General features: G+C 46.2%; 2 protein-coding genes and 1 long non-coding RNA gene across 8 annotated transcripts in view; 2 read left to right on the plus strand and 1 right to left on the minus strand.

The window, feature by feature from the left end:
- Window positions 1-2878: 2878 nt before the first annotated feature.
- LOC142501073 (peptidyl-prolyl cis-trans isomerase A-like) lies at window positions 2879-70642 on the plus strand. Of its 4 annotated transcripts, XM_075610387.1 has the most exons (6): window positions 2879-3077; window positions 20951-20981; window positions 47476-47564; window positions 53459-53555; window positions 60996-61071; window positions 70248-70642. In XM_075610387.1, exons 1-6 carry the CDS (start codon window positions 2979-2981, stop codon window positions 70381-70383), a joined length of 528 nt encoding a protein of 175 aa, XP_075466502.1. In that variant the 5' UTR covers window positions 2879-2978; the 3' UTR covers window positions 70384-70642. The 4 variants fall into 4 exon arrangements, with proteins under 4 accessions (XP_075466502.1, XP_075466506.1, XP_075466505.1 ...); XM_075610391.1 differs by lacking the exons at window positions 2879-3077; window positions 20951-20981 and adding an exon at window positions 33557-33640; XM_075610390.1 differs by lacking the exons at window positions 2879-3077; window positions 20951-20981 and adding an exon at window positions 36383-36570.
- LOC142501074 (uncharacterized) lies at window positions 32122-38550 on the minus strand. Its single transcript, XR_012803409.1, has 4 exons — window positions 38108-38550; window positions 37733-37779; window positions 33431-33592; window positions 32122-32336 (listed from the first exon to the last, which is right to left on the minus strand). It is a non-coding gene; the product is annotated as an uncharacterized LOC142501074 (long non-coding RNA).
- A 44894-nt stretch (window positions 70643-115536) lies between the features above and the next one.
- The window catches only part of LOC142501075 (peptidyl-prolyl cis-trans isomerase F, mitochondrial-like), a 53320-nt gene continuing 24677 nt past the window's right edge, over window positions 115537-144179 (plus strand). The window contains exons 1-3 of one of the 3 annotated variants that reach the window (XM_075610393.1): window positions 115552-115666; window positions 115742-115820; window positions 140028-140058. In XM_075610393.1, coding sequence (XP_075466508.1) covers window positions 115647-115666; window positions 115742-115820; window positions 140028-140058 — 130 coding nt within the window. In that variant the 5' untranslated portion in view covers window positions 115552-115646. The other 2 variants (XM_075610394.1, XM_075610392.1) reach the window with 2 other exon arrangements.

A 144179-nucleotide genomic window follows, 5' to 3' on the forward strand; every position in this document is an offset into this window, starting at 1 on the left:
ACTCACAATCAATCACCGCCTGGCTCCCTGGAAGTCCAATGTAGCCCCAACGTGCAGAGATGTCTCCCTGGAACATCCGGTGGTGAATCTAGATCCTCTCACAGTAACAGAGTAAACAGGCAAAGATCAGTATCCATCCGCTCCATGACAAAATAGTAGAACTCACCAGCAAAGAAGTTAAAACCTAATTTATTAGACTACATAAAAAACAAAACAAACAGTTCAAAGTACTCTCCCACGCGAGAGAAAAGATGCACAAATGCGCACCAGGGGTTAAGTAATTGTCATTTAATAATAAAAATACACAAATAATACTGAGGGGATCCAACCCCACCTCAGCACAAATGTTACACAGCTCAGATTCAATGGAGTTAATTGAATAAGTTCATTGAAACCAGTAGGATATCTAGTTTGCATTTCATAAATCCAATACTGTTCACGTTTTAATAAATGATTTTCTCTATTTCCCTGTCTAGTATTTAATGATACACTTTCAAGTCCCTTAAATGTGATACAGCCAGGATCATTCTTGTGCACCTCTTTAAAGTGTTTTAATAGCGGAGTAAGTGGCATACCTTTAGCTATTATTTTTGGTATGTTTTTTACATTTCTCAAATGTTCTAACATACGCATCTTTAGTGGTCTTTTGGTCTTCCCAATGTACTGTAAATTACCGCTACACTGCAAGACATAGACCACATGCGTTGTCTGACAATTGATGAAACTTTTTTTTATGGTATTTGTATTAATATTGTGTGTTTTTCTTTATATTTCTTGTATTCATTATGTGTGATGGATCTCTGTTGTGTAGCCATTTACGTTCTAATTATCATCTGCCTTGCTTTGACTAACTATTGATCATTGCATGAAGTTTATGAATGTTGTGATATATGGCAGCAGCATGGAATATGAGTTCACATTAATTTGGCAATCAAAGGGTGTTTGCTCTGATTGCCTGCCGTTCATCTTTATGATTTTATCATAGAAGTTCTTTTTATAATTGATATTTTAGGGTATTGTGTGTTTTTCTTATATATATTATTTGCATTATATGTGATGGTTCTATGTCATGTGGCCATTTATATACGAAGTATCGGTTTCCTTGCTTTGATTAACCATTGATCATAGCATGAATCCCGTGGTATATGGCACGGCATAGAATAAGAGGTTACATCACTGTTGCAAATATATGGCATAAAAAGGGTGTCTGTTTTGGGCCATCCCATTTGATTGCCTGCCGCCTACAAATACGCGCGGATGACGCTGTACGTGACCTCCTGACGAAGCACGTGGTGCGAAACGCGTAGAGGTCACGACAGGTCATCCTGCACGTGTTTGCTGACAGGCTGAGACGGAGCCTGCGAGAGGCACAAGCGGCGTGTTCCAGCTCTGCGGTGCCGTGATCCGGATCCTAATACGGTCACCGTGGACCCGCATTTCTGCCTCAGTGTGAGTGTCCGTCTCCCCCTGTCAGTGTGAGTGTCCGTCTCCCCCTGTCAGTGTGAGTGTCCGTCTCCCCCTGTCAGTTTTTTGATAGTCCTCTATGGCGGTTTCACTTTAAACCACTTTGGATTGTTATTTTTTGTTATTTTTTACATTGATTGATTATATCTGTTTTTTAGTGTATTGTATGTGTTATACTGCTTAGGGTTTTAGATATCTCAGAGTTCATATGTATGGTCACTGAATCTGAGCTGTGTAACATTTGTGCTGTGGTGGGGTTGCATCCCCTCAGTATTATTTGTGTATTTTTATTATTAAATGACAATTACTTAACCCCTGGTGCGCATTTGTGCATTTTTTCTCTTTTTTATTTTTCAGGGTGTCCTCCCCCCTTTTTACGGGGGATCACCTTGAGGTGGGAGCTTTTGGGGAGACGCTCCATGCACGTGCAGCAAAGGGATTCTCCATTATCTATCACCTGCAGCACGAGCGCTGAACATCCTTTTCTTTCTACTCTCCCACGCGTTTCACGCCCACTATGGCGCTTTCTCAAGGAGTAGTGAGATAGGGGAGGTTCTGGGTATTTAACATACATCCCCGTCATGCAAGACAGCTGTTTAAAATAATTAATTAATTAATTTTTGTGTGTGTGTGTGTTTGCATATGTTTGTTCTGATTACCATACAGTATTACGCTATGTTATTTCATCTATTTTCTTTCCATGTTTAACTATCTGCACGGGGAGTACTTCAGTGGACTCTCTGTCTCTGGTGCTACAAGGGGGGGTTAATATATAAGATGAGGAGCCCAGCTAAACAAATAAATTACAGTTGTATTGTATTGTATGTCTTAGTTTCAGCATTAAGGAAAGCTCGAAGGGAAAACTTTGTTTTGCACATATGCGTGTGGCGCTGCACACACGCACTGTATATATAGACCGGACGGGTCCCTTTTACTGTAAGGGCCACATAACGTAGTAGGGTATGTTGCTAGCGTCGTGGAAAAACTCAGTCCCACACTTATTCTTTTTAAGCAAAAACAATCTGTTGGAAATCTTTATTGCAGCAGCTGCTTGCAAGAGTTACATTTACATAAAAATCCCGACATGTGTCAGATCGAACATAAATGAACTGCACTATTGGCTCTAAGCAAGCAATCTTATACCAGAAGGCGCGGCGGGCATATTTAATATCACACTGTCAGCAGTTATTACTTCATTGGACATCTTACTTTTCTTTATCTTGTTTTTCTTGCAGTTACTTGGTTATATATTTTGCAATGTATTTAAGCAGATTAAGCAAAAAGAAAACTCTTGTGCTAAGCTACCTCATCTTTCTCAAGGCCGATAGCCGGTACATCTCTCTGTCTCTGACGCTACAAGGGGGGGTTATTAGATAAGACGAGGGGCCCAGTTAAACAAAGAAATTACAGTTTCAGCATTAAGGAAAGCTTTGTTTTGCACATACGCGGGTGGCGCTGCACACACACTGTATATATAGACCAGACAGGTTCCGTGGATCAGCACACTTCTCACCATGCTTTCAGTAACCACAACCTCCAGCTCCAATAATAACCCCGTGGTTTACATGGACATAGTGGCGAACGGCGAGCCACTGGAGCGCATTACTTTCAAGGTGAGTAGCTGCCCCCTGGGGCCAGGGCAGTTACTGGGGGTATCAGGGTGGGTGGGAGTAGAATGGGGTCTGTCCAGGAGATCCGGGACATTATCTGCTGCTGGGGTCTTTCATTTTACTTATGTCATTGCAACAATGCACCTACGGAGTTGGGATACCATCACTATCACCTCAAAGGGACCTGTACCTCCCCCCAGAGCTCACTCCTCACCTTTTTAACTTGGGAGGTCTTTTCACTCTGCTGCAAAGAACAGGATCTACTATGATTCTTTCACCTCATACAGAGGTAAAGGGAAGGGTTCACAGTGTAGTGTAGGACCTGCATTATTGGTTATACCTTGATGTGGTATGCAGGCTTATGACGCTTTGGCCAAAGGGTTTAACTAAATAACCAAGTAAATATTATTATTATTGAAGTATTCAAACTTTATACTTATTACTTTATATGTTTTGTCAATTGGATGTAGCATTGGGCACCCCTGTCTTTTTCTCCATAAACTATTGACACATGGTAACCAAACGCCCTGAGTACCTTATTGCTCACTGTCTCGGGATAACAGTGCTTGATAACCTAACTCCCTGAGTGTCTAACTATCCTGGTTCTGAGACTTTTCCCTGGTGATGTGATGCAGATGCCTCCAAAAATACCCTAGTTACTTTTCTGTGTTAAGGTAACCTAACTCCTGAGTGAGGATGCAATGCGTGGCATGAAATAAACTTTAATGTTTCACGTTGTTTTTTACTGTTATTTTTCTGCTATCCTGTATGGCCCACTGAATGTACCAGATGGGTTGAATGTTGCTGATAGAGTCTTGAGAAAAGGACAGATGTCTGGCCAGAGATGGGTATAAAATTTGCCTTTGTGACAACTTTATAAACTTGATCTTTTTAGAGCTGACTTTGAAGACATTCTCTGGAGGATTCAGGAGGCATGGCTAAGAAAGTATTCAACATAAGAGTGACTATATTAAAAATAGAATATCATGTGATGTCATCTGTGGAACATGCTAAGAATTACATGTGTGTATCTGTGTCACTGAGTGGCATATAATGATTAGACACGTCAGGTTTAGCAGTTACTGGGGGACAGATATTCATTTATCACTCAGGTTTAGAGGTAAGACGGTCATGCTTAGTCTTGTCACGCCCGCCAGGAGCACCTGCATGTTTTGATGTGATTCACATGTGAAAGTTATGAGGGAATTTAGATATTTATGTAGCACATGTATCCCCACCCTCTGTGAGATATGTGTCTACGGTGTACATGTGGTGCAATACCTGTGGCTCCCAGGAGGTCTGAGCCTCTGCTGCAGGAAGCCTCGGGTGTACTCTGGAACAATCTCCATCAGCGCCTCCACCTGTAGAGTATCCTACTATGTGGATTTGCCCGTTACAGGACCCATATACATATATAGGCATACAATCACACAATGAACACACAGGGTAACACAGAATAACAGTGATGAAAAGTTCAGTCCGCGCTCTGGCTCTTTAAACCTGGAATGTTGATCCCTCTCTGTTCTTTTGCTGCTCTCGTGTTTTGAGGTGTCTCCCCCACCTCCAAATGTGGTTTCCACTGGAAGACTCCGACGGCGATACCAATGTCAGTAAAAGAGAAAAAAAACACAAGGCGCACCAAGATGAGAGATGTAAGCCTGAAGAAGTTTACTTTGGTAAACGAAAAGCGTTGCGACTATTGTGCTGGCGGTTTCAATATTCACCACCAGTACACTTTCAAGTGTATCATTTTTGCCCGTTCCCGATCGTTTCTAGTTATCACAAATGGACAGGCATCCTAAGGACACCTATAGAGGGCTCCGGTTCCTGCGCATGCGCGCTACACTCCTCACCACGCTATTACACGTGGAGGATAGGAGACACAACGGAGACAGCCCCAGCGCGCGGGACTGATCTCCCAGGACTGAGACTGCCCATCTATTCCCTATGCGATGCCCTACTCCTGTGATAAACGTCAGAATAGGGGATTATTAAAGAAATTTTATATGTAAGTTTTTACTATTTTATTTTTTGGTAATACAATTTACATCTCTCATCTTGGTGCGCCTTGTGTTTTTTTTCTCTTTTACTAACACAGAATAACAGTTTACTGATAGCAACTTATATATGATGGCTACTGGTTACAGCTACCCACTTGCCATGCATGGCTGTAACCAATCCCCACCAATGATTCCACTCTGTACACAGTCCCCACAGTTCCTTATGAGGCCTTTGGTCACTCTACCACCTAAGTGTCTCCAAGGTTATAGCCCCAACCTCTATGTGGTCAGCACTGCCACTATACTGTGGGAGTTGGTGCACTTTTGAAGACGGTACCTGCCGGGTGTGTCCACACCTGGGCGCGCTGGCTTGGTCTTGCGGATGATGGGATCCACGGATCCAGTACTGCAATCTGCGAAGCCTCCGCCTCAAGTTGGGTGGGTCCCGCGTGGATGGTACCACTTGTTTGGATATATTTATTTATTATTTATTTATAAAATATTTTACCAGGAAGTAATACATTGAGTAACCTCTCGTTTTCAAGTATGTCCTGGGCATAGAGTTAAGACATTGTTACAAATACAGTTGCATAAATGAACAGGGTATACATTATATACAAGACATTGCATGCCCAGTTAAAGAAAATATATATATTATGGGCGTTCAGTATGAAACAGTTACAGACCAGATTAAAATGTGAGACAGCCTTAGATTTGAAAGGACTTAAAACTGGTGGTGGATGTGAGAGTCTCTGGTAGGTTGTTAAAGTTTTGGGGTGCACGGTAAGAAAAGGAGGACCGGCCGGATACTTTGTTGAGCCTTGGGACCATGAACAGTCTTTTGGAGTCTGATTTCAGGTGATAAGTGCTGCATGTGGTAGGGGTGAGGAGCTTGTTCAGGTAGCTGGGTAGCTTGCCCATAAAGAATTTGAAGGCAAGACAGGAAAGGTGAACTTTGCGCCTAGACTCTAGTGATGATCAATCTAGTTCTTTGAGCATTTCGCAGTGATGTTGGTTGTAGTTGCATTGTACGTGAGGGGATTGTTATCCGTCCTTACCTCAAACGTCACCCCGTAAAGGTAATCGTGGAGCTTCTCGGTGATCGCCCACTTGAGAGCCAGGAACTCCAACTTGTTGACGGGGTACCTCTGTTCACTGGGTGTCAGACTGCGACTGATGTAGGCGACAGGCCGAAGGCCCTCGGGCTGCAGGACGGCACCCAGTCCATTGAGACTGGCATCCACATGCAGAACGTATGGTTGTTTGGGATCCGCATACACAAGCACCGGCGCTTCGGTCAGACATTTCTTCAATATCAGGAAGGCCTGTTCACACTCAGACGTCCATTTATCACCAAACGGTTGGCGAGCCGATACGGTCTTCCTTTGGGTCTCTTCGGGGTATATCTTCAACAGATTGTTCAGGGGTTTTGCTCTACTAGAGTACCCTTCCACGAAGCGACGGTAATACCCACAGAACCCCAGGAAGGATCGTAGTTCTGTGACATTCTCGGGACGCGGCCAGTTCACGACCGCTTCTACTTTGGCTGGGTCAGTGACGATCCCTTGAGCCGACACGATGTGCCCCACGTAGGTCACCGAGGTGTGACAAAACCGGCACTTGTCTAGGGACAATTTCAGCCCTTTCTTCCCAAGACGGTCTATTACTTTAAGCAGCCTTTCTTCATGCTCCTCCAGAGTTCTTCCGAAGACAATGATGTCGTCCAGGTATACAAGACACTCCCGAGGGCTCATATCCCCGATAGTCTTTTCCATCAGTCGTTGGAAGGTAGCAGGGGCCCCACATATACCTTGGGGCATACGTGTAAATTGGTAGAACCCAAGGGGCAGACGAAGGCTGTTTTCTCCTGATCCTCTGCATTCATAGGTACCTGATAGTACCCAGATCGTAGATCGAGCACGCTGAACCATTGGCTTCCGTTCTGAGCATTCAGGATCTCTTCAATGCGCGGACGGTTGTACTGATCTGGTATCGTACGATTGTTCAGAGTTCGATAGTCGACACACAGTCGTACGGATCCGTTCTTTTTCCGCACCACCACTATGGGTGACGCGTAGGGCCCAGAGACTCCTTCAAAATCCCAGCGGTTTCCATGTCCTGTATGGCGTTCCTCACATCGTCCACATCCCGCGGGGCGATGCGACGAGAGCATTCCCGGAACGGGGTGGCATCACTCAGTCGAATGGCATGTTGGGCGCTGCGACTGCACCCCACATCCATCTCACTCGTGGAGAACACAGTCCGTCGTCTATTCAACTGGGTTGTCAGCCGTTCTTTCCACTTGGTGGGCAACGTCGACTCGCGGAATTTGAAGTCCAGATCGACTAACCGCTCATTCACTGCCGCCGCCTACACCTGGGTCTTTGTTTCCACAGGGCTGAACATGCAACCCAAACTCTGGTCGGCATCAAATTTCATCTGGAAGGGGGAGAGATTCTGCATGTACACGTGGGTTCGTAGAGGGATTTTAGTCGTCCACTCCCTCACTTCGGGTAGTACCCTATACCCTCTCTGAACTTCATCCTCAAGGGTACTCTCCAGAGAGAAAAGCTGATCGCTCTCATCTCGTTCGGGATAACAGCACCAAATGGCCATCCTTTGCACTCCCCCTGGTAATATGGTCGTCAGTCCGTGTTGGCGATTGTAGAGATCCCCGTGACGCTCCAGGGCATATACCCGGTTGCACTCCTCTCGTAGGAGAGGATCTAGGAGAGAATTGGCTAGCGGCAACTCGTTAGTCTCTTTCAGGTACGCTCGGATTACAGCTTGCACTATATCAGTGTTGGTGCCCAAGATGATCGGATACATGCACTGGTCTTGGGGCTCCGGGCATACCATTGCCGCTACATGCATGGGGTGTCTCTTGCCGGTGTTCAGTTGGAGTATTTCCAGTTGAACCCTTACAATCCCATCGATGGGGTAGTCTTCATTACTTAACCCCCTTACTTTCATATGATCGGCCGTCCTCAGGGGGCAGTGTCTGAGGTGCAGGTCATAGAACTTGCGGTATATGATGATCACTTGTGATCCCGTGTCCAGTAGCCCGATGCATAGATCCCTTCCAGTACAACTGGTACGATGGCCGCGGGGCCTACTTGACTATAAACTTCCCTGGAGGAGGCGTCATCACCGGGACCGGCGTCAGCAGGGACATCTGTGGTTCCAGGAGGGGGTTCTGAGTCAGACTCGGCAGTTTGTACTCGGCATACCATTGACCGGGCTGGGTTTCTTCTATTGGGAGGTTTCTCCTCCGGAGGGTACTCCCTCTCCGGACAATCGTTGGAGAAGTGGCCCTTCTTCCCGCAGTTATAGCAAACTACATCGTGACGTTCAGGACGAGCCTTGTACGTGGAAGATGACCTCTTGGGAGCACAACCTTCCCTGGCAGGCGACTTATGAATCACTTCCTCCTCCGGGGTGGAAGATTTCTTACCCTTTGGGGCAGAGGGAACCGCGGTGTCACCCTTGATGGTAGCTTTGGTCTTTTTGGATTCATGGAAATGTCGCTGCACTTCATGTCCTTTGATGTAACCCATTAATTCCATGTAGCTGGGGGGTACTACAGCATCGGTGCGGCCCGCATCATTATAGCTATGTTGTGATCAGGCAACGACCCCTTGAGTGGCTGTTTGAGTCGGTATGGGTCCGCTTCGGCGGCGGAAATGATATTTTTGGTCAGGAGGGTCCCCAGTGACAGCTGTACAAAATCCTCTCCTTCTTTTTGGCGAAGAGCTTTGAACTGAGCCATTAGCTCATCCTCGTCGTCTTCTCAGGTATAGGACTGAGCGAGCATTTCCACTAATTCCTATGCAGTAACTTCTCCTTCCACGTCACGGTGGATCCGTACCAGCCGGGCGGCTGGGCCTCGGAGGCACTCGACCAGCCTGTCTTTTGCTGGCTTCAGAGCACGACCACTCCTCTATTGCTTGGAGCGTATGGTCCCTCCATGCCTCGATCCCTTCTTCTCCCGCAGGCGTCGGCAGAATCCCAGAAAAGGATTTTGTTTCCGATAGCACTGGGCTTGGGTCGAGCTGGTGACAGCTTCTACTATTTGGGAGGCTATCATATTCAAGGAAAAATCACCACTATGGGGCTGACTACTGGTTCCAGCTCCTATGCTAGGCATGATTGGGGGCCCGCCGGGCCGTCTATCAGGAGTAGGCGTGGTGGGTGGACTCCCCGCCCAGCTGCTGACTCCCCCGAAGCCGCTCGGGGTGAAGGAGGCCTTGGGGGGGCCTGTCCCGAGAGGAGTACTGTTGGCCCGGTGGCTCGTGATTGGTCCAGTACAGACGGACAATTCTTCGGAAGCCTGTGTGTCAGGATAGATCATGAGACAGTCCTCTGCGGAGGGCTCGGGTAGGTTTAATACATGGGGAACAGTTTTTGAGCATATGTCATATTCTGTGGCCATGAGGTAGGTGGTTCCCTGGCCGTCAGCATCTAGTTTAAAGTCTATCACCCGTGCAGTGGCCAGTCCCGGACAATCCCGTACTTGGGTGCCTACTGTGTAGAAGCCCGTATCATTGGATACTCCCGCCACTGCAACCACGCGCCTTGGGGACACGTGGCGCGCTAAGGCCTAGTCATGGACGTCTTGCTTTGACGGCACGGACATGATGGCATTTAAATCGGACAATTTGATATGGAATAGGGCACCCCAGGTAGACATCTCAGCAGCGCCTCCAAATGTAATGGGTATTCCCCCATTCAATCGCATATAATGTGTGTGTGAGGGGAACTTAGTGTTACCAGGTGTGGTGCTTTATCTGTTAGGCTCACAGGGGGCCTAAGCCTCCGCCACGGGGAGCCTGGGTCACAAATAGTAATAATAAGAGTAACCTCGTACTCGGTGCAGCGCCTCCACCTGCGATGGCTCCCACCCGAGGGGGGAGTGATCCTCGCAGGACAATATATATATATATAGATCACACAACAGCATATAATACAACCAATGACTTTACTTGCGAGCATAGAACGTACTTGCATATAATATCAACAGGTGTCCCTCCCTAGAGGCGACACTAACTACTGCGTCTCGCAGGACGCTATCCCCCTTACACCGGGTGATCCCATCCCGTGTCCAGTAACCCCACACAATGTCCCACAGTCTAGAGAGAGAGGATATGTGTGACTGGCAGTCACTATTAAAGCTAATAGGATTGTTGGTGCACTTGTTGTTACGGATTACCTGCTGAGCACTCCAGTGCTCGGGCCTGCAACGGGCTTCACAAAGGATCCGATGAGCGAAGACACCGGAACCACCATCCAGGGCGATCCCACCTGGATGACTGCTGCAGCCGCAGCGGAGGTCTGAGCTCAAACCTCAAGATGGAAATGCAGTGTCCGCTGTGTCCCTAACTTTCTCTGGATACTGATAAGGGGCAGGGTCCCTAACCTGGGGCCTGTCCCTACAACACTCAGCTGCTGTGACTCAGGGCTATCTGGGGCCTGGGGGGCTGCTGGCCTAGTGCAGAGTCACTGACTCCTGCACCCTACCTCCTTCCCCTAGCTGCTCCGGTCATCAACTGCCAAACGTGCTGCAAGCCCGCGAAAATGTATCAATCTCCCTGCAGGGAGATGCTGCAGCCCTATTGGCTCCCTGGGGTCACGTGGGGCGCTCCTAGGCTCATGGGATATGTAGTCCCTTCCCAGAGCCCTCTTTCTATTGGCCAGGCCGTCACGCTATCAAAGCACATGCGCGAGCTGTCTGTGGGCCTCCCGCGCTATCTGGCTCCGGCGCATGCGCAACAGCACTCGTAATGGCGGCGCCCTGCTCCCCGAGCCGCCGGGACTGCAGCAACGCGACCGCGGCCCTAGCAACAGGCCGCATTGAAGAGAGAGGCGCGCTGTGCTCGCGCACGGCCCCGCACCGACAGGGGACCTGGCTACACATGTATGTCTCATTTGAACATTGTTGAAACGCATAGGTGTGTACTGTAACAGTATCACTCTTCCCTCGCTCGCCCCCGCACGCACACACAGGATAATGTACTGCACTGCAGTATTTCAACTTCTTATCTACAATACAGCTCTCCCACGCCATTTCTTTGAGCGGATGGCTTTCTGGTTTCAATCACATTCCTTGTATCACACGATCCAGGGGGAGCATAGGGGAAAAGAACATAAAAATACTCTAAGTGCAGTGGTATCGACAGTGCTAGGAAAATTCCTATTCAACTTGGCTCCTGTGTTATTCCTACTCACAAGAAGTTAGAAGTTTTCAGGCAATAGAGATCAAATAGGCAGATGAGGAAATATCACTGGCCTCCGTAACTCAGGGGATGTACCTCAGCGAGAGGAGAAGAACACCCATAGCACAGATCTGGCGGCAATAACCTTTTATCAACAAACTTATAAAATGCACACTTACAGTGTCTCAGAATTAAAACAGCATTTGTAGCTTATAAAAGCTAAGTGACGCGGCCTGGACGAAAGCCCACACCGTCTCTCACCACACCATCTCCCTCTGGAGCTCCGATCAGATCACCACCTCGGAGCTCCAGAGGGAGCTGGTGTGGTGAAAGACGGTGCTGGTCTCGGATACAGTGAGATTGTGATAATGCAGCAGAGTGTATTTGACCCTTAAGGCACTCTTCAAATCATTCTGTTCACTTAATTTGTCGACCAGAAGAGTTGTCTCCCTACAGTACAGTGTACAGAAAAACAACAATCCGGTAAGCTACAGTGCAGTAGGCCACAAGTACAGCACATCATTTACAGTAAACAATAATAGATGCAGCAATATACACAATAATAGATAGATATACTATATTACATAGTAATATAAATAAACAGAAATAACCATAATGTTAGATAGATCTATACTATATAGTTATATTTATATGCAGCAATATAAACAATAATAGATATACTATATTATATAGTAATATAAATATACTTACGCGTTAGTTACCGTTGGTGTCCTCATCTCTGCCGTGCCTGTCACGCAGAAAAAGTGAAAGGCAGGAGCCATTTCCAAGCCAAGTCCAAAGTGAAAGGCTAAGGCTAATAAAGAAAACCTTCTGCTTACCCCAAAGGCTAAGGGTTTTATTACACGTAAGCCTTATTATGTCAAGAAGAAATTCGGTGATGTACACTCAAGGCAAAACAAATGGCAGCCAAACCATCGAACCCGCAGGCCACTTCCTTTGATTACGCTTCGACGTCTCTGCCGCTGCTCTCCCGGAAATCCACAGCCCATCTTCTCCACTACTCGTCCACGACGCTGCCGCTGCTCCCCCGGAAACCCATGGCCCATGTTCTCCACTACTCTTCGAAGACACTGCCGCTCGTCTCCCGGAAATCCACAGGTCACTTTCTCCATTACGCCTAGACGACTCTGCCGCTTCTCTACCGGAAATCCACAGGTCACTTTCTCCAACCCGCTTAGACAACGCTGCCGCTTCTCTCCCGGAAATCCACAGGTCACCTCCATCCTTCTTCGACGACGCTGCCGCTTCTCTCCAGGGAACCCCCATCTCATCCTCTGTAGTACCCATCCACCCAGATGTCCACAGCACCCCATGCACAAGATCCAGCTCGTTAGACCGAATGCTGAATGGGTTAAGTGTCGATATCCCCGGGAACTCTACTATGCTGGTAAAGATAGATCTTCTTTTAGAGACTATGCTAAATATGGATCAACGGATGGAGAAGATGGATCAACGGATGGAGAAGATGGATCAACGGATGGAGAAGATGAATCAACGGATGGAGAAGATGGATCAACGGATGGAGAAGATGGATCAATGGATGGGGAAGTTGGATCAACGGATGGAGAAGATAGAGACTGACATAGCGGGTTTACATAATTTGCTCGGAGTTCATGCCCCTGTATCTCCGATGCCGGAGCAGGAGGGTGGCATGGATGGGATGAATGGGACCTTCGACCGCCTTCCATCACCAAGCGCACCCCCTCCACCAGAAGAATATGTGTACATGTATGCCGTTGATAACATGACAACCCCGTCAAGACCACGCCAGGAGACAACACGGCGACCAAAACAAGAGGAACGCATCCTCCCAGACAACCTACCCTCGCCTGCCGCCACAAGCACACCCGCTACCAGAAGAACACCCGCTCCAAGAATCCAAACCACATACGCTTGCATCGATACAGTGCCCGACATCATTCTGCGCGATCTGCCCAATCCACTCAGGGAGAAGTATAGGGTGATGAGTGCTGGTTTACCCCAGAAGTATATTGTGAAATAAGTGATATAAGGCGCAAACAACTATAAATAATAACAATAGTGAATATATCTTAGAAAAGTGATGTATGATGATTAAAATCCAACCACCCAGCTCAAACCTCACTGGTGGGACCTGTTACCCCAGAAGTATGCCATGTTAATTTTCAAGCACCACGTGTCCTACTTGGTGTACTGCGGGTGGGCCAACAATGTAAACTACGAAGGAAATCGCGAAAAAAGGGCGCTTCCTGAAAATTTAAGAAGGACTACTGTGGAGGAATTGCGGCGCTATTTTTCAATTACAGATCCTGTAATGAAAATCGTGAGAGACGCCATAAATGGCATTTTACGTCATACAAGGCACCGCCCCTGGAAGGACAATCTGGTGGGGATCGAATTTGCGTGACTGTTCAACTGTTGTTGATTTTTTGACTTGTTGCTTGTTTTAACTTGTATTAATAAAGACATGTTTTTACTTACACAAGACCTGCACAACACCAGTCCTTGAGGGCCGCAAACAGGCCCGGTTTTCAATCCTGAAAACCGGGCCTGTTTGCGGCCCTCGAGGACTGTGTTGTGCAGGCCTGACTTTTTGTACTGTACACCATCCAACTGTAAATCTTTTGACTTTCTGTACTTTAATAAAGGAGATGTTGCGTGTTTTAAATTTTATTAATAAAGAAATGTTTTTACTTACACAAGTCCTGCACAACTCCAGTCCTCGAGGGCCGCAAACAGGCCCAGGATTGAAAACCGGGCTTGTTTGCGACCCTCGAGGACTGGAGTTGTGCAGGACTGACTTACTGTACTGTGCACCATCCTACTGTAAATGTTTTGACTTTCTGTACTTTAATAAAGGAGATGTTGCGTGTTTGAACTTGTATTAATAAAGGAATGTTTTTTACTAACACCATACTGTTGTTGCTGTACACTTTTTGTACTTACTCCACAAATAAAAGAAAATGTTGATTTGTTTTAAATTGTTCCATTGTCTCCTTTTATACTGTAACAAAATACAGTGTTTCTAGAACATACTGTACCGTATACTGTAGGCATGCTCAGTAATGTACATCACAAGAGTATTAAAACAATACATGCTGTACGGGTAGTAGAATACACATATGTACTGGAATACATGTAGAATAAATGCATACTTTTTATTTTTCGGGTTTATTATACAGTATATATAAAAAAGTATTGTATACGGTCTGAAAACAACAGCATACTGTTTCAGGTTTTCTATGAAGCTCTCAGTTACAGTATTCTATCCTAATCAATAGCAACGGCCACTAAACTGTTGACTCCGGTACGTGGTTTTTTAAATCCGATTCAGCAATGTGCAGGCATTGTTACACAAAGCGATATTATCCATCGAAATCCCTCCATGTGCCGTTTTCCGCATGAGATGACAAAGTTTTCTTTTCTGAGGAAAAACAAAAGTAAAAGTTGTACTGTAATGGTCAGGCAGTCCATAAAGAAGTTCCCACAGTCAGTCCCACCAATAATTTTCTCGGGGGGCGTCTCCTGTTCACATGCGCATGCGCCTACCGTCGATGTGATGACATGCATATGCGTTTCAAGAACGTTCCAATGAGCATGCGCCTAGCTTTCCACCAATTGTTCAGTATCTACTGTAGAAGCTGCTCAGCCAATGATATTGCTTACAGGAGACTCGCTTGACTGTGCATTGATATTGATATTTCAAAAACAGAATAAAATACGGCAACATTACTCACCATAGACTTTGTATATAGAGAGAAACCTGCATATAGTAGATACCGCAGATGCTACCCTGCTCAAACATATATAGAGGGAGAAGAGAACTAAACAGTGAAGGGAGGGTGGTGCTAACAGGGAATGGGGTATTGACAGATTGGAGAAAGAAAGAATTCCTATATTGTGGCACTTCGAGAAAAAACACCCTAGTTAAAACTTAATATTTATTAGATAATTTAAAATAAAACTGTTTTCTAAAAACCACAGGTGCAGGACAAAAAGCTAAATAAAACAAATTAAAAGAACGGAGAGGTGTGGTGAAAGTACTAATAAAGCAGTATTTTATATATACCTTCTTATTAAACTTAATTTAACTGTTATATCTCAGATCCCTTATAGCCAATCGTGTAAAAGATGTAGATCGAATAGGATGTATTACACACAATCTCAGTGGAACATGTCACTGGTGAAGAGGTATTAGTGTAAGGTTAAGCCTGGCTAAATATAGTTGGTGGATGATGTAGAGCAACCATACATATAGCCCTGGCTGCCTAATAGTATCAGTATATTCAACCTCTAACAGGACAAGCTTGTACAATTATGGTGATAGAGAAGGCTAACCCTAAGGTCTGAGTGCGCTTGCTGCCCACGGACACAGTCTGCGAAGCACTCAGGCGGTATACAGGCCCACACCTCTCCGATGAGCAGACATCACGTGATGGTGACATCAGACGTACCCTACGTACGTTTCACCGTAACTGGCTTCATCGGTGAGTGCTTCGCTTCGGGCGAGATTTGCGCAGAGAGAAGCGGATCTCTCTCTGCAGCAGATACAAGTCTCCAGGTGAGCCCTTTTCGGAGGGCAGGTCGTATTGGCTATAGTGAAAAGAGAGAAAACTAAACTACAAGCCAAGCGCTCAACCTATTGTGAATATAGTGTGTGCATTATTGAATAAAATAATGTAGTGAATAACAAATGATTAAAGTTGTGACAAATAATATATCCAAACTGTGTAAGGATAACCACTAGACACAATAGTCCATCAACCACAAAATATAGGGAGGGTAAGGGAATGGGCTGCCTGGGACTATAAACAAGCTATTCCATATAGCTATAAACAAGTGTTAGTACAGAGAGCAAAGTCCTTGGTGCACTATCAAGTGCGTGAACCTGATATGTTAGTCCTGGTTCTTGAAGAAACAGTTCATAAATTTCCACAGTCTGTCCTCTTGTTTTCCTTCCGATAATCAGTTATCTGTAATCAGAGAGAACAGGAGACCATTGCGCAGTATCCCATGTATATCGAAACCTCATCCACACAGCTGCTAGGTACTTACATCTAGATAGATGAAGGCAGGCCTTGAAAGGTATCTTTAAATCAGAGGTCTGTGTCTCTAGCAGGGTTGTCTTGGATTCTCCAAATGCAATGCTCCCGCTCCACAGACAGCCAATTCGCCCAGTGGTATACAAGAGATAAAAGGCCAAATGGTGTGGTACAGTACAATTTAATAAAAACAATAAAAAGATCAACAATCGATGCACTCACATGCTAGATGATCTTACTACACGGATTACAACGTGCCGTCCGCAGGCTTGAGGGGCTGAACCGTGGTGTGTGTAGAGGCTGGATCCCGCGTGTGTCTCTGCCTCGCGGCCGCAATTCAGAGCACCAGGTCCACCTCAGATGACGTCACCTTCCCTTTTTAATGGTGGATCTTCTCCTCTTGCTGCAGTGTTTTTTAATTATTTGGGTGACGTCATCTGAGGTGGACCTGGCGCTCTGAATTGCGGCCGCGAGGAAGAGACACACGCGGGATCCAGCCTCTACACACACCACGGTTCAGCCCCTCAAGCCTGCGGACGGCACGTTGTAATCCGTGTAGTAAGATCATCTAGCATGTGAGTGCATCGATTGTTGATCTTTTTATTGTTTTTATTAAATTGTACTGTACCACACCATTTGGCCTTTTATCTCTTGTATACCACTGGGCAAATTGTCTGTCTGTGGAGCGGGAGCATTGCATTTGGAGAATCCAAGACAACCCTGCGAGAGACACAGACCTCTGATTTAAAGATACCTTTCAAGGCCTGCCTTCATCTATCTAGATGTAAGTACCTAGCAGCTGTGTGGATGAGGTTTCGATATACATGGGATACTGCGCAATGGTCTCCTGTTCTCTCTGATTACAGATATCTGATTATCGGAAGGAAAACAAGAGGACAGACTGTGGAAATTTATGAACTGTTTCTTCAAGAACCAGGACTAACATATCAGGTTCACGCACTTGATAGTGCGCCAAGGACTTTGCTCTCTGTACTAACAGGTCGTATTGGCGCTTGCAACTCGCCATGTTTAGAGATGTTGCTCTCATTGGTATTTGGGCCTTTCTGCATTTCGTGAGAGCAACTCGGCAAAAACATGGCGAGTTCAAAACCCTGCCGATAATTTCTATTGGACTTTACTGCATAGGCCCCTTGGTCGTGTCGGTCATGGAAGAACTCCTTAAGACGCAATGTTCTGAAGAACTCTTCAAGGTCACTGCACAGCTCAATCTTGTCCATGGGCTTGGTAGGGCAGAATGTTTGTCCCTTTGATACTAAATACTGAGGACTCTGCTTGATTTGGTGTGCAGTCTGAGATGTTAACAGTGCAGTCCTGCTGTTGGTGATAGTCCCTGTTTGTATTATTTGTGGTTGTGCTGGCTGCTGCAGAGTATCCCATTCTCAGTTTCAGTCTGTAGAGTTTATTTTCCTTGTTGCTAATTAGACTCTTCAGGAGTCCTTTATAGAATGTTTGGATTCCTCTCCATGTGTATTTCTTGTGTGGTCAGAATGCCGTCTATCTTCTCTTTTGTATTTCTCCTGTTGCTGTAACAGATACTGATCAGATGGTTCCTTAATCTTTCAGAGGTCCTGGTGCACAGTTGTTGGGAGAATCTTGTGTTGTATGTGTTCTCAAATGGGGTTTTGAAGGCGAGTCCTTTTGGGATCAGATGCTCCTTTTTGCATTTGCTGTGGAAGATGATATCACTGTCTAGTTGTGCCTGTTTCAGTAAATCCTTTAGCTTCATTTGAGTGCGGTACAATGTGGTATCTTCCATATTTTGATGTAGAGGTATCTGTACTGTGATAGCCGAGCTTAATAATCAAAAACAAATAGTCGACACCGTTCTGTGGCTAACAAAATACTTACACACACACACACATATATATATATATATGCAAATATGTGACCATGCAGCAAGCTTAAGCCTATAGGGAACCATGTTAAAAATGGTTTTTGAGGCAAAAAGTGATACTGTGTGCTCATTTGCATGTCATTTCCCAGAATCCCTTGCTGCAGTGAAAGTGCTGTATGCTGGGTGATAATGGGGAAAGGCGGGGTTGCAGACCTGCCTAAGACATGCAAATGAGCATACAGTTATATTTGCATATTTGCTTTCCTGTGGAGGGTTTTTGTCACTTTTTTTACTCACCATAACTTAACTCAGTATTATGGTATAGCCTATCCCATAGCCTCTTATGCATATCCAGTTAAAATCAACCCCACACTGATGAGACCCATCAAGGTCGAAACAGCTGTCTGTGGGTGGTTTTCTGGGTATGCACCTTAACCCTGGCTGTGCTCAAAGCTGTGACCATGCAGCAAGCTTAAGCCTATAGGGAACCATGTTAAAAATGGTTTTTGAGGCAAAAAGTGACACTGTGTGCTCATTTGCATGTCATTTCCCAGAATCCCTTGCTGCAGTGGAAGTGCTGTATGCTGGGTGATAATGGGGAAAGGCGGGGTTGCAGACCTGCCTAAGACATGCAGATGAGCATACAGCTGTATTTGCATATTTGCTTTCCTGTGGAGGGTTTTTGTCACTTTTTTTACTCACCATAACTTAACTCAGTATTATGGTATAGCCTATCCCATAGCCTCTTATGCATATCCAGTTAAAATCAACCCCACACTGATGAGACCCATCAAGGTCGAAACAGCTGTCTGTGGGTGGTTTTCTGGGTATGCACCTTAACCCTGGCTGTACTCAAAGCTGTGACCATGCAGCAAGCTTAAGCCTATAGGGAACCATGTTAAAAATGGTTTTTGAGGCAAAAAGTGACACTGTGTGCTCATTTGCATGTCATTTCCCAGAATCCCTTGCTGCAGTGGAAGTGCTGTATGCTGGGTGATAATGGGGAAAGGCGGGGTTGCAGACCTGCCTAAGACATGCAGATGAGCATACAGCTGTATTTGCATATTTGCTTTCCTGTGGAGGGTTTTTGTCACTTTTTTTACTCACCATAACTTAACTCAGTATTATGGTATATATATATATATATACTTTTTTTTTTATAATTATATTTATGTTTATATACTGTATATATATAAAATTATAAAAAAAAGTTAATATATACACGTACAGAATATAAGATATAAATGAACATGTAGGTATAATAACCAGTATAGACCAGACGCTCCCACAGCTGCTGCAAAGGATCTTTTAAAGGCTCATCGTCCTCCTTCAAAGGCTATAGTATGCATAGATGTTCACCTACGCCAGACAGCTCAGGTGAGTGAAGGATATTCACCCATGATTGTCTTCACCGTCAAATGTATTCTGGGCACATCTCATCTCCACATCCTCAGGTAAAAGAAGGGGGGATCACTCCCACCACTTAGGCTGTCGAATCACCTTCTACAGCAAGAAGCTCCACCACTTGTCTCCTTATCCGCTCCGGTCACCAGACACTCCGTCCGAGTACTGCTTCGTCATAGACAGGGAAGGAGGGGGAATCCCTCACACCAATTGGCTGAGTGTATCCAGTGACATGCAACGTGTCACAAGCTACAGCTGCTCAAAGCCGTGATTGTACTGTAGTGACAACTTGCTCCCAGCGCACTCTCTTTCAAATCACAATGGAGGAAACGGAAAAATCAGCAACTAGTGGACGCGTCTGATAAAGGGTATTAATCCAAGAAAGTCCAGAACAAGCTCAGAGCTTATAGTGCCTAGTGCCTGTCAGGTCACCTCATATAAAAAAACTCATTTTTTGTGGACAGACAGGGACAGCAGGAGGGAGGGAGGTGTAGCACAGAGCTATCCCAGCTCTTCTCCTCAGCGGACGTGGAACCCTGGTCACGGCGACCATTTTTTCTGCGATCCCGGTTATAACGCGGTCTCATTATGTGGACCCTGAGCACCGCGTTATAATGGGGTTCAGCTGTATATGTAATAACTAGCCACGGACATGCCACATCTCACAGGAAGTCGTGAGAAGTAACAATGAGATTTCACCAGCAACAAAGGAAAGTGTTCTTTACAGTAAGGGCAGTTAAAATGTGGAATTCATTACCCATGGAGACTGTGATGGCAGATACAATAGATTTGTTCAAAAAAAGGTTGGACATCTTTTTAGATGGGAAAGGTATACAGGGATATACCAAATAAGTATATATGGGAAGGATGTTGATCCAGAGATTAATCCGATTGCCAATTCTTGGAGTCAGGAAGGAATTTATTTTTCCCCTTATGAGATATCATTGGATGATATGACACTGATTTTTTTTGTTTGCCTTCCTCTGGATCAATAAGTAAGTATAGATATAGGATAAAATATCTGTTGTCTAAATTTAGCATAGGTTGAACTTGATGGACTTACGTCTTTTTTCAACCTCATCTACTATGTAACTATGTAACTATGTAACAATGAGACCAGTTCCTCTCTTCCAAATCGCTTGATTATCTCTTCTCATGTTAATATATACATTCACATTTCTCTGTTTTATTCATCCCCCCATTTGATGAAGTTGTTGTTATTAGGATAAGATGTACATGCCGTGACATGCTGCACCCACAAAGGATATTGTATTTAATAACAAGGTGCAATTTAACTGCGCATTATTTCTTTAACTGTAAAATAATTTCCCCTCAACTAAAAATATATAATTTTTCTTTTCAGTTGAGAGCTGATGTGGTGCCAAAGACGGCAGGTAAGAATTATATTATTATAGGTGGGGGGGTAAAAGCAAGAAAATGCCTCAATCAAAATGTAATTTGCAGAGTCAAACCGCCCAAAACAGAACAGGTGCTCCTATGTTAAAAATAGTGAGATTTTATATATGTCTGCTCGTTCATATATTGTAGATAGGAACAAACTCAGGTTCGTTATATTGAGTACATTTATTGATACACGATACAGTATGGCCATACAGGAAAGTCAGCAAGATTCTGCAAGGGTAGGTCCTACGCAGGCTTTATATACACTTTTCATATTCTTAGTCTAACATTGGTTAATAGGCAGATTATAATGATGTGATGCCTACATTATAACACAGGCTAATCCCTTTTCTAAACCTATCATCTTAAAGGTCACTACTAAACGTTGGTAAAAATTGCTTTAAAACAGCTCAGTACAACAAGGTACGTCAGGGTACATCTAATCACTATAATACTGTGCAACAACAGAATACATCTTATTCTTATCACTATAATACTGTGCAACAACAGAATACATCTTATTCTTATCACTATAATGCTGTGCAACAACAGAATACGTCTTATTCTTATCACTATAATTCTGGGCGTTGAGCCATAGGCACAAAGTGAAAATCTAGTGTCAGCCAAACTCATCCTTATAAACAAACACATTCTTTCACAAAGAAATAGCTACTGAGAAACGATGTGACAGACAAAAGGGATTCTTAATACTGCTAATAATTCATCTCCAGAGACCCCCCCAGTCCATTTCCACAGTTTATTAGCTATCTATTATAATCTATCACATCTGTGTGATACTGCTACACTCTCGCTCCCTCCTTGCCTTCCCCGCTCTGCATCTTTACACCGCAGACTTTCAGATTTGTGTCCCAGGTCTCAGTTTATTCTGTGATTATTATTTATTTGTGTATAGTTCTGACATTACACACAGCTTTGAACCTTGTATCTGTAGGCACAACCAATCCCTTATTCAAGAACTTACAATCTAATTTCTGGTCCCCATGTTCCAAAGTCATGGAAGCCCTGATTTATTGAACATTTTGAAGCGTGCCATGATTTACTAAATTCGCTTTCCCAGGATAATAAAAGATTACTCACTCCTCATCCTGTTCTTCCCATTCCTGCTGTTGGTTCAGTAAACCGTGTAACCCCATGTACACCGGCCGCGTGACCCCCTGTACACCGGCCATGTTCCAGGACCCTTTCTTCTTGGTCACACCGTTAACAACCAGAACTGTTCCTGATTTTATATGTATGTGTGTATGTGTATAAGTGTATGTATATGTATATTGCGTGTATATATATATATATATATATATATATATATATATATATATATATATATATGTAGCCATGTGTAAAATTAGTGTACAGATCTCACTCATGCTGGCAGTAATCCTGGTAAGAAGGCAGGGTTGCCAGTACCTATCATGGAGGTTTACCCTCAAACCCCGGTGAAGTGTCATATGTAGCAAAGGAAGTGACAGCATGCTTTGTGTCCACTGTTAGTGACACAGAGGTGTGGGCCTTTCTGGAGTCTATATATTACACAGCACTGCCTAAAGTTAGTCAGTCCAACTGTTCTACTGGAGAGTCTAAGAGAGTTAAAGGCCTGCAGCAGTACAGTCTGACTGTCAGGAGCAAGCTGATTACACACTGTGTCCAGGGTTCTGGCACAGTTGGTGGTCTCCCTTAGGGGAGAGGTGGACAGTAACCTAATTAAGAGAGGAGGAACCTTCTGCATGGAGTACCTCCACGGAATAAGCGGCTAGAGTCGGCCGCTGTGATGGGCAGTCTGCCAGAGGAGATGACATTAAAGATGCCCTGGTTCTAAAGATCCTTCCTGTGTGAGTTTGGAGTTATTTACCAGGAGGATGCACCAAGGAGGTCCCCGTCAGATACTCCTCCCTGCTGCCGTAGGGATCCTGATGGGGTGGAGGCACTGTACCGAATGTGAGTAGGACTCAGAACACTACCTCAGATGCCTGTCATGGTGATATCCCCACTCACACCCAGCGGGAGACTCAGGAGTCCTGTAAGCCAGCAGGTGCACCACAATACACACACATGTAATTGGGACAGTTTCTCACATATGGGGGTCAGGATAAGAAGGGCCCCGGGAAACACCATTACATTTGGAGGCGCTGCTGAGATACCTCTCGACAGGACAGGCTTTTGTTAGGCACACTGTGAAACAGGAGAGTGTATGCTGCCAGTCAGTGCTGTGGATGGGACGGGACCTAGGGGTAGTCAGGAAATGTCTGGACGACTCGCAAAGCACACCCTAGGGCCTTGAATGGAGTAAAGTGGGTCTGGAGACAGGGCTATACAGTAGCTGTTTAGGTCACCTTGAGGCAGCTAGTCGTGGGATGCCATGCTCATGGGAATAGCCTGGTTAACGCGGGTCAGTAATTCCAGAGAGGACCTGCGCTAGAGGTGGCCAAGAGAGGTTGACGCCCTAGTACTGCATGGGAGAAGCCAGAGTACTCTAGCCAGTAGCCTGAACACTTACCACAGAGCACATACTGGAGGAAGGCAGATACAGCATACAGTGAAAGAGTGAGCCTAGACTGAGATAGTACACATGAGTCAAACATACATTAGATACATGTAGAGTGGTGCACTGGCATTCTTCATTGGATCGAAATGGCAGCTGCCCAGCAGAGAGGCGCACCATGTGCGATAGCAATTATCAAGTAAAGATGGCGACCGCAAGTAGTGAGGTTCCGCGCATGCGGAGAGTCTAAGATGGCAGCCAGAGCCTGATGGAGAGAGTGCACGTGGTGTGTGTACCACAGAAGAACAGACTACCGAACTGACTTTGGCTAGTTTGCTATGGAGTGGCGCTAAAGCAGTGGCTGCGCCGTTTTTGTCCTGTCTAGGATCCCGGGGTGCTACCCTGGGGGAAAGTGTCAAGGACATTGCTATTATGTGCGGGGTGGATGGAGAACCTGATTGCCAGGCGGTGATCACTACACAAACTACCTCAGCTGCTTATGTGAATGGCCGTGCAATCCAAGATGGCGGTTCCCGCTTCCCTGGGAAACCGCGAGGGCCGAGTGAAGAAAATTCTGCAAATCATGCTAGTGCAAGGAGTTGGCCAGGATTGGCGCGAAATAAAGAACCCATCCCTGCTGGGGGAAGTTGCGTGAAAACTGTGGCCGCGCCCTCCTGGACTATGACAGGCTCAGAGCCAATTCTGGGTCATCAAGTGAATCTGTGGGACCCTCCCTTAATATCTACCAGGGGGGGGTCCCTATATCTGCCAATTGCGAACCGAGTTGGCTGAGGGTGGAGCTAAAGGTGCGACCCCTGCCCTTCAGTTGCGAGGAGCTGGTGAACAGGAGAGACTGCTGTGTCGAGTGTCTCCCTTAACCAGTACAATCATGAGTACACCGGACATTTCGTTACACCCTTATTCATTGCCAGGAGGCTTCCTGGTGGTAAAGGCGGGTGACAAAGAAACTTTGCGGTGCCTGTGCATTCAATGCTGGTTGCCCGGCAGAGAAGCCAGCACCACAGCAAGATGCCCCCAGTGTGGCATACATTACCTATGGGCCTTGGAGTCCTTTGTGCCTGGGCACGCCGCAGAGGCGGGAGGAAAGACAGCCAAGCTGATGGCTGGAGCCTCGCCCAAAGTCAAGGCAAAGAAAGCTGATCCCGGAGAATGGGGATCCCTGCTAATGATAGCACCGGAGTGAGAAAAGAAATCGGGGCCTGCAACCGCAGCGAGAACCCGGAACCTCGCTGTCGGTCCCCTTCGGAGGTACCACTACCAGCGTCGGAGTCTGTCTCGTCGGACGACGAGCAAGCCAGCCCTACATCGGTGGTGGTGCGCCTACCGGCGGACCACTACAGCAGTGCTGAAAAAGAGTTGGCACTTACCGGTGATGTAGCGGAGCAGAGTCTGGAGAGTCTGCGGTCACCTGCGCTGGTGCGACCGGAGCGGATGAGTCCCACGGCCGTGGCGACTCCTAGTGCGGAAGGCGGAGAGGACCCCATCAAAAGCCGACAGAGTGGTGAGACACCTTCTTACCCCCCACAGGCTCCGATGGAGGCGACGGCAAAGGAAGGCCCAGCCAAGACCCAAGCAGAGCAGCAAGAGGAACCATCACTTCCGGCGGCGGACGTTGTTCTTGAGGAAGAGGTTCCGGTGGGGAACCCAACCCATGATGGCGGCGCCGAGTCCCGCGAGATAGATGACGTCACTTCCGGCGGACACAGCAGAATGGGCTGGAAGATGGCCGTGCCCTTGGGACCGCCTTGCTGTACCAGGTCGTCTGTAGGTGAGAAGAGCAAGAGTTGGCAGGCCGTGAGAAAGCCCGGGAACAAGGAGACGGGTGAGCCTGAACTGCAACCCACTGGCACCGGCCGCGGTACTGTCCCCCTGTGGATAGTAGTGCCGCATCGCCAGCCCATGTCCCTTTTTGCCCTGCCATTGCCCACACCCCTGCCCCTGTCACCTCGTCATCCGGGTCATTGTCTAGCCAAGGGTGGTCTGGGGAGTCCCGGGATACTTCCGAGGAATGGACTGGGTCAAATCTGGACCTGGGGGGAATGTTTTACCTCCGATGAGGGATCGGGAAGGGAAATGATTGCTTCTGGGGTGTCGTCGAGAATGAATTCGGTTGATTACAATGCAAATGTGAGGGTAGGCCTAAACGCCTTGGATCCAATTCTAGGTCCACAGGGACATCAGGAGTGTCTTCTGGAGGAGTACCGGAGGAAGGAGAAATGGCCGTTGCAGTGAGAGAGCAGGCTGTAGAGCGGGAACACAGATGGTGGGCTCCTATGTTTGAGGGGTATGAGGCCTGGTTGGACCGTACTCGGTTCATACTAATAAGGAGTGATATAGTCGATCACTGGTGGGATATAGGTGAGTACTCCGATGAGGAGCGCCTAGAGGAGTTAAGGAAAAGAAGTTACGATATTCAAAAGGGCCTTGTCACTCCCCGAGGGTCTTCCAAATTGTATTATTTATTTATTTATATATAAAATATTTTACCAGGAAGTAATACATTGAGAGTTACCTCTCGTTTTCAAGTATGTCCTGGGCACAGAGTAAAACAAATAATACATGGTTACAAATACAGTTACATAAATGAACAGGGTATACATTATATACAAGACATTGCGTGCACAGTTAAAGAAAATATATATTATGGGCGTATGAAACAGTTACAGACCAGACTAAAATGTGAGACAGCCTTAGATTTGAAAGAACTTAGACTGGTGGTATGACGTGGTTGCTCCTGAAGAACCATTGTCGTGGGTACTGCTAGGCAGGGCAGGCAATAAAAAGCTTATCCGCACCAGCAGGGCTGAGAGGGCAATAGTTGCCAGATACAAAAGGTCTCATGGTCTGGAATATCCAGATGTGCCAGAACCTCTCATGCAGGAGATAGAGGATAACAGGGACGACTGGCTGAGGGAGACTATTGAGGACTATACAGTATAATGGCTAAGTCTGAGCATGCAGCCCATAAGACTGAGGAAAGGATTTGCTATTTGATGAGGGTATGGAGTGTTGGGCGCAACATTTTCATGCATAAGATGGAGTACCGGCCAGAGAATGGGCCGCCCAGATCTTACAGTATCCCAGTGAAGGATGCTAATGGAAGGGAGGTGCAGAAACCTGACCCTAGGCATTATTACTAGATTAATTCTCCTATGGAGTAGTTCTATGTGCTGCTGTAATCAACCTGGTTATGTAATTATGTGATGCAGAAGTGGAAAAATGTGTTTTGAAATAATTTATTTCTATGCTATGTATCTTGTTTATGTGTTGCAGTGCTACCCGAAGGAAGGTTCCGCAAATTTAGATCCCAGCCGGGCCGTTGGGTTCCACCAGGGGGAGATTGTAGCCAATGTAAAATTGGTGTACAGATCTCTCTCATGCTGGCAGTAGTCCTGGTAAGAAGGCAGGGTTGCCAGTACCTATCATGGAGGTTTGCCCTCAAATCCTGGTGAAGTGTCATATGTTGCAAAGGAAGTGACAACATGCTTTGAGTCCACTGTTAGTGACACAGAGGTGTGGGTTTTTCTGAAGTCTATATATTACACAGCACTGCCTAAAGTTAGTCAGTCCAACTGTTCTACAGGAGAGTCTAAGAGAGTTAAAGGCCTGCAGCAGTACAGTCTGACTGTCAGGAGCAGGCTGATTACACACTGTGTCCAGGGTTCCGCATGAGTGGCTAGAGTCGGCCGCTGTGATGGGCAGTCTGCCAGAGGTGATGACATTAAAGATGCCCTGGTTCAAAAGATCCTTCCTGTGTGAGTTTGGAGTTATTTACCAGGAGGATGCACCAAGGAGGTCCCCGTCAGATACTCCTCCCTGCTGCCGTAGGGATCCTGATGGGGTGGAGGCGCTGTACCGAATGTGAGTAGGACTCAGAATACTTCCTCAGACGCCTGTCATGGTGATATCCCCACTAACACCCAGCGGGAGACTCAGGAGTCCTGTAAGCCAGCAGGTGCACCACAATACACACACATGTAATTGGGACAGTTTCTCACATATGGGGGTCAGGATAAGAAGGGCCCCGGGATACACCGTTTTATATATATATAAATATATATATATATATGAACAAAAAACAAACAAAAGCGCAAGCTCCATAGCACGTGACTGAGTAAAAAATAAGGTAAATTTATTTAAAAAATCAGCAACCCATAAGAATGTGCACTTACAGGATTTTAAACAGAACCATTCGCGGGAGCGAAATCTCTATTGTGGTCATCTGCGGTGGTAGGGTGAGTCCCAGGTTTGCAGAGTGGATGTAAACAGTACAGGTTCACCATGAACTCCTATCCCAAATTGGCAACAAAAAAGGCATCCAATGCCTGCTCGTCCTTTGCTCCCTCTCATACAATGGTTGCTAGCACTTTTAATTACCCTATATATTTTTACTCCACATGGCCGTGTGAGTATTTATTTATCTGATTATCTTATTAATATACCCCACGTCCAGTTTTTGTAAGGTTTTGCAAGGTTTTTGATTAGCTATTTGAATACTGTGATTGAAGGTTTGTCTTCTTTTCCCTCTAACCTCCTGCTCCCCCTATTCTTCGTTTGTTCACTTGAAATTACCGCCAGCCGGAGCGCAGGGAAGCCAGGGACTCCAAATACACCAACACGAACGCGATGATGTCACAGCTCTACGCGTTTTGTCACACTGCGGCGTCTTCGTCAGGAGTTATGTGATTGGTCAAGGACAGCCAATTAAATAGGCTGGATCAAGTAAACCTATTTTCACATTGGTACTAAGTTTCACCACAAATCGTATAACTCTAAAATTACTATAAATATCAACATTACAATGAATAACAACAAAAAAACATCAATAATTATGTTGTTCACATCATACAATGAAAATAGCTAAAACTAAACAATTTAATTATGTATAAACTCAACTAACACATAACGTGTTAGAGAAAGCTGTCCCACTATTACCAATCTAAGTTTCATCAAATATGGAAGAATATATATATATACCAAATTAAAATTAAAGCCTAAAACTATAATTTTAGTATCAAAAAATATTAATAAATCAATATATTAATTAGAATATAATAATATAAATATATAAACAACCAAATACCACTACACCATATAAAAATGGATTATAAAAAAATCTAAATAAAATTGAAAAAATGTATTAAAATCAACCTATTCCTTGTGTGATGAGAACAACATTCACAAAACAATGTTTACATTTTATGTACTAACAAAAATTATTAAATTGATAATTCACATAGTGCATTAATTAAAATTATATCTAATTACATATAATAACAACAATTGTTACATTAAAAAAGAACTAAAATTATAAAAAGATAAAGGAAAAAACTGGATTAACTATTAAATAACACCTACTCTAAGGAAATATCATATAATATAGTATAGAGGAATCCCCTCCAAAAACACAGAACCCCATCCTAGAATAGAGGGAGAGGAACCGAACTGGCAAGGCAGAAAACAGCAAGGCAGGACACTAAACCAGTGTGCTAGTATCCACGCACTCATTAAGATCCCTGGGAGAAAGTGTACCAAGTGAGTATATCCAAAAAGACTCTCTCATACATAGGGCCTCATGCAGTAAGCGCCGATAAGGCTTTTATTGCTATTTTTCCACCAAAATTGCCTTCCCGATTCAGTAAGCGCCGATAAGTGGCCAAAATCGGCATTTTTTGTTCCCGATAAAAATTTATCGGCAGACGGGTGCCGATAAGCCACTTATCGGCACTTTTTGAACTCGGCTGAATTCAGGTAGCCCCAATCAGCTTTTCGGTGCTGATCGGCACTCCAGAATTGAGATTTCACCGCCAAACCGTCCCGCCAACTAAAGTTGGCAAGTTGGTGGAGGAGAAGCATCGGCAAGGTCGACACTTAGAAAATATTCTGGCCTTTTACCTGGCTGGGATTGATGCCGGGGGTCTCCGGAGCTGATACCCGCACCGAGGCAGGAAAAAGGCATTTAAAAGCCACTTCATTACCTTAGCGGCTAACCGCTAAGGCAATGAAGGGGTTAACCCGCCGTGCCAGGTTTATTGTGGGTAGCGGGTGTGACGATGGGGAGGATTTGGCCCGGGATTAAAGGGGTTACACCCCAATTGGCCACCCTCTAACCTCACCTGGGAAGCAAGGGGTTAACTGGACTGATGTGCAGTAATGTGTTTTTACCTTGCTTCAATATCCAAATGCTTATTCCCCTGTTAAAAATGTATTGTTTCTGGGCCAGTGTCTGCACCACACACACTGGGGCTTAAGGGGTTAATAAGCTACAGTTTAAGAAAATACAACTGTGGGGTGTCTTTTCAGAAAATATGGACTTCAAAAAGCTTGATTGAAGTTGGGTGTGAAAAGCAGAAGGGGTTTTGGTGCACAGTATGTTAATACCTAATTTGCAGGCCAAGGGAATATTGCTAGAGACAGCTAGACCCAGGCTGGGGCATTGGGTGTGACATCTAACACCAGGTGACAAATGTTCCCTACCCAGGGGTCCCTGCTTCAAAGGATTTTTTGATGGGGGTCAGGGGTGCGGTTACACCAGGAGATATCAGAATGAGTGACCTTATTAAATATAAGAATATTATGAGATGTGTATTCGTACATATACACATATACATATGTGTATTCGTGGGACTTACCCGCAACTAACGAATGCAGACACCTGAGGTTTAACAAATACTAAGAGGCAGATATTAATATCTCTCTTAATTTTAGTATTACACGGTAATATTTAGTCTCATTGGGAGCGTCATGCGTGTCCCAGTATGTAGATTATTATCTACAACCCATTGTGGCAAAATTGAGATCACATATTAGGGACACGCTACATGTCTTGGACTTGATCTCTGGGATCTCCTGGAAACCTACGTATATATGGGGCACATGCGATGTGGCTTCCCTATATACGTGTATAGATCACGAGAAGGGAGTACAGGCAGTTAGAACATATCTAGAGGCTGATACACAGTTGGATTTGATCCAAAGGGAATTCATCTTAAAAGCTATACGCTTCATTTTGGAGCATAACTATTTTTTGTTCGAAGAAAAATATTATTTGCAAGTCTGTGGAACGGCCATGGGCTCCAGGTTTGCCCCAGCTACGCTAACCTATACATGGGACTGTGGGAGAGTATCCATGTGTGGGGGAATGCAAGACTGGGGGCTGGACTGGTGTTCTATGGCCGTTTCATAGACGACCTGCTATTCATCTGTGATGGTGACGAAAAGGAACTGGTAGACATCTTTTCTTCCTTTAATACTAATAACATGGGGCTAAAATTCACATCAGAACTTGATAAATCAAGGATCACTTTCCTAGATTTGGAATTGAGTGCCAATGAGGATGGCAGAATTGTCACAAAATTTTTTTTCAAAAAGGTAGCTGCCAATGGGTATATACACAGTACCAGTAACTATTACAAAAAAATGGTTGGGGAATATCCCCAGGGGCCAATTTTTAAGGGTCAGGAGAAATTGTTCTCTTGACTCTGATTATTTGGCCCATGGGGATATTCTAGTCAAGAGATTTGTTGCCAAAGGCTATAATAAGGATATTATTCTGGACACATTCAAACAGGTAGGTTCAATGGATAGATGTGAAATTTTGGAGAAATCAAAACAAAAGATCAAGAATTGTGATAGAGGGTTGAGCAAAAAATTTGGTTCACCTTTTTTTGTCACACAATATAACAATGCATTTCACAAGATCAAATCGATACTGAACTCCCATTGGAACATCCTGTTGAATGACCCGATTATTGGTTAAAAAAAACTACCAGCTAGAGCACCAGTTGTATTTCAAAAGGCAAAAAACATCAAATCCGTCTTGGCACCAAGTAGATTAAAATATTCAGAGGTTATGCACATGAAGGATATAAATGAAGTTGATGGTAATTTTCTTTGTAGGCGCCCTACATGTATAACATGTAAACATCTAAAGACATCAAACAGTATCTCATCTCATTCCAATGGAACTACACATCTAGTTAAAGGACATATAAATTGTTTATCCAGCTTTGTAGTCTATGCTATTATGTGCCCTTGTGGTATACAATATATTGGGAGGACGGCACGTCCTTTAAGTATACGATTTTTAGAACATCGTAGGAACGTAATACATGGACAACAAACACACAGTTTATCTCGCCACTATCAGTTGAAACATAACAAAGACCCAGCCACATTAGTAGTGATGGGCATAGAAAGTATTAAATCCACTCTATTAAATGGGGATAGACATAAATGGTTAAATCTAAGAGAATCTAAGAGAAACCTACTGGATTTATGTTCTTAACACACTTAGCCCATTTGGTCTAAACGACTGCATTGATATCAGTACTGTAGTATGATAGGACAATTCTCCCTTGATGATATGATATAGAGGTCTAGGTTGAACATGCTTGACATGTTCCCTCTGTGTCGGTCTCATGGAGTCTTTTTCTCACACATCTGTTTATTAGATAGGTCATTTATTACAATAGTAATAACATTTATCACTTTATTACACAAATTAAGATTTATTTTAGTTTCATACACTTTAATATCACTTTATATAGGAACATAATATCATTGGGTAGTATACATTGATATACACTAGTATACTTTCTTATTTCACTGTATTCTTTTATTGTACACATATTAGAGATTTAAGAAATATAAGAATATATACATTAATATGTACATTTTCACAATTTTGAACACTTAAAATGATTTCCTCCATAACTGACAGCGATATATAGATTTTTTGCTGTATGGTGCATTCTTTTCAGTTTGCGTTATTTGTGATCTCGGATACAAAGTCTCTGTTTGTTTGATGTTTCTTTTCTCTTTCCTTCTCCTTATCGGAAAGATATATCACCATTAGTATTTCAGATACACATTAAATTACAAAAATTGTTTCAACATACTATGAGTTAAATATATACCCTGGGGTATCTATTATTCATTATTAACCTAAATAGCAACATCACAATTTTTTAATACCCTTGTAACACTATCACTCATACATTCTGTTGCATGATCATGGACATTCCTGATTAATATCAAAAATTATCAACAGATTATTTAGAGCTATGTATGAGTGGGTTTCTTCTAATTTGCCCTTTCAAGTACATCTCATAAGTATCTTAATCATTTATCCTCCTCTAGTAGCCCATTTGGGAGGCTGCTGATCACTGTTAAGTGGCCAGCATGCATCTCAAATGTATGGGAGGATTGAATGATTGGATTGATTATTATAACATATTTATTTTTTGGTCCTCATCCATTTTCCTTTAAATTTTAGATTTATTATTATGTTTACATTGGTACTTGTGCAATTTTAAAATACATGTGTATATACAATCATGTTGTAGTGATTTATAATGTTAATTGATTCATCTAACACAGGCTCATTTTCACAATCGTTATGAATAGTACTTACTGCTCAAATAACATATAGCCTGATTTTATACTTATGTACTTATTATAGGTGCAAACAAAATATACACACGTATACATGAATTTATATACATGTCTTCTTTTGTGGTCATAAATATGTATATTTCAAATGTTTCAAATGATTTGATTCTATTTGATAATGTTATTGTTGTATGGGTCTATTGGGACATACAGCCACTAATTAACAGATTGTATTTATCAATGCAAATATTTAACTAGCCATGACCTCTGCTGATTGGTGGATTTAAATATAAATACCTATGACGTATATCCATCATTTATCCCCTGATGAAATCACCCAAGTGTGAAGAAACGCGTAGGGATACTAGTTTTTACTAGTGATAGTTATTGCACCAGACCTGTTTTATATCTGGGACTTTCATTCAGACTTTGGGACTCTGCGACGCTGCCTTGCGCTAACGCGCTGTTTGTTGGGACTTTGGGACGCCACCTCATGGTGATACATCAGTGATTTGGTCCCCTTGGTCCTACCTTCTCCCTTCCTCCTATCCGGAACCATTGTTCACCACAGCTTGTTTCCGGCTGAGAACAGGAGTAGCTGCACATCCCCTGAGTTCCTGCTGGACGGTAGCTCAGAGGTGCCATACAACTTGTTGGAGCAGGACGTGTGAGCGGAGCAGAAGTTTCCAGCGTCTGGCGAATGAGTATTACTCATTACATGCTTTAATACTTTTTATGTTTGTGAGTGCGCATTTGTTGGAGTTTTATGGAACATTACATTTTGTATCTTAATATAATACACTAGGATCGGGCGCTTTCTTCTCTTTTTGTCTTCTAGATCCATATATTAGGTTCCTTTATTACCGGGTATATATATTTTTTATATTCATTTTTTCCTATATATATTTTTTATACAAATACAAAAATAGACATAAACCTGGCGCATGTGATATAAATGTGAAGTGATATTAAAGTCCAAAGTTAAAGGATATACAGACTGTAAGTCCCAATCCTGAAAGGTCAGCTGATGATAGATGGTTTCAAAATCACAGTTCACAAAATGTAAAGCATACAGTCCTCTTCACGTTGTATGTTCAACCTGCAGATGTGTGACATTAAGCAGAGAAACAGGACATTGCGCAGTATATTTGATTGCCAATGTTGCACTTAATTTCTAAGCTCAATAGATTGCCTACTTACTAGAAGTAGATGAAATACATGCAGGGGAGAGAATCTGTGCTTGGAGCCTTCTGTGTCCTGGTCGCCTTCGGTAAATCACGAACCCCTCGTGGTGTCCTCTGCTACCGTGGATGTTTAGGAAGGTCTCCCTTTCAGGAACGTAGTCTCCTGGATCAGTCTTAGGGTCCCTGCGGTCTTTTATTCTCCAGTGGGGATAAAAGAGGGCAAAGGATTGCGCAGAAATAAAAACTTTTATTGGACGCCTACCTAAAACAGTTAAAATACTCACAAAAGTCGGTGAGTGTAAAATCTGGGTCGGGCACTTCTTTGATTTTACACTCACCGACTTTGTGAGTATTTTAACTGTTTTAGGTAGGCGTCCAATAAAAGTTTTTATTTCTGCGCAATCCTTTGCCCTCTTTTATCCCCACTGGAGAATAAAAGACCGCAGGGACCCTAAGACTGATCCAGGAGACTACGTTCCTGAAAGGGAGACCTTCCTAAACATCCACGGTAGCAGAGGACACCACGAGGGGTTCGTGATTTACCGAAGGCGACCAGGACACAGAAGGCTCCAAGCACAGATTCTCTCCCCTGCATGTATTTCATCTACTTCTAGTAAGTAGGCAATCTATTGAGCTTAGAAATTAAGTGCAACATTGGCAATCAAATATACTGCGCAATGTCCTGTTTCTCTGCTTAATGTCACACATCTGCAGGTTGAATATACAACGTGAAGAGGACTGTATGCTTTACATTTTGTGAACTGTGATTTTGAAACCATCTATCATCAGCTGACCTTTCAGGATTGGGACTTAGTCTGTATATCCTTTAACTTTGGACTTTAATATCACTTCACATTTATATCACATGCGCCAGGTTTATGTCTATTTTTGTATTTGTATTCATGTGTAGAGGTTTATTTTGGGATATTCCTCAGTAGATCACCAGGCTGGTTTTTTTTTTTTTTTTGTGCACTGCACTGTTTAATTCAATTGTGCACTGCACAGTCACATTTAGGTATAGCGCTTGTCACAGTATATTTTGTATTTTTATATATATTTTTTATACATTGATTATACAGTTAGTTGGTAATACATTGCAGACAGATACTTAAAGCGCAGTCTTTTTTGTATATTTATATATATATGAAAATCTTGGTTGTGAGTGTCTGTAGACCAGGCCTGCACAACTTGTACAGTGAGAAGGGCCGAACTGCTCCAAGGAAAAAAGTTTGGGGCCGCACGGGTAAAATCATCATCATCATCATCCTCATATATCTACCCCAGCACCCTTCATCATCATCATCATCATCATCATCCTCCTCCTCATATATCTACCACAGCACCCTTCATCATCATCCTCATATCTCCCCCAAAAACCCTCATCATCATCCTTTGCGAGACTCCCCATCGATCTCTCATACCCCCATCTCTCCCCCTCACCCATACACATAATACCCCCCTGCACACCACACACATCACTCTCCCCCTGCACCTCACATCTCTCTCCCCCCCTGCACCTCACATCTCTCTCCCCCTGCACCTCACATCTCTCTCCCCCCCTGCGCCTCACATCTCTCTCTGCCCCTGCACCTTACATCTCTCTCCCCCCCTGCACCTCACATCTCTCTCCCCCTGCACCTCACATCTCTCTCCCCCCCTGCACCTCACATCTCTCTCCCCCCCTGCACCTCACATCTCTCTCCCCCCCTGCACCTCACATCTCTCTCCACCCCTGCACCTCACATCTCTCCCCCCAACCCATTTCAGCAGCCCCCAGCCCATTTCAGCAGCCCCCTGCCCATTTCAGCAGCCCCCCAAACCCATTTCCGCAGCCCCCCAGCCCATGTAAGCAGCCCCCAACCCATTTCAGCAGCCCCCCAGCCCATTTCAGCAGCCCCCCAGCCCATTTCAGCAGCCCCCCCAGCCCATGTAAGCAGCCCCCAACCTCTCATGGATGAACTACCCCCCCCCCCCCATGTTACCTGATGGCGGCGGCAGCAGCAGAGGTGGATGGCGACGGCGGAGGCAACAGATGGCAGCAGGGAGAAGCGCGAGGGATGCGCGCTCTAGAAGCAGACCCTGGAAGTTCCGGGTTGCGCTACACTGCTAGAGCGGGAGAGGGGGGGGGGGGAGCACACTGTCACACACTGCTGGAGCGCGCTCCTTCCCTACCAGGGAAGGGGGGGGGTGAAGTGGGGGGGGTGAAGTTTGGGGGGGGGGGTGGAGTGGGGGGGGGTGAAGTGGGGGGGTGTGAAGTTTGGGGGGGGTGAAGTGGGGGGGTGGAGGGAGCCGTCGCGGGCCGCACAGGGTGTCCCGGCGTGCCGCATGTGCAGGCCTGCTACAGACCATTTGATGTCCGTCGGTAGCTCTCATTGGCCGGTGTCTGGCCCCCCACCCGGAGGGCCCGGCCCCCCACGGCTCTAATTGGCCGGTGTGCTCTAACCCATGGGTCCCCAACCCCCGGCCACACTGCTGCTGCTGCCTGAGGTGAGGAAATGCTCCCTGGTGGTGGTGGTGGCGCTGGCTGTTGCTGCTGCTGGTGGGGGGGGGATTAACTGAGCTTCCGTTTTTGACCCCCCCCAGCTCCGTCTTTGACCCCCCCCAGCTTCGTTTTTTACCCCCCCAGCTCCGTTTTCACCCCCCAGCTTCGTTTTTGACCTCCCTCTCCCAGCTCTGTTTTTGACCCCCCCAGCTCAGTTTTTGACCCCCTCAGCTCCGTTTTTGACCCCCCCAGCTCCGTTTTTGACCCACAGCTCCGTTTTTGACCCCCCCAGCTCCGTTTTTGACCCCCCTAGCTCCGTTTTTGACCCACCCCCCTAGCTCCGTTTTTGACCCCCCTAGCTCCGTTTTTGACCCCCCCAGCTCCGGTTTTGACCCCCCCAGCTCTGTTTTTGACCCCCCAGCTGGTTTTTGACCCCCCCCAGCTCCGTTTTTGACCCCCCCAGCTCCGTTTTTGACCCCCTAGCTCCGTTTTTGACCCACCCCCCAGCTCCATTTTTGACCCCCCCAGCTTCGTTTTTGACCCCCCCAGCTTCGTTTTTGACCCCCCCAGCTCCGTTTTTGACACCCGCCCCCTCCGACACACACAGTGACAGACACATTGACACACACAGTGACAGACACACTGGCACACACAGTGACAGGCAGTGACACCCCCCCCCGCCCCTGCCTTCCCCCCCTCGCCCCTGCCTTCCCCCCCCTCTCCCCTGCCTTCCACCCCCTCGCCCCTGCCTTCCACCCCCGGCCCCGCCTTCCCGCCCCCCTCGGCCCCGCCTTCCCCCCCTGCCTTTCCGCCCATGCCTTCACCCCCCCCCGCCCCTGCCTTCTCCCCCCCCCGCCCCTGCCTTCTCCCTCCCCCGCCCCTGCCTTCTCCCCCCTCTGCTTTCTCCCATCCCGCCCCTGCTTTCTCCCATCACGCCCCTGCCTTCTCCCACCCCCGCCCCTGCCTTCTCCCACCCCCGCCCCTGCCTTCTCCCACCCCCGCCCCTGCCTTCTCCCACCCCCGCCCCTGCCTTTCACCCGCCCTCCCGCCTCTGCCCTTCACTCATTCAAAGACACAAAAATCACCAGGCGCTCCTGCGAGTGTTTCAGATAGGAGGAGATAATGCAGTATAGTAAATGCAAAATATAGAATGAAATTATATACAACCAGTGCCAGTTTGCAGCTCGACCTTCAGTGGATCTTCCTTATAGATCCTTATATAGTGGCAATGTCCAGAAGTCAGGGAGCGCAGACACCAGGATGAACATATGAGGAGAAAAAACAATAACACAAATGATAGTGCAATCCTGTAGGGTAAAAAAATATTCTAACTGGGATTGGGGACATGCACAGTGGATAGAAACAAAATATAGACAGATAGCCACTGCTATAGTCCTATGGGGTAAGAGGCTGGAATATGATCAGGTATACACATGACACAGTGGTTGAAATCAAGAATGGCCACACAAATGTAGAAAATGATTAAAAAAAAGGGTTTAGTAAAATGACATCAGGAGGCACACGGATGCAGTGGGAACTTACAATCAAGCCCCAGAAATCAGGCAATGGAAATAGAGCTTAGTCTGTGTCCGTTGTGGGAGAGATAACCTGTATGCGTAGTAACTGCTGCAGGTGAGTCAGGCTGCGCCGGCGCTTCCTCCACTGTCGGCCTCCGCAGGACTTCCGGGTTAGATTCTCTCCACCAGTATTCGGCACCACGTGACTGCTTCACACTGCGGGCAAAGCAAGCTGCTATAAAACAGGAACCAGAGACTCAACGCAAGTAGACTTCTGCGTTTCGCTAACAGCTTCCTCAGGAGTCTGTGGTGCCTGTTAGTGGCTGGCCTGCTTGATATACAGAGGCACAGCCAATCGGGAGTCAAGTGTGATGTCATCCTTCCAATCATCTGCCTGCATCATTTCCACCAATGGTGGTATGGATTGTTCGATTCTGCACCTATCATCCTTCAGAGGGGCGGGACTAATGTCCGTGGGCAACATAAACACTAACAACAATTTTAATGGGTGAAAAAACAGATATGTGTTCCCTTAAATTCTGGGGAACAGGCAGCAATAAAAAGCATTAAAAACCTTTAAAGAACTGTCAGGACTCAAAGACATTTAAAGGGTTAATTCCAACAGCATAGGCTTAAGTGCCAACTTGAAGGGGAAGTTTAAAACCTATCATGCTCCAAAGGTCAGAGCTTACATACGTCATAATTATGCATACATACTGCACCGACACACTTTATTAGAGCAAATACCCAGTATGTACCTGGCAGATACCTGGAATGCGCCGCTCCTCACCTCTGACAAGCCCCGTTGCGTTTGCCTTCCCAGCCTGGGTTCATGCCTGGCTGACGGGCGGCTGATCTGTTAAATGATAATGATTAGGATTTAATAGGCTGCAATGCTTCGCGTGTCTACCAGATGGCATAAATTCATGAATTGTAATGCAGTATATATATATATATACTGTGCAGTATTGCAGCCAGCGGGAATAAAATGCTTCAGTCCCTGCCTGGAAAATACCTCAATGCACTCGGGCAGAAAACAGTCACAAACCTCAATACACCCGGGTATACCCGAATTCGTGGGACTAGCCGAGCTCGAATAAAGTGTGTCGCCAGTGTAATAATAATTTTAATAAAACACATAATAGAAGATCACTCAAAAGAGAGTAATAAGGAACACACTGCATGAAAAAATGGTCATTAAAAGGCTAGAGGAGTTAAAGGCCAGCAACATTTAAAAGTTAACTAGGGGAAAAAAAGGGGGGTGGCAGTATGGACAAGGGGCGTGGTGACATAATATCATATATAACTATATATAGTGGACATAATTCAACAAATGAAATAGCCAGAAAATGACATTATATAAAAACATTTCATAAAAAACATGTTCCTATAAAAAAGCAGCAATATCAATATCGATATTGAGACTATCAGGTTCTAAAGTTTTTAATTTGAAGATCCAATAGCTCTCACGCTGAATTAATCTCTTATCCCTATCCCCTCCTCTCCAATGGGGGTCCACACATTTGATAGCTCTATATGTGAGACCTGCAGGATTACCATTGTGTGCTTGCAAGAAATGTTTGGGCACGCTATGTGTTAGTAACTTCCTTTTAATATTTCCTACATGTTCTAGGATGCGTGTCCTAAGTGGTCTTATTGTCTTACCTACATATTGGAGGCCACAAGGGCACTCCAATAAGTATACAGCGAAATTGGTCCTACAATTAGCAAATTGTTTCATTCTGAAGACCTCACCAGTTATGTTGGATTTGAAATCTAATTTGCTCCTTGAAGCAAACGAGCAAGCCTTACAATTAATACATTTAAAAAATCCTTTTGGTTTTGTTAACCACCCCTCTTGTTTTTCTGTTTTAAAGGCGCTTGGTGCTAGTTGGTTTTTTAAATTGTGAGCTCTTTTGAATATTATCCTAGGTCTCTCTTCTAATGTACTGCCTAACACTGGGTCATCTTTTAGAATATGCCAATATTTGTTGATGATTCCTTTAATTTCTGCAGCCTTCCTATTATAAGGTGTAATAAAAGCTGTTTGGAAACTTGTCTCATTCTGTTGTCTTAATTTTGGTTGCAGAAGAGAGGCACGTTCAATTTAATTGGTTTTTCGCATTGCTTCCTTTACAGTTGATGTATTGTACTTTCTATCTAAAAACCTTTTTTGTATGATACTCGATTGACTCTGAAAATCTGCTTCCTTGCTGCAGTTACGCTTAATGCGTTTCGACTGTCCAAAAGGTATATTTCGTAACCAGCCTGGATGGTGACAGCTGGATTGTAGGACATAATTGTTGGAATCAACAGGTTTTAAAAAAGTTTTGGTATTCAGTTGGTCATTCTCAATAAAAATCAATAGATCTAAGAACTCGACTTGGACTGGGCTGTACTTGCTAGTAAAGCGAAGATTAAAGGGGTTTACATCTAAGTATTTTAAAAAGCAATTCAAGGATGTCTCATCCCCTCGCCAAATGAAAAAAATGTCATCGATATATCTATGCCAGAGGACCAGGTTCGCGCCAAATGGGTTCTGGGACCAAATGTAATCTAGTTCCCAGACACCCATAAACAGGTTTGCGTAGCTTGGGGCGAACCTGGTCCCCATGGCAGTCCCACATTTTTGAACATAGAACTCATCTTTAAAAGCGAAATAGTTGTGTTCTAGAATAAAAATTATACTGTCCACTATAAAATCAACTTGGTCTGGCAATAATTCTTGGTCCCCCATTAGGGTTCTCCGTATGGCACCTACACCTTGATTATGATTTATTGAAGTACAGTATATAGTGATGTGACATCTGTAGTCACTAAAAAACAACCTTTTCCCCATTTTGTTTTATTAAGGATTTCTAAGACCTGCATGGTGTCTCTTAAATAAGATCGGATCTTCATGACGTATTTTTATTAAAAAGACATCAATATATTCTGACAGGTTCTCTGTTATAGACCCAATCCCGGAAATTATAGGTCTCCCGGGTGGTTCCTGTAAATTTTTATGAATCTTCGGGAGAAAATAAAACACCGGTATTATTGGTTTTGTAACACTCAGATATAAAAATTCCTTTTCATTCAAAATTTCTTTTTGTTTCCCCTTTAATAGATGTGCTGCTAGGGCTTCTAGAAACTTTTTTGTAGGGTCTCTTGTGAGTTGCTCATAGGTTGTTGTATCACTTAAAATCCTTGTGGCCTCTTTAATGTAATAACTTTTGTCCATTATGACCACACCTCCCCCCTTGTCGGCTTTGTTTATGATGATCCTATCATCTTCCATTAGTTGTTTGAACGCTGTACGTTCTGCGGGGCTTAAATTGTTCCGAAAAGGCTTATCATCTTTCAATTTACCAAAACTTTTTAAAACTAAATAGTAGAATGTATCTAAATACGGGCCTTTACTAAAACTGGGGTAAAATGTTGATTTCCTCTTTAGAGAAGTGTGTTTAAAATGAGGACTTATCTCACTTTCATTTCCTACATTAAAAGGTTGATTGGTCAAATCTTTCTCATTAGGTAGCAGGGTACTATTTTTTAACAGAAAAAATCTTTTCAATGCCAGTTTCCGCAAATACTTATTAGCATCTAAAAATAGCTCGAAGCTATTGGGTCCTATAGTTGGAGCGAAATTGAGCCCTTTTTTTAAAATGGAATTTTGTGCTGGGGTTAAAACTACGGTGCTCAGATTAAAAATACTGCTCAGTGGTTCGTTGGTTTCGACCTTTTTACCCCTTCTTCCTCTCTTTCCCCTAGGCTTCTTTTCCTTTGGGGTTTTGGTGTCTTGTGTTCCCAACTATGATTCTCCAGTGCTGTGAACCTGTTCGGGTCTTCCCATCTGCTGTGATGGGGGACACTGTCTAAAAAATGGGAGCTCGTGGTCTTACTGCTGTTATTCTTCTGCTGCTCTTTCCTGGGACTGTGGATAAACCTACTTGATTTGCTCCATGGTCTCCCTTCATCTCTCCTATCTAGTTCTTTAGTTTTTTCGTCTCTGCCTAGTTTATCTCTAGATCTATCTCTTCTAGTTGGTGGGCTTCTCAAATCTTCTCTATGTGTTTCAGGTGATTTCCTTGGAGGACTTCTATCTCGTATATAGCTATTTTTACGAGATAATTCTGGTGATTTCTTTCTATATCCCTCTCAGTGGTTAACAAAACCAAAAGGATTTTTTAAATGTATTAATTGTAAGGCTTGCTCGTTTGCTTCAAGGAGCAAATTAGATTTCAAATCCAACATAACTGGTGAGGTCTTCAGAATGAAACAATTTGCTAATTGTAGGACCAATTTCGCTGTATACTTATTGGAGTGCCCTTGTGGCCTCCAATATGTAGGTAAGACAATAAGACCACTTAGGACACGCATCCTAGAACATGTAGGAAATATTAAAAGGAAGTTACTAACACATAGCGTGCCCAAACATTTCTTGCAAGCACACAATGGTAATCCTGCAGGTCTCACATATAGAGCTATCGAATGTGTGGACCCCCATTGGAGAGGAGGGGATAGGGATAAGAGATTAATTCAGCGTGAGAGCTATTGGATCTTCAAATTAAAAACTTTAGAACCTGATGGTCTCAACATCGATATTGATATTGCTGCTTTTTTTATAGGAACATGTTTTTTATGAAATGTTTTTATATAATGTCATTTTCTGGCTATTTCATTTGTTGAATTATGTCCATTATATATAGTTATATATGATATTATGTCACCACGCCCCTTGTCCATACTGCCACCCCCCTTTTTTTCCCCTAGTTTAACTTTTTTTCCCCTAGTTTAACTTTTAACTGTTGCTGGCCTTTAACTCCTCTAGCCTTTTAATGACCATTTTTTCATGCAGTGTGTTCCTTATTACTCTCTTTTGAGTGATCTTGTGTAACGGGTATTCCCCCCCCCAATCGCAGATCTGATGTGGGTGCAAGGAACATACGGTGTTACCATAGGTGTGGTGCATTACCTGTTGGCTCGCAGGAGGGCTGAGCTTCCGCCACGGGGAACCTGGGGCAATTATACTAGGGGTAACCACTTACTCAATTCAGCGCCTCCACCTGCGATGGCTCCCACCAGAGGGGGAGTGGTTCCTCGCAGGACAATCAATAATAATATACACGGTGAGGTATAATAACTAAGGACTTTACTAACATGCAAACAACATATATCACTACAATACAATAATATAACCTGTGTCCCTCTCTAGAGGAGACACCTACTGCGTCGCGCAGGACGCTTCCCCAACACCAGGTGATCCCACCCAGTGTCCCGAGAATCCCACCCAATGTCCCACACTCTTGGAGAGAACGTGGGTGACTGCACAGTCACAGTTACACTAAGGGCCCGGTGGTGCACTTATGACTGTATGGTACCTGCCGAGCACTCCGGTACTCGGGTCAGCAATCTTCACAAAGGGTCAGACGTGTGATGTATCCGTCTGATCCTCCAACCGAACTCCGGCACGTGCGGACCGCCAGGGCGGTCCCACTCTGGAATCGTCTCTGTGGACCCCAACGTGGGTCCAACCGCGTCCACAGGAACAGCAGCAGCCGCTGTGACCCTATCTATCTAAGTGGTACTAACGTGACAGGAACCCTAACCTAATGCCTGTCCCTGTAGTACACCAACCTGTAGTGGCTTGGGGAACTCCTATGGGCCTGCAGGGGTTACGACCTGTCCCACTCCCCTAACTACCCAAGTCCCTTCAGCCTCACTAAATGCTTGCAGCCAATGTGCTGCGCAACAAGGTGCCTGCCTATCAGACCTCACAGCACTAACAGCCGTGACTCTGACAAGGCAGCACTCTATACTAAGGGCAGCATCCCTATCTTGGGCCTCCCTAAGCACTTACCCACTAAACTAGTGGGGAGTTGGGGCCTACCTGGGGTGTAGGTACCTATATGGGGCAGGAGCTGCACTCGCTCCCCGCACCCTTCCTTCCCTCACCGCTCCCTGACTCCAACTCTTTGTAACCTTCCTTTCCCAGCTCCCACTAATGTAAGTGGCAGGGTCCCTAACCTGAGGGCTGCCCCTGGCAACACTCACCTTACTGGGGAGCTGAGCTATCTCGGGCCCTGGGGGTGCTGGCCTAGTACAGGGAGTCCCCGACTCCTGTACCCTACCTCCTTCCCTGGGCTGCTCCGGTCTCTGACTGACAAGCGTGCTCTCTGCCCGCGAAATGTATCCAATTCTGTCCAGGGCAGTCCTGCAGCCCTATTGGCTCCTATGAGGCACCTGGTGCCTCCCTCGCTAGGCACTATGGGAATTGTAGTCCTATAATATAATATAATATAATATAATTGTAGTCCTATAATAACATTGGGGCCGCGTCAACCCTTCCTGCACATTCCCTACACTCGCGCGACATCTCCCTAGCTCCAGGGACCCTTCCGCGCCTGCGCGATCACTGCGCATGCGCGCGTGGCTATGTAATGGCGGCGGCCTCACAGACCTGCTCCGGGAGCGCCGGGAGCCCAGCGACGCGATCGCGGCCTTGGCAACCGGCCGCACGCGTCCCCGGCAACCCCCGAGCAGGAGCCTGACCGCCCTCACCCCTGCTATACGCCAACGGGGCCGCCATTGAACTCGGCGGCACCCGCGATCGGCAGCTAGGTGAGGGGGGTACTGACAGGCTGGGGAGACCTGGCTACACTTGTATTATGTGTTTTATTAAAATTATTATTATGTATGCATAATTATGACGTATGTAAGCTCTGACCTTTGGAGCATGATAGGTTTTAAATTTCCCCTTCAAGTTGGCACTTAAGCCTATGCTGTTGGAATTAACCCTTTAAATGTCTTTGAATCCTGCCAGTTCTTTAAAGGTTTTTAATGCTTTTTATTGCTGCCTGTTCCCCAGAGTTTAAGGGAACACATATCTGTTTTTTCACCCATTAAAATTGTTGTTAGTGTTTATGTTGCCCACGGACATTAGTCCCGCCCCTCTGAAGGATGATAGGTGCAGAATCGAGCAATCCATACCACCATTGGTGGAAATGATGCAGGCAGATGATTGGAAGGATGACATCACACTTGACTCCCGATTGGCTGTGCCTCTGTATATCAAGCAGGCCAGCCACTAACAGGCACCACAGACTCCTGAGGAAGTTGTTAGCGAAACGCAGAAGTCTGCTTGCGTTGAGTCTCTGGTTCCTGTTTTATAGCAGCTTGCTTTGCCCGCAGTGTGACGCAGTCACGTGGTGCCGAATACTGGTGGCGAGAATCTAACCCGGAAGTCCTGCGGAGGCTGACAGTGGAGGAAGCGCCGGCGCAGCCTGACTCCCCTGCAGCAGTTGCTACGCATACAGGTTATCTCTCCCACAACGGACACAGACTAAGCTCTATTTCCATTGCCTGATTTCTGGGGCTTGATTGTAAGTTCCCACTGCATCCGTGTGCCTCCTGATGTCATTTTACTAAACCCTTTTTTTTAATCATTTTCTACATTTGTGTGGCCATTCTTGATTTCAACCACTGTGTCATGTGTATACCTGATCATATTCCAGCCTCTTACCCCATAGGACTATAGCAGAGGCTATCTGTCTATATTTTGTTTCTATCCACTGTGCATGTCCCCAATCCCAGTTAGAATATTTTTTTTACCCTACAGGATTGCACTATCATTTGTGTTATTGTTTTTTCTCCTCATATGTTCATCCTGGTGTCTGCGCTCCCTGACTTCTGGACATTGCCACTTTCACTCATTCGCCTCACTCCCGCCTCTGCCTTTCACCTACTGCCGCCCGCACTCACGCCGCCTCTGCCTTTCAGCCACCTCACAACCCTGCGCCCCACAGCCGCCGCCCGCACTCAGACACCCGCCGCCTCTCACCCACCCACCACACACCTGCCGCCTCTACGCAGCGACATCACTACCAGCCGCCGCACCCACTCACCACCCACCCGGCGCCTCCCGCCTCACACCCACCCGCCGCACTCGCACCCCTACGCACCGACATCACTGACCAGCCGCCGTCCGCACTCACCAGACACCCGACGCCTCACACCCTCTCGGGACACACGCCTCACATTTTCACATCATTTATGTCGCCAAAATATACATTGTACTGTGGTGTGTTTACAATAAACCATTTTTAAACAACATCGTATTACATTTTCTTCCATCTTTTCAACATTATTATACAACCATTCCACCAAATAGTCATCCTATTGTTCCCCTATTTATAAATAATACTACTTACAGTATTACGGATTTACGTCCCGGGCAACGCCGGGTATATCAGCTAGTATATCTGTCAGTATGTGTCTCTCTTCTCTCTCCTCTCGTGTTAGCCGAGCTTAATAATCAAAAACAAATAGACGATATCGTTCTGTGGCTAACGAAATTCTTTTATTTGTGCGAGCTTTCGAGATACAATGACATCTTCTTCCGGCGGTGTTACAATGGATATAGCAAGAAAGGGTTTTTCTTAAAAACAGCGCATCCTGGAATGTATCTGACTGAAGCCTATCCCTCCCCCCTGTGCAGTATGCGATTTATGACTTGAGGTGTTTAATGGTCCCTGAATGTTTGTGATGTAAGAGTGTGTGTGTGTAAATATAAATTTATAAAGCACTCACAGTGTATACAGCGCTTTACAAAAAGGTGTGTATGGAGTGGGAGTGCATAACAATGGTATGCGTAGGTGTAGAAATGTAAGATGCAGTTGCATTACTATAAGTGTGTGTAAATACTATGAGTTCCCTATTGGTATATAGGGAATAATTACATTGTGCATTTGAACGTGTTTGACAGCTGTGTGTGAGTTCATATAGCGCAGAATGTAGAATCCGCCCTGAGACATACTCAATCCTCACAATGAGCGGCCACATTACATTTTGTTTCAACATTGCCTTTATTCCCTGTAGAGTGTAAGCTCTGAGGAGCGAGGCCTCATCGCCTTCGGTGTCGGGTTGTGCTTTTCTCCTGATTTGGGAGGTCACCCTGTTTATGTAATATACATAACTCTGTATCCCCATTGTACTGCGCTGCAGCATATGTTGGTGCTTGATGAGCAATCTGATGATAAACGGTATTAATCAGAAGTGATAAATCGCCCAAAAACGACGAACGAGGTCATTCTAAAAACCAGTTTAGTAGACAGTGTCTTTAAGAGGAAAATGTGTAATCCTCCTGATTTAATCTTAACCGGGTTTGTTATTTAGCCCTGCCCATTAACCCCTGCATTGCCTACAGCCCAGCAATGTGGATGTAAATTTTTATTTATATAGTGCCCACAGTGTCGCAGCACTTTTTAAGAGCGCCAATACGGGGTAGTATAATACTATAAGTGCAGCAAATATAAAATCCCTGGCCCGGGGAGCTTACAATCTAAGTTAACATGCACTAGTTCATAGTTCAATTGGCCTTTTTTAACTTTCTGAACGCCCTCTTCTCTGCAGAGAATTTCCGCGCCCTGTGCACCGGCGAGAAGGGTTACGGTTACAAAGGGTCAACTGTTTACCGGATCATCTCTGGCTTCATGTGCGAGGTAAGTCTGATTGTTCTCTCTCCTATCGGTGACTTCCCTGTAAGGCAGGGCTGGCCAACTCCAGTCCTCAAGGGTCATCAACAGGTCAGGTTGTCAGGATATCCCAGCTTCAGCACAGGTAGCTCAGTCAAAGACCGAGCCGCTTATTGAGCCAACTGTGCTGAAGCAGGGATATCCTGAAAACCTGAGCTGTTGTATGGTTTTATCACAGATAGGTCTTAGTCTCGCTGTTATTACAACAAGCAGCAGCAGCAAAAACGGAACACTTTCCCCTTTTACTGTAAGTGCCACATCACATAGTAGGGTATGTTGCTAGTAACGTGTTTAAATGCTTTCTGAATTGCAGGTAACATTCTGCATACGCTTAGTATTGGATGCACGGTCCCGCTGCGACCCCATCCCCAGCAGAGAACGTGTAGCGCTGGGCGCTTAAATATACGATAGTCATTGGTTTTTATGCAAATATACAGGCGACCGCATTACCCGTGCAAAGTCTTATCTCTGTATTGATTTGGCCCAAAATATTTCACAATAGAAGTCTATATTAAAGGAGTATTTCCATTATTATGACATTAGGGATGGTTCGTCTTTCATGCAGCTTTGTAGAGAAGAAATTTGAAAATAAAATCCTTTCTGACTGTGGGAGAATAGCCATGAGTGCAGGCTATTAGGATGCTTTATTTGTGGGGCAAGCTTTAAGGTTAGTCAGTATTAAAATGAGAGGGTTAACACACTTAACAGGGGAAGAGATGACAGGGAGGCGTGGGTGAAATCAGGTCTGTATGTCTGAGTTCAGGCTTAGGGCAGATCCCCAGCAGCAGGAAGGAGTAGATAGAGGGTGTGAATAGAGGATTTGTGTGGGTGTTTTTTATTGGGGGGTAAAGAAGTTGTTGGGAGAGAGGTGTATAAATAATGGTGCAGTGGGGAGTGGGGAAGTTGGAGAGAACAGAGACGTTCACAAAAGGAGTGAGGAAACAGTAAACAGAAAAAGCAGTAGGGAGGGCATAGTGAGATGCAGGAGGAGAGACTTCCCAGATACTGAGGGATAGAAAGAGTACAAAGAATCACAGCTTTTGGAAAGTACATTTCTCACAGTTGCAAAGTTGTTGTTGTGCAGAGTCCCGATCTTCCTCCAATCTTCACCTCCAATTTCAACTCCAAAATTAACTTTGCCAGACACTTTAGATGTGACACTTAAGATGGGACACACAGCATAGACGGATGGTCTAAAGTACTCTAAAATACAGCCACTTGACTAACAATTAAGGGAGGGAAAAAAAACAAAAGAACAAGGCGCACAACGCACATAGTGTATTAAAGTATAAAATGTGACTTTATGGTTAAAAATAAATAGTTCTGCGTACATCAAATAGGAAATAAACAAGCAGTTGGTATATTGGTTTACCACACCAGGAGAAGACGCTGTGCGACACCCTCAGATGGATCGCAGCATGCACTGGGTCTGCAGTCGTCTCATCAGTCTCTTCCAGCGTCCTCTGTTAGGGGATGGTAGATGGATGGGTCCTTTGTAGAGAGAGCCCCACAGCATACAGCTCACAGGTAGGTAAAGAAGCCGTAGGATTCAGCATCCATGGAACACTGCAGCATTTGCCGCCACTCCTCGTTGGGCGCTCAGCGATGACGTCACTAGTCGCACCTCAGCTTCCGCAATGCTTCTCATGGAACGCACGGCGTGCGTGTCAGTCCAGAGTTGTAAGGCAGCGGGGAGAGATGTTTCGCCAGGCAAATGACTAATAAACAGTGTCCAAACAGTGTCCAGATTCACAAAACAGTGTCCAAACAGTGTCCAGATTCACAAAGGATGGGGGGAGAAGAGCATAGACACCTCTAATCCAATGCGTTTCGTAACACTAGGTTACTTCTTCAGGGAATGAAGAAGTAACCTAGTGTTACGAAACGCATTGGATTAGAGGTGTCTATGCTCTTCTCCCCCCATCCTTTGTGAATCTGGACACTGTTTGGACACTGTTTATTAGTCATTTGCCTGGCGAAACATCTCTCCCCGCTGCCTTACAACTCTGGACTGACACGCACGCCGTGCGTTCCATGAGAAGCATTGCGGAAGCTGAGGTGCGACTAATGACGTCACCGCTGAGCGCCCAACGAGGAGTGGCGGCAAATGCTGCAGTGTTCCATGGATGCTGAATCCTACGGCTTCTTTACCTACCTGTGAGCTGTATGCTGTGGGGCTCTCTCTACAAAGGACCCATCCATCTACCATCCCCTAACAGAGGACGCTGGAAGAGACTGATGAGACGACTGCAGACCCAGTGCATGCTGCGATCCATCTGAGGGTGTCGCACAGCGTCTTCTCCTGGTGTGGTAAACCAATATACCAACTGCTTGTTTATTTCCTATTTGATGTACGCAGAACTATTTATTTTTAACCATAAAGTCACATTTTATACTTTAATACACTATGTGCGTTGTGCGCCTTGTTCTTTTGTTTTTTGTCTAGTGTCTGGGGTGTCGAGCCACCCCCAAGAAAGGATGCAGACCCACGATTAGTGCAAGATCCACATCTAAGGTCCACAATATTGTTTGTTAATCACGGTGCACTGTTCACTTGATATTTGTTGTTCACCAGTAATTAGCTGCGCACTATCACCCCTTTTTTTTCCACAATTAAGGGAGGGGTTTGCCAACTCTCACAGACATACTGATTGTGACGATCGTGAGAGTTTGGCCCGGGATTACCCCCCCAATTGGCCCCCTCTAACCTCGCCAGGGAGACAAGGGGTTAACTGGGCCGAGGTCCAGAAAGGTGATTTAACCCTTGTTATAACATGAAAATGCTTATTCCCCTGTGTAAATGTATTGTTGCTGGATCAGTGTCTGCATAACACACCCACTGGGACTTAAGGGGTTAATCTTATATGCAGTGCTGAATAAACAGTACCTGAAAACTGGTAATTTGGGAACGGAATAAGCCAGCACCCTGAGTCTTGGGGTACAGCCTCAGGGTCACCCCCCCAAGTACACACATATTAAAAATATAACTTTGTCATAAGGGGGGCATATATTTCTGATAAAGTGCCTCTCTGGGGCAGTCTTAAAATGTACAGGCCGAATGCTAATTGCCTCTGCCTGCCCTTTGTAATGCATACCAGAACCAAATGCTGTGCATATGGGCGGGGGTCACTTGCCTAGGCAAGCTTCCTCTCTGGAAGTGCATATCAAAAGGGACCCAGAGGATTCAGGAGGTCTGGGCTTAGGTGTGACACATAGCACCAGTGGGCAAAAGGTAACTGCCCTAATTGTTTATGCGGGAGGCAGGAACCAAGAAACTGAGTGCTTGTCTTTCACACTTACAATGGAAGCCAAAAGCCCTGATCAAAGGGTAATTACCTAATTGCTATGCGAGACCCAAGAAGCAGCAAAAGGTAGCCTGCCCTGAGTAATCAAGGAAACCAGGTGACAAATGTCCTCACTGCTTCAAAGGGTTTATTGAGGTGGGGCTACCCCAAGCAGGAAATCCGAATGAGTGACCTTATTAAATATAAGAATATTATGAGATGTCCTTGGCTGAACATGCTAAGAGTTACATATGTGTATTCGTGGGATTTATCCCATCTTTTGAAGTCTATACACTGTATAACTAACAGCTACTCAGTGCCAAATAGTAATATCTCTATTAATTTTCATATTACACTGTAATGTTTGGTCTCTCTGAGAGCGCCAGGTGTGACGGAATGTATTAATATGTCTCACCTGCCTGTATGTTTTTACTGAACGGAAGTTAGGAAGTGATTTGCAGTAAATATGAAATTTTGGTTGAGTTCTGAGAAACTGCAACCCCCCTGTTATGATAATGAGCAGGGAAGGGAAGTGGATGTTTTTGTAAATGTGGTACTTCACACTTCAATGGAAGCCAAAAGAGCTTCAAAGACTTTTTACTAGCCGTCGCGGCACCTAGGGTTAAAGAGATGAGTTTGACATAGTATATAAGTCAAAGCCACCCTTTACCCATTGTCTTCATGCAAAGTCTTCATGCAAAGTCTCATGCAAATGATCTTCATGCCTGCATGTCATCAGGCCTGTTGTGCTATACCATCTTGATTGCTGAGAAGAAATGCCATGCAATGTCTTGGGCTGATTGCTGTATGAAACTGCCAGTCCAGATGAGATTGTTTTCATTATTTTCATCTTTTAAGTAAGTGTCTATATTTTGCTGTTATTTGTACATTTTTTGTGTGTTAGCTTTATCAAGGAATAAATTATATTTTATCATATCTAAGTCTCGTCCCAGTTCAAACCCAGGTATATATATATTTATATATATTTTTGGTGTAAATTACAGCCTGTCATAAGCTACCGTGACACTGATTCAATTTAAAGTTCTGTAGCAATCGATGGAAGAAATTCAGCTCAGAAACATACCAATTAATAAATTCAGTTAAGCAATTACTATACCAAGACAACTTTCCCTAGCCAATTCCAATCTGGCTTTCACCGCAAAGACTCCACGGTAACTACCCTCCTAAAAGTTTGCAATGAGATCCAGTGTGGCATGAAACTGGGACAACTCACTGGTGCAATATTCCTAGATTTTGCAAAGGCTTCTGATACTGTTGATCATGTTATCTTGCTAAACAAACTCCAGTGCTCTGGAATAGGGAAGCATGCTTTAAACTGGTTTAAGTCCTGCCTATCAGGTAGATCCATGTCTATCTCAGGCTCTAATTCCAACCTCTTGGATATCACCTGTGGTGTCCCACAAGGCTCTGCTCTGGGGCCCCTATTCTTCTCAGATCATCAATGATCTTCCTACAGCTTCAATACACACATATGCGGATGACACAATCTTATATGCACACAGCCCTAGCCTCTCCGAAATGGACAAGTACTTCAATCTGACTTTGAGACTTGAAAATTGGATTTCCCAAAACTGTTTTTGAAAACTGACAAGACTGTAACAATAGTATTTGGGACCATGGCTAAATGTTGAAAGCTTCCAATGAATGAACTCAAGGTCTGAACCAAAGCTAATACCACCCTAACTCCTGTTACTAGTTTTAAATACTTGGGCATATGGTTAGACTCCCATTTAACATTTGGGTTGCACATTGATACCCTGACATCCAAAACCTCTGCCAAACTAGGTGCACTTTATAGGAACAAAAACCTTCCTAAGTCTGCTGGTCAGAAAGTGCATCGCACAGCAGATGCTAATGCCAATGATAGACAATGGGACATAGTATACGGCTCGGAACCCCAAACCCACCCTAGCAAACTTGATACCCTCTACAAGTCAATATGCCGTTTTGTTCTCCAATGCAACTACAAACACACATCAGTGCAAAATACTCAAAGAACTAGATTGGCTATCACTTGAGTCTAGGCACAAAGTTCATCTTTCCTTTCTTGCCTTCAAATATTTTCTGGGAAAGCTACCCATCTATCTGAACAGGCTCCTCACCCCTACCACATGCAGCTCTTATCATCTGAGATCTGACTCCAAAAATGTGTTCATGGTCCCAAGACTCAACAAAGAAGCCGGACACTCCTTCACTTACTGTGCACCCCAAAACTGAAACAATCTACTGGAGACTCTCACAGCCGCCACCAGTCTAAGTTCTTTCAAAACTAAGGCTGTCTCACATTTTAATCTGGTCTGTAACTGTTACACCTATAATATATATTATATTTAACTGTTCATGCAATGTCTTGTATATAATGTATAACCCTGCTCACGTAATGTAACCATGTATTTCTAACCATGTATTTGTCATCATAACTCTGTGCCCAGGACATACTTGAAAACGAGAGGTAACTCTCAATGTATTACTTCCTGGTAAAACATTTTATAAATAAATAAAATAAATAATTGTAACCTTTTAACATTAGGGATCCTTTTTTGGTTGCATTTTTAGGGTGGCGATATCACAAATAACAACGGCACCGGCGGAAGATCCATATATGGCAACCGCTTTCCGGATGAGAATTTCACACTGAAGCACACGGAGGCAGGTACGCCCGTTTCATTGTCAGGCCGCCCCTACATGGTAGCTGCGGGATTCAAACACAGACTTCCTGTTTGGGAGCAAAATGAACCAATGTTAGCAACATGACGGCAGGGGGAATTGTGAGGGCTTTCCCAAAAAGGAAAACCACAAAGTATTTTCTTTCATTAAGTTACAGATATAAGTGGGAACAGGTTGCTAGGGAGTCACTGACAATTTAATAAGTGTAATGGAAGACCTACAATATCCTATTCTCTCTGTAGTCTAAGTGCAGATGATATTTGCATGTACACTGGCGACACACTTTATTCGAGCTCGGCTAGTCCCACGAATTCGGGTATACCCGGGTGTATTGAGGTTTGTAACTGTTTTCTGCCCGAGTGCATTGAGTTATTTTCCAGGCAGGGATTGAAGCATTTTATTCCCGCTGGCTGCAATACTGCACAGTATATATATATATATATACTGCATTATAATTCATGAATTTATGCCATCTGGTAGACACGCGAAGCATTGCAGCCTTTTAAATCCTAATCATTATCATTTAACAGATCAGCCGCCCATCAGCCAGGCATGAACCCAGGCTGGGAAGGCAAATGCAACGGGGCTTGTCAGAGGTGAGGAGCGGCGCATTCCAGGTATCTGCCAGGTACATACTGGGTATTTGCTCGAATAAAGTGTGTCGCAGCAGTAGGTTTGATTGGGTGAGCCTGTAGAGTGGGGGTGGCCAACTTCAGTCTTCAGGGGCCACCAACAGGTCAGGTTATAAGGATATCTTTGCTTCAGCACAGGTGGTTGAACCACCGGTGCTGAAGCAGGGATATCCTCAACCTGTAATATAGAGAAAAGTCCCTGCTCAGCTAGTCAAATGTATTACTTGCTGAAGGGGTGCAAACAGGGAATTGTATATCGTACAGAAGAGAAAGATTCCCTCCTTGCTGCATTCAGCCACTAATACATTAAAATATAACCTTTATTCATTTCAGAAAGGAAGCACCTATCATTTAAAACCTATAGAGCAGCGCCTGTAACTGAGGGTGCGGAGTGGGTAAAGGGGAAGCGCAGGAAAGCGCTGTGTAATGTATCAGTGGAGGCCGAGTGTAGTGTTGGACCGGGTCCTACATTTTTTTTTATAACCGAGTAACGGGTACCCGGAGGATTTGGCGCCTTGTACCCGGCCGGGTACCCGGCTGCCCGGTTTTTCACTTACCTGGGGGTGGAGGAAACTTACCTGGGGTGGAGGAAGCCCGCGGCGACATCTGAACAGGTCAGCAGAGGTGCGGGAGCAGTGGGGCGGCCTCAGCGGTCAGTGTGGAGCCCACGCGGGAGCTGCAGGACGCCATACTGCACGGTGAGCTGGGACAGCCGGCTGTCCAATAGGAAAGCTTCTTCTCCTGCTCCGGTCACATGGTGCCAGCTCACAGTGCAGTATGGCGTCCTGCAGCTCCCGCGCGGTCTCCACACTGACCGCTGAGGCTGCCCCACCGCCCCCGCTCCTCTGCTTACCTGTTCAGATGTCCGCGCGGGCCCCACACTGACCGCTGAGGCCGCCCCACCGCCCCCGCTCCTCTGCTTACTTGTTCAGATGTCCGCGCGGGCTTCCAGCAGGCAAGTAACAGATACTTTTCAACTACCCTGACATTACCAGGATAACCGGCGCCGGGTCCACTTTCCAGCTGCCGGGTCCAGGTAATTTCCGGGTAGCTGAAAAGCCGCCGGGTACCGGGTAGTACCCGGTATCCGGTACATCACTAGCTGAGTGCAACAAGCAGGGAATCTTTCTCTTCTGTTCTATATACTGTATCCTCAAAACCTGTCCTGTTGGTGGCAATGAGTACTGGAGTTGGCAGTCCCTGCAGTAAGAGTGCAACATGGGTATAGATTTGGGAGGACTGAGATTTCTCCCCTTTGAGTGATCGGCCAGCGTCACGCTCCATATTCCACAGGCAAAGTGGCCCTCCCATATAAAGGGCTTGGGGGAGTTTCCCCAGGAAAGTGACATGTTTGCTTTAAGAATAATCACATTTGTTGAAGGAAGCCAATTCTGTAGTTTAGGTAACAAAATGTTGTTAGAACGATTGTTTCTTTAACATGATCTTTATTACGTGACTATTTTCGACAGGATGATCCAGGCCTTTAACTGTATCCTGATATTTTATTAAGGCCTTGTCCAGGGTGAAAGGCTCGCTCACTTGCGCGCTCGTCAGCGAGAGGCAAAGAGAGCGGGTGTAGTGAGCGTGCACGTGCGAGTTCAGAGGAGCGCTGCTTGAGGAGACTAAACAATTTGTATTTGTCGTGCGATGGCCGGGTCACGTGAGCGGTTCGCCCAATGAGGGCAAACCAGCTCTGTGATGTCACGGCCACGCCCCCCTCGCGCGCGCTACAGCCCTTTTTCAAATGGCCAGAAATCGCTTCAGCTTGCTCAGCGCGTGACGTCATGGTGCTCGAGAGCGAGCGTACATTTATCCTGGCTGAGGCCTAACAAAGCGAAGACACAGACTTGTATAGGAACCTGTAGAACTCTTATTAAACATGGTGTATCCCCCACAGCTACTTCTCACGCTCTGTCACGTACGCCACACCTGTGAGCACGTGACCTGCACACGGAACAAGGGTTAATACACAGCTCGCAAGCTATCCCACTTTTCACCTCCGCAAATGTCCCTCAAATGGATAATATCCCCTAAATATGTTCCCTTATACCACCTGTCACAAACAGCACACAAGTGAGCACGTGACTTAGATATGCAACCAGGGTTAATACACACGGCTACTCTAGCCAACTCACCTTTCTCCTGCGCAAGGTACTTTCAATGAGTTAATATTACCCCTTACTCAATTGCAATGATATCTATACGCTGGCACTACCTAAGAATGAAGTAAATTAATATATCTGCCAGGTTCTCAGGTCCCTGTTTATTATAGTACAACTATGCACTGTGTCCGAAAATGTAAATATTCTCTCCAGTGCGTGCAACAGTTCATTCAGAGCACAAAGCATCACTTATTAAATGTTTTAATATATATAAAAATACAGTGCTTACATTACAGAAAAAGGATTACAAGAACATACAATTATAGTAAATGCAGAACTGTTTCTTAAAATAACAGGATAAAACAGAAAACCCTATACACTACGTTACCATACTGTATGTCAGGGTTTTCTCCCAGAGAGGTCACTGGTGCAGAAATGAAACTTTACGTGTTTGGTCCAAAACACACCTCTGTTGAAATCTGATTTTCATAATACCTTGCTATGTTTTATGTACTATTTTTCCCCATTGAAACAACATAAGACGAACCCTGTCGTAAATCAGCTGTGAGATTGACGGTTTTAGGACAGAGTAAAAAACTTCTACCAAACGACATTTAAGCTTGTTGCCTTCATGTATAAACACATTCATGACTTCCCTTCTCTAGTACCTAGACACACGTGAGTCACATCAGTAGATTCAGACGGTCATGATGGATGCAACGAGACCAAGTATGACCATCTTGCCCCTAAAATGGATATTAGTTCCTTATTACCTGCTAAACCTCACATATCTGGCCTCATTGCATGTGTCTCCGTGCCACGATTACATACATGTAACTCTTATTATGTACAGTAGATGACATCTCATTTTTAATAAACTCCTCCAGGGAATGCATACGCTGTGTGTCACCCCTCTCTGGAATGCACCTGTAATTGTTAACAAACGTATAGTTTTCTTTGTGGCTGACAGAATAGTCCCTGCTTATCATTTATGACCTTCTAAACAATACGTGTCCTTTTTAGTGCGTCATTTGGGATCGGTCCCACTAATTAAGTCCTCTTTGAAGAACAGCACAGACCCAGGAGAAGTATTGACCTGTCATAAACCCAATACATTGTATTTTTAAACCCAAACTAATGTATTAACCCCTGAAGCACCAGATTGATTAAAATACATAATACCTCATGATATTATTGTGACATGCTCCATCCCTAATCACAGAATATACAACACATGCTGCTTTTATAAGCAACAGAAAAACCTTCCAATGTTGCAGTGATCAGGGCAGTTTTAGAAACATCAAGGTGGTTGCTATCTTTAATAGGTTTTAACAGTGTTGATCAGAAAGATTCCCCCTCTATTGAGCACTCAGTCCTGAGGTGGTCTGAAAATGGACTGAAAATAAGCCCTGTAGATTATACTACACATTACTGGTAAGTTGCCCAGAATCACCGTGGAAATCAAAAATAATAACATTTTATTAATTCTACATAGAAGGCTAAAAACACATATACATTATTAAAAATCCCCATGCAAATGTGGCAAATGAGTAAAGGATCCCTTAATAGAGAAATATAGTAAATGTATATCTCAAAATACTCATATGACATCCAAATGTGTACTACTAATAATTGAATTGAATTCATACCCAGAGACAAAAGAGGAGGAAACTGGGACCAACGACTCCTACAACAGGAATGCCGTTGGATTTTCCAACTACATACACTGGCTCCAAATGGCCTAAATGAAGGGTTCATTTACTCCCCTTTCATTTAATCTGGCTATACTGTACAATACACAACATCTATTTTGGTAAATTCAGTCATTATTATTTTTATTTTTATTTATATTTTCACTTTTATTTTTATTTTTGGTTCTAATTTTGGGTTATAGGTTTGTCAGCACATTCATTCCTAAACCTGTATATTACACATATCACATTCTACATTAATATTTTTTATTAATTATGACCTGCATTGTCCGCTAGGGGCAGGACTATATATTTGAGTCACAGTCCTACATCCCTCACAGATTGATATCTGAATTATGTTATTATAGAACCACACTATATGGCACCAATCAGAGGCTTCCTTATTAAACACAGTTTTTATTATTGATTATTTATCTTTATTTATTTATTATTAATTATTATGATTTTTATTTTTATTTAATTAATTCAATATTTATTTACTTTTTATTATTTATAATTTATTATTATTTATTATTTTTTATTTTTATTTTCACTTACGTGTTGTGGATTTGCATGTAATTTTGTTATAGGTCAGTTTATACATCCATTCCTAAATCGGTATATTACACATATTATACACTAAATATAATTACTTTATTTTACTACGACCTGCATTGTCCGCTAGGGGCAGGACTTTATATTATAGTCACAATCCTACACCACTCACTGAGGATCATATAATTATAGATTTAGTTAATATTGGAACTTTGTGGAGGTTTTCCTAGTTTGACTATCCATGTATATTTATCACTAACTATATAGTTTTTACGTAATCACAGAGGTTTTTTGATAAGAACTCATCATTTATGATAATAGCACATGACCAATATGATCACCTACCTTTATTCAATTTATGGTTTTTAATATTATTATTATTATTTTTAATTCACTATTATCACCATGAATAGATTACAACAACATTTCCCTATATATTTTTTTAATTTATATGAATGTTAATGAACAAATCTGCTCCAACTGTGACCTGCTCTGAACTATAACTAGAATTCTGTGACTTGCTCTGAACTATAAGGGCAGTTATTATGAATTAAGGTATTATACTTCAACAATATAAATCATAGCCAAAGCAATCCATACACACACACAAACATGTTTATTTCATTTTATTGTCCTCTGAATAATGACATAGATATATTCCCACATCTTGGTTTGTACATTCACCTTCGGATACAGCTCCATTACCCCGATCTGCCCCACACAGTTCATCTGTATATATGCATGAGTGGCCAGTGTCTTGATTCCTACAAAGCAAAACAATAGTTATGGACGCAAGTTAGTATTCACGCCTCTAGGATACGCATGATACTACTGGGTAACACTCCACCTATCATAGGCAGTGAGTTGAACCAGACACTCCCTGTGAGTATAAAATGATCACCGACAGGAATACGTCCTTATCTCTCCTCCCCCTGATGAAGCGTGGTGAACACGTGAAACGTGCGTCGGGAACGTAGGGCGTCACTCTCGTGACGTCACTTCAAGTGGCGACATTCTATCGTTTGGTCTACGAGCAGGCTTGTATTTTGTGGCAGTATTTTTAATTGATCTGTAACGATATACACCCCTATCTGGGAGACAGTATATGATTATTTCACTTTGTTTACTTCTCAATGCTTAACGATTGTGGCATACCTTTGCTATAATGGATTTTATGGTTATATGGCAGCAAACGCTGCGGTTGTGCTAGGACAAAGACCTGTTTACTCTCTGCATTTATAAGATCCAATGTGATACTATTGTAGCAGGTTCACGGGCAAAAACAATTTTGGTTCTCTGCCATTCATAATAGCTTCCACAATTGTACTCAGTCTACAGCTGCATTTAGTTATTTCAGTGTTATACTGGATGGTTAATATCTTTGCACTAGCTACAAATGAATAGCCGTTTGTTTGGGAATACTACCCTTTAAGCTCGCTACTGAGTACCCTTATGCAGTGTTGGAAAACCATTGACTGAGAATCGTACTCATATGAATTTGTATTTTGCCATCTATGGTTTGTCTGACTTACCACCTATTTAAAAGCACGAATAGGCTCCAATTTTTATCTACAGATCTATTGCTACTGTACCACACTAGCCACATCAATTAGGATTTATATATACTATCTATAACCTAAACGCTCGTAGCCATACCTTATTAGTAGTACACATTTGGATGTCATATGAGTATTTTGAGATATACATTTACTATATTTCTCTATTAAGGGATCCTGTACTCATTTGCCACATTTGCATGGGGATTTTTAATAATGTATATGTGTTTTTAGCCTTCTATGTAGAATTAATAAAAATTTATTATTTTTGATTTCCGCTGTGATTCTGGGCAACTTACCAGTAATGTGTAGTATAATCTACAGGGCTTATTTTCAGTCCATTTTCAGACCACCTCAGGACTGAGTGCTCAATAGAGGGGGAATCTTTCTGATCACCTTTCTGATCAACACTGTTAAAATCATAACAATATCCTCCAGAGCACCTCTCACTCTACATCAACTTCGCAAAATTTGGTGATGCGGTCTCATACATCTATACACTATCTTTAATAGGTGCCAGAGAAAATATGTTTTCCATTTTGTGGAAAGGTCAATGTGATAAAACTTTTCACAATATAGCAGGGGCAGGATGTAAGAAAATAAATGTCTGAATATTGTTCTACTCCTTGAAGGCATCAGCTATGTTTGTGCATGTTTGGAGGTGGATCAATTTGTTAGTTACTAATCACGGGTTGTATATCTCTGGATTACACCACTGTATAACAAACCGCATTGTAACCAGTGACCCACATGTATAAGGGCAGGAGATTAAAAATGGTAACTGTCCTTGACTAGCTGCTGTACTACAAGTCTCCATGTGATATGTAGCAGATACAATGGATCATTAACTGGAAGCAATGTAACTAATTATCTTGATTGTCTTCTCCTAGGAATCCTCTCGATGGCCAATGAGGGACGAAACACAAACGGGTCTAAGTTCTTTATCTGTACTTCAAAAACTGAATGGTGAGTGTGTTCTCCCCTGTTGGTGCTGATACGGGGGGCTTAGGCATCACCTGATGTATTACACACTGTATAAAAATCCCTCTCTTCCGTGGTCCCTCTCTAATAGCGCGCCTGAGATCAGATGTATTGTAAGGAACCCCAACCCTCTCTAATAGCGCGCATGAGATCAGATGCATTCTAAAGAATCCCAACCCTCTCTAATAGCGAGTCTGAGATCAGATGTATTGTAAGGAACCCCAACCCTCTCTAATAGCGCGCCTGAGATCAGATGTATTGTAAGGAACCCCAACCCTCTCTAATAGCGCGTCTGAGATCAGATGCAGTGTAAGGAACCCCAACCCTCTCTAATAGCGTGTCTGAGATCAGATGCATTATAAAGAATCCCAACCCTCTCTAATAGCGCGCCTGAGATCAGATACATTGTAAGGAACCCTATACATATATTGTGAAATTCTGCGGAACCCCAACTCCCCTCTCTAATAGCACATCTCAGATCAGATGCATTGTAAGGTAGACAAATAGGAAAAAAACCTGGCGCTTACCTTAAGCTTAATATATGAGGTGTGCTTACAATGTGGCAGTAAGTTAAACCATGGCTCTATGACAGATGCTTTGAGCCAGCATGGAGTTCCCCTCTGCTGCAACCCCAGGGAAGGGTTAATCCGGAACCCTTTCAAAAATATAGAGACATACAAGCAATGGGGGAGCGTGGGATTAGAAAAACATTTAACAATTAAAAACAATAAAATACAATAAAATTATTGTGGTTATAACAATATTGCTGGGGGTTGGTGAAAATATTAAATACACTTACACGGCCATGTGCAAGTAAACACGATGGTGTGGTTTCTTTAAGCAATTCCAGTCACTCCCAACAACAGGTAATGGTGGTGTAGAGGGTTTGGAAATAAATATAAATATATCTGTACTCACACGGCCGTGTGTGAGTCTTTGCAGGAAATTGGTAACTTTGGGGTTAAATTAACCCATCTGCATCTCCCCCCAGTGTAGACTTTTCTTTGTTTGTAACCAACGTGAGATTCTAACTTCAGTATACATACATAATAGTTGGACCCCTGGCCTCCTCGTGCAGTCCAGGATACAGTTTCAGCAGCCGTTTTCGCCAATCACGCGTCCGTGATGCAGGAGGAAAAAAAAAAAAAAAAACTTTTTTCTCCTTGCTGGCAATGGCTGCCTGGTTGATCTGGCTACGGGAGCCACGTTGGGCCAAATTCAGCAGGAACTTTAGAGCTACGCGTTTCGCCGAGTCATCGGCTTCCTCAGGCTCATATTCTGACGTAGAGGGGGTCTCTGAGTTTTATAGACCTCCAGTGTAATCAAAGTCTAATTGGGGCGGGCTGTGTTTAATAAAGCCCTAATTACATATTTCATGTTCTGTCATAGCACTGTCTTGCTTTTTAAAATTGGTTTAAGTTAAAACGTTCTTGTATACATAAATTGATATCTCTGACCATCAGGGGTTAATAGATGGCTACAGTAAAATACATACTTGTCAATTATTTAATTGAGATAATTTTATCAGAGTATTGCCAAATCTATTTATAAACTTCATACACATTTAAACAATTTTATACAAATCCTACTAAAATTAAAATTCACATGTGTTTTGGTTTTGAGACCTCCAATGGGGTCCATCTAGTTATTTGTCAGAATTGGTTATCTGGTGATAATGGTTCAAAGTGTACTTGCTCCTTGAACTTCAACATTTAGATAAAAAATTATTACCATATAAATTTATAAACACATATAAATTAGTTAAAACATTTTGGCTATCAAAATGCCCAAATCCTTTAATATAAAAAGTAAATTACCCATCCCTGTCAGGGTTATGCATTAGTTAAAAACAATTATAAATGGATCATACGCAATATGTTCCATTATTAAAAATTAATCACTTTTATAATCGCACAAAATATTATTATCATTCTAAATCTAAAAAATATATAAAAAATATATGAACTAAAAAACTAAAAACAAGACTGACAACTAAAAACTAAAAACTAAAAACTAAAAGGGGGGACAGACGATGGACAATGAAAATCTAGGGAGCTGTAACATAATGGAACTATAAATGAATGGAACTGTAAACGAACTGTAAAAGAAGAAGGGGAGAGGGGAAATACAATCAAACCCACATCTAATCCAATTTTCTTATGGTTCTAGATAGGGGTAAAAGGTTCCTCCCTCATAACTCTATATAGTTTCATGAATGCCTCAGTAGCCCAATAAAATTTAATTTGATTTATTCAATTGAAAGCGGCGATATCGAGGTCGACGTTGAGGCCTGAGGGGGACATGGATTTCAAACGGTATATCCAAAACGTCTCCCTCTGCCGTAAACGTCTCAATCTATCACCCCCCCTCCAATTCTCAGGGACCACTTCTAATCCCCTATAAAGTAGTCCTGAGGGGTCCCCCCCATGTTTCTGGATAAAATGAAGGGGCACACTATGGGTGGTCATTCCCCTTCTTATATTGCCCAAGTGTTCCAGTATGCGGGTTCTAAGACTTCTTATGGTCCGGCCCACATACTGGAGTCCACATGGGCATTGGAGCATATATACCACGTATTTGGTTTTGCATGTGATGAATTGTTTGGTCTTAAACCCCTCGTTTGTAACATTTGAGCTGAATTCTATTTTATCAGTCATCGCATGCTTACAGGCCTTGCATTCAAAACATTTTAAAAAAACCATCGGTTTAGGTAACCAGTTATTGTCTTTAATCTCAGTTTCCTTCCTGTATACGCTGGGCACTAGTTTGTTTTTAATGTTCTCCGCCCTTCTAAAGATGACACGGGGTGTTTCTGGCAGATAGTCTTTTAATAATGTATCTTTGCACAGCACGTGCCAATGTTTCATTAAAATCTTTTTAATATTATGGGCCTCGTTGTTATATCTTGTTATAAATGGAACGATGTTATTGGTGGTATCTCTTTTTTGCTTGGGTGCCATCAGTTCTTCTTTATTTAGATTCAGAGCTCTCATATGTGCTTCTGCAATTAAATCCTGTTTATACTGCCTTTCTTCGAATCTGGTTTCCAGAACTCCTGCTTGTTCTCTATATATCTCAACCTCTGAGCAGTTCCGTCTGATTCGTCTGAATTGTCCAAACGGAATATTCTTTAGCCATTTTTGATGATGGCAACTGCTGTTTAGTAAGAAGTTATTAGCATCAACTTCCTTGAAATAGGTCTTGGTTTTGAGAATATTTCTCTCAATGTAGATGGTTAGGTCAAGGAAGTTGATGCTCTCTGTGCTCATCTCTGATGTGAAACTCAGATTAACCTCATTGTCATTGATATAGGTCAAGAAAAGTTTAAGAAAAAGTTTAAGAAAAGTTTAAGATTTTCCTCGCTCCCCTGCCAAATGATGAGCACATCATCGATGTATCTCCTCCAGAGGACCAGGATTGCTCCGTATGGGTTTTCCGACCAGATGTTGGTCTCTTCCCAATGTGCCATGAAGGTGTTGGCATAGCTTGGAGCAAACCTGGTCCCCATAGCGATCCCGCATTTTTGCAAGAACATGGACCCATCAAACCAAAATAGGTTGTGAGACAGAATAAACCTTATTCCGTCTAATAGAAAACATTTTTGTTCCTGTGGGACTGATGGGTCTTTCTCCAGCGCAAATGCCACCGCTGCACACCCATCCTCATGTCGTATTGATGTGTATAAAGACGTCACATCACAGGTCACTAATATGTAGTCTTCTTGCCACTTAATTTTTGATAGTATGTTTAGGACTTCCAAAGTGTCCTTTAGATAGGCTTTTGCGCTAGCCGCATACTTCTGTAAGTATATATCAACATACTCAGAGAAGTTCTGAGTCAGAGACCCGATACCCGATATAATGGTGGTCTTTGGCGGTTTTTATGGATCTTGGGTAAAAAGTAGAACACTGGTTTTACTGGTTCAGATTTGAAAAGATAGTTGTACTCCTTTTCACCCAAGATCCCTACGTCCCTTGCTTCACTCAAAATCCGTTTTAGTTTCTCCTGGTATACCTTTGAAGGATCTTGTGTCAACCTCTCATGGGTTGTCTCGTCACCTAAAATACGGAGACACTCAAAGAGGTAATAACTGGTGTCCATAATAACGACACCACCTCTTTTGTCTGCTGATTTGATTGTAATGCTAGTGTCTTCGCTGAGTGTTTTTAGGGCTTGCTTTTCCTCCTTTGTTAAATTTTCTCGATGCTTACCCTTTTTGGATGCAAGTTTTTCAAAATCGTCCATGACAAGTTTGTTAAACACCTCCAGATATTGTCCTTTGCAATGGGCTGGATAGAAGTTTGATTTATTTTTAAGGTTAGAGTGTATGAACACATCCTTGGGGGTAGCTGCAATTTCTGATTCCTTCGTTAATTGATCTTGGCTATACCCTGGGGTACTTTTATTTATAAAAAATCTTTTTATCGTTAATTGCCGTAAATATTTTTGTGCATCGATAAAAAGATCGAAGCCACTAGGCCCCCGCGTAGGCGCAAAATTAAGTCCCTTCGCGAGTACCTGTGTTTGCACTTTGTCTATTGTTTTTGAACTTAGATTAAAAACACCTTTTAGCGTGCTGCTTTCTTGCTCCCTACATTTTCTTCTTCCTCTCTTCCCTCTCTGTCTCTTTTCCTTCCTTTCCCTTCCGGTGTCTCTGATACCCCTGGGTCGTCCAGGCAAGAGAACCTGTTTTTTATCTCCACTGTTCCCTGTGATGCCTGTTCTAAAAAAGAAACCCCAGCTCTAGGGCCTTCTGTACGTTCCCAAATAGGGTTTCTGGGTTCCTCATATTTGGTTCTCATTTCCCTGTGATCTCTTTCTTCTCTCCTATTCTCATACCTTTCCCTCGACAGTGTCTCTCTGGAACGTCTTGGTGATCTTTCTCTTCTCGGTGAGCGTTCCCGCCTTACTGAACGGTCTCGCCTTGGGGAACGTTCCCATCTATAGCTGCGGTCATCCCTGGTATACCTATTATCTCTGTTATATGAATAATGGTCACCTCCTCCCCTGCTATAGTAATTGGGATATCTTCTTTCCGTCTCCCCTGTGTGATCTTTATCATACCTTGAGGGACCCCCTTTTTTGTAGGTGTTCGCGGGATATTTCTCCCTCCGTCCCATCAAAAATTAAGTGGCAAGAAGACTACATATTAGTGACCTGTGATGTGACGTCTTTATACACATCAATACGACATGAGGATGGGTGTGCAGCGGTGGCATTGTAAGGTACCCCAACCCTCTCTAATAGCGCGCCTGAGATCAGATCTATTGTAAGGAGCCCCAACCCTCTCTAATAGAGCGTCTGAGATCAGATCTATTGTAAGGAACCCCAACCCTCTCTAATAGGCGTCTGAGATCAGATACATTGTAAGGAACCCTATAATTATATTGTGAAATTCTGCGGAACCCCAACTCCCCTCTCTAATAGCACATCTCAGATCAGATGCATTGTAAGGTACCCCAACCCTCTCTAATAGCGCGCCTGAGATCAGATCTATTGTAAGGAGCCCCAACCCTCTCTAATAGAGCATCTGAGATCAGATCTATTGTAAGGAACCCCAACCCTCTCTAATAGCGCGCCTGACATCAGATGCATTGTAAGGAAACCCAACCCTCTCTAATAGCGCGCCTGAGATCAGATGCATTGTATGGAACCCCAACCCTCTCTAATAGCGCGCCTGAGATCAGATGCATTGTAAATTCTTCTGGATTTGGTGCTAGTTTCAAATGACCTGAATATTGCACAGAACCCTTTCGGGGTGTCTGGGGGAACCCAAGGATTTCTAGGAACCACGTTTGAAAATATTGCTCTAGAATTCAGGGGTGCGCAAACTTTTTTGCCTGCTTTTCCCCCCTGCTTGCTCTCTAACCCCCCTCCCACCCCCGCCCCCTGCTGGCATGCCCTCTCTCCCCCCATACCTTTTTCTCCGGTGCTACTGACGCCATGGCAACGCAACGTCATGTGTCTCCGCTGCATCATTTGCATCATAGCGCGTCTGAGATCAGATGCATTGTCATGGAACAGAAATACCTCTGTCTGCCTTTTCTGTTTCAGCCCCCCTTCCCTTGGCAGTTCCCCCTGCTAGCTGCACTAGGATGTCACTTTCCTTGCAGTTCTCTCTCAGTGCAGATGGAATGGATACATTATGTATCTCTTTTTCCTTCCAGTCTGTCATACCCCTGGTTGCTCTGGCAACTTCTCCAGTCCTCCTAGTTTTGGGCTTTCCCATTTCCCCCCCTGTCTTTTGCTGACAGTTAGTGCAGTCTCACTGAACCTTTAGTGTGACCCTTGCCCCTCACTTCCTTTTCCACCATTACCTCTGGATGAGTGAGCACTGCTGTATACTCCTGTATGGTAGGATTATCTTCTCACCTGCTCTTAACTACCAAGGCACCCACAGAGAGACACTATTCATACATCAACATCTCTTTACAAGTGACTGTATTTTATGCTACTTTCCCCAAATAAAGTAAAGAAAAGAAACAGAACTTGTTGTGCTTGGAAAAGAGGGCAGAGTTGACACTATCTGGGCTGAATCATCTTACACATGACCCCTGGCTTCCAGAATATGCATTGTAAGGAACCCCGACCCTCTCTAATAGCGCGTCTGAGATCAGATGCATTGTAAGGAACCCCGACCCTCTCTAATAGCGCGTCTGAGATCAGATGCATTGTAAGGAACCCCAACCCTCTCTAATAGCACGTCTGAGGTCAGATGCATTGTAAATTCTTCTGGATTTGGTGCAAGTTTCAAATGACCTGAATATTGCACAGAACCCTTTCGGGGTGTCTGGGGGAACCCAAGGATTCCTAGGAACCACGTTTGAAAATATTGCTCTAGATCAGGGGTGCGCAAACTTTTTTGCCTGCTTTTCCCCCCTGCTTGCTCTCTCTACCCCCCCTCAGCCCCCCCCCCCGCTGGCATGCCCTCTCTCCCCCTTTTTCTCCGGTGCTTCTGACGCTATGGCAACGCAACGTCATGTGTCTCCGCTGCATCATTTGATGCCGTGTTGCCATGGCAACGCTTCACCAGAAGGTGCCGGAGAGCAGGTTAGGGACTATACAGAGGCCTCGCGCACTCCCCCGGCATTTAATTTGAATGTTGCCAGGAAGAGCGCAAGGCCTCTGTGAACACTGCCCCTCCCCCCCCCCCAGAAAATCTCGCGCCCCCCAGTTTGCGGACTCCTGATCTAGACCTAGGAAACAGCCAAACTAAAACACTTCAGTTGTTTTGGGTTATATTGAGAAACTTCCTTTTTGAGAGGCCGGTAAGAAACATCAGTCACAGTGAATGCTTTTGGTTTCACCCCTGTGCTTCTCTTGTCTCTTCTCTCTTTATATAAGAACTAGCTATTGTGCCCGGCTTCGCCAGGGGAATTTAATATTGAATAAATGTCCCTGACCCCTCCCCCCTCAAACTGCCGGCACATCTCCCTGGGCCCCCCCCCCCTCCCCGTTGCTGGATGTAGTGCGGGTGAGATTTGTCTCTGTCTGTGTGTGTGTCTCCCCCTGCTGCCGGAACATGTCCCCGCCCCCCCCCCTGCTGGCGGCACATCTCCCCGCGCTGCTGTTGCATGTCCCCTTGCTGCCGCCCCGCCCTCCCCCATTGGTACATCTCCCCCTACTTCGGGCACATGTCCCCACCCCCCCGCTGGTTCATCTCCCCGTTACTAGCTGGCACATCTCCCCCCCCCTGCTGGTACATCTCCCCCCTGCTAGCTGGCACATCTCCCCCTCTCCCCCCCATCTCACATCACACACACACACACAGTGACACAGAGACCCATACACACAGCCCCGATCCAGGCAAGGACACGCCCCTCCCTTATTAGCCCCGCCCCCCGCTCCTGCTCTAACAGATTTGTTGGACAACCGAGGGAAACTTTAAATGTCCATAATTTAGGAGGTGAGTCACATTGGAAGCTCAAAATAGTTGCGTTGACCTACAAATTCGCAGCAGAATGTCCAGTGAAAGTTTTGTTGTGCTACGTGGTGCCGTTTCTGAGATTCTGATGCTTCGGACAAACAAACAGACGGAATCCAATTTAGAATTATAGTATAGACTAGCTGAGAGACCCGGCGTTGCCCGGGATTAAAATTTCTCTCTCCCCTCTTCTCTTTCTCCGCTCCCCCCGTCTCTTTCTCCGCTCCCCCCGTCTCTTTCTCCGCTCCCCCTGTCTCTTTCTCCGCCCCCTTCTCTCTCCGCTCCCCCCCACTGCACAGCTCCATCCCCCCCCCCTGCGCAGCTCCGGTTGTCACCCCCCCCTGCGCTGCACCGGTCGTCGTCAGGGAACTGGGAAGAACTCTCCCACAGACTCAATACAATTTAGGTTTTGTCTCTTCCTTAGGCCTGGGACATAGTAAGTTCAACCTCGCTGAGCAGATGCACTAACCCCCTGCATCTGTCATCAGCGCGGCTATAGTTTCCCCCTCCGCATGTTTGCTGATGCGTGCGGAGGCTCAGAAACTTTGCAGAGACAGGCAAGTTTCAAATTTGCCGCTCGGGGAAGCGAAGGAGCAGTCACGTAACCGCTCCCATCCAATGGGAGCGGGGGACTAGCCCCGCCTCCCGCTCCGCCTCCTGACACGCCTCCACTCCGCCTCCACCCCGCCCCCAGAGCGCGCTCACTGCCTCGCCTGCAAGGACAGAAAAAAGCACCATTTTCAGCAGACGAGGCAGAGCAGGAGCGCGGCTCAGGGCGGCTGAACCCTCTATGTCCCAGGCCTTAGGGCAGAAGTGGAGGGCACAAGGTCTGCACCAACGATTGGGCAACACACACACCAAGTCCCACATCCACTCCTGTCAATAAAGGAAGCTGCAGAAGGGAGGGGTAAATCTAAGATGGGCCTCCCACTACCTGCATCTACCAGGACTTACGTGTTATTGAGGGCAGATGAGTAGCCAGAACCAGCCACGTCTACATGTGAAACAAATATTATAGCACTGACGGGGCACACAAACTTGTACAGGCACTTTGTTGGGTTATTTATTCCCCGTCCCCAACTAAATATATCTAGAAAAACCATTTGAACTGCAACCAATAGGCTTTTCATCACTGTTCCGCCTGTTTTTAGTGTACGGAGATACTTCCAGCCCTGGACCACTTTTACCTCCCACCAGTGTTGTTGCTTCTAATATCTTTATCCCTCTCCTATTTCAGGCTGAACAATAAAAACGTGGTGTTTGGCTATGTTCTTGACGGCTTCAACGCGGTCATGCATATGGAGCGTTTCGGTTCTAAGAGTGGCAAATGCAGCAAAAGAATTGTCATCGCAGAGTGCGGACAGCTGGCCTGACTCCCTCCGGCTCTCCCACCATCCCTCACTGCATCCTAACCAGCTCGGAGCTGTGAATAATACATTTCTGTGAATGGCAGATTAATGCATGGCTAAGAAAATGGTATAGGAAGGAGGGCTTTGGGGTTTTTAGAGCACTGGGACTCCTTTTCTGAGAGGTACAGTCTTTATTGCACCTCAATGAAGAGGGATCTTCTGTGCTAGGGGGGAGAATGTTGAGATAACAGTACTGACTGAAAAATAAAAACTTCAATGCATGCTTGCTGTTAAATGCCCTGGTTTTTCTATAAATTACTCCAGCACAACAGAACTCGGCATTCTTGTCTTTGCACACAAAAAGAAATGTTTATGTAGCCCCCTTTCCCTATGAATATGGGAACCACGCCTGCTGATTACCGGTCTGGCTTACAGGAGGCCTAATCCTCCGCCACTGGGAACCTGGGGTGATCTCGTTCTTTCTGGACACAGACCTCCACCTGGGAGGGATCCCAGCGTAGCAGGATATCCCCTCACAGGACCAAAATACAGTAATAGTAACACACACTCACACAGCTATAATACAACGGTTTACTAGCACACTAATAACAATAATGATAATAGTACCCCCAACACAACGTCCCCCACAATGCAATGACCCCACACAATAGTCACCACCCCGGTATGGTTCACCCAAAGTACGGAGGGCGCCTCGGCACCTTACCACCCTGATGTCCACAGACAAGGCCCACCCAAAGAGTGTGTGGGGAGTAGCGCTAACCATGTGTATGGCCGTTGGTGCACGTGGTACCTTTCAAGGTCTCAGGCCAGACCAGGATAACTTGGAGATGGTGGATCCGCAGGACCGCAACGTGAGCCCACGACGCAGGGTCTGCAAAATCCTCTCCTCTGCGTCCGCCTTTTGAGGGAGCTCCAGCTGGAGTGCCTCCCTTAAAGTCTATGGAGTGGTTCGTGGTCTGATCTCAGACCACAGGACGCAAATCACAGTGTGGCCGTTCGGTCACCGCTACACTATTGCTGCAGCACGCTAAGGAGAACATCCCTATCTGAGGGCCTTCCCGGCAGCATCCACAAGCTGAAGGGCAGGGGCCTAGCTGGGGCCTTCGGGGAAGATCTGGTCTAGTCCGGGAGCCACTTGCACCCGGACACTACCGTCTCCTTCGCTGTCCCTCTCCTGACTGAGCGAGTGGTCATTAGCGCGCCAAACTAACTCCTTCCCTTGCGTGAATCCTTGAGCCCTATTGGCTCTCCTGCTCCACATGCACAGCTCCCCCCTGAGCACTATGGGACATGTAGTCCTGTGCGGAGCTGCCTGTCGCACTCCGCTCTACTGTGCATGTGCAGACTCAAGATGGCGGCTGACAGCATGCAGCCTCCCCCGCCCAGCACAGAGGTAAGGGGAGGGGGGGGAGCTCGGCTATATCTATTTTGAAAATCAATACTCGCAGACAAAAAAAATTAGTAAACAATATGATGGTGATGTTCTAAATAAGTTATGGTATTCTTAAAGATGGGTGCATATTCTTCTTAATCTTTCTATTGAATCTTGGTATCTTGATGTTAAATCTTGATCCTCATCTCTCCAGATCTTAACACGTCTCTCAGCCCTCATGGTGGAATCACTATGTTCTCACATCCTGGTGGAATCAATCATTCTGTGCCTTGCCGCCTGTCTCTCTCTTCAGCTACAACTGCCATATATTTATCCAGATATTCCTTGAATCAGCTGTTACTATATACAGCTCAACCCCCGATATAACGCGATCCGTTACAATGCGAATCCGCTTATAACGCGATGCAAGCGTGGCTCCCAATTTTCGTATCTATGAATACTTTACAACACGATTATTGGTATCTTAAATACTTTATTGTACAATGCAAACAATTGTACATTATTTCTAACGCGATCCGCTTATAACGCGATGTGATTCTTTGGACCCCAAGCACAGCGTTATAAAGGGGTTGAGCTGTATTTCTATTCCACATTAGGTCCTGCAGCTTCAAACAGATGTCATAGAACTGCCCACAACTCCATACATAAAAACCAAATATGGCATATGTACTGGAAGGTTCTCAGAGCTCTGTAATAGCCTCTTCTCTCAGCTACTGTAGGACCTACATTTGGAATCAAAAGGGAGAGGGGGGGAAATATCCTTTTATTGGGTTCACTCCTAGCTTTAACACAGGGTGGGTGGTGTGTATGTTTATTAATCAATCACATCTCTTGCACAGAAACAAGCTGGAGTACCAGGTGGGTTAAAATGTAAGAACAGATCCTTTGAACATATAGAGTACTGTATCTGTATTTACTTAAAAAAAAAAAAAAAAGAATATAGTGCAAATTGTACACTCAAACTTTAAACTAACTTTAAAAAAAATGCAAATGAGTGTCTCAAGAGTCTATGTGTGACTAGCAAATATGTAATACTAGCTATGGTATACAGACAAGAAACAGAACAAACATTGAACAAATAAGTCCTTGGCGCACTATCTGGTATATAACCTGACAGAATTGAAGTCCAAATGTCCTTGATGATAAGGATATTAAATCCGAAATCCAATCACGCTTGAGGTCCTTAGAGGTAGTTGAATCAGATCTGTGATGGTATAGAAAACAAAACAACCATTGCGCAGTACTTCTGGTCAAACATCAACTCCCCCACCGTTGCCAGCTACTTACTTAAAAATAGATTTAAAAGGGCCTCAAAAGGTATCTTTAACTTCTTTCCCCGGTTTCTGATCTCAGCTCAGTTGCCAGGCGAGATGCCCCCTCTGCTCAGATATAAGCCTCTCACCAGCACAATACCGGAAAGTAAGGAAATATACAGTAGAGGCCAATGGTATGATACCGTAACAATTTAATAAAATAAAAACTACAGGGCTATACAACAATGCACTCACATGTCTATAGTCCCTATGCACAGGATACAACGTGCCGTCCGCTTGCGTGAGAGGATGTCGGGATGCTGCAGATGGAGGTGAGCCTTGGCTTGAATCCCCGCTTCGTGGCCGCGACTCGGAGCGCCTCGTCTCCCTCTGATGACGTCACTGCCCAAGCACCCGTTCTCCCCACATACGTGCACGTCGTATCACAGCTACAGAAACTCCACCCTACGCGCGTTTCGTGACTGCTGACGTCACTTCTTCAGGGATTATATGGAGTGTTGGTGGCAATAGGTGCTATTTAAACACATTGAGTAATGTCCGCAGAGCTCCCATTGGATAATTACCTAACTGGAAACCCCTGCTCATTACCTTGCACATACAATCAATTCAAGCTCAATAACATCCTTATTACATAAATTACACATAATAAAAGATAATAAAAAATGCAATTTACACAAAACGAATACAGCAAAAGACAAACAGTTAATGTGCATGCACTTTAAAATACAATGAATAATTCTGGTGGTGGTCACTTGACCTAATACTATATGTAGAACTGCCCACTATTTGATCTGTTAGAGAACCCAGAGGAAAAGAGTTTGAAATGGAGGATTTATTAGCAAATACCCTTACAATATAGAATTGATCTAGCCATCTTTTAGAAATGAAGCCAGATCAAACTCTATATTGAGACCTCTTGGGGTCAGGGTTTTGAGGATATATATCCAGAAGCTTTCGCGTCTGGATATTAGGTTCATCTTATCTCCCCCTCTCCAATTCTGTTTTGGGCATTCAATTCCCTTGCATATTAATCCTACTGGATTTTGATCATGTTTTAATTTGAAGTGGTTGGAGGCACTAATCAAGGACATTTGGACTTCAATTCTGTCAGGTTATATACCAGATGGCGCGCCAAGGACTTATTTGTTCATTGTTTGTTCTGTTTCTTGTCTGTATACCATTGTTGTACATTCCTTGTGGATAGGTTTTGTTTTTTCTAATCCTTAGGCAGCCGCTTTCTCAGTCTACCAATTAGTCTGTAGGATTCATTTTCTTTGTATTGTTGTTTCTTGTAAGGAAGATCCAACATTTAGAGCACTTATATATCACTACAGTGGATTGTTAAATTAGGTCAATAGGTTGAGCGCTTAGTATATGTTTTAGTTTAATTTATATCACCATATAATACTAGCTGAGAGACCTCCTCCCCCCTGTCCCCTGCGTGTTCCTCCCCCCCGTCCCCTGCGCGTGTTCCCCCCCCACATCCCCTGCGCGTGTTCCCCCCCGTCCCCTGCGCGTGTTCCTCCCCCTGTCCCCTGCGCGTGTTCCTCCCCCCGTTGTCCCCTGCGTGTGTTCCTCCCCCCGTCCCCTGCGTGTGTTCCTCTCCCTACCCGTCCCCTGCTCGTGTTCTTCCCCCCCTGTCCCTTGCGCGTGTTCTTCCCCCCCGTCCCCTGCTCGTATTCTTCCCCCCCCGTCGCCTGCTCGTGTTCTTCCTCACCCCCGTCCCCTGCTCGTGTTCCTCCCCCCACGTCCCCTGCTCGTGTTCTTCCCCCCCCCCTGTCCCCTGCGCGTTTCCTCCCCCCCCCCCTTTACCTCTCTCTCTCCCCGGCGCTCCCCGTTGAGGTGAGGCGGTGCCCGCGGGTGGTGAGAAGCGGATTGCGCTCCTTCCTACCCCCCCCCGCGCTCCCGTTCCCCCCTCACCTTTGTTGCCGGGCCGCGGGTGAGAGAAGAGTTGGGGGCAGAGCTTTTCTTGGCCAGCAGCACGTCCATGGATGTTGGGCAGCACGCAAATTTGGAGGTTTATGCAGGTGGGGAGAGGAGGGGGGTTGGGGGTAGGAAAGGCGGCGCCAGTGTTCAGACCATCGGCCGGGAAGGTGTGTAGTTATCGGGCGTGAAGAGGGTGTTGTGCGTGCGGGAAGGCGGACATGCGGGCAGGAAGGCGGACATTGTTTAGCGGGAAGGCAGCCATTTTTTGAGAGTAGCGGTGCCGCCAAGCGGGCTGGTGAGCGCGGAGGTGGTGTGAAGGCGAAATTGTCACAGGTGCATTGAAGGTGTACAATTAATGTTATCGTGCGTTTGGGAGCGGGCGGGAAGGCGTAAATTTAGGGTGGATGAGCGGGAGGGAAGCATTAAGTGTGTGAAGTAAGGGGCCTGCTGAGCGCGGAGCGTGTGGGAAGGCGGAGGGAGTGTGGAGCGTGTGCTCCCCAGCAGGAGTCGTGATAGGCTGCAGGAGACAAGTGGCATCTGATTAGTTACCTCGCAGCTCTGGAGCGGTGCACGATGTCACGTGCGCTTGCCGCGCGAGAGAGAAGCATGGCGCATCCGAGGGGGCGGAGCTAAGCTCAGTGGCAGCTTAGAAGAGCTGCGCGTGTGCTCTGTAAGCAGAGCGGGGGTACGTTCACGCGCTGGTGCCAGAGCGGAGGTCTCTGCGGAGACAGGTAAGGAGGGAACACGTCGGGTTCCACGATTCCTTACACACTGGCAATCATAGATCTCTCCAGGGCAATACAGATTAACAGATCAGTCAGAACAAACATTTTTTGTCTTCTGATTTCCCTTGATTTGATATTAAACTTATGAAATTTTATAACTGCTCACAGGAATACATCATTTCCTACTTTAGGAGTCAGCCAGATACTACAGTATGTGGCAATTTTTCTATATAACAATTAAGGTCCTAATTAGCATTGGATATGTTTAATTAGCCTTAGTAAAGGATTATTACCTATCTGTATTGTTTAGACTGGTATAAAGTTTCTTAATGGCAATCAAATGAGCAAAAATGGATAATGAAAAAAGGATTGCAATAGAAAGTAAGATCAACCCTAAAAAGTTCTTTACGTTAATAAAAAAAAAATGAGAAAGATAATTTAGGACCCCTTCAGTGTGAGATGGGCCGGCAGATTATTGGAGATAAGGAAAAAGCAGAGGTATTAAACATATTATTTTCCTCTGTGGTTACCAGGAAAGAATAATTGCAATAATAGTGCCGCAGGAGGAAGCCACAACTTATATTAACGAACAATTGGTTAACTGAGGAAGAAGTTCATAGGCGGCTTGATAAAATAAAAGTAAGTAAGGCACCTGGCCCCAATGGCATACATCCAAGAGTTCTTAAGGTGTTAAATTCAGTAATAGCAAAACCATTACATTTAATATTGAAGGACTCCATTTCCACAGGCTCAGTACCACAAGATTGGCGTAAATCAGATGTGGTGCCTATATTTAAAAAGGGAGCTAGATCACAATCAGGGAATTACAGACCTGTAAGCCTGATATCAATAGTGGAGAAGCCACTTGAAGGTTTAGTACAGGATAATATTTAGGAATACCTAATGGAAAATAAAATTATTAGTAATAGTCAGCATGGATTTATAAAGGATAGGTCATGCCAAACGAATAGGAATTTAGACCAGGGTAATGCAGTTGATGTGGTATACTTAGATTTTGCAAAGGCTTTTGAGATGGGTCCACACAAGAGGTTGGTGTACAAAATAAAGAAAATTGGACACTGTAAATATATTTGCACCTGGATTTAAAACTGGTTGACAACAGAAAGTTGTCATAAATTTAACTTTATCAGGTTGGGCTAAGGTTCTGAGCGGAGCCATAGCGGGCGCTGCAGCAGGCAACGGAGACCTAGCTTTAGAGAAGACATTATGGAACTAGAGAAAGTGCAGAGAAGAGCCACCAAATTAATAAAGGGGATGGACAATCTAACTTATGAGGAGAGGCTAGCTAAATTAGATTTATTTACATTAGAAAAGAGGCGTCTAAGAGGGGATATGATAACCATATCCAAATATATTTGGGGACAATACAAGGAGCTTTCAAAAGAACTATTCATCCCAAGGGCAGTACTAAGGACTCGGGGCCATCCCTTAAGGTTGCAGGAAAGGGGATTTCACCAGCAACACAGAAAAGGGTTCTTTACAGTAAGGGCAGTTACAGTGTGGGATTCATTACCCATGGAGACTGTGATGGCAGATATAATAGATATCTTCAAAATAAGGTTAGACATCTTTATAGAAAGGAACAGTGTGACAGAGGCGGCTGCCCCAAGCCTCTCCCAGACCCCAGCACCTCTCTCCCTGACCCCAGCACCACTCTCCCAGACCCAAGCACCTCTCTCCCCAACCCCAGCACCACTCTCCCCGACCCCTGCACCACTCTCCCCGACCCCGGCACCACTCTCCCAGACCCCGGCACCTCCCTCTCAGACCCCAGAACCTCTCTCTCAGACCCCAGCACCTCCCTCTCTCAAACCCCAGCACCTCCCTCTCTCAGACCCCAGCACCTCCCTCTCTCAGACCCCAGCACCTCCCTCTCTCAGACCCCAGCACCACCCTCCCAGACCCCAGCACCTCCCTCCCAGACCCCAGCACCTCCCTCCCAAACCCCAGCACCTCCCTCTCTCAGACCCCAGCACCTCCCTCTCTCAGACCCCAGCACCACCCTCCCAGACCCCAGCACCTCCCTCCCAGACCCCAGCACCTCCCTCCAAGACCCCAGCACCTCCCTTCCAGACCCCAGTACCTCCCTCTCCCAGACCCCAGCACCTCCCTCCCAGACCCCAGCACCTCCCTCCCAGACCCCAGCACCTCTCTCCCAGACCCCAGCACCTCTCTCCCAGACCCCAGCACCTCCCTCCCAGACCCCAGCACCTCCCTCCCAGACCCCATCACCTCCCTCCCAGACCCAAGCACCTCTCTCCCAGACCCCAGCACCTCCCTCCCAGATCGCAGCACCTCTCTCCCAGACCCAAGCTCCTCTCTCCCAGACCCCAGCACCTCTCTCCCAGACCCCAGCACCTCCCTCCCAGCCCCCAGCACCTCCCTCTCTCAGACCCCAGCGCCACCCTCTCTCAGACCCCAGCACCTCCCTCCCAGACCCCAGCACCTCCCTCCCAGACCCCAGCACCTCCCTCTCCCAGACCCCAGCACCTCCCTCTCCCAGACCCCAGCACCTTTCTCTCAGACCCCAGCACATCTCTCTCTCAAACACCAGCACCTCCCTCTCTCAGACCCCAGAACCTCCCTCTCTCAGACCCCAGCACCTCCCTCTCTCAGACCCCAGCACCACCCTCCCAGACCCCAGCACCTCCCTCCCAGACCCAAGCACCTCCCTCTCCCAGACCCCAGCACCTCCCTCCAAGACCCCAGCACCTCCCTCTCCCAGACCCCAGAACCGCCCTCCCAGACCCCAGCACCTACCTCCCAGACCCCAGCACCTCTCTCCCAGACCCCAGCACCTCCCTCCCAGACCCCAGCACCTCCCTCCCAGACCCCAACACCTCCCTGTAGAGGGAGAAAAGGGGTGGCCCGGTATTAAAGGGGTTGCACCCCATTTGGCCACCCCTGACCGCACCAGGGAGACAAGGGGTTAACTGGACTGAGGTCCAGAAATGTGATTTAACCCTTGTTATGACCTGTAAATGTATTTTCCCCTGTTCCCCTATTCCATTGTAATGTCTGTGTTAATCAGTGTCTGCATCACACACACACTAGAATCCATCCGGGAGCACAAGGGTTAATAGTTCTTTAATGATTATAGCTCTTTGTGTAGTTTTCCTGCCTTTTCAGGCACCATTTTGCAGGTCCCCATTGGCCGCCATTAGGGCTCAATGCATTCCAATGGAAGATTGTGCTGTTTTAGTCCTGTTTCCTGTAAAGACCAGCAGGTGGCGTCCGAGAGGGAGAGCGGCGGTTTCCCATTGAATGCCTCGAGGTAACCTTTCCAAGAAGAAGTTGGCTGCCGTCCAGACCGCAAACCGCAAAGCGGATACAATGTCTAAAAAAGAGTTACAATCACTTGAGTCAAGGTCAAAGTTAATTGATGTGGGAATAAACAGTTCTAGGGCACCTAGAAATAAAATTCTTTTTGCCCCTAGTCCCGAGGCTTCCCCCCACTCGACCACCACCGGGTCCCCGAATCCTGGACCCCCGCTAAGGGTCGAACCAGATAGAGCGGGTCGCGCCATAGGCTTTGCCGGCGGCGGCAAAAACGGCTCTGAAAAATGACTAAGTGGAAAAAACTGAATTTTGGTATTCCATAGCTCCGGTTCCGGAGGGTCCAGCGGATCAGGGTTTGGGGTATCTGTAGCCACTGCTCCGGCATCGCTGCAGAACCATCTTTGACCCGCTTGGACCAACCCGACGGAGTATGGACCCCCTTGAAGTTCGGGACTTTTCCCATAGACTTCAATGGCAGAAAAACCCCATTGACTTCAATGGCGGCGATTTACCATTGAAAGTCTATGGCGGAGCTGCCCGTTGTTTTCAATGAGGATTTAGTGAAAAGCTGAGATTTCTTTTTCAGTGGAGATTTTTGTATTAAAATGATTTAATGTGCATTTGTGTAACTCCGGCTCCTTAGGTCGTAGCAAGTCGCTTTTTGGACCATATGGTGTCCCAGTTCTGGCAATGCGAACTGGGAAGTTTGGACCTGCTAGACCTAACGGAACCGGATATTTTAATACATCTATTTTATGCTTAATACTGTATTCTAAGGTATGGATAAATTCCAGAGGCAATTTCTTTGGCCATAATGTAGCAGATGGCCGGAGAGGCGACCGAATGTCTAGGACTTAAGTATTGTTCAAAGAGTTTTGTCACCCTCACTGTTTATCCGAGGCTCAAACCAGAGCAGTTCTTAAGTGTTCCATTTAACACCTTCCAACAAAGGTTTTCCTGCCATAAAGCCAAATGGGTAGAATGGCTGGCATTCCATTTGCATATGTGGGGCTACAGAAATGAGACCCCAGAGTTCTACTGCGCCTGTGCCAGCTAGCAGGGGGGCATGTGTTGAAATGTGTTCCCATGTTAAAGATTGGCTGGAGGTAATTGAAAACCAATCACTGGTGCTTAATGTTACAGATAGAGGGACAAAAGGTTTATAAACTGCTGTCCACCCATATATCCTTTGTCTTCGTTTGCTGATATGGTTACCTGATATCACCTGAATGATTTCCTGATTGCTGAGAGAAATGCTACATCTAACTTTTCATTCCCCAACCCCTAAGTAAGTGTACTTCTTGTTTGTTACTGTATTATCTGTTGTGTTCACCTTTATTCTAAGGAATAAATACAATTTATTATATCTTAAGCCTCGTTCAGTTCAAACCCAGTTATTTTTGTGTAATATTAATAAGCCTGTGGAAGCTATCGTTACAGGCGTATTAATAAAATTGGTGGCAGCTGGTGGGACTGAACTGGACCTGGATTACAGTATTCTGCGGGGTACTGTGATCCAGTGGGAACTTGATGATAATTGCAAGTTCCTGGGACTAAAGATATTGAACACACAGTAGTGCAACAAGTAATGCAAGTTGTCACACCACCTCACTGCTGCGACCCAGAACTCAGAGCCATGAGTGAAGCGGAGAACATCTATTACCTGAGAAATAGAAATCAGCTAAAAGACAAGTGCCGTGCCTATGGACTGGAATATGTGGACCAGAAGGTCGAGGACATGGTTGTTGCAATTACCGCATATGAAGCTGAGCATCCAGAGGTCCTGGAAGTAGCTGAGCTTGCCCTTTTACAGCCGCCCGGAGATCAGGGACTGAACCCAGTGCCAGGCCGGCAGGATCCCGGGGAGGGACCAAGTGCACCTCCCAGGACAAGTGCAGCAGGAGGGGCACTGATAGCTGCGGCTACCAGCCCGTTTACCCCTGAAATGCTGGCACTGATAACAGCGTGGGGAGACCGAGGGACACCGGAGGAGCGGCTACAGTTTATCTCTATGGCATTGAACAGACCCGCTTATTGCCCCCCGGTCCGACCCCCCAAAGATGGACTCCAACTGGACAAGCACAGTCTCACCAAGTATGTGGAGGGCACTGATCGGATTGACATGTTTCTAAGGAACTTTGAAACGCAGTGCAGGTGGTACGGGGTGCTTCCCCAGCATGGGGTTGCACACCTGGACCCGCTGCTCTCCGGATTGGCTAAACAGACTTTCATGGTGCTTACAGAGGAGTTTGCTGATGACTATGATCACCTGAAAGAACTTTTGCTGTTTCAGCACGGTTTTACCCCTGAAGCTTACCGGGGTAAGTTCCGGCTGGAGGAGAGGCACCCTCAGGAGACCTATGTCACTTATGTGACCTGCATGGCTTTGTATGGGTTACACTGGGTGGAGGGCTCTGAGGCCAGGACTTACCAACGCCTGCTGGACCTCATCTTTCAGGAGCAGCTCATGCAGCAGTGCCCGCCGGCGGTGAGGGCTTTTGTGTATGATAAAAAGCCCAAGACGTACACAGAGGCGGCGAGGATGGCAAATGACTATGTGGTCAGCCGGTCCCAGATGACCGCCAAGGTACCAGCCAAAGCGGTAACCCCACCGGCACTGGCCAAGAAAGCTGTGAGTACCCCCCAGTGGGCCCAAAAGCCGCCTGCGGGCAGTGGGTCACAGAAGGCGGGAGAGCTCCGGCATGAGCGCCGGTGCTACAATTGCAACAGCACTGGTCACCTCAGACCAGATTGCCCGGAACCCCTGCGTTCCAACGGACCCTATCGAGGGCAACGCACCCCAGCTGCAAATCCGGTAGCCCGCGTGCGGGTGGCTTCCACCAAAGAACCAGGACCGGTCATGGAAACAACTCCCAGCGAGACGTCCCATGTCACCCCTACCCCGGTTTCATCGGTGCCTACAGCCAGGAGCGGAGGACATCACCACGCAGACCTGCAGCTGACGGACGGCAGGAGCAAGCATCTCACCCCGGTCACAGTCGATGGCCGGCAAGCAGTCGGCTTGCTTGATTCAGGAGCTGCAGTGACCCTGGTCAGACCTGATATGGTCCGGCCAGAGGAATTGCTCCCAGGCCCTGGGATTGCTCCCAGGCCCTGTGTCTGACGGAGAGCCACGTTTCCTGCAGGTGGCCCACATTTTTTTGTATTGGGGGGTGGGCAAGGGTGTGCGGGAGGTGGGGTTTTTACCAGGTTTGGATGCTGAAATTTTTTTGGGCAACGACCTGGGACCGATGACCTGCACCTACGACCGGGTGCCCCAGCCCGCTGCAGTGGCGGCGGTAACCCGGAGCCAGACCGCGGCAATGCCGGCGGCGGCTGCTCCAGTCCCCCAGCCTTTAGGACCAACGTTAGCGGAGGCCACAGAGGAGCCCGGGGAGGTAAGCCAGGATCAGTTGCAACCACAGGCTGACGTACTGTTCCCCCTTACCCTGTCCCCTTCCCCTGACAATGACATGACTGGGGGGTTGCCAGATTTAGGAGCCCAGTTTAGGGAGGCAGTGAAGACAGACCCTACCCTGGCCGGCGTGAGACTTCGGGCGTCCGAATCTCAGGCAGGGGAGGGCACTGAGCGCTGCCTATGGCATAAGGGACTCCTATACAGAGAAGCAGGGAACCCGGGGATAGAGAAGGGATTGACCGGTAAGCGACAGCTAGTAGTACCCCAGGGGTACCGACAGCAATTGTTACGGGTAGCCCACTCTATTCCGTTAGCGGGACATCAGGGGGTCACCAGGACGCGAGCCCGGTTTTACAGCGTTAATACTGGCCGGGGGCATCCCGAGATGCGAGCAATTTCTGCCGCTCTTGTGATGCCTGCCAGCGAGTGGGTAAGGCGGGCGATCGTGTGAAGGCACCCCTGAAACCCCTACCGATAATAGGGGAACCCTTCCAGAAGGTAGCGATAGACCTGATAGGACCCCTCATGATTCCTAGCAGGTCAGGGAAGCGCTACATCCTCACGGTGGTGGATTTTGCCACCCGGTACCCTGAGGCAGTAGCGCTTGGCCCCATAAGTGCCAAGACAGTGGCAGCAGCTTTGCTGAACATTTTTGCTAGGGTAGGTTTCCCTAGTGAGATCCTAACCGATCAGGGGTCGCAGTTCATGAGTGAACTGTTACATTGTCTCTGGGATGCTTGCGGTGTACAGCACCGGCGCACTACCCCTTACCATCCCCAAACAAACGGATTATGTGAGAGGTTTAATGGTACCCTGAAGCAGATGCTTCAGACCTTTATAGAGGCGAAGGGGAAAGACTGGGAGATTCACCTGCAGCACTTGCTGTTTGCATACCGAGAGGTACCGCAAGAATCTACAGGCTTCTCCCCCTTCGAGCTACTATATGGCCGCAGGGTACGTGGACCTCTGGACCTCTTCCATGAGGGATGGGAAGGGGAGACTACTTCTAATGATGCTTCAGTGATCCAGTATGTAGTAGATCTCCGAGACCGGTTAGAGATGCTTATGGGGGTGGCCCAGGACCACCTCAGGGCTGCTCAGACCAAGCAGAAGCAATGGTATGACCAGCAGGCCCGTAGCAGAGAATTCATCCCAGGACAGCAGGTGCTTGTTCTCAAACCCACTCGGGAGAACAAGCTGATGGCTGCCTGGTCGGAAAGGTGAATGAGTGCAACTATGTTGTACAGGTAGCGCCTGAGAGGCACAAGACATATCACATTAATATGCTAAAGGAGTACAGAGAACCGAGTATGGGAGCAGTAATGGCCATTTGTAGCCCACTGCTGGAGGATCCGGCGAGCAATGCTCTGCCTGATCTCCTAGGGGAGGCAAAGCAAGGAAACACTGTTGAGCAGGTAGAGATAGGGGCACAGTTGAGTGCTAGGCAGAAGGGAGAAGCCAGGGACATGCTAGCTCAGTATAGCGCCCTCTTCACTGACATGCCAGGGATCACACATCTCACCAAACACCCAGTACACACAGGGGACCTGCAGCCTCTGCATAAGCACACTTATAGAGTGTCAGCAGAGGTCAAGACCAGTATGGAAAGAGAGATAGAGGAGATGCTGACCCTAGTGGTAATTACTCCGTCCCAGAGCCCTTGGGCAAGTCCAGTAGTCCTAGTGCCTAAGAAGGACAAAACCACCAGGTTTTGTGTGGACTACCGGTTGCTCAATGCTGGGATGGTGTCAGATGCTTACCCCATGCCCCGCATGGATGAGTTACTAGATGAACTCACGGGGGCAAAGTATCTGACCACCATGGATCTGAGCAAAGGCTATTGGCAGATTCCCCTGACCCTGGAGGCTAGGGAGAAGTCAGCATTCATCACTCCAAGTGGCCTCTATGAGTTTTTGGTGATGCCATTTGGGATGAAGAATGCCCCGGCTACCTTCCAACGCCTGGTCAATAGGTTACTGGAAGGGATGCAGAGCTATGCCAGGGCTTACTTAGATGACATTGCTGTCTTTAGTAATTCCTGGGAATCCCACATAGGACATGTAGCTGTGGTGCTGGATAGGATCAGGGAGGCTGGGCTTACCTTAAAACCCACTAAGTGTATGGTAGGGATGGCAGAAGTCCTGTACTTAGGGCACAGGGTGGGTGGAGGGTATCTCAAACCAGAGCCAGCCAAGGTAGAAGCCATAGTTCAGTGGCCTGTTCCAAAAACCAAGAAACAGGTCATGGCATTTTTGGGCACCACAGGGTACTACAGGAAATTTGTCCCACAGTACAGCGCCGTGGCCAAACCCCTGACTGATCTGGCTAGGAAGCAACTGCCTGTGCTTATTACCTGGTCTCCTGCCTGTGAAACTGCTTTCCAGGCACTGAAAGCTGCTCTTGCTGAGGCCCCCATCCTGGCTGCCCCAGATTATACCAAGCATTTTCTTATTCAGACTGATGCCTCAGACTTTCGTGTGGGGGCTGTGTTGAGCCAGGTGGGGGACGACGGCAAAGAGCACCCTGTGGTGTATCTCAGTCGCAAACTGCTCCCCAGGGAGGTGGCATATGCCACCATTGAAAAGGAGTGCTTGGCCATTGTGTGGGCACTCAAAAAGCTCCAGCCCTATGTCTATGGGAAGGCTTTCATGGTCATCACAGACCACAATCCCCTGAGTTGGCTACAGAGGGCATCAGGGGAAAATGCCAAACTGCTGAGATGGAGCTTGGCTTTGCAAGAATTTGAATTTACCATTCAGCACAAAAAGGGCAGTGAAAACAGCAATGCTGATGGACTTTCACGCCAGGACTATCCCTCTGAGACTGAATTCATTAATGGTGCCAGCAGTGCCCCACTCCCCATCAGGGCCAGTGGGCCACAGGACACGCATTAAGAAGGGGCGGTGTAGAGGGAGAAAGGGGGTGGCCCGGTATTAAAGGGGTTGCACCCCATTTGGCCACCCCTGACCGCACCAGGGAGACAAGGGGTTAACTGGACTGAGGTCCAGAAATGTGATTTAACCCTTGTTATGACCTGTAAATGTATTTTCCCCTGTTCCCCTGTTACATTGTAAGGTCTGTGTTAATCAGTGTCTGCATCACACACACACTAGAATCCATCCGGGAGCACAAGGGTTAATAGTTCTTTAATGATTATAGCTCTTTGTGTAGTTTTCCCGCCTTTTCAGGCACCATTTTGCAGGTCCCCATTGGCCGCCATTAGGGCTCAATGCATTCCAATGGAAGATTGTGCTGTTTTAGTCCTGTTTCCTGTAAAGACCAGCAGGTGGCGTCCGAGAGGGAGAGCGGCGGTTTCCCATTGAAAGTCAATGGGCCCATTGACTTCAATGGAGATGCCTCGAGGTAACCTTTCCAAGAAGAAGTTGGCTGCCGTCCAGACCGCAAACCGCAAAGCGGATACAATGTCTAAAAAAGAGTTACAATCACTTGAGTCAAGTTCAAAGTTAATTGATGTGGGAATAAACAGTTCTTGGGCACCTAGAAATAAAATTCTTTTTGCCCCTAGTCCCGAGGCTTCCCCCCACTCGACCACCACCAGGTCCCCGAATCCTGGACCCCCGCTAAGGGTCGAACCAGATAGAGCGGGTCGCGCCATAGGCTTTGCCGGCGGCGGCAAAAACGGCTCTGAAAAATGACTAAGTGGAAAAAACTGAATTTTGGTATTCCATAGCTCCGGTTCCGGAGGGTCCAGCGGATCAGGGTTTGGGGTATCTGTAGCCACTGCTCCGGCATCGCTGCAGAACCATCTTTGACCCGCTTGGACCAACCCGACGGAGTATGGACCCCCTTGAAGTTCGGGACTTTTCCCATAGACTTCAATGGCAGAAAAACCCCATTGACTTCAATGGCGGCGATTTACCATTGAAAGTCTATGGCGGAGCTGCCCGTTGTTTTCAATGAGGATTTAGTGAAAAGCTGAGATTTCTTTTTCAGTGGAGATTTTTGTATTAAAATGATTTAATGTGCATTTGTGTAACTCCGGCTCCTTAGGTCGTAGCAAGTCGCTTTTTGGACCATATGGTGTCCCAGTTCTGGCAATGCGAACTGGGAAGTTTGGACCTGCTAGACCTAACGGAACCGGATATTTTAATACATCTATTTTATGCTTAATACTGTATTCTAAGGTATGGATAAATTCCAGAGGCAATTTCTTTGGCCATAATGTAGCAGATGGCCGGAGAGGCGACCGAATGTCTAGGACTTAAGTATTGTTCAAAGAGTTTTGTCACCCTCACTGTTTATCCGAGGCTCAAACCAGAGCAGTTCTTAAGTGTTCCATTTAACACCTTCCAACAAAGGTTTTCCTGCCATAAAGCCAAATGGGTAGAATGGCTGGCATTCCATTTGCATATGTGGGGCTACAGAAATGAGACCCCAGAGTTCTACTGCGCCTGTGCCAGCTAGCAGGGGGGCATGTGTTGAAATGTGTTCCCATGTTAAAGATTGGCTGGAGGTAATTGAAAACCAATCACTGGTGCTTAATGTTACAGATAGAGGGACAAAAGGTTTATAAACTGCTGTCCACCCATATATCCTTTGTCTTCGTTTGCTGATATGGTTACCTGATATCACCTGAATGATTTCCTGATTGCTGAGAGAAATGCTACATCTAACTTTTCATTCCCCAACCCCTAAGTAAGTGTACTTCTTGTTTGTTACTGTATTATCTGTTGTGTTCACCTTTATTCTAAGGAATAAATACAATTTATTATATCTTAAGCCTCGTTCAGTTCAAACCCAGTTATTTTTGTGTAATATTAATAAGCCTGTGGAAGCTATCGTCACACTCCCTCCCAGACCCCAGCACCTCCCTCCCAGACCCCAGCACCTCTCTCCCAGACCCCAGCACCTCTCTCCCAGCCCCCAGCACCTTCCTCTCCCAGATCCCAGCACCTCCCTCCCAGACCCCAGCACCTCCCAACCAGACCCCAGCACCTCCCTCCCAGCCCCCAGCACCTCCCTCTCCCAGACCCCAGCACCTCCCTCTCTCAGACCCCAGCACCTCCCTCTCCCAGACCCCAGCACCTCCCTCCCAGACCCCAGCACCTCCCTCTCCCAGACCCCAGCACCTCCCTCCCAGACCCCAGCACCTCCCTCCCAGACCCCAGCACCTCCCTCCCAGACCCCAGCACCTCCCTCCCAGACCCCAGCACCTCCCTCCCAGACCCCAGCACCTACCTTCCAGACCCCAGCACCTCTCTCCCAGACCCCAGCACCTCCCTCCCAGACCCCAGCACCTCCCTCCCAGACCCCAGCACCTCCCTCCCAGACCCCAGCACCTCCCTCCCAGACCCCAGCACCTCCCTCCCAGACCCCAGCACCTCTCTCCCAGACCCCAGCACCTCTCTCCCAGACCCCAGCACCTCCCTCTCCCAGATCCCAGCACCTCCCTCCCAGACCCCAGCACCTCCCTCCCAGACCCCAGCACCTCCCTCCCAGACCCCAGCACCTCACTCCCAGACCCCAGCACCTCTCTCCCAGATCCCAGCACCTCCCTCTCTCAGACCCCAGCACCTCCCTCTCCCAAACCCCAGCACCTCCCTCCCAGACTCCAGCACCTCCCTCCTAGACCCCAGCACCTCCCTCCAAGACCCTAGCACCTCCTTCTCCCTACGCAGGGCGGGGTTTTCACGGCAGGCCAGGCAGAGAATTCTGTGCTAGTGAATATGGGCCTTCCGATTGGCCCGCTGCAAGCCCCGCCCCTCCAGAATGATTGTCCCTAGATCAGGGCTTTGAGGTCATTATGTTACAAAGTCCCCTGATTGGCCCCTCCCCTAGAAAACAGTGCCTGATTGGTGCAGCGAACTTCCATAGGCTTGAATGGAGCCAATTTCCTAACAGGAGCCAGCACAGCCTGTGAGGTGAGACTCACTGGGGGAAGACATTTTAGATGCTGTGAGCTCTCTGTGTAACATGGCAGCCTGCACTGTTACCTCACTGCCCTGCACCATCCCAAAGACTGATTCCTGCCCCCCCCCCCCCCAGGTGACACTGACCCCTTGTATATTCCAAGTAACACTCTGCCAGTTATAACACCCTTTCCTTTACTGATGCTGGCTGTATGTTATATTCTGGGTACTGTACCCTCCAAATTAAACCCTTGTTCAACCGCTCTATTGCCGTGACTGAGTGTGAGCCCACAGGGGTTTGTGTAACTTTTGACCCACTGTGTATGGTGATATGTGCTCAGACGCCGCCCACGAGTGAGTTCACCACGAGTGAGTTCAGGCTAGGGTTGTGTAATTGGGGTCAGTAACTCCAATAGTGTGGGGGTGGGCTAGTATCCCAGGTATAAGAGCGTGGCTCTTGGGGTGGGCCCCTAGTGGTTCTGGGTGGTAACTACCCTTCTAGCAGTATAAGGCTTGGGATAGCAGGGGATGTTTTTGGGCACCTTTTTGCCCTCGCCGGGATGCCCTGGCGGTCAGCAGGATCGAGGCATGTTCCCAGCGGGTGGGGTGTGGATAGACTCAGTATACCGGTGTGCCGCTGTTTTGGGTACCGACGGTTGGCGCTCCGGAATGACCTGACCTCTCTGTGACGGCTGTTCGTCACAAGCGGTATACAGGGATATACCTAATAAGTATACATGGTAAGAATGTTGATCCAGGGAGTAATCTGATTGCCAATTCTTGGAGTCAGGAAGGAATTTATGTTTCCCCTTATGAGATGTCATTAGATAATGTGTCACTGGGGTTTTTTTTTTGCCTTCCTCTGGATAAATATGCTGTAAGTACAAATATAGGATAAAGTATCTGTCGTCTAAATTTAGCATAAGTTGAACTTGATGGACGTATACGTCTTTTTTCAACCTCATCCACTATGTCACTATGTAACTATGGGCTCTATGTAGTAAGCGCCGAAAAGGCTTTTTTCGCCATTTTCTCGCCAAAATTGCCTTCCCGATTCAGTAAGCGCCGAAAAGTGGCCAAAATCGGCAATTTTTGTTTCCGATAAAAACTTTTCGGCATGCGGGTGCCGATAAGCCACTTTTCGGCAGTTTTTGAAATCGGCTGAATTCTAGTAGCCCAGATCAGCTTTTCGCTGCTAATCGGCACTCTAGAATTGAGATTTGTACGCCAATCCAGCCCGCCAACTAAAGTTGGCAAGTTGGTGGTGGAGAAGCATCGGCAAGGTCGACACTTAGAAAAAAACAGGCCTTTTTCCTGCCTGGGATTGATGCCGGGTGTCTCCGGAGCTGATACCCATTAATACAGCACCGGAGCCCCCCGGCATGCATCCGAGGCAGGAAAAATGCATTTAAAGCCCACATAATTACCATAGCGGCTAACCGCTAAGGCTATGAAGGGGTTAACCAGCCGTGCCAGGTTTATTGTGGCTAGCGGGGGTGGGTGAAGGGGGTATTTGGCCCTTGGTGACTGTTTAGGGCTTGCGGGGGGGTTGCGGGTGCACTTAACCCCTTCACGACCGTAGCGGTTAATACTGCTACGGTCATGAAGGGGTTAAGCCCTCCCGCTACCCACCCGCAAGCCCTAAACAAACCACCGTTGGGGCTAATACCCACTTCGGCCACCCCCGCTACCCACAATAAACCTGGCACGGCTGGTTAACCCCTTCATTGCCTTATTTTTTATGTATTCTTTCCGGCAATGGAGCACATGGCCCTGCTGTATGCTAACAAGGACGCCCTTAACATTGGCAGGGGTAAGTAGAACAGTTTTTATTTACTTTATTTATGCTTCCTAGCTAATGTGTTTAATAATGGGCAAATAATCTATTATCCATATCTAGATAATAGTTATTTTGCCCATTACTGTATGTGTTTGGGGGGGGGGTGTATTTATTGAAATGTAGGCCATGTTTATTTTTTTTTAAACACAGGAATGGTACCGCAGGCCAGCGGGGACACACTGGGACCACCCGAGGACCCACGGACGCCCACGGGGACCACCTGAGGACCCATGGACACCTGCGGGGGGGACCCCTGTGGCGCCCTGGATACCTGTGTTGACCACCCAAGGGCCCCCAGACACTCATGGGGATTACCCGGGGAACCCCAGACACCCTTGGGGACAACCCATGGACCCCGGTGGGGCCCACGGACACCCATGGGGACCACTGGGAGACCCACGGATACTCACGGGGACCACCCGATGGTCCCCGGACAGCCGTGTGTACCACACAGGTACACTGTGGGGCCCACAGACACCGCAAATATGACCCGGGTTCCCAGTCGGCCTGGGGGTATTTATCCATTTTATTTTATTTTTTATAATGTTGGGGGTGGGTTGTGTATTGGTGATTACTACATTTTTTAATTTAAATGTTATGACTAGTGTAGATGAGCAGGGGGTCTCCGGAGTAGCACCTTGTTGATTTGAGGTCCGGGACCCCCTGTGTAACGGATCGGGGGACTCGCGTTTCCCGGCATGTCCCCGTCACCCCAGGTCCCACGGCGGCTATCTCTCCCTCTTCTCTACGTCCCCACTCTTTCCCCTCATCTTCTCTGAGCCGTTTCTCCGCGGCGCGGTCTGCACGCCCAGGCACACGTTCAGGGCACACGCGCGGCCCCGCACTGAGCGTGCACGCTCCCGTTCGCTTGTCTCTTACCGTGGGACACGCGCCCCTGGGCGTGCCTCCGACATCCCAGCCCTTACCGTACCTGGCTCCTCTGCTCCTCCTTCCCTTCTGCCTCCCGTGCCAAACACCTCCTCAGCGATACGCCCCTAACGCCCTGCTACACGCGCGGTGCGCGCGTATAGCAATCTTACGGAAGGCGCATGCACCCCTGCTCTAGTTATCAGCTGTCCCCAAGCACCGGCTCCGCCCCCCGTCGGTTGCAGGCAATCACCCTGGATTACCTCCCTATCTCCTCCCCTGCTCTCACGGGCCTATCCCTGCAAGCTCCCACGCAAACCTCTGCCCCACTCCTCACCCCTATTGGTCCTTCTTCCTATATAACCCCACTCTGTTCTCTCAGTCATTGCTCTGCATAGCTTTCCTGTAGCTCCTGTGTGTGCAGTGTCTATGCCTAGCTCCCTTGTCTGTTTCAGCTCTGGTTCCTGTCCCTGCCCCTGTTTTGATTCCTTTGGCTTGAACTTGAACTCTGCTTTGGACTTGACTACGCTGCCTTCTCCTGCCCTTGAACCCTGGCTTTCGGACATCACTACGCTGGTCTCTCCAACCCTTGAACTCTGGCACTTGGACAGTACCCTCCGACCTCTGGCACCCCGGACTCAGCAAGTATTTACGTTAACCCTTACTCACCAGGCCCGGCAACGCAAATTACCACACTCCGGGCACATCCTCACTGCTGTGGGTGCGTGTTATACCCTTAGCCACCTCAGTACTGGGGACTGGCCAGGTCTGCGGGCATACAGGCGTTACATTATGCAGAGCCCAACAGATGCAGACCCCCCCTGAGGTGGGCCAAGGTGTTTCCATGGAACATTTGCAATTCCTAAACGATCAACTTACCAATGTTTCACAGCAACTTTCTAATTTATCTCTCCGGGAATCTCCAGTAGCATCGTCACCCCCGGTCCCAGTGTCTTTAAGCAATCCAGGACCACGTATACCATCTCCCAACCGGTATGATGGGGACCCCCTCGCTTGCCGAGGATTCTTGAATCAGTGCGAAGTCCAATTCGAGATGTCCCCATCCCACTTCCCTACAGGTCATACCAATGTGGCCTATATCTATGCCCTACTCACTGGCGACGCTCTCGCTTGGGCTTCCCCTCTCTGGGAACACAGACCAGACATAACCCAAGATTACCCCAAATTCCGGCATGAGTTCCAACAGGTTTTTGACACACCAGCGCATAGGGAGATTGCTGATTTTTCCTTGTTCCATCTCTCTCAGGCTCGTAGGTCAGCTGCAAGATACGCGGTGGAGTTCCGCACCATCGCTACAGAAACCCAGTGGAACGATGAAGCTCTCGCTGCGGCATACTGGCACGGTTTGTCCGAATCTCTCAAAGATGACCTTGCAGCTCACGCTCAGCCTTCATCCCTTGAGGAACTCATTGCCCTCAGTATCCGGATGGATCAGCGCACTCAAGAACGACGCCACGAGCGTCACTGTTCTCGTTCTCTCTCGTCACTGCCTGTTTCTCCTAGGTCTCCTCCTTTGGCCTTCCCTTCGTCACTGCTGCTTGAAACCGGGAAACGGGAATGCCCAGTAAAGGTAGAGGGGCTTTTACTGGGTACTATTTCTCCTTGCCCTCTCTCTCTAAGGAACTACCGAAGAAGATACTACTCCCTATTAGTCTGGTGGGTCCTGATCTTCAAATAGAAGTTGAAGCGTTCATCGACTCCGGGTCTGGTGGTAACTTTCTTGATCACACCTTCGCTTGCAACAACCAAATCCCGTTAGTCAAGAAAAAGTCGTCCATCGGCCTGGAGGCTATCGACGGTCGACCGCTCCAACCACCCTTCATCATTTGGGAGTCTATTCCACTTACCCTGACCACCGCGGATGGTCATACCGAGGTAATGGTCTTCGATGTTTTCCACTCCCCTACTGTCCAGGTTATTCTGGGATTGCCATGGCTCCAGCTTCACAACCCGCGTATTGATTGGACCAATTGTTTGCCAATCCAATGGGCTGCTACTTCAGAGAAGACGGTTACTGTTTCTGTTGCCGTGCTCACTGGCCTCGACACCACCTCATCTACCCACTCTGCTTTGCCGAAGGTATTCCATGGATGTCTTCAGTAAGACACAGGCTGAGGTGCTACCTCCCCATCGCTCTTATGACTGTCCCATTGATTTAGTTCCTGGAACCATACTCCCCAAGTCTAAGTCTTACCCCTTATCTGTGCCCGAGACGGAAGCGATGACGTCATACATCCAGGATCTTAAAAAGGGTTCATCCGGAATTCCACTTCCCCCGCCGGGGCAGGCTTCTTCTTTGTGAAGAAGAAGGATGGCTCTTTAAGACTCTGTATCGACTTTCGTGGGCTTACAAAATTATGGTAAAAAACGGTACCCCCTTACTTTAATTTCTGAACTCTTCGACCAACTACAAGGAGCCTCTATATTCTCCAAACTCGATTTAAGAGGAGCCTACAATCTTATTCGAATAAGAGACGGGGGCGAATGGAAAACGCGTTTAACACGCGTTCCGGACATTATGAGTATTTAGTGATGCCGTTCGGCCTTTGCAATGCCCCTGCTGTTTTCCAAGAATTCACGAATGATATCTTCCGGGACATTTTGGGAACGTTCGTCATTGTATATTTGGACGACATCCTCATTTTCTCCAAAAGCTTAGAGGAGCACATTCGCCATACCAAATTGGTTCTCTCTTGGCTTCTTGCTAATCGCCTCTACGCAAAAATGGAGAAATGTCTTTTCCATCAATCTTCCACAGCCTTCTTAGGCTATATAATCTCTGACAAAGGCTTCACCATGGATCCCGAGAAATTGAAGTCGGTACTCGACTGGCCACTGCCGAATTCCCTCAAGGCCGTGCAACGCTTCCTTGGCTTTGCTAATTACTATCGGAAATTCATCCGTAACTTCTCCACTATTGCTCTACCTATCACTGCCCTGACCAAGAAAGGTGCTGATCCGACTGTTTGGTCCCCTGAAGCCATCGAAGCCTTCGAGTTCCTCAAAAAAGCCTTCGTGTCTGCACCCATCCTTCGGCATCCGGATACTTCTCTTCCTTTCACTTTAGAAATAGACGCCTCTGATGTGGGAGCTGGTGCAGTGCTTTCTCAGAGATCCACCCCACAGGAAAAACTCTATCCTAGTGGATTCTTTTCCAGGAAGTTCTCTTCGGCCGAGAGAAATTATGATGTCGGGAACCGGGAGATTCTGGCCATCAAATTGGCCCTCCAAGAATGGAGACCTCTCCTCGAGGGTACCAAGGATCCTGTAGCCATCCTCACCGATCACAAAAACTTATTGTACATTGAGGGGGCTCGTCGTTTGGGATCCCGTCAAGTTCGTTGGGCTTTGTTCTTCTCTCGGTTCAATTACACAATTTCTTATATTCCCGGCACCAAAAATATCAAGGCCGACACTCTGTCTTGCCAGTTCTCTATGGAGAACGAATCTAACGAATCCTCGGAGACGATTCTTCCCGCTAAATGTATTACTGCACCGACACACTTTATTCGAGCAAATACCCGGTATGTACCTGGCAGATACCTGGAATGCGCCGCTCCTCACCTCTGACAAGCCCCGTTGCATTTGCCTTCCCAGCCTGGGTTCATGCCTGGCTGATGGGCGGCTGATCTGTTAAATGATAATGATTAGGATTTAATAGGCTGCAATGCTTCGCGTGTCTACCAGATGGCATAAATTCATGAATTGTAATGCAGTATATATATATGTACTGTGCAGTATTGCAGCCAACGGGAATAAAATGCTTCAATCCCTGCCGGAAAATACCTCAATGCACTCGGGCAGAAAACAGTCACAAACCTCAATACACCCGGGTATACCCGAATTCGTGGGACTAGCCGAGCTCGAATAAAGTGTGTCGCCAGTGTATTTCCGCCAATAACTTTGATATCTTGGACGAAATTAATAAAGCCCAGGCTCATATTCCCAGGAAATTTAAGGTGCCAGAAGGACGGTTGTACGCGGCCCCGCGTTTTCGCCAGAAAATACTTCTGTGGGGACATTTTTCTAGATCTGCTGGTCATCCAGGCTTCCAGAGGACAGTAGATCTTATCAAACGGACCTTTTGGTGGCCTAAAATGAACAAGGACATTTTCGATTTCACCAGAGCTTGTCCGGTCTGTGCCCAGAGCAAATCCGTCCGACACAAACCTTCTGGTCTCCTCATGCCTCTTCCTATTCCGGAACAACCTTGGAAACATATCTCCATGGACTTTATTGTGGAACTTCCCAATTCTAAAGGGATGAATACGATCCTTGTGGTAGTAGATAGGTTTTCTAAGCATACACACTTTATACTCCTCAAGGGTCTTCCTAATTCAGCTACTTTAGCCGACGTTTTTTCTAAGGAAATTTTCAGACTACACGGTGTACCTATTTTGATTGTTTCAGACAGAGGTACTCAATTCATTTCTAAGTTTTGGCGAGCTTTTTCTCAGAGACTTGGCATTTCCCTTCTATTTTCCTCGGGTTATCACCCACAAACCAACGGTCAGACGGAGCGAATGAATCAGACTCTGGAACAGTACCTCAGATGAACCAAAAAATAGTACCAGCACTCTCTGTATTGTATTGTATTGTATGTCTTTATTTATATAGCGCCATTAGTGTACATAGCGCTTCACAGTAGTAATACATGTGGTAATCAAATAAATAACAGATAATATAAATAACAGATCATGGGAATAAGTGCTTTAGACATAAAAGTAACATTTCGGAAGAGGAGTCCCTGCCCCGAGGAGCTTACAGTCTAATTGGTAGGTAGGGAGAACGTACAGAGACAGTAGGAGGGAGTTCTGGTAAGTGCGTCTGCAGGGGGCCAAGCATTATGTATCGTGTTTAGAATATCCACAGTGCTATTCATATGCTTCTTTAAGCAAGTGTGTCTTAAGGTGGGTCTTAAAGGTGGATAGAGAGGGTGCTAGTTGGGTACTGAGGGGAAGGGCATTCCAGAGGTGTGGGGGGCAGTCAGTGAAAAAGGTTTAAGGCGGGAGAGGGCTTTAGATACAAAGGGGGTAGAAAGAAGACATCCTTGAGAAGAACGCAAGAGTCTGGATGGTGCATACCGAGAAATTAGGGATGAGATGTAAGGAGGGGCAGAAGAATGTAAAGCTTTAAAAGTGAGGAGAAGAATGGAGTGTGAGATGCGGGATTTGATCGGAAGCCAGGAGAGGGATTTCATGAGGGGAGATGCTGAGACAGATCTAGGAAAGAGTAGAGTGATTCTGGCAGCAGCATTTAGGATAGATTGTAGGGGAGACAGGTGAGAGGCAGGAAGGCCGGACAGCAGGAGGTTACAGTAATCAAGACGGGAGAGAATGAGGGCCTGAGTCAGAGTTTTAGCAGTCGAACAACAGAGGAAAGGGCGTATATTAGTTATATTGCGGAGGAAAAAGCGACAAGTTTTAGAAATGTTTTGAATGTGAGAGGCGAATGTGAGAGAGGAGTCGAATGTGACCCCTAGGCAGCGTGCTTGGGCTACTGGGTGAATGATTGTAGTTCCAACAGTAATGTGGACGGAGGTAGTAGGGCCAGGTTTGGGAGGAAGTATGAGGAGCTCTGTTTTAGCCATGTTGAGTTTAAGGCGTCGGAGGGCCATCCAGGATGATATAGCAGAGAGACATTCAGAAACTTTGGTTTGTACAGCAGGTGTAAGGTCAGGTGTTGAAAAGTATATTTGTGTGTCGTCGGCATAGAAGTGATAATTAAACCCAAAAGATGTTATTAGGTCACCTAGAGAGAGTGTGTACAGAGAAAAGAGAAGAGGTCCCAGGACAGAGCCCTGTCTCACAGCTACAGATATAAGCGAATACCAGTGTAGGGAATATGAATAATTTAATGACACTAATAATAAACTGAAAATATAGCAACAATAGCCAATATGCCAATGCAAGAATAAATATCACCATAGAGAAAATCAAAAATTAAAGGGGGTAGAGGGGAAAGAAGGAGAAGGGGAAAAAACACAAAAGAAAAGCAAAAAATCACAAAAATGGAAAAAGGAAAGCAAACTAGGGGGGCGACGTTTCGAGGGGTGACCTCTTCATCTGGCCCATTCCCCCTGGTCCCAAAGGGTCCCAGAGGTACTTCCCAAAGGTACTTCCCTAAAGAGGGCAAATCACATAAGCAGATATCAAATATCAAACAATGAATATAGATACAAGAATATTGTAAAAGACACAGAACATATGCAGATATCAGATGTCAATCAGTGAACAAGTATAAGCAAACCCTCTTCCTGTTGCCCTGTCGAGTGCCCAATCTACATTCATTGTTTGATATTTTATATCTGCTTATGTGATTTGCCCTCTTTAGACTTTAGATTTATATCATTAGCTGAGTGTGGGATTATTTGACAGTGGGGAGGGAAGGCTTAGGGAAGTACCTCTGGGACCCTTTGGGACCATGGGGAATGGGCCAGATGAAGAGGTCACCCCTCGAAACGTCGCCCCCCTAGTTTGCTTTCCTTTTTCCATTTTTGTGATTTTTTACTTTTCTTTTGTGTTTTTTCCCCTTCTCCTTCTTTCCCCTCTACCACCTTTCATTTTTGATTTTCTCTATGGTGATAATTATTCTTGCATTGGCGTATTGGCTATTGTTGCAATATTTTCAGTTTATTATTAGTGTCATTAAATTATTCATATTCCCTACACTGGTATTCGCTTATATCTGTAGCTGTGAGACAGAGAGTGCTGGTACTATTTTTTGGTTTGTTAGTACTTCTGAAGGGAATTAGGGTCCCTTCCTGTTCCGTGCACCCTGCAACCTTGCTGAGTCATTGTGTCAGAGTGCTGTCTATCACACCCCCACAACCCCCCCTTATTACCAGTACCTCAGATGTTTCGTGTCTGAATCTCAAATCAATTGGGTGGATCTATTACCCTGGGCTGAGTTTGCTATTAACTCATTAAGAAACGAGTCCACGCAAGAGTCGCCTTTTTTCATTAACTATGGATTCCATCCCAGCAGTCTTCCCCTCTCCTCCCTCCCCTCTGATGTTCCCACAGCGGATTCTCACATTTCCTGTCTTCAAAATTCTTGGAAAAAGATCCTAAAAACTTTGCAAGGTTCCGTTCAAAAACAAAAGACGCAAGCAGATCGGCGACGTCAAGTGGGTCCAGTATTCAAACCCGGAGGCAGAGTTTGGCTATCTTCTAAGAATATCGAGTTTAAGACTCCTTCCCAGAAACTGGCCACGAGATTCTTGGGTCCTTTTAAGTTCCTTGAAAGGATCAACCCGGTCGCATAACGACTTGCACGTCCTCCTACCATGCAGATTCCCTCGGTATTCCACGTGTCTTTACTTAAGCCCGTGATCCAAAATGTCCATTTTCCGGACCGCCCTCAGAGACCTAATCCTGTCGTCATTCAAGGACAACAAGAATTCGAAGTCCTGTCCATACCCGATTCTCGTTGGTCCAGGGGCAGACTTCAGTTTCTTGTTCACTGGAAAGGATATGGCCCGGAGGAACGTTCCTGGATACCATCTCATCACATTCATGCCCCAACGCTCCTCAGACAGTTCCGTCGGAAGTTTCCTCATAGACCTTAGGAGGATCGTCCGGAGTCCGATCCTCAAGGGGGGGATACTATAACGGATCGGTTGACTCACGTTTCCCGGCATGTCCCCGTCACCCCAGGTCCCACGGCGGCTATCTCTCCCTCTTCTCTACGTCCCCACTCTTTCTCCTCATCCTCTCTGAGCCGTTTCTCCGCGGCGGGGTCTGCACGCCCAGGCACACGTTCAGGGCACACACGCGGCCCCCGCACTGAGCGCGCGCGCTCCCGTTCGCTTGTCACTTACCGTGGGACACACGCCCCTCGGTGTGCCTCCGTCATCCCAGTCCTCCGCTCCTCCTTCCCTTCTGCCTCCCATGCCAAACACCTCCTCAGCGATACGCCCCTCACACCCTGCTACATGCGCGGTGCGCGCGTATAACAATCTTACAGAAGGCGCGCGCACCCGCTCTAGTTATCAGCCGTCCCCAAGCACCGGCTCCGCCCCCCGTCGGTTGCAGGCAATCACCCAGGATTACCTCCCTGTCTCCTCCCCCGCTCTCACGGACCTATCCCTGCAAGCTCCCACGCAAACCTCTGCTCCACCCCTCACCCCTATTGGTCCTTCTTCCTATATAACCCCACTCTGTTCTCTCAGTCATTGCTCTGCATAGCTTTCCTGTAGCTCCTGTGTGTGCAGTGTCTATGCCTAGCTCCCTTGTCTGTTTCAGCTCTGGTTCCTGTCCCTGCCAATGTTTGGATTCCTTTGGTTTGAACTTGAATTCTGCTTTTTTCCATGCATAGGAGATACCAGTACCTAATAACGGGGCCTGGTATCTCGGCAAGCAGGGGGTCCCCAGACCTGAAATCAATGCGGTTCTGCTCCGGAGACCCCATGCTCATCTACACTAGTCATAACATTTAAATTAAAAATAATTTTTTCCCGACCAGATTTGCGCAGGGACAAACAACTCTCTCTGCAGCAGATAGAACTCTCCAGGTGAGCCCTTGTCAGGGAGGCGACCATCTCGTCGCCGGCTACCCGTCATTTTATCAAATGTTGCTATCACAGGTATTCGGGGCTTTCTGCATACCGTGATAGCAAAGCTGCCAAAAAAGGATATTAAAAATCGTGGTGATTTTTTCTATCGGAGTTTACTGCATGAGGCCCTTAGTCTCATACAGTTATTACAACAAGCAGCAGCAGCAGCAGCAGCAGCAAAACCCGAACCCTTCTCCCTTTTACTGTAAGGGCCACATAACGTAGTAGGGTATTGTAGGAGGAACGCGCACAGAGGTATGCAAGGGAGACTTGTTATGGTGAAATTAAATAAGGCTTTTATTGCGCTTGTTTCCTTAACACCAGAAAACCATCCAAACAAGGGGTCAAACAAAGATTCTATTCATTTGGGAGTATTTTTAGCAAAACCTATGCAGTCCACAACTCCCTTAAGATAAGCATGTCTCCCAGCCCCAAACATATATCTTAATATGAGCAGAAATACCAAAAGTCTTAGAAAGGAAAGTATTAAGTATCTGTTTCTTGTGGTAGGAGGGAAAGTCTTCTCTGTTTCTGGGTTGCTGCCTTTTTCCTCAGGTTTTGTCAGCATTCAGGTTTAGAGGTGCTTTCCCCTGTGTCTTGCAAGCAGCTCTGCTATTTCTTCTGGCAGGCTCAAGACATCTGTCCCCATGGTGAGTCTCACAACTTGTGAGACTCAGGAACAATCTCTCTCCCTGTCTCAAAAGACAGGCTTTTCTAAGAAGCTAATCAGGCAGGTGGTGTCAGATAATTTACTACCAGCAGTTAACCACCACACTGCTGGATTAGAGGCACATTTCCTGAACAGGGATAACTCCCCTGTTACATACCTCCCCTGTTTGTGGGAAGCTCTGTCTTGCCACGGCCAAAGCCCATCCTTCCACTCTCATTCTAGATATCTCTGTGACTTGAATGAGAGTGGATGGAGGAAGAGAGAACCTTCAGTCCTGCTGGGATCGGAGCCCTTTCTCCAGTTCATTCGTGTTTCCTCCCGAAGGTGCTTGAGATCAGCACTCAGTCGCTCGAGGAGGACTTTTTCTAAGTACAGTCTTTTTGTTACGTGCGTGGTCATGAGATTTCCCTCACGCCAGGTGCTCGTTTTATTGTAGGCAGACTGTATGGCAGCAGTTGCAGAGCGTTTAAAAACAGCCCTTTGAGTTTTCCGCTCTTGAAGCTGTCTCTCTGCACTTTTTCCACTTAATGAAGTTGCTAGTTCAGCCTCTTTGGGATTAAGTTGCAAATCCATATCAACTTCCAGAGAATGTCCCATCTTTTCAGCTTAATCAGCTAAGGATTCTTCTGGTTTTGATTCAGCTCGTGTACCTTCTTTTATTGCCTATTGGATGGCTGAAGGTTTTGCTAGTGCTTGTTTAGGTGGTTCAAATTTTGCAACCTTGTTTTTCAGACGAGCGGTATTCCCAGCTCTCACTGTACCCTTGTCTTCATGGGTTTTTGTGGCTGTGGGATACTGACGCTTAGTCAGGGTCAATACTTGTCCTTGTAGAACTGTAATCTCATCCGCGAGAGATCCCTGTTTTTTGAGTGCGTCTTGCAAGTCTCTTCTCAGGGAATTTATCTGCACCCTTTGTTTTCTCTGAGCTTGCTTCCACATTTTCACTGCATTGTGAAGCACTATGAGTTTCTTTGCTCGGGCCACAGTTACTTGTCTCAGTTTCTGGACCTTCTTGTGCTCCCTTTTGTGCCGAGTCACCTGGGTTCTAAGCTTGGCCTCTAGCGATGCTTTGGTGAGGCTCAGGGTAGCCTTCAGTTTCTCATGCTGATTTGCGGGGACATACTGGGTAATCAGACGTTCCTGCAGCACCTGTATTTCTTTAACAGCCTGCAGATTGTCTTCCTGCAGAGATCGCTGCTTCTCCTTGACCATCTGGAGGTGCGTACGCAGACCTTGCAGTTGGTTCTGCAGTCGGTGCTCTGCTTCAAACTTCTCACCTTCCAAAAGTCTATTTATTTCTTTAAGCTCATGCAGCCTTTCATTCTTTTCCTTGACGTCGTCTGTCAAATGAAAATTTTCTTCTTCCAGTTCTAAATTTTCTCTTTTTAATCTTAAATTTTCTCCTTTTTCAGGGCCTCCTTGCAGTCCTCCTTCCATTTACGCACATCTGCTTTGAGAATGACAGTCTCCTGGCGTAAGACTTCCTTCTCTAGGTTGAGGGTCTGAAGCTCCTTCTGAGAGACTTTGAGATCTGTATTAAGATTGACAAAAGTTTCTTTAGAAATGTCCTGCTCCTCAGTGAGACTGTGTAGTTCCTTTCTGGAGACTTCCAGGTCTGTGCGGCAGCTGTTGGTCTCATGATGTGAGGCATCCAGTGCTCTGCTGAGTGTCTGAACCTCTTTCTGAGATACGTCCACCTCTGTCCGGACACTGTTGACCTCCTGTTGTGAGGCATTCATCTCTACGCGAAGAGTGTGAACCTCTTGCTGAAAGACTGTCATCTGCTTTAGTGCCTCCTCATACTTCCGCTTCAGTTTAGCCATCATTTTATCAGATTGGCTCTGCTTTTCATCCATTGCGTAAATAGTAGCGTTTGCAGTATCAACTGCTGCGGCAGCTTTTATTCTAACAAATCACCGGCTTTTACCTGGCTTGTTTCTGGAATGCCACGCTGTTCACCTGGCGCATGCCGCGTTCATTTTGCGTTCCCAGCCACGGGTCATGCCCAGCTGATGCGTTTATTGATAATGGTTCGGATTTTAATAGGCTGCAATGCTTCGCGTGTCCGCCAGATGACAGATATTCATGAATTGTAATGCGCCAAATCAGTAATGTGTCGGCTTGCAGGTGTTTTGTTTAAAAAAGATACTGTACCCCAGTGTGCTATTGTAACTTGGCCTTGGCCTTGAGACTGAAGGAAGAGGTTGCAAAAATGTATCAATTTAGGCTTTTCATACATATTAAAGAAAGACAAAGACCAGTTTCAGTTACAGTATTCTCCAGAGACCCACCCGCCATGAGTGTTCAAGTGCAGCCCGCTTTCCAAAAACCCGACAGAAGTTACGCGTATTTGATATGTGCCGCGATTAATGCAACAGATGATAAGATGGCAACAGTTGCTCAAATTTATCAGTATTTTATCGAAAACTATGACTGTTACAAATTTTCGCCAACTCCTCATACGTGGAAGCGTGCAGTAAGGAAAAGGTTATGTAGTGATCCCTGTTTTCACCGTATTGAGCCCCAATTTGTTGGAGGGTATTGGTGTGTATCACCGGATTTTTCCCGTATCTTTGATCATGGAGGCGGCAAAAGGCGAAGGGTCGTGTTAAAACCAACTAAGAAGCGACAGTCGCTGCCAAGCAATGCACCAGCACCAGCACCGGCTTCCAATGACGGTCCCACTGTCAGTGACAACCCTGAGCCTGAGTCGGATTTCGCGTGCAGTTTTGATGAAGCTTGCATGTACCTAAGCAATTTCCAGCCTCACCAGCCGACTACAGGTGGACTAGTCCCGCTGCAAACTATCGACGTGGATGATCAAGAAAGCTGGACTGGCAGTGGACCGGCGCCGGCGCCAGCTGAATGGGAAATTCTATGGTGAGTTGCCGTATTATTTTGGTGGGACTGGCTGGGTACTTCTTTAGGGGGCTGACCATAACTGTACATTAAACTTTTCTTTTTGTTTTTCCTCAGAAAAGAAAACGGCTAATGGGTGGATTTCGATGGATAATATTGTACTGTATGCTGATGTTTTCCGGCTGTACAGTATACTGTGTAATAAACCCGAATAAATAAATCTATGCATTTATTCTACATGTTCAGTATCGTTTCATTATGTGTCTTCTACATTATACTGTACAGTGGTATACAGCGCCTAACAACTATGGGCAAAATGAATTTTATCTGTAGGTGCCCTAGAACAGAAGTTCCCACGCCAATTGGCCGTGAACTTGACCGAGGCCCTAAGTAGTTCCCACGCCAATTGCGCGAATATAATTTAAAATAATCCGTTCTGTGGGTCTGAGCGGGTTGAAATTCGCCTGGTCCTAATGCGGAAGGACCCTTGCCATTGTGGCAAAATATCAGCCTTCCAAGACCCCTGGAACCGGAGATACCAAAATACAGTTTAAAAGCACATTACCAAAGTGGCTTTTTTTCTGCCATGCAAGTCAATGACAGAAACCTGAACTTTAACATCACTCTGACTCTGTTCTGTTGCCACGAGAGGGTCGCAATTTGCCATGCAATCCTGCTGCAACTAGGACTACATGGTGACCGAACCTGAGCCCTCTAGGTTGAACAGAACCGGAGTTATGGGTTCCAGGTTTCTGCTCATTCTGACTTAGCCGTTTCAAAGCAGCGCGGGTTTCTCTGCCATTACTCTCAATGGTAGGACCCTCCTCGCCGGCGTGACCCTTTCTCGTTGCCATTACTGCTCGGACCCTGTTGGGGTCAAGTGAGAGGGTTCCTAACATCTAGGGGCAAAATGATTTTTATCTCTAGGTGCCCTAGAACAGAAGTTCCCACGCCAATTGACCTAGTTCCCACGCCAATTGCGCGCTCATTGCTCTTTTTTTACAATGTTGCCGAGCTTGCGGCTTTGCGGTCAGGCAGTAAAAAAAACAGTGCAGCAATTCAACATGTTCTTTTATTGGTGGAGTCAGTACAAAAACATTTATTTACAAATACTGTACAATGTTGAAACATTTAAAGTGCACAGCAATTCTAACCATCAACACACAATAATACATACTGCAGCCTTTATTAAATTCTTCTGGCAGATTGAAATCGGAGAAACATGTACAAAACATTTGTAAACCATGAAGATACATGAAAAATGGACGTTTATACTGTATGAATATTAATTTGTCTATAGAAAATCTACTGTTTGTTTTTGGTGCATGGGACACAGGGAGTTAAAGTGACTTGCTTTTTATGTACTGTATTTGGGGGTTGTATTTGGGGGTTTATTCATCAAATTATTATGATGAACTGCCTTTTGAAATTACAGTGCTGTTAACTATTTCAGCCACACACCTCCAGAGTTTTTAATCCCTCCCTAGCCAAGCGTCAATCGGCTGAGTCACCCTAGCCTACCAACCCCCTCTCTCCACTGGGTCGTTAATCTTCTGCATATTGCCATTGTGTTCTTAATCCGCCCATAGCCGAGCTACAAAGACTCAGTACGCCTGCGTCTAATCACACCATCCCCCTCCCCCAAGCCTTAGAGGCCTGTTTTGTTAACGGTAACGCTTTGGAAAATCCCCTCTCGAATTGGAAATGTAAATCTGATGTGCACAGCACAGTGAGAATTGAGAGTACACTGATATTGCATCAGGGTGTGAAAACATTTGTCAGTCAGTATGGTTTACAGTCACATGTTTTAAATACAATACAGTACATTCTTTAATATCTTTAAAATAAACATATATAAATATATAAATATAATTTAAAATAATCCGTTCTGTGTGTCTGAGTGGGTTGAAATTCGCCTGGTCCTCATTCGGAAGGACCCTTGCCATAGTGGCAAAATATCAGCCTTGCACGACCCACGGAACCGGAGATACCAAAAGACAGTTTAAAAGCACATTACCAAAGTGGCTTTTTTTCTGCCATGCAAGTCAATGGCAGAAACCTAAACTTTAACATTACCCTGACTCCGTTCTGTTGCGACGAGAGGGTCACAATTTGGGTTCCAGGTTTCTGCTCATTCTGACTTAGCCGTTTCAAAGCAGCGCGGGTTTCTCCGCCATTACGCTCAATGGTAGGACCCTCCTCGCTGGCGTGGCCCTTTCTCGCCGCCATTACTGCTCGGACCCTGTTGGGGTCAAGTGAGAGGGTTCCTAACATCTAGGGGCAAAATGAATTTTATCTCTAGGTGCCCTAGAACAGAAGTTCCCACGCCAATTGACCTAGTTCCCACGCCAATTGCGCGCTCATTGCTCTTTTTTTACAACGTTTCCGAGCTTGCGGCTTTGCGGTCAGGCAGTAAATAAACAGTGCAGCAAGCCTCTACATTCTAGAAACACTGTATTTTTTATACAGTACTATCAAAGGAGCAAATGGAAACAATGTACAGTACAGTAAGACGAATCAACATGTTCTTTTATTGGTGCAGTCAGTTCAAAAACATTTATTTACAAATACAATGTTGAAGCATTTTAAGTAACAGTAGGGCAAAACATGTACAGTACAATACAGTTCAGCACAACAGTATGGTCTCACTGAAAGTCCTCCACATTGTCCGTCCATGGCCGATTCCTTGCATGGCGCAAAACGCCATTAATGCAGTCTCTAACGCCTTTCATTACAGGATCTGTAACTGCATAAAAGCGCCGCATTTCTTCCACAATGTTTTTCCTTAAATTGACAGGAAGCGCCTTTTTTGCGCGATTCCCATCGTAGTTCACTTTGAACACCCACTCGCAGTACAACGAGTAGGGAACATGGTACTTAAAAATGATCAAGGCATACTTGTGGGGTACACCAGCACTCTTCACCCTATAATTCTCCCTGAGAGCCGGTGGCAGATCGCACAGGGTGATGTCGGGCACCGTTTCGATGCGAGCGGGTGTAGGTCTTTTGGGAGCGGGTGTGCTTGAGGCGACGGGCGATGGTAGGTTGTCTGGGAGGAAGCTTTCCTCCGGTCGTGGTCGCCGTGTTGTCTCCTGGTGTGGTCTTGACGGGGTTATCATGTCCTCCTCAATGGCATACTTGTACACTACATCTTCTGGTGGAAGGGGTGCGCTTGGTGATGGAAGGGGGTCGAAGGTCTCATTCATCACATCCATGTCACCACCCTGCTCAGGCGTCGGGGAAACAGGGGCATTAGCACCGAGCAAATAATGTATGCCCGCTATGTCAGCCTCTATCATCTCCATCCGTCGATCCATCCGTTGTTCCATTTGTAACATCCGTTGCTCCACATTTAGCATTGTCTCCAGAAGCAGATCTATCTTTGCTAGCACAATAGAATTCCCGGGGAGATCCACACTTATCCCATTCAGCATCCGGTCTAACGAGCTGCTTCTTGTGCATGGCGTCTGGACATCTGGGGGGATGGGTGCAACGGAGGATGAGATGGGGGTTCCATGGACAGAAGCGGCATCGATGGAGAGTGGAGGAGGTGACCTGTGGATACCCGGTAGAGGAGAAGCGGCAGCGTCGTCAAAGAGGGATGGAGAAAGTGACCTTTGGATTTCCGGGCGAGAAGCAGAGTCGTCCAAGAGCAAAGGAGACAGTGACCCGTGGATTTCAGAGGCGGCAGCGTCGTCAGATGGAACCGGAGAAGATGGGGGTGGAGAAGACGGGCTTAAGTTTTCCGGGACAGCTACAGCAGAGTCGTCGAAGCATATGGGAGGAAGTGGTCTGCGGATTCGATGGGTTGGCTGCCAATCGTTTTGTGTCGAGAGTACATCGCCATATATCTTCACATAATGTGGCTTACGTCTAAGAAAACCCTTAGCCTTTGGGGTCAGCAGAAGGTTTTCTTTATTGGCCTTAGCCTGTCGCTTTGCCCTTGGCGTGGAAACGGCAACCGCCTTTTGCTTTTTCAGCATGACAGGCACGGCAGAGGTGAGTGGGTTCTTGCGTCCATAGAACCGGGGATGCTCCATGGAAGCAGGTGGCACAATGCAGTATCTGGACAAGGGCAAGTTCAGATAAAGATCATGGAGTGGTGGCTTACAGTATGCAAAGTGTGTGACCTTTTATGCATGGCGACCAGGTACAGGTGTTGAAAGTGGGCGTACTCTAATGTGAGTCATTACCGTATAAATACACCATCCATTTTGTGTATTGACTGCACATAGAATACACATCGATTAAACATCGAATATACATTCTTGTGTTTGTATTTCTTTCTACTCGCAGCAATGCCTGTTAAAAAGATTTCAAAGGATCTCAGCATGCGAATTAAGGAGATGTACTGTACACGAGCTGACACCGAATTGCTGCTATCCAATGCTGGTTAGCTACTCCTGGCCTCGTTGTGCCATTAAACACCATGAGCTATCATGCATACGGAAAAAACAGAGACCGGAAAAAGGCACCAAGGGTAACTAACGCGTAAGTATATTTATAAAACTTAACAAAAAAAAATATAGAAAACTGTACTGTACGTACTGTACTGTTCACACAGTACAGTACAGTACATCTACAGTACAGTTCTGTATCTACTGTAATACTGTTGTTATTTCTGTTGATTTATATTACAACATAGTTTATCTATTTATATTTATAGTACAGCAGTATACATTTTTTGTATATTTCAATTTATCTTACAACGGTATATATAGGATGTATATTTATATTTATATTACAACAGTATATTTATAGTTTATATTTATAGTACAACAGTATATATATTTTGTCTATTTATATTTATAGTACAGCAGTATACATATTTTGTATATTTCAATTTATCTTACAACGGTATATATAGGATGTATATTTATATTACAACAGTATATTTATAGTTTATATTTATAGTACAACAGTATATATATTTTGTCTATTTATATTTATAGTACAGCAGTATACATATTTTGTATATTTCAATTTATCTTACAACGGTATATATAGGATGTATATTTATATTACAACAGTATATTTATAGTTTATATTTATAGTACAACAGTATATATATTTTGTCTATTTATATTTATAGTACAGCAGTATACATATTTTGTATATTTCAATTTATCTTACAATGGTATATATAGGATGTATATTTATAGTACAACAGTATATTTATTCTGTATATTTATATTTGTAGTACAACAGTATATATATTTTGTCTATTTATATTTATAGTACAGCAGTATACATTTTTTGTATATTTCAATTTATCTTACAACGGTATATATAGGATGTATATTTATATTTATATTACAACAGTATATTTATTTTGTATATTTATATTTATAGTACAGCAGTCTATATTTTTTGTATATTTCAATTTATTTAATATTACAACATTATATTTATATACATTTTATATTGCTGCATATTAATAAAACAATATATTTTCTTTACATTGTAGGGAGACAACTCTTCTGGTGGACAAAATAAGTGAGGAGAATGATGAGTGGAGTGCATTAAGGGTTAAAAACACTCTGCAGGAAAAGCACAATCTGACTGTATCCGAGAGCAGCATAAAGAAGATGAGACGCAGCATTGGATGGAAATATGGACGTGTGAGGTTAGTACTGGACAGTACAGGAGGTAAAAGTGTTGTTTAGCAAACTGTACTGCACTGTGCCGCTAAAATTTTTTATTCCTTGTCATTACAGAGCGTACCCCATGATACGGGACGCAAACAAAATCAAAAGAGTGGTCCAGGCCCAGGCATGGATCGACAGTGGGGAGACTTTCCAGGATTGCAGCTTCACTGATGAGTCTACTGTGTCGCTGGAGAGATTTGCAAGATTTGCGTTCCACAAAAAAGGCTGCATATCTTTCAAGCCGCGGCCAAAACACCCTGTGAAGCTGCATGTGTGGGGTGCCATCTCTGGGCGTGGACCGGGATGCATTGTCATCTTTGAAGATAAAATGTATCAAATATAATGTCGCCTAATGCACTGTACTTGACTAGTGTTGCCTTACCGTATGCACTGTACTGTACTATTGTGCAGTTTTTTTAACACTTTTCTTTTCTTGCTATAGGAATCATGAATAAAGCTTTCTTCCAAGACAACATTGTGCCCGATGGTCACCGCTTCTACCAGGACAACGATCCCAAGCACACCGCGTCAACGGCGCATATCCTTGAGCGCGGCATCAATTGGGGGAAGACGCCAGCGGAGTAAGTGCAGTAGACCGTGTCCCATTTTTGTTCCCCACTGTTTTTAGCTCTTAAACCAATTGTCCTTTTTTTCCAATGACAGATCGCCAGACTTCAATCCGATCGAAATGGTCTGGCATCAGCTGAGGGACCATATCCGGAAAGTGGCGAAACCCTCCAAAAAGGACGAGTTGTTGAAAGGCATAATGAGTTTTTGGAACGATGTACTCACCGTGGAATGCTGCAATAAATATATAGACCATATTGCCACTGTGTTGCCCATTGTCATTGCGCGTAATGGGCAAGCATCAGGAAAGTAGTACTGTGCTGTAGTATTGTAAGTACAGTATGGCACAGAATTTTTCTTTCCAGATAGTAAGAGTATACACTACAGTAGTTAGTTTATTCTTTACAGAGAGAGCAGCACCAGCCATCAGGTTACAGCACAGTACATAGAATTTAACAGTAGTCAGAGTATACAGTAGTTACAGTATACATTAGACTAGTTTGACCATACTACAGTAACTGCGTACTAACTGCTCCATTTTTTTCTTTCCAGAGAAAGCTGCACCAGCCACCTACAGTAGTTCTGCCATAATACAGTACAGAACGCACATACAGTACAGTACAGTAACTGCACTAATTTTTTGTTTTCTTGTCGTTTCAGGAAAAAGGGTGACCTGGGGGGGGGTGGGGTGTTGCATCCAGTCTAATCTGCTTGTACTGTACAGTCAAATGTACAGTATATAAACAGCAGTAATGATGTACACAAAACCTCTCCTCTCTCAATGAACTACTGTACTGCAGACAGAATGAGGAAAAGATAAAGACGGAAAAATAAAATTACTATACAGTATATAGTATATATATTATACAGTACATTACAGTACTGTATATAGTATTAAATAATATTCTTATAAATGTGCATTACTCATGTTTCCCCATGTTTTACAAATGTTTTACAAATGGTTATCCAATTTCAAGCTGCCAAAAGAACTTAATAAAGACTGCATTATGTATTATTCCTGATTATTTTTATATTTGTATTTTTTGGTTCCTGATAAAATAAAATAAATATTTATTCACTTTCCTGCGAATCATAATCATTGACAACCACCCCATCAGTGCACCAATGAATAAGAATGTTTTGTAAATGTTTCTCCGATTTCAATCTGCCAGAAGAATTTAATAAAGGCTGCAGTACTGTACAGTATGTATTATTCATGATTATTTTTATCTTTGCATTTTTTTTTCCGTGATGCAATATCAGTGTACTCTCAATTCTCACTGTGCTGTGCACATCAGATTTACATTTCCAATTCGAGAGGGGATTTTCCAAAGCGTTACCGTTAACAAAACAGGCTTCTAAGGCTTGGGGGAGGGGGATGGTGTGATTAGACGCAGGCGTACTGAGTCTTTGTAGCTCGGCTATGGGCGGATTAAGAACACAATGGCAATATGCAGAAGATTAACGACCCAGTGGAGAGAGGGGGTTGGTAGGCTAGGGTGACTCAGCCGATTGACGCTTGGCTAGGGAGGGATTAAAAACTCTGGAGGTGTGTGGCTGAAATAGTTAACAGCACTGTAATTTCAAAAGGCAGCTCATCATAATAATTTGATGAATAAACCCCCAAATACAACCCCCAAATACAGTACATAAAACGCAAGTCACTTTAACTCCCTGTGCCCCATGTACCAAAAACAAACAGTAGATTTTCTATAGACAAATTAATATTCATACAGTGTAAACGTCCATTTTTCATGTATCTCCATGTTTTACAAATGTTTTGTACATGTTTCTCCGATTTCAATCTGCCAGAAGAATTTAATAAAGGCTGCAGTATGTATTATTGTATATTGATGGTTACAATTGCTGTTCACTTTAAATGTTTCAACATTGTACAGTATTTGTAAATAAATGTTTTTGCACTGACTCCACCAATAAAAGAACATGTTGAATTGCCTCACATTGTTTCCATTTGCTCCTTTGACTGTGTAACAAATGTCGAGGCTTGCTGCACTGTTTTTTTACTGCCTGACCGCAAAGCCGCAAGATCGGCAACATTGTGAAAAAAGAGCAATGAGCGCGCAATTGGCGTGGGAACTAGGTCAATTGGCGTGGGAACTAGGTCAATTGGCGTGGGAACTTCTGTTCTAGGGCACCTAGAGATAAAATTCATTTTGCCCCTAGATGTTAGGAACCCTCTCACTTGACCCCAACAGGGTCCGAGCAGTAATGGCGACGAGAAAGGGTTACGCCGGCGAGGAGGGTCCTACCATTGAGCGTAATGGCAGAGAAACCCGCGCTGCTTTGAAACGGCTAAGTCAGAATGAGCAGAAACCTGGAACCCATAACTCCGGTTCTGTTCAACCTAGAGGGCTCAGATTCGGTCACCATGTAGTCCTAGTTGCGGCAGGATTGCATGGTAAATTGCGACCCTCTCGTGGCAACAGAACGGAGTCAGGGTAATGTTAAAGTTCAGGTTTCTGCCATTGACTTGCATGGCAGAAAAAAAGCCACTTTGGTAATGTGCTTTTAAACTGTCTTTTGGTATCTCCAGTTCCGGGGGTCGTGCAAGGCTGATATTTTGCCACTATGGCAAGGGTCCTTCCGCATGAGGACCAGGCAAATTTCAACCCGCCCAGACTCACAGAACAGATTATTTTAAATTATATTCGCGCAATTGGCGTGGGAACTTCTGTTCTAGGGCACCTAGAAATAAAATTTATTGTGCCCCCAGATGTTAGGAACCCCCTCACTTCACCCCAACAGGGTCCGAGCATGTACAGTACTGTACTTTAAAATAAATTAAATATGCAATTTTACTATTACTGCGCACGCACGCACGCACAGACTGTGTACTGACGTAGGTTGAACCGCGAAGGTATTAGACTTCAAAGACAACAGCTCGCAAACGCCCCCATGAGTTTTTACACGGCATTGCAGTATTGCAGACAGCGGGAATAAAATGCTTAAATCACGGGCGCGAAAATAACGCAATACACTTTGGGCGAAAACGATACAAAAACGCACATCACCGGGATATTCTGAAATTCGCGGAGCTAGCCGAGTTAAAATAAAGTTGGTCGCCACTGTAGCTCAGTCTTGTGATCGTCCAATTCTGTTCCAGATTCAGAAGTACATTGCGAGCACCGTCTTCTGTAACTCAGCATTATCTTCCCTGTCAAGTTTCAATTGTTCCCGGAGTAGATCACAGTCACGCCTGGCAATTTTCAGGGTGTCTTCAGGACTGGTCAAGGGATCGCCATTCACTGGTTCCGGCTCCGCTTCCCTGGGATGATTGGTTGAGGGTTCCTCACTGTTGGCACCGGACAGACACTTTTTGGGGTACACGACTTCTGCCTTGGGCCCTCTGGATATTCGATTATTCGCGGGACGAATTCTCCATTTTCTCTAGGCTGCAGGACAACTCGCCCCCTTTTTCTCCACAGGATCTGCGGACGTGTCTGTTCCTTCCACGGTAAGTGAAGAACTGCTTTTCTTTTTCCTCCTTTTTGTTTTGGATGACGCCGTCCGATCCGGAATACTGAGGTCTCCTTCTTTATTTGATACTTCAGCAGCTTCATTGTATACGCCAGGCTTTTCTTGCAGTTGCTTTAGCTGACAGAAATATTTGGTGATCTGCTGCTTCCGCTCTTTCTCCTGTCGACCATATTCATCATCATAGAGAGCGGTATTTTCGGTTCGTGCCGAGTTCAGGCACCCCACCATTCTTGGGGTGTTTTGTGGGTGTGACTCGGTTCGGGTTACCCCTAAGAGATGTCTTCCTCTTTATTGGACTGGAAGGGCCACTCTTCTGTGGGGTAGGGTTCATTACAGGAACGCTGCATCTTGTCCTCCATTTTGGGGCTATCAGGTGTAATTTTCTTCCTGACCTCAGGAGGCGCTATTGCAGCTGTTACCACTGTATTTGCTAGAACCCCCAATTGTGATAGTCCTACAGGTGGGCATATTTTGCTTGTAGAGGTCGTAGCTCTCACAGGCATCTCTGTAGACTTTTCTTTTTCTTGGGTAAGTTTTCCAATATCAGCAGTGCTGTGCACGCATTTTCTCTCATTAGGTATACTGGATGTGCAATTGCTAGGAAAAAAATTCTATTTGCTTTACACCATTTACTTGCTAGGTTTAATCTCTCATTAGGTATACTGGATGTGCAGTTGCTAGGTAAAAACTTCTGTTTGCTTTACACCATTTACTTGCTAGGTGCAATCCCTCCGCTTCAGCCAAATAATGTGGTTTTCTGCTTGAGTTCAGTAATGTTCATTCTCAACTTTGGGTATTATGGCATTCACTCTTCACACTTTGGGATACCTTTTACAAAGCTCAGCAATTCCTTTTTCCCCAGTAGGGCAATTTTACCCTCAGCACTTGTTTACTGAAAATTCCCCAGCTTCAGCACAGTCTTGCATCAATTTTTACATTTTTCTGCATATACTTCATTCACAACTGGAGTTACATTCACATAAAAATCCTGACGTGTCAGATCGAACATAAATGAACTGCACTATAGGCTCTAAGCAAGCAATCTTATACCAGAAGGAGCGGCGGGCATATTTAATATCACAATGTCAGCAGTTATTACTTTGTCTGACATTTCTAATTGGTGTACTGCACCTTTTAACCGGTACTATTTATATACTGTGACAAACGCCCCTCTTTTGTAGCGCTGACGTCTGTCTGGGTTCTTCCCGACACAGTCTTCTAGGGTTAATTATACAACAAACAGGAACATGCAAAGTATTACGTTGCTTAACTCAGGCTTCTGCCTGCTTTATTTTCATCCAAGTAAGGTACTGCAGCTTTAACATGTGTAGGTTAGAGGCACTCAGACATTTTCATTCAGCGGTTCACTTATATCAGTGTCATAGCATTTCACACAGTGTCACTTTTAAGAAATAAAAACCAAATCATATAAAGAAATCCTATCCCTTTCAGGGATCTAACTATACATCAGAATCAGCCTCTAACTGCTTCTGGGCCAACTAACCTGGTTCCCCAGCTTAAAACAATGCCCTCTCATTTAGGGTCACTAGATACAGCATAGTCTTTTAGAAACAGCAATAAACATTTGTTTGTCTTATTTGTTCGTGGTGGGAACTCGGTCCCAAGTGTCCAGGCAAATCCTTTTGTACTGTGATACTTGGAGGGGCCGTCCACCCCGAAACTGGATGCAGGGGAGCAGCGATACCCCCAGCCTCCAGGCTCTAAGGAGAGAGAGTGAAATGCAAACCTCTCTGCTCTAAATACCTGTGCATGTGATTAGAAGAGCAGGTGAGGGAGAACTAGACCCATTGTAATCTGTGGTCTGGATTTTCCATCCAGCAGCCTGAGTTAATGTGAAGCTGTGGAATGGACCATTTTTAACTATTCCTGCACTTTCTGACCTAATATGGGGCAGAAAGCTGCCTAACATCTTTGGACTATGTCACAATACGGACACACAGAGACTGAGTCATTATCATTCTGCCCCTGAGGAAGGAAGACACGACTTCCGAAACGCGTAGGGTGGTCCCGTTTTACACTCTACTGTTACACCATATTTTATCACCGTCTATTACTAATCTGAACCAGTACAGCGCCCTGAGCAAGAGCGAATCTGCCGTTACTATCATCACAGCATTGCCGAGCTGTGTCGACGAATTTGCTGCCATAGATCTACAGCTGCGACTGCGCAAGCGCAGGCTGCTCGTGAGACGGCGTTTGGAGCCACAGATCTGGAGTCTGTCCCCGTGAGTGCAGGGGAGTGCCCCGCCCGGAGGCTGATGCTGACTTGCATCGTGTGACCGTTTGGAGCCGATTGGCCATCATGAGAGGGGATACTCTTTAAATATCCACTGCCTGATACCTTCTTGCTTTCGGTAAGCGGGTATTCCAGCTACAGTCAGAGTGCTATATGGGACCCATTCATTATTAACTATTTCATTATTTCATTATTTGTGTTTATTAATGATTTATTAAATGTCACTTTATTAATCTCATTCACGTTTGTTCTAAGCATCTGTTGTTTGTACTGTGTTTTTGTGTGTTTGCATATGTTTGTTCTGATTACCGTACAGTATTACGCTATGTTATTTCATCTATTTGGTTTCCATGTTTAACTATCTGCACGGGGAGTACTTCAGTGGACTCTCTGTCTCTGGTGCTACAAGGGGGGGTTAATAGATAAGATGAGGAGCCCAGCTAAACAAAGAAATTACAGTTTCAGCATTAAGGAAAGCTCGAAGGGAAAACTTTGTTTTGCACATACGCGGGTGGTGCTGCACACACACTGTATATATAGACTGGACGGGTTCCGTGGATCCGCACACTTCTCACCATGCTTTCAGTAACCACAACCTCCAGCTCCAATAACAACCGAGTGGTTTACATGGGCATAGTCACACTTCTCACCATGCTTTCAGTAACCACAACCTCCAGCTCCAATAATAACCCCGTGGTTTACATGGACATAGTGGCGGACGGCGAGCCACTGGGGCGCATTACTTTCAGGGTGAGTAGCTGCCCCCTGGGGCCAGGGCAGTTACTGGGGGTATCAGGGTGGGTGGGAGCAGAATGGGGTCTGTCCAGGAGATCCGGGACATTATCCGCAGCCGGGGTCTTTCATTTTACTTATGTCATTGCAACAATGCACCTAAGGAGTTGGGCTACCATCACTATCACCTCAAAGGGACCTGTACCCCCCCCCCCCCACCCCAGAGCTCACTCCTCACCTTTTTAACTTGGGAGTCTTTTTACTCTGCTGCAAAGAACAGGATCTACTGTGATTCTTTCCCCTCATACAGAGGTAAAGGGAAGGGTTCACAGTGTAGTGTAGGACCTGCATTATTGGTTATACCTTGATGTGGTATGCAGGCTTATGACGCTTTGGCCAAAGGGTTTAACTAAATAACCAAGTAAATATTATTATTATTGAAGTATTCAAACTTTATACTTATTACTTTATATGTTTTGTCAATTGGATGTAGCATTGGGAACCCCTGTTTTTTTCTCCATAAACTATTGACACATGGTAACCAAACGCCCTGAGTACCTTATTGCTCGCTTTCTCGGGATAACAGTGCTTGATACAGTAACCTAACTTCCTGAGTGTCTAACTATCCTGGCAGCCCCAAGTTCTGAGACTTTTCCCTGGTGATGTGATGCAGATGCCTCCAAAAATACCCTAGTTACTTTTCTGTGTTGTTATTTTTCTTTGAAATAAAAGTTAGGAGCAAGTTTACTTAAAGGCGCTAAATAATCAGGTTCCTTTGTGCCACGCACGTTTCCATTGTACCATGCGCGTTTCCTTTATGGCGCATTTGAATCTTGCTTGCGATTCTGAAACATTTTTTTGAAAAAGCAAAAATACCAGCAATTATTTCTGTTTTGGGACTTTTTTTTTGCTGCAGAAAGTTTGCTGTAAATAGTTTTTTAAACTTCTTGGGTACTTCAATCCAAACAACAGCAGAGCGGCTCCTGGCAGGTGTCGAGTACCTTATTTCCCAGCCAGGATTCCCTTACCTGTTGTGGGGAATTTTGTTACTTGTGTTACTCAGTAGGATGCTCCTGTACTAGTGAAAGTGAGGGGAAATTATTGTAATGTTTGGTGGCAGTTACTCTGGGGATTTACATTGTAGGACTTTATTACTTAGGTCTTTACTGTATATGGTACTTTTACTCTTCCGCTGTGTGTCCCTGTGACAGTGACAAGGTTAATGAGGGCACTGTGTGCTTTGGCCAAACATGCAACTGTCAGCTGAGGGCACGTAAGGGGCAGTGGTGGGAGACTGGGACACGTATTGGATAGTGGTGGGTGGGTGGCGGGGGGCACGTATGGTGCAGTGGTGGTGGCAGGAGGCCATATGGGGTGGTTAGGGGGACACGTATGGGGGTAACAGTGGGTGGCAGGGGGACACATACAGGGGTGGCAGTGGGAGGCGCAGGTGGGACACGTATGGGGCAGCAGTGGGTGGCTGAGGACACATGGGGCAATGATGGGTGGTTGGGGGGACATGTATGGGGCAGCAGTGGGTGGCTTGTGGGCACGAATGGGTAGTTTAGAACAGTGTAAATTCCCTTTGCCCTTCAGCTCTGTTGTAATTCTAAATCAAACTGTCATGATAATGTCACAAGATATTATGTATTTTAAACCATTTCATGCTTCAGGGGTTAATGGTGCCGCAAGTTGGGTTTTGAAAATACCATATGTTGCGTTTTTAACAGATCAGGACTTTTTCCGGGTTTGTGCTTGTCTTCAAAGAGAGCTGAATTGGGTGGGTGTGGGGGAGGGAGGGGGTGGGGAGGGAAGGGGTGGGGGTGGGGGGGGATGCTATCCTGTACGGCCCACTGAATGTACCAGGTGGGTTGTATGTTGCTGATAGAGTCTTGAGAAAAGAACAGTTGTCTGGCCAGAGATGGGTATAAAATTTGCTTTTGTGACAACTTATAAACTTGATCTTTTTAGAGCTGACTTCGAAGGCATTCTCTGGAGGGTTCAGGAGGCATGGCTAAGAAAGTATTCAACATAAGAGTGACTATATTCAAAATAGAATATCATGTGATGTCATCTGTGGAACACGCTAAGAATTACATGTGTGTACCTGTGCCACTGAGTGGCATATAATGATTAGACACGTCAGGTTTAGCAGTTACTGGGGGACAGATATTCATTTATCGCTCAGGTTTAGAGGTAAGACGGTCATGCTTAGTCTTGTCACGCCCGCCAGGAGCACCTGCATGTGTTGATGTGATTCACGTGTGAAAGTTATGAGGGAATTTAGATATTTATGTAGCACATGTATCCCCACCCTCTGTGAGATATGTGTCTACGGTGTACATGTGGTGCAATACCTGTGGCTCACAGGAGGTCTGAGCCTCTGCTGCAGGGAGCCTCGGGTGTACTCTGGAACAATCTCCATCAGCGCCTCCACCTGTAGAGTATCCTACTATGTGGATTTGCCCGTTACAGGATCTATATACATATATAGGCATACAATCACACAATGAACACACAGGGTAACACAGAATAACAGTTTACTGATAGCAACTTATATATGATGGCTACTGGTTACAGCTTCCCACTTGCCTACGCATGGCTGTAACCAACCCCCACCAATGGTTCCACTCTGTACACAGTCCCCACAGTACCATATGGGGCCTTTGGTCACTCTACCACCTAAGTGTCTCCAAGGTTATAGCCCCACCCTCTATGTGGTCAGCGCTGCCACTATACTGTGGGAGTTGGTGCACTTTTGGAGACGGTACCTGCCGGGTGTGTCCACAACCGGGTGCGCTGGCTTGGTCTTGCGGATGATGGGATCCACGGATCCAGTACTGCAATCCGCGAAGCCCCGCCTCAAGTTTGGTGGGTCTCGCGTGGATGGTTCCACCTTTATAGTGTCCTTACATGGTGTCTGGTCCCAGACCACCATTGAGAAGGAGACCACGGTGTCCTGTCTGTGTCCCTCACTCACTATGGTAAAACAGGGGGCCGTGTCCCTATACTATTATTTATCAAATATTTTACCAGGAAGTAATACATTGAGAGTTACCTCTTGTTTTCAAGTATGTCCTGGGCACAGAGTTAAGACAAATAATACATGGTTACAAATACAGTTGCATAAATGAACAGGGTATACATTATATACAAGACATTGCGTGCACAGTTAAAGAAAATATATATCATGGGCGTACAGTATGAAAAAGTTACAGATCAGATTAAAATGTGAGACAGCCTTAGAATTGAAATAACTTAAACTGGTGGTGGATGTGAGAGTCTCTGGTAGGTTGTTCCAGTTTTGGGGTGCACGGTAAGAGGAGGACCGGCCGGATACTTTGTTGAGCCTTGGGACCATGAACAGTCTTTTGGAGTCTGATCTCAGATGATAAGTGCTGCATGTGGTAGGGGTGAGGAGCTTGTTCAGATAGCTGGGTAGCTTGCCCATAAAGAATTTGAAGGCAAGACAGGAAAGGTGAACTTTGCGTCTAGACTCTAGTGATGATCAATCTAGTTCTTTGAGCATTTCGCAGTGATGTGTGTTTTAGTTGCATTGGAGAACAAAACGACAAATTGAATTGTAGAGGGTGTCAAGTTTGCTAAGGTGGGTTTGAGGTGCCGAGCCATATACTATGTCTCCATAGTCAATAATTGGCATTAGCATCTGCTGTGCGATATGATTTCTGACCAGGAGACCTAGGGAGGATTTGTTCCTGTAAAGTACCCCTAGTTTGGCATAGGTCTGGTTGTCAGGGTATCAATGTGCATCCCGAATGTTAAGTGGGAGTCAAACCATATGCCCAGGTATCTAAAACTAGTGACAGGTGTTAGGGTGGAGTTAGCATTGGTTCTAATCTGGAGCTCAGTCGCTGGAAGCTTTAAGAATTTAGTCTTGGTCCCAAATACCATTGTTACAGTCTTGTCAGTGTTTAAAAACAGTTTGTTTTGGGAAATCCAGTTTTCGAGTCTCAAAAAGTCAGACTGAAGTATGTGTTGAAGGTCAGAGAGGCTATGGCTGTGTGCATATAGGATTGTGTCATCTGCATACATGTGTATTGAGGCTTCATTACAAGCTGTGGGAAGATCCTTTATGAACACTGACAAGAGTAGGGGCCCCAGAACAGAGCCTTGCGAAACACCACAGGTGATATCCAGGGGGTTGGAGTTAGAGCCTGAGATGGACACATGTTGGGATCTACCTGATAGGTAGGACTGAAACCAGTTTAAAGCATGCTTCCCTATTCCAGAGGTCTGGAGTTTGTTAAGCAGGATAGCATGATCAACTGTATCAAAAGCCTTTACAAAATCTAGGAATACTGCACCACTGAGATGTCCCCGTTCCATTCCACACTGGATTTCATTGCAAACTTTTAGCAAGGTAGTTACGGTGGCATGTTTGGGGCGAAAGCCAGATTGGAATTGGCTAGGGAAATTTGTCTTGGTATAGAAATCTCTTAATTGGGAGTGGACATGTTTTTCCATGACTTTGGATAGAATTCTGTTCTCTGCTGTAACATCAAGAAGGAGGGAGTGGGGGTGAAGAGGAGTTTTATCACCATCACAGATTTGAACCCCGCTCAAGATGCATCAGTTCTAAGAGATCCATCTAAGAGTTTCATCAGTTCCATCTTGTGTGATTTACCTGAGATTCAGTCCCATTGGAGAAGTTCCATCTCTGAGTAAATCGTCTACATTTCTCAGAGTATGTGACCCGAATTCAACAGCTAGAGGCCACAGGAAGGAAAAGTGGCCAGGAATTCTTATGCTGTGTGTTTGCAATTAGGAAAGATTAGTTTTGTCATTCCAGTTTCCAAAGTAAGTGTCTTTTTACTGTATTTTTGTGTAATATAGTTGTGTGCGTTCATTAGGTGAATAAACGCAATTTATTTTTATCTCTCTGCTTGCTCAATCAATGATCCCAGTAATTAAAAGTCGTAATAAGCTGGGTCCATCGTGACAAGCTTTATTTATTGGTTATTTAAAAGCCTGTCACGATGGACATAAACTTTATCAACACATTTATATTTCTGGGTACTTGATTAAAAAAGGAAAGAGGAGAGGGAGTCCCCTCTTGTGATGCTAACCTGGAGCAGACTATGCCTTGATATAATATATCAACATCTTCATTGCATGAGACAGTTCATAAAACTCAGGAATCCAAATAAGTCCAGTGATAAACACACTCCCATACACTTGCCATTAGCCTGTATTGGTATACCTTATGTGGTAGTCTGGGAAATGTGAAGGACTGATCACATAAATGAAGTAAAATAATTACTCACTGCTGACCTTGGGGGATATCCTGGTCCTGTCGGCGTGCTCCTACCCAGGAGTAACTGCAGAAGGTAAAGGAAAAACGGCGGTGCATCTGCTGCTGCGGAAGATAAATTGTAACCACAAAACTGCAAACGGCAAGAAACTAGGTGCAAAAATTTATTGTAGGCATATTAAAAACAGCCAAAAGGTCACTCTGATGCGTTTCACGTGGTATCCCACTCTTTATGATAAAGCAGCAGCAGATGCACCGCCGTTTTTCCTTTACCTTCTGTGGGTACTTGATTGAACAGAGCAAGTTGCAAAATAAATTGTGATTTACTTCCTTAATAGACAAACACACGACATCTGCAGAATACACTTAAAACAACACTTTCTATAGAAACTATGGCCCGGTCCCTGCAGCAACCACAAGCTGAGGGTTGTCGGGGCGTAGGGGGAATCTGGACACACATACCTCTTACAACTATCCTGTCCCAGCACCGACTGACTTCCTGGTGTCAGTGCGCGAAATGTAACTAACTCCTGCAGGGGAATCCTAAAGCCCAATTGACTCTGCTGCAGCACGTGATGCAATCTCCCTAAGCATCTTTGGAGTTGTAGTTCCCCGCGGAGCCTCTGTGTATTGCTGCCGCGTGCGCGCTGTCTCCTACTCATGCGCGACTAGTAATGTCCGCCGGCTGATGCTCAGTGCATGGGCCAACCCCGTGCAAGATGGCGGCACCCTGGGGAGATAGCCACCGGAGCCTCCGGTGATACGCTCACCCCTGCAGCTCCCTGAAGCACAGCGGGGGACTCCCACCAAACGGAGGTAAGTGGGGCCCAGGAACCAAACCGAGGGCCACCAGATTCCCGCGGGGACCAACCATAGACCACATTGGTGCCCGGAGGGACCCGTGGGCACCACCTGGAGGCCCACGGAGCCTAGCAGGGACCACCTGGAGGTCCCCAGACACCCGTGGGTACCCCCATGGTGCACAGTGGGGCCTGTGGACACCTGTCGGGACCCCCACCGGCATGTTATATTAATCGTGTGTGTCAAATAATAAATCATGGTTTTATGGGGGGGGCACAGGGGTGGGTGGTGTATTGTTGCTTACTAAATATTTTTGCATTTCAATTGTATTCCTAGTGTACAGTGGCGGCCGCCTTTATCCTAATGCGGCCGTAGCAGCGCAACTCTGTTAACCGTGGGCAGATGCAGTATATATTTTTTTTTTTTCGGAATATGTTCCGGTATTTTAGTGCTTGTAATATTAGCATATTCTTAGCGCTGTCTGCAATACTGCCAAACCATCTAAAAACTCATGTGGGCATTCGCGAGCTGTTGGCTTCAAAGTCTAATACTGTAGCAGGTCAACCTACGCCAGTACACAGTCTGCGTGTGCGCGCGCAGTAATTGTACATTTGCATATTTATACCTACATGTATGTCTCATTTGAACATTGTTGAAACGCATAGGCGTGTACTCTAACAGTATCACATTTCGGCGTATATAGCGCTCTTCCCTTGCTCGCCCCGCACACACAGGATAATGTACGGCACTGCAGTATTTCAAGTTCTTATCTACAGTACACCTCTCCCACGCCATGCCTTTGAACAGATGGCTTTCTGGTTTCAATCACATTCCTGTGTGTATAATGTTCAGTTTTGATTTACTGTATTCTTCTGTGTTGATTATTAATGCTCATTGGGGAAAAAAAAGTTTTTTTTACATTTTCCTATTGTTGGCGTTGAGTCACCTCTCTGCGCCTGCGTGTAATCCTCTTTGGGAAGGGAGCTGTAGTTGATTATTACTGCGCATGCGTCATTTTTTATTATTATTTTCTCAACATGAATGAACATGTGTCACGCTGCGCTCACCACAAACAGGACTAGACCGCGGGGCTGAGGTGGGGATGTATATAATCACCGCCCTACAACCACGGAGCCAGTCCGGAATGCGTAGTCGGAGTCGTGGAGCTGGGTCAGGGTAGGAGAGTTCGGGGAAGCCGTGGTACTTGCCGTGATCCGGAGTTGGAGAGAGTAGAATAGTCATTATCCGAAGCCGTGATCGAGGAGAGGAGAGCGCGGGGGTCCAATAACAAGCCGAAGTCCAGGGGTAGAGAAGAGACCGGTCCAGGTACGAGCAGGGGTCACAACACGAGTCAGGCAAGGCACAGGAACAGGCAAGATCCAAGAAGCAGCAAGCACAGCACAACAGTGTTTATGTTCAGCAAAGTGAAAGTGAAACAGGAAGGCATTTAAAGGGGAAAGCACCAATAGGAACAAGCAGATGATGACCTCACACATAAGCCACGAGCCGATAGGGTAATGCAGGATTGACTGCTGGTGTAACACAGGTGATGCTGCTAGTGTTCATTGGCACGCGGTGTGCGCGCGTGCGAGGAGTGCAACGCAGAATGGGTGCCGAGGTGATACTGCGGGAGCATGCCTCCGCGGTTGAAGCATTGCGCAGCTGTGTGCGCACAGATAGCGGTCTGTGAATGCCAGAGGTACAGCCACGTGATGCATGCTGGGGGCGGAGCCTGGCGGCGATCCTGACAACATGTTCCTGCCTCAACCATCTTGACATTACGATATTCAATCTGTGCTGTAGCTTTTGACTGCGACACTGTGCGTTTGACTGCACATGATTGATTTGTGCGATTTTTATGTATTTGGGGGTGTGGGGATCAAATTATTATGCTAACCTGCCTGTTGAAAATATGTCATGTTTTTGAACTACAGTACAGCTAATCCTTCATGCAGCTGTACCCTGTACCTCTCTGCCCCCCCCCCCCACACACACACAAGGCTCGCTCAAGGATTTGAACCTCTTATCGACACCTCTACAAAACCATTCATTAATTTTCCTATTGTTGGCTTTGAGTCACCTCTCTGTAATCCTCTTTCGGAAGGGAGCTAGCTGATGATTACTGCGCATGACTCACCCATCCACCCCCCAAACCCTTTGAGGCTTTGTTTACGGTAACGCTTGTGATTATCCCTTCTCGAATTTGATATGTAAATCTGATTTGCACAGCACTGTGAAATTGAGAGTTAAAAAACATAATCTGATTCATGTTTGTGATGCAGTAAGTTACCAATTGTTGTCATTCTTTCTTTTTCTTTGGTGTAGGGGGGAGGGGTGTCAATGATTATGATTATCATGAATGTAAATAAATATTTATTTTATTTTATCAGGAACAAAAAATACAAATATACAAATAATCATGAATAATACAAAATGCAGTCCTTATTCAGTTCTTCTGTCAGTTGAAAATTGAGGGCCGGTGGATAATCATGAATAATGCACATTGATAATAATATTAATTAATAATATATAATAATATATATAATAATATAAAATTTTCCGTCTTTATATTCTTCCTCATTCTGTGTAGTTCATTGAGAGAGGGGAGGTTTTGTATAAATCATGATTGCACTTTAGATAAACTTTACTGTACACACAGTTCACACAATGTACACATGATACCCCACTCCCCATCCTTTTTTTCTCTGAAAAGACAAGAAAATAAAAAATTAGTGCAGTTAGGTACTTATTATGGCATTGTGTACTGTATAGCTACTCCATATTGGACTACAGTATGCAGTTAGTACTGTCAAACTAGTCTATACTGGAACTACTGTATACTGTAACTACTGTTAAATACTTTGTAACCAGATGGCTAGTGCTGCTCTCGCAGGAAAGAAAAAAATTGTGCAGTTAGGTGCATATTATGGCATTGGGTACTGTATCGCTACTCCATATTGGACTACAGTATGCAGTTAGTACTGTCAAATTAGTCTATACTGGAACTACTGTATAATGTAACTACTCTTAAATACTTTGTAACCAGATGGCTAGTGCTGCTCTCGCAGGAAAAAAAAAATTGTGCAGTTAGGTGCATATTATGGCATTGGGTACTGTATAGCTACTCCATATTGGACTACAGTATGCAGTTAGTACTGTCAAATTAGTCTATACTGGAACTACTGTATAATGTAACTACTGTTAAATACTTTGTAACCAGATGGCTAGTGCTGCTCTCTCAGGAAAGAAAAAATCTATGCCATACTTACCTGTATCATACAGTACTGTACTTGGTGTGCCTGTATTTACCATACTACAGTACAGTACTATACCATACTATCTTCCTGATGCTTGCCCATTACGCTCGATCACAAAGGGCAACACAGTCGCAATATGGTCAATATATTTATTGCATCGTTCCTCGGTGACTACATCGTTCCAAAAACTCATAATGCCTTGCGCCAACTCATCCTTTTTGGAGTGTTTCACGACTTTTCGGATAAGATCCTTCAGCTGATGCCAGACCATTTCGATAGGATTGAAGTCTGGCGATCTGTCATTGGAGGGGGAAAAAAGTACAATTAGTTAAAGAGATACACAGTAAAAACAGTGGGAAAAAATGAGACACGGTTACCGCACTTACTCCGCTGGCATCTTCACCCAGTTGATACCACGCTCAAGAATATGTGCTGTTGACGCGGTGTACTTCGGATCGTTGTCCTAGTAGAAACGGTGACCATCTGGGAACTCACGTATGATGTATTCCACAATCTCAGGCACAATTTGCTCTTGGAAAAAAAGCTTTATTCATGATTCCTATAACAAGAAAAGAAAAGCGCTCAAAAAACTGCGCACTAGTACAGTACAGTGCTTAAGGCAAAAGCTTGTGACTTATTTTACCTTCAAAGATGACAATGCATCCTGGTCCACGCCTAGAGATGGCACCCCACACATGCATCTTCTCTGGGTGTTTTGGACGCGGCTTCATTGATATGCGACCTTTTTTGTGGAATGCAAAGGTGGCAAATCTCTCCAGCGATACAGTAGACTTGTCAGTGAAGATGCAATCCTGGAAAGTTTCTCCACTGTCGATCCATGCCTGGGCCTTGACCACTCTCTTGATCTTGTTAACTTCCCTTATCATAGGGTACGCTCTGTAATGACAAGGAATAATTTTATAGGTACAGTACAGTTTCTTACACATTCTTACAGTACAGTTTCAGTGCTACACATTGCAAATGGCTTGTTCTGAGAAAATGCTCACATTTCTGCTTCAGTTGCATTAAACATACATGTTTTCATTTGTTTTGGAGAACGGAAATGGTCTGCGCTTGGGGATCAGATGTAAATGTGCTTCGGTGATTCCCTCGGCAGCATCGGGTCCAGGTCTTTACCTGCGGCACCCCCCACACATCAGGACATCTGTGAGTGTGTTAGCAGTGGCAGTCCCTGGCATCGTGGATCTCTAGAGGCTGTGTAATACCAACTACCAAACAGGCTTCGGTTCTAAGTCAAGGACATTGTGCTACGGGCGTTTACCAATCAGCTTTGCTGTAAGTAGGGTTTCAATTTTACCCCTACCGGATGTCATCGCTTTATTATTGTCTCTAGCCCAACATTCAAGTGTTTGTTGTTTTATTTATTTATTTTAATTCATTTGCATTCAATTTGTAATTATTCCCCTGTCAATCATATCAGTGATTATTTGTTTAAGTTGTTTGTTGCACTATGATCTTTTTCTCTTTTCTTTTTTGTTTTTGTCTTATTTGTTTGTTTGTCTTTCCATGAGACTTCATTGAAGATTCCACTCTGGATTTCATCCCAGCCACATTGGACTCTATATTTGGTCAGGCTATATTTATATTTCTTTTTGGAGGCACCGTGTTTTTTGTTTTTATTGTCTGTATTGGTTTGTGTGAACCTTTTGTCTTGGCAGCCCCCACTTTAACATTTAAAGTGTGTTTAATTTATGTTAGTCACCCATGTGTCACTATTTTCATTTGTAGCATTAGCGCTGTTCCCACTGCCCTTCCCTTTTAACAGTTTCTTAAACAACACTTTAACCTCCTGTACTGTCCAGTACTAACCTCACACGTCCATATTTCCATTCAATTCTGCGTCTCATCTTCTTTATGCTGGTCTTGGACACAGTGAGATTGTGATTTTGCAGCAGAGTGTATTTGACCCTTAAGGCAATCTTCTCATCATTCTCTTCACTTATTTTGTCGACCAGAATAGTTGTCTCCCTACAGTGTACAGAAAAACAACAATCCGGTAAGTTACAGTGCAGTAGGACACAAGTACAGCACATCATTTACATTAAACAATAATAGATGCAGCAATATAAACAATAATAGATAGATATACTATATTATATAGTAATATAAATATACTTACGCGTTAGTTACCTTTGGTGTCCTCGTGCGTTGTTTGGTCTTTCCGTGTGCATGATAGGTGCTTGAAGTGGGGGAAACCCATGAAAACTCCTGGCAACCTGCCCTTACCAGGGATTATACCAGGAGGAGGATAGAACTATAGCCCCATTTCTTACCAGGGCTACACTCTCCCTCAGGTGGAATCCAATGGTCCCCACTTGGACCTAATTTGCTGTACCATCCTGCAGGTGAACAATCTGTACTTTTTGTACAATATCTCGGTACCTGTTGTCTAACTCGTCGGCAACCTCCTGTGGAGAATAGGTGCCTACGTCCCACCAGTGATCTACTATCTCTTTCTTGATTAGCACAAATCTGGTGCGGTCCATCCCCTCATGATACCCTGTGAATAACAGTGCCCACCATTTATCTCAGTGCTCGTATGATGATGCTACACTCATACCTTCCTCAGACTCTGTTCTGGAGGATACACCTGATGTCTCTGCCTCGGTAGAGTGCGAGCCTTTGCGTCTACCTCTAATGACATTCCTAATAATCGTGGGGTTCATCTTGTGTGTTATGGGACTTACGGGACCCGCTTTTGCAGTAGTCTGGGACCCTCGGGCCGTACCTCTAGGAACAGGATTAAACACAGTGGGGTGTGATACACGTACAACACTTGACAATGGTATCTCCCCATCAGAACCCTCATCACTTATTTCCCAATCCCTCCAATCAGTTGAATATTTGGGCGTCTTATCCAGCTTACTCCCACTAGGACCTGGTGGCAGGACACGTGACAGGGCAGGGCCAGTGGCTGGGTCAATGGCGCTAGGGGTGGTGACCAGGGGATCAACAGAGTCCGTCTAAATGTCTCTAAGTCGGGCGACGCCACGACCGGTGGGTAGCTTCTTACTTGCTCTGTCGGCAGCACTTCGGGCTCCTCTCTTGGCTACTTGAGCCTTGAACTCTTAAAACTCTGCCTCCAACCCCGCTCTCCTCAGGGAAGAAAGCAAAGCTTCTGGGCCTCTGCGCCAGTCGGACCCGGAAGTGACATCATCGCTGGTCGCCATGGAATCTCCATCCGCTCCGTGGTCTCGCACCGGAAGTGCGTCGAGGACCGGAAGGGCGGTGGTGGACCATCAGGGTCACGGACGGGCAGGTAGGCCTCAAGCCCTTCTCTCTCTATAGGTTCCTCCTTTACCTGGCGAGAATAAGGGGGTGGTGGTGTCTACTTACCGCTCCGCTGTCTGGCGATGCTCTGCGGTTCCTCCAGAGCAGTCTCAGATCCCATCTCCGCCGCACTGGGAGTCGCCACAGCCGTGGGACTTCTACACGGTTCAGGCCGCACCAGCGCTCGCCGTCGGGGGGGGTCTCCGGACTCGTCTGCTCCATCTCAAAGGTAAGTGGAACTTCGCCTTTACAGCTGGGGTGGTTCGCCGGCCGGCGCATCGCCACCAATGACAGGCTATCTCTCTCATCATCCAACGAGGACTGCAACTGCTCCTCCGCTTGGGAATCACCTCGAGTCCTTGCGGCACCGCCAGTGGGTATGGGTACGAAACGGGCCTGCTCCGGTACCTCCACTGCAGTCGCGCTCTTCTCCACCGGGACATCTCTTGGTGGCTGGGCCTGGGTCCCTACCTAAGGGGTGACATATGGGACCAGGGCAGCCTTCGCCTCCGCCTCCTCTACCTTGATCAGGGTTGCTGGAGAGGCAGCTCGCAGGGTCTGGATCATAGGCCATGGCTCGACAGGCCATAAGTAGAACGTGCCACACTGTGGGCACCGTGCCACTGTACTGGGGGCCGGTCCGGGTGTCCTGCATTGGACGCACAGGCACCGCAGATACTTACGGCCATCAACCTCCACAACCAGGAAGCCTGGAAACTGATACGTGGTCACATTTATATCAGCCATCTTTTGTGCGGGAGTTGAGTTGCTCAGCTTGCTGGTCTCGCTCTTAGCTCCTTCTCCTTCACCAGTCAAGCAGAAGTGAAGTTCCTCTGTCTCACTTCCTGTCCCTCCTTCCGCTGGGGAGGACTGCTCGGATTGGATCTTGGCATGCCCCTCCCTCTGGTGGAAACAAGAGGAGGGGCACTCTCTCTCCTTGTATGACGTGGCTTCGTAGTCACTGCACAGGTGGGCGTGGTTTCGGCTTTCACGCCGCTCTCTTCTTTTGGCTGGGGATCTGGGTTTGGCGCCAAACCCCTTCACATTTCTCGCCACATTTCTTTCACAGCCTGTTTGCCCGCAGTACGTGCGCGATCTAGGCTCGGCGGGAATCGCCATTTTGGATCGGCTGCAACCCACGTTGCAGTGAATGACGCAGTTGTCGTCATTTTAACCTCCTCCATGCCCCGCAGGGCACATGTATCTCTCGCTGTCATCTTTAGTTAGCCCTCTAAGCCCACGATAGCGCTACTCTCAGTGTCTATGGTGTAACTCGTTTCTAGACACTTACTATACTTCAGGATGATCTAACCAATGAATATAACACATGGCATACCCCAGGCTAGGCAGAACTCTCTCCTAGAACACCGTACTCGCTGACGGTTCATTACAAGCACTCTGTGGTGTGTTTTCTGGATACTGGCTAGTGTACTTGGCATTTCCTAAGTACTGGGCGTCTCCTACTTTTGGCCACTCATAGTGCAGACCCTATGCTGAAGTCCCTGGACTAGTTAACAGGCTAACTCCCACAGGAATCCTACACTATCTGCCTCAAGGGACTAGAACAGCTATAGCCACTTTATCCAAATTTCCATCACCATCCCAGGGCACCTAGGGTGTACTGTGCGAGAGGACGGTCTCTCCTGACTACCTCTAGTCTGCAAACATGCCCTTCCTTCTGCAGCGCTTGCTCTGAAAGTGTACCTACATCTTTCAGTTCTGCTTCGCTGAAAACCTGTCCTGTTGCTCTTAGCTATCTCAGCTCTCACAGCAATCTCAGCAGCGCCTCCAACTGTAACCCCCACTCCCTGGGCCAATCATAGATCGGGCCCCCTAAGGTGTTCTTGGGTCTGGCTACATGTCTTTGTGTGGTGCATATCTGCTGGCAACAGGAGGGCCTGAGTCTCCCGCGATGACATGGGGGATAACAGGAACAGGTTTCTGGGGTGGATGCCTTTGTTCTCATTCAGTGGTGCAGCGCCTCCATCTTTAGTAAGCCCCAGGAATGCGGGGTGGAATCCTTACCAGAGAGTTCCCACATAGGGATGAGAGATTCCAGTCTCACACAGGTTTGTCTTTCTTTGAAAGCAGCAGTCTTTATTCACAGCAGCAGCAGCAGCAGACAGGTATAGGGATGTCCAATCCACTCTGACTGTTCTCCCCCAGGATGGTCCTTTGCCTGCCACTACTCTGGATCAAGGGCATCCAGAGTGGGGCTAACTCTTCCCTCACCCCCTAAGCAGGGTGATAAGTACTGGTCCACCTCCCTACACTATGGTTGAATCAGCTCTACTCATGAGATGATCACTCTCCTCCTCCTACTGTAACTCACTATATCCTATCTCACTAACAGCAGACACAGAGAGACTAAATAGATTCCAAAGGGACAGTTCTTACGATACAAAAGAATATGCTCCAAACAAGACACCTTTCTGGATCATTCAAAAATGTTGAGTACAAAATTCTTCAAAAGAGGCTATTCTAGTCGCACAGTTAATGATGCTTTCATACATGCAGATGCTAAGAACCGAACAGATTTGGTTAAACACAAAACACAATTAACCAAAGGAAAACATTCAGAAAATCCCATTTTCATTACAAAATACAGCAAACAAACAAGAAGCATACAGAATATTGTCTCTAAACACTGGGGCATCCTTCAGTTAGATCCAGACCTGAAATCTATCACAGACTCTGGTCCAAGATTTGCCTTTAAAAAAGCTAATACTCTTGCAACATCAATTTCCAGAAGTTTGTTTCAGTCCCCACAAGATCAACTCACTACACATAGACCAAAAGGATTTTTCAAATGTGGTTTGTGTAAGACATGCAAATACGCATTACCAACCAAACACATTAGGAAACTATATCCTGACACGAAACACAGGATCCATACATTTATAAACTGCAATACCAACTACGTGGTATATATCATTGTATGCGGATGCAAACGCAAATATGTGGGAAGAACCATTAGATCACTTCGTATCAGAATTTCTGAACATATCCGACTAATCACTAAGCAAGACACACTCCATCCCCTATCCAAACATTTCACTCAATGTCCGTTAGGCGGACTAAACAATCTTCAATTTTTTGGCATTGAATATGTAGCTCCCCATGTCAGAGGGGGTAATAGATTAAATCAACTAAATAAAAAGGAGATGGAATGGATTTTTTCACTCAACACTTTGCAACCGCATGGTTTGAACACTGAATGGGAACTGCAACATTTCCTTCATGATTGATTTTTTATTAATTTTTATTTTCTCTACTACTCCCCCCCCCACCCCTCCACCCCCCCCTTCCTCCCCCCCCCACCCCTCCACCCCCCCCTCCCCCTCCTTTTCCCCCCTCCCCCCCCCTCCTTTCCTTTGCTTCCCTCCCCTTCCCCTCCCCCCCTCCCCCCCACTCCTTTCCCCCCCCCCTTTCCCTTCCCCTCTCTCTTCCCCTCTCTCCCTTTTATGGAATTCATTTATATACAACTTATTAATCCGACTTAGTTCATTTTCATCATTCTTTATTACACATTATTCATTATTAGTTCATTCATATATACATCATATTCCAATATTCTTCATCATCCATCAACAGACACTGTTCAATTACAAGTGTTACAAGTGACATTATCTCTATGACCAATATCTTGCCAGTTCTCCATGTGATATTATGTTACATATTTATGTATAACCATTATTTCTTCATTACGTGATTATTGTGTATGTGCTGATTCCTATGTTTTTAATTTGTTCAAGACCAGATATACTTAGAATATGTCATTATACTAGTAACTACCACTCTGGTCTATATTTTATTGTTTTTACTATGAGATCTGCATTTGGCACTTGTTAGTATACACCTGGGGCCACTTAGCTAATTAGCTTGTCCACAGGTGATTGTATTTTCTTGTATCTTTGTATGCTATATATGCTAGGTCTCTACTACTGACGGATCATTCTTTGACAAAGGCCTCATGGGCTGAAACACGTCAGAAGAAGATCCGTCAGCACTGCACTTCAATAAAGTTAACTATCACCAGATCTGCCTTCTCCTGTTCATTGTGACGGCTGTGCATCACCTTTTCCCTACGAAGGAGTTTTTCCATTTCTTTAAAAGCAGCAGTCTTTATTCACAGCAGCAGCAGCAGCAGACAGGTATAGGGATGTCCAATCCACTCTGACTGTTCTCCCCCAGGATGGTCCTTTGCCTGCCACTACTCTGGATCAAGGGCATCCAGAGTGGGGCTAACTCTTCCCTCACCCCCTAAGCAGGGTGATAAGTACTGGTCCACCTCCCTACACTATGGTTGAATCAGCTCTACTCATGAGATGATCACTCTCCTCCTCCTACTGTAACTCACTATATCCTATCTCACTAACAGCAGACACAGAGAGACTAAATAGGAAGTGCACTGCTCTTTTATGATATCAGCAGGCACCGCCCCTGTCTCTTGCTTTGACACAGGGTCAGGTGACCTACCTCCACCACTCAGGGCAAGTGCTTGAAGTGGGGGAAACCCATGATAACTCCTGGCAACCTGCCCTTACCAGGGATTATAACAGGAGGATAGAACTATAGCCCCATTTCTTACCAGGGCTACATGAGGAAAAACAAAAGTAAAAGTTTTACTGTAATGGTCAGGCAGTCCCATAAAGAAGTTCCCACAGTCAGTCCCACCAATAATTTTCCCGGGGGGCGTCTCCTGTTCACATGCGCATGCGCCTACTGTCGATGTGATGACACGCATATGCGTTTCAAGAAGATTCCAATGTGCATGTGCCTAGCTTTTCACCAATTGTTCAGTATCTACTGTAGAAGCTGCTTAGCCAATGATATTGCTTACAGGAGAATCGCTTGACTGTCCATTGATATTGATATTTCAAAAACAGAATAAAATACGGCAACATTACTCACCATAGACTTTGCCAATCAGCTGGCGCCGAGCCACTGCCAGTCCCGTATTCTCGATCAAACACGAAGTTGTCAGGTGACAGCGGGACTACTACACCTGTAGTTGACAGCTGATGAGGCTGGAAATCGCATTGGTACATGCAAGCGTGCTGGAATCTGTACGCGAAATCCGGCTCAGGCGGCAGGTATCCGGGAGGGACAGACAGCAAGGGTTGCCGGTCACCAGGTTTTCACTGACGGTCGGACTGTTATTGGAAGCTGGCGCTGTTGCTGGCGCTGGCGCTGGCGCATTGCTTGCCAGCGATTGACGTTTCTTAGTTGGTTTTAACATGACCTTTCGCCTTTTGAAGTCTCCATGATCAAAGGTGCGGGAAAAATCTTGTGCTACACACCAATACCCTCCAATAACACCGGGATCAATACGAAAATAACAGATCAATACATAACTTTTTCCTTATTGCACGCTTAAAACACATGAGCATCTGGTGAAAATTTGTAAAAGTCATAGATTTCGATAAAATACTGATAAATTTGACCAACTGTTACCATCTAATCATCTGTTGCATTAATCGCGGCCCATATTAAATAAGCGTACGGCCCATATTAAATAAGCATACGTTATATCGGGTTTTTGGTACACGAACTGCAGCGGTGCACTCATCTCGGGACTCTCAGGACAATAGAACACCAGACACTGCGCATTTAGTTTTTAATATGAAAAGCCTAAATTGATACATTATTGTAACTTCTTCAGTACCAAGGTCAATTTACAATAGACCACTGTGGTATTTTTTTATACACCTGTAAGTCGACACATTACTGAAGCGCATGCGCATTACAATTCATGAATATCTGCCACCTGGCGGTTACGCGAAGAATTTAAACCAATTAAATATGAACCATTATCAATAAACACATCAACCGCGGGTGACGCTGACATGAATACAACATGAATGCGGCATGAACGCGGTGAAGTGCGTGGCATTCGGAAAAAATCCCCGAAAAAATTCGGAGATGTTGGAGAATAAAATGGGCCGCGACTTTAGATGAGCTGGGGGTCTCCAGAGCAAAACCGCATTGTTTTCAGGTCCGGGGAACCCCTACTTCCCGAGATACAGGCCCCGTTAAGGGGTGCCGGTATCTCCTTTGTATGTAAATGTTCCGCGTCACGTGATCAGGACATCTCAATGCATAGGAGATACCAGCACCTCATAACGGGGCCTGTATCTCGGGAAGTAAGGGGTCCCCGGACCTCAAATCAGTGCGGTTCTGCTCCAGAGACCCCCTGCTCATCTACACTAGGAATAACATTTTTATGTAAAAATATTTTTTTTCTTTATGCTTTACTGTGGAGGGTTTTTGTCACTTTTTTTTACCCACCATAACCTTAATAATATATATATATATCTATATATATATTTCTCAAACCGTTGTATGTGTGTTTGTCTGTCCGTCCTGTGTCTAGGGGCAATCACATTGGACCTTTGGCCCGTCACTCCGCCTCAGGCCAATGTGATGGCTCCCTTGGCCCGCCCGCCCCCGCACACCTCTCATTGGCCGGTGTGGTCACACACTCACTCACACAACGCGTGCTCCTCTCCAAGATGGCCTTCCACACGATGTGCAGCAGCCCAGGTAAGACAGTACACCCTGCGCCTCACACCCCTCCCGCAGGCGTGCAGCCTCACACCTTACACCCTGCGCCTCACACCTTTCACCCTGCGCCTTACACCTTACACCCTACGCCTCACACCTTACACCCTGCGCCTCACACCGTAAATCCTGCGCCTCACACCTTACACCATGCGGCTCACACCCCTCCTGCCTCACACCTTACACCCCTGCCGCAGAACACCCCTGCGCGTCCCGCCTCAACCGCCTAGGAACAAGCGGCGGAGCAGCCGGCCGGGGGAGCGCACCATTACCTCCCGCCTCAGGCCAGGACCACACATGGCGCTTCCTGCCGCCGCCTGCATTGGCCGGACGACCCATCGGGGGACCAAGCGACCGGCGAGTGGGGGGGGGAAACGGCCCAGCCATCGGGGAATGGGGGGGGAGGGAGAGGCCCGAGCCATCGGAGAACAAGCAGGGGGGGCGCCCAGCCGCCAAGCCAGCTCGTGAACGGACGCCCTGACGGGGGGGCAAGCGGAAACATAAATTATGACAATTCATATGCCCCTTGCTCCCCCACCCACCCACTCCCCCTCCCTCCACTCACTCCCCCTCCTCCCCTTCCACTCCCTTCCCCCCCTCCACCTCCATCCCCCCTCCACTCCCTGCCCCCTCCACTCTTTCCACTCCCTCCCCCCCTCCACTTCACCACTCCCTCCACTTCACTCCTTCTCCCCCCTCCACTCCTTCCCCCCCTCCACTCTCTCCCCCCCTCCACAGAGCTTGTCACGGTAGCTTATGACAAGATATAATGAACACCAAATATCTGGGTTGAACTGAACGAGGCTTAGATATAATAAAATATAATTTATTCCTTAAAAAAGGTGAACACAACAATATAGTACAATTAACAGACAAGAAGGTAACACTTAGGGTTGGGGGATGGAGAAGTATCAGCTAGCAATTCTCCAGCAATCCGGTGACATTCAAGATGGTATCAGAAAAAGAACTCCAACTGAAGGGTTGACACAGTTTATATACCTGTGTAACCCTATTCTTAACATTGAATACAGACTATTGGTGAACAATTATCTGTATCCAATCCCTAACGTGGAGACACAGATTAACCCATGCCCTCCAGCTAATTAGCCCATGTGTACTGGGACTTTGAGGGTCTTATTTCTGTATCCCTATAATTAAATCAGGGGCAACGAGCAGTCTACTAAATGAAGTATCTGCATTGTTTGTAGATGTAGACATAACACTTACAACCACTCCAGTTTGATGATTCTCCACCCTCAGGTAACAATTAGAGTGGCAGAGTTTGTTGATTAGTACTTAGTGTAAACAATTAGGGCAGTTAACTTTTTGATCACAGTGCTTAGGCTCAATCAGACGGCTGCCCTTCATGACCTATTAGCATAGCAGATGGCGTCTGCATTTTCAGAGCAGATCCAAAATACCAAAGATATACTCTTTAATATCTACACATTCCATTCTGGTGGGCTCAGTGGGTCTAAATTTGCCAGTTCATAATACCTACAGTGACTCCACACATTGGCCAAATATCAACTCTCTGCGACCTCCAGAACTGGAGATACAGAAATGCACATTAAAACATTAAAATACAGGATTATAATGAAACGGGAACAGGGGAACATACATATTCCTGACATGACAGGGTGTAAGCCACATTCCTGGACCTCAGTCCAGTTAACCCCTTGCCTCCATGGTGAATTCAGGGGGTGGCCATATGGGGTGCAACCCCTTTAATACCAGGCCAACCCTCTCTCCCTCTACAACTTCCCCCCCCCTCCACTCCCTCCCCCCCTCCACTTCCTCCCCCCCTCCACTTCACCCCTCCCCCTACTTCACCCCTCCCCCCTCCACTTCACACCTCCCCCTCCACTTCACCCCTCCCTCCACTCCTTCCTCCCCTCCACTCCTTCCCCCCTCTCCCATCCTCCACTCCTTCCTCCCCCCTCCACTCTTTCCCCCCTCCACTTCACCACTCCCTCCCCCTCTCAACTTCACCCATCCCTCCACTTCACTCCTTACCCACCTCCACTCCTTACCCACCTCCACTCCTTCCCCCCCTCCACTCCCCCCCTCCATCCCCTCCTCCCCCCTCCACTCCCCCCTCCACCCTCCACTCCCCCCTCCACCTCCATTCTCCCCCTCCCTCCTCTCCCCCCTCCACTCATCCCTCTCCCCCCACTCCACCCTCCATTCCCCCCTCCACTCCCACCCTCCACTCCCCCCCATCACTCCCCCCCTCCACACACCCCTTTTCCCCACCTCAACTCCCCCCTCTCTCCCCCCTCCATCCCCCACCTCCACTCCCCCCTCCATCCCCCACCCCCCCACCCTCCACTCCCCCACTCCCCACCCTCCACTCCCCCCCTCCACCCCCCTCTCCACTCCCCCCTCCATCCTCCACTCCCCCACCCCCCCCACCCTCCACTCCCCCACCCTCCACCCTCCACTCCCCCCTCCACTCCCACCCCCTCCACTCCCACCACCTCCACTCCCCCCCTCCATCCTCCACTCCCCTCCACCCTCCACTCCCCCCTCTACTCCCACCCTCCACTCCCCTCCACTCCCCCCTCCACCCTAATCTCCCCCACCCTCCACTCCCCCAACCCTCCACTCCCCCCCTCCACCCTCAACTCCACCCCCTCCTCACCCCCACCCTCCACTCCCCCTCCCCCCCGCCACCCGCCGCCTCACACCCTAGCAGGACCCCCACTCACACACAGCACTCACAACCCACACACCACCCGCCGCCTCACACCCTAGAAGGACCCCCACTCACAGACAGCACTCACAACCCACGCGCCACCCGCCGCCTCACACCCTAGCAGGACACATTCATCACATTTTTACATCTCTTATGTCACCAAAATATACATTGTACTGTGCTGTCTTTACAATAAACCATTTTTAAACAACAACATCGTATTACATTTTATTCCATTTTTCTTTTCAACATCATTATCCAACCTTTACAACAAACAGTCACCTATTGTTCCACGATTTATAAATAATACTACCTATTACGTATTTACATCCCGGGCAACGCCGGGTATATCAACTAGTATATATATATATACAGTATATATATATATATATATATATATATATATATAAAAAAATTATTAAAAAAAAGTTAATATACAGCAGCGGCAGCTTTTATTCGAGTAAAAGCCGCCGGCTGCATGCGTCTGGGAAGCGGGTAGCCGCGGCGCGTGGCGGCGCACTGTGACGTCACAGTAACATGCGCGCCCGGCTTCCCCGTCTTCCCCGGCTTCCGCAGGCTTCCCCGACACCCCTGGAGATCAAATGAAGGTAAGCGGGGGTGCGGGGAAGCAGAGCGGCATAGCAGGAGCCTTGTACGGGGTCGGGAAGGGATTTAAATTGCGCGCGAAGTGGAGGGGGGGGTGCGTGGGGGAAACGCGGCGGCGCGCGGTTGTTACTGGCGGCAGCTGGGGTAGATCCCGGCTTGCCGGCGGCATTCAGTGCAATAAAAGATGTCGCTACTGTATGTGCGTACAGAATATAAGATATAAATGAGCATGTAGGTATAATAACCAGTATAGACCAGGCGCTCCCACGGCTGCTGCAAAGGATCTTTTAAAGGCTCATCGTCCTCCTTCAAAGGCTATAGTATGCATAGATGTTCACCTACGTCAGACAGCTCAGGTTGGTGCAGGATATTCACCCATGGTTGTCTTTCCCGTCAAATGTATTCTCCTGGGCACATCTCATCTCCACAGCCTCAGGTAAAAGAAGGGGGGATCACTCCCACCACTTAGGCTGTCGAATCACCTTCTACAGCAAGAAGCTCCACACCTTGTCTCCTTATCCGCTCCGGTCACCAGACACTTCGTCCGAGTACTGCTTTGTCAGAGACAGGGAAGAAGGGGGAATACCTCACACCAATTGGCTGAGTGTATCCAGTGACATGCAATGTGTCACACGCTACAGCTGATCACAGCCGTGATTGTACTGTAGTGACAACTTGCTCCCAGCGCACTCTCTTTCAAAACACAATGGAGGAAATGGAAAATCAGCAACTAGTGGAAGCGTCTGATAAAGGATATTAATCCAAGAAAGTCCAGAACAAGCTCAGAGCTTATAGTGCCTAGTGCCTGTCAGGTCACCTCATATAAAAAAACCCTCCTTTTTTTGTGGACAGACAGGGACAGCAGGAGGGAGGGAGGTGTAGCACAGAGTTAACCCAGCTCTTCTCCTTGGCGGACGTGGAACCCTGGTCACGGCGGCCATTTTTTCTGCGATCCCGGTTATAACGCGGTCTCATGTGGACCCTGAGCACCGCGTTATAATGGGGTTCAGCTGTATATGTAATAACTAGCCATGGACATGCCACATCTCACAGGAAGTCGTGAGAAGTAACAATGAGATTTAACCAGCAACAAAGGTGTTCTTTACAGTAAGGACAGTTAAAATGTGGACTCATTACCCATGGAGACTGTGATGGCAGATACAATAGATTTGTTCAAAAAAAGGTTGGACATCTTTTTAGATGGGAAAGGTATACAGGGATATACCAAATAAGTTTACTGTACATGGGAAGGATGTTGATCCAGGGATTAATCCGATTGCCAATTCTTGGAGTGAGGAAGGAATTTATTTTTACCCTTATGAGATATCATTGGATGATATTACACTGGTTTTTTTTGTTTGCCTTCCTCTGGATCAATAAGTAAGTATAGATATAGGATAAAATATCTGATGTCTAAATTTAGCATAGGTTGAACTTGATGGACTTACGTCTTTTTTCAACCTCATCTACTATGTAACTGTAACAACGAGACCAGTTCCTCTCTTCCAAATCGCTGGATTATCTCTTCTCGTGTTAATATATACATTCACATTTCTCTGTTTTATTCAGCACCCCATTTGATGAAGATGTTGTTATTAGGATAAGATGTACATGCCGTGACTTGCTGCACCCACAAAGGATATTGTATTTAATAACAAGGTGCAATTTAACTGCGCATTATTTCTTTAACTAAAATAATTTCCCCTCAACTAAAAATATATAATTTTTCTTTTCAGTTGAGAGCTGATGTGGTGCCAAAGACGGCAGGTAAGAATTATATTATTATAGGTGGGGGGTAAAAGCAAGAAAATGCCTCAATCAAAATGTAATTTGCAGAGTCAAACCGCCCAAAACAGGACAGGTGCTCCTATGTTAAAAATAGTGAGATTTTATGGATGTCTGCTCGTTCATATACTGTAGATAGGAACAAAGTCAGGTTCGTTATATTGAGTACATTTATTGATACACGATATAGTATGGCCATACAGGAAAATCAGCAAGATTCTGCAAGGGGAGGTCCTACGCAGGCTTTATATACACTTTTCATATTCTTAGTCTAACATTGGTTAATAGGCAGATTATAATGATGTGATGCATACATTATAACGCAGGCTTGTCCCTTTTCTGCACCTATCATCTTAAAGGTCACTACTAAACGTTAGTAAAAATTGCTTTAAAACAGCTTAGTACAACAAGGTACGTCAGGGTACATCTAATCACTATAATACTGTGCAACAACAGAATACATCTTATTCTTATCACTATAATACTGTGCAAAAACAGAATACATCTTATTCTTATCACTATAATTCTGGGCGTTGAGCCATAGGCACAAAGTGAAAATCTAGTGTCAGCAAAACTCATCCTTATAAACAAACACATTCTTTCACAAAGAAATAGCTACTGAGAAACGACGTGACAGACAAAATGGATTCTTAATACTGCTAATAATTCATCTCCAGAGACCACCCCCCAGTCCATTTCCACAGTTTATTAGCTATCTATTATAATCTATCACATCTGTGTGATACTGCTACACTCTCGCTCCCTCCTTGCCTTCTCCGCTCTGCATCTTTACACCGCAGACTTTCAGATTTGTGTCCCAGGTCTCAGTTTATTCTGTGATTATTATTTATTTGTGTATAGTTCTGACATTACACACAGCTTTGAACCTTGTATCTGTAGGCACAACCAATCCCTTACCTTAAGAACTTACAATCTAATTTCTGGTCCCCATGTTCCAAAGTCATGGAAGCCCTGATTTATTGAACATTTTAAAGTGTGTCGTGATTTACTAAATTCGCTTTCCCAGGATAATAAGAGATTACTCACTCCTCATCCTGTTCTTCCCATTCCTTCTGTTGGTTCAGTAAACCGTGTAACCCCATGTACACTTGCCGCGTGACCCCCTGTACACCGGCCGTGTGCCAGGACCCTTTTTTCTTGGTTACACCGTTAACAACCAGAACTGTTCCTGATTTTATATGTATGTGTGTATGTGTATAAGTGTATGTATATGTATATATGTGTATATTGTGTGTGTGTATATATATATATATATATATATATATATATATATATATATATATATATATATATATATATATATATATATATACTAGCTGAGAGACCCGGCGTTGCTGTGAGTTAAATTTCCTGCTCCCTCCTGTCCCCCCTATTTGTGTGCTCCCCCTCTCCCACCCCCCAGAGGGAGGGAGGGACAGTGGACAGGAGGGAGGGGACAGTGGACAGGAGGGAGGGGGGGCAGGAGGGAGGGAGGGGGGACAGGAGGGAGGGGGGAGGACAGTGGACAGGGGGGGGGACAGTGGACAGGAGGGGGGGACAGTGGACAGGAGGGGGGGGACAGTGGGAGGTGAGGTGAGTGAGCGCTGGGGAGTGAGGTGAGGCCTTTTTTATAAGGGGCTGGTAGCCATGAATGTTTATTATAGACAGAGGGTGGCCCTCACCCCACACAAAGCATGTCCGCCCACTCTGTCTGACATTGACACACCGACTGGCTATGTCTGGATTGTGACTGACCCCGCAGCGCGAGTAAATCCTGTAGCCTCTCTGATAGAGGGAGCAACCGGTCACGCGCCAAGGCCGGGAGGGGGGAGGGGGCCAGGAGGTGAGCGCGCGGGCAGTGACGGGTCTTTGGGCGGGAAAACACGCACCTGACAGGAGCTGGGCGGGAACAGACCGCCTCACTATTGCCAACGCCGCCATCTTGTGTGACATTACGCGAGTGCCCAGCAGAGGGGGTGAGCGCGTGGACAGTGGCGGGTCTTTGGGCGGGAAAACACGCACCTGACAGGAGCCGGGCGGGAACAGACCGCCTCAGTATTGGCAACGCCGCCATAGCCTGAGGAAAGAGAGAGCGACATCTGGTGGGAGCAGCTGCAGGAGGAAGAGGGTCCTTCCGGAGGCTGCCTGGCCACTGCCTGTCCCCCCGCCGGGAGGGAGGGAAGTGAGCGCCGGGGAGGGAGGTGTGTGTGTGTGTGTGTGTGTGTGTGTGTGTGTGTGTGTGTGTGTGTGTGTGTGTGTGTGTGTGTGTGTGTGTGTGGCCATATTAATATGTAGGAAGGGGAATTTGAAAGTGGGCATATTAATATGTAAAGTGTGTGTGTGAAACAGGACATATTGTGTGTGTGTGTGTGTGTGTGTGTGTGTACACAGGGGTGAGAGTGTGAGATGAACTTAGCAAGGACTCTGCAGGGCTTCTTTGGGGGTATGCTGTCAGTGCAAGTGTGTGACAGTGAAGTAGGTGTGTGTCAGTGATGTCAGTGTAAGTTTTGGCCAATGACAGTCGTGTGGGCGGTGTGTTTCACAGTGGGGCGTACCTCTTGGACAATGACAGTCGGGCTGGCCACGGACCAATCACATTCACCGCAGCCAGTACCAACCTTTGATTTTATATATTAAGATATGAAAATCTTGGTTGTGAGTGTCTGTAGACCATTTGATGTCCGTCGGTAGCTCTCATTGGCCAGTGTCAGGCCCCCCACCCGGACTGCCCGCCCCCCCCCACGGCTCTCATTGGCTGGTGCGCTCTAACACAGGGATCTCCAACCCCCGGCCACACTGCTGCTGCTGCCTGAGGTGAGGAAATGCTCCCTGGTGGTGGTGGCGCCGGCTGTTGCTGCTGCTGGGGGGGGGGGAAATAACTGAGCTCTGTTTTTGACCCTCCCTCAGCTCTGTTTTTGACCCACCTCCCAGCTCTGTTGTTGACCCCCCCAGCTCCGTTTTTGACCCCCCCAGCTCCGTTTTTGACCCCCCCAGCTCTGTTTTTGACCCCTCCAGCTCTGTTTTTGACCCCCCAGCTCCGTTTTTGACCCCCCCAGCTCCGTTTTTGACCCCCCAGCTCCGTTTTTTGACCCCCTCTCACCTCCTTTTTTGACCCCCTCAGCTCTGTTTTTGACCCCCCTCAGCTCTGTTTTTGACCCCCCCCAACTCGGTTTTTGACCCCCCCACAGCTCTGCTTTTGACCCCCCAGCTCTGTTTTTGACCCCCACACAGCTCTGTTTTTGACTCCCCCAGCTCCGTTTTTGACACAAGCCCCCCTCCGACACACACAGTGAAAGACACACTGACACACACAGTGACAGACAGTGACAGCCCCCCCTGCCCCTGCCTTTCCCCCCTGCCCCTGCCTTCCCCCCTGCCTTTCAGCCCCTGCCTTCTCCCCCCCACCCCTGTCTTCTCCCCCCCACCCCTGTCTTCTCCCCCCCACCCCTGTCTTCTCCCCCCCACCCCTGCCTTCTCCCCCCTGCCCCGCCTTCTCCCCCCTGCCCCACCTTCTCCCCCCTTCCCTGCCTTCCCCCCACCTTCCCCCGCCCCTGCCTTCTCCCTCCCCCACCCCTGCCTTCTCCCCCCCGCCTTCTCCCCCCGCCTTCTCCCCCCTCGCCTTCTCCCCTCCGCCTCCTCCCCTCCCGCCCCTGCCTTCTCCCCTCCCGCCCCTGCCTTCTCCCCCACCTGCCCTTGCTTTCCCTCCCCCCGCCCCTTCCTTTCACCCTCCCCGCCCCTGCCTTTCACCCGCCCTCCCGCCTCTGCCTTTCACCCACCCGCCGCACTTCTGCCTTTCACCCACTCGCCGCCCACACTCCCGCTGCCCTCCCGCCTTTCACCCACCGCCGCCCGCACTCCTGCCGCCCGCACTCCCGCCGCCTCTGCCTTTCAGCCACCAGCCACCTCACAACCCTGCGCCCCACAGCCGCCGCCCGCACTCAGACACCCGCCGCCTCTCACCCACCCACCACACACCTGCCGTCTCTACGCACCGACATCACTACCAGCCGCCGCACCCACTCACCACCCACCCGGCACCTCCCGCCTCACACCCACCCGCCGCACTCACACCCCTACGCACCGACATCACTGACCAGCCACCG

This window comes from Ascaphus truei, chromosome 8, assembly GCF_040206685.1.
Source record: "Ascaphus truei isolate aAscTru1 chromosome 8, aAscTru1.hap1, whole genome shotgun sequence".
NCBI classification, from domain to species: domain Eukaryota; kingdom Metazoa; phylum Chordata; class Amphibia; order Anura; family Ascaphidae; genus Ascaphus; species Ascaphus truei.

Excerpts from the sequence above, each read along its gene's own strand:
- LOC142501073 (XM_075610387.1), top strand. The coding sequence starts at position 2,979 with ATGCTTTCAGTAACCACAACCTCCAGCTCCAATAATAACCCCGTGGTT. Across the intron at positions 3,078-20,950 it reads TGGAGCGCATTACTTTCAAG|TTGAGAGCTGATGTGGTGCC; the intron begins GTGAGTAGCTGC and ends TTTTCTTTTCAG. Across the intron at positions 20,982-47,475 it reads TGTGGTGCCAAAGACGGCAG|AGAATTTCCGCGCCCTGTGC; the intron begins GTAAGAATTATA and ends TCTTCTCTGCAG.